The following is a 125,383-nucleotide window of genomic DNA, read 5'->3' as shown; positions in this document are numbered from 1 at the left end:
TCAATGGACACTGATCTTCGTGAACAAGTTCTATTAATGGAGTCCCTAGGGTTCGCTGTTGGGCTCATTGTTGTTTTCTTTATTTATCAATGATATTGATGAAAGTATATCACGCAAATGAAGTTTAACATTTATAAATGCAGAGTACTGAATATGGGTTGCAATAACCCCGGAGTGATGTACTAAACTCTGGGGTTACTGCTACCCCAGAATTTGGTACTACACTCAGGGTAGTTCAGAATTTAAAATTCCTGGGGTAATTGTAGAGTCAGATAGGAAGTTGTCTGAGCAGTGCAGAAAGACTGCCAGATAAGGTCATGAGGTCTTGTCAATGATGTACAGGAATATTGCTAGCAGGCTAAGGAAGTGATTGTCCCTTTGGGTAAGGCGATGGTCAGGCCACACTTTGAGTACTACATACAGGTCTAGAAGCATCATTTTAGGAAGGATGTAGATCTGTTGTAACGAGTACAGACAAGGGCAATGAGATTGGTGAGAGGAACAAGGGGGGGGGGGCTCTTACAAAGAAAGCCTTAATTTCTCAAATTGCATCTGGATTCTAAGCACCCGCGAGGTGATCTGATTAAGGTTTTTAAGACCTGAATGGTTTAGGTAAGCTCAATGCTGATGGAATTCCTCCTCTTGCTCAGATTATGCACGTGAGGGGGCCTAAATTCAAACTGAGGAAAGACAGTTGCAGAATAGATGTGCGGAAATTTTGCTTTAGCCAGCGAGTGGTCCATTGCGGGACAAACTTCCATCTGTTGTAAAGGAAGTTGATATCAGACCATTGCAGAGCCAGAACATAATCGCCGAACAGCAGAAAGGATGCAAGCGGCTGAGCAAACGATGCAAGAAGCAATTAACCATAGATAACGCGGTTATGGAGCAAGCCTACAAGAAGCGCCGCAACATGTACACAGCCTACATCGATTACCGCAAGGCCTTCGACTCCGTGCCTCACAGCTGGTAATAGACGTGCTGAACATCAACAAAGTCAATCTGATAGTGCCAAACTTCCAAGGAGAAACGATGGCGAAATGGAGTACCACCATTCACGTCGAAAACATCACAACCAGGCCAATCTCATCAGGAGAGGAACCTTTCAGGGAGATGCCCTGAGCACATTGTGGTTCTGTCTAACAGTTAACCTGCTATCTACCATGCTCAACAGTACAGGTTCTTCCTTCCCCAAAGAGGGAAGGAAGAACCTGTACACCCTCAACCACCTGATAAACACGGACGACATCAAATTCAAAGCAGGAACTGAGAAGAACCTACAGCAACTACCCCAGATCACCGAAGAATTCAGCAATGATATTAGGATGGAATTTGTCTAGAGAAATGCAAGACCCACGCATTCCGTCACGGAAAACTAGTTAACCGAAACAACCAGTTGCAGAGTGTTAAAAAGAGATCGAAGCCATGGCAGAGGGAGAGTCCTACAAATGTTAGGTGGGTCGAAAACCTGCTATTTTGGGGGGGATACAAAGATTAATAGATTAACAGTAGCCACTGGCAGACGTGAAAGTGATTCTTGCACTGCTTCTATTGGAATGAGCAGAAGCCTGAAAAACAAGATGCAGGATATTTCAGAGACTGCTGCGAGTCATTGCGGTACAAGTAAACACATGGGTTGTGTTACGGTAGCTAAGAATAGAAACAGGTGCATCTATACTTGCGTGTACACCAATGCTAGAAGTTTGGTAAATAAATTTGATAAATTTGAGGTATTGCTCAAAGCATCAAAGGCGGATATTGTTCGGATATCAGAGACGTGGCGTCACACAGATATAAGGAATGCAGAACTGGTATTTGGGGAGTACAATGTCTACAGAAAGGACAGACAGGATAGGAAGGGAGGAGGGGTTATGCTATTAGTTAAGAAACACATAAAATCCAAGTAAGTGAAGCCAGTCGACATCGCTGGACAGTGCAGTGTCAAGTCAGTTTGGTGTGACATAAGCATTGGGAGATCAAAATTGAGAGTAGGAGTGTGCTATAGGCCTAATGATTCTGATGAGTGTAATAAGAAACTGTACAGAGAAATAGAGTGGGCCAGTAAATCAGAGAGTCTTATAATGGGGGTTTTAATTTCCCAGATTTTGACTGGAATTTGGGGGCTGGTCACTCACACACTAGCAAGGCTTTTGTGGATTTATTGGATGATTGTTTTCTACATCAGCATGTTCGGGAGGCAAATAGAGGTAGTAATACTCTTGATTTGATTATCAGTAGTGATTCTTCATGCATTAAGAATATGAAGGTAGAGGAACCACTAGGTGGTAGTGATCACAGTGTGCTGAAGTGGGATTTACTCAAAGAGGTAACTACCATCAGGGGTAAAGGGAAGGGTTATTGCTTTCGTAAAGGCGACTACGATGGTCTGAGACAGTATTTAAATTCTATATAGTGGGACCAACTGATGATGTTACTAACGGCAAATTCAAAATGGGAGGCACTCAAAGAACTTATCTTGGAAGGTACTGGGCTTTACATACCAACTAAGAAATATTGTTCAAGGTTTAGGCCTAAATGGATGTCAGATGAACTAATGAGATTTATGGCAGAGAAGAAAAATGCATGGGATACATATAAATTAACAGGTGACACAGAAGACTAAAATAGATATAAGTTTAAGTTGATCTGTAACCAAGTTACAAAGGGGTTAGGCAGGCGAAGGCAGATTACGAAAAATCTTTGGCAAAGGATGCAAAGAAAAACAGCAAAGAGTTCTTTACTTATGTAAACTCTAGAGGGAAGGGGATGAATCAGATTGGTCGACTTGATGTCGATGTTTCAACTGCTGATGATCCTGCTCAGGTAGCTAACAAAATAAATGAATATTTTGCATCTACATTCACATCAGGAGTTATTCAGCGAGGGGAATGCCAGAGGTGTATTCATCTCTGGCAGTAAGCTAGATAATCTTGTGATAACTGGGAGGAAAGTGGAGGAGAAATTGTTGAAGATAAACAAAAGAAAGGCACCTGGGGTAAATGGGATCTATCCAGTTATATTAAAGGAGGCAGCAAAGGAAGTAAGCAAACCCTTAGCCATAATTATGAGAGCTTCCTTGGACTCAAGGGAGGTACCTATGGACTGGAGATGTGCAAATGTGAACCCAATTCACAAAGACGGATCAAAGGGCGACACTAGTAATTGTAGACCTGTGAGTTTAACTTCACTTCCAGGAAAATTAATGGAGGCACTGAAGGATCATCTAGACAAGATTTCAGTTATAGCTCTGACACAGCATGGTTTTGTTAAGGGGTGGTCTTGCCTGGCCAATTTGATTGGATACAATGATGCAGTCACAAAAGAACTGGATGCAGGGAATAACTTTGATATTATATACTTGGGTCTTAGAAAGGCTTTTGATACTGTTGCACATGGAAGACTGCTGCACAAATTGGAGCAGTGTGGCATTGGAGGAAAATTGCTGCTATGGATAAAGGGGCGGATGAGGGGGAGAAGACAGAGAGTGGTAATCAGTGAACAATGCTCATTGTGGAGTAATGTTATTAGTGGAGTCCTGAGGGTTCAGTGTTTGGTCCATTATTGTTTTCTGTATTTATAAATGATATTTATGATGGTATATCAAGTTTAATGTTCATATTTGCAGCCGACACAAAGGTTGGCACGGTTGTGAAGGACACTACTGACACTATGCTGCTGCAACAGGATCTGGAAAGGTTGAGCAAATGGGCTGAGTGGTGGCAAATGAAGTTTAACATTGACAAATGTAAAGTACTGCATATGGGAAACAGCAACCCCAGAGCAACGTATCAACTCTGTTGTACTACACTGACAATGATAGAGAATGAAAAGGACCTGGGGGTAATTGTGCAGGCAGATATGAAGTTCTCTTAGCAGTGCAGACGGGCAGCAAGAGTAGCTTATGGTGTCTTGTCAATGATATACAGAAGAGGCTAAAGTTTTGCAAATTACAGTGTCTAGATGCTAGGCACCAGCGAGGTGATCTGATAGAGGTGTATAAAGCCTTGAATGGTTTGAGTATACTGAATGCTGATGGCATCCTTCCTCTTCCTCAGAATAATGGCCTGAGAGCGCATAAATTCAAATTGAGGAATGACAGATGTAGGATAGAGGTGCGGAAATTTGCCTTTAGCCAGCGGGTAGTTGGTTGGTGGAACAGACTTCCATTCCTTGTCATGGAAGTTGAAATTCTAAATAAATTGAAGGCTTAGCTGGACAGCTATTTCGAACGAAATGAGGGATGAAGTGGAAGTGGGTGTTTTATTTTTTTTTTCTGATGCTGCATAAGCTTGCTTTCTTGCATCATATGCCTATACTAATGCTAATGCTAATACTTGGGGATGATGCAGATTCAGTAGTTAGAGCACAAGTAATTTAAGGCCTGCCTGACCGAAAAATGCCGCCAGGGACTCAGAAGCCTGCTGAAATCAAACCTGAACGGTGGGAACACTGTTAAAACCATAAACACCTATGCAGTCCCAGTCTAACATACTCTTTTGGGGTCATAGATTGGACTAACATCGAGCTGGAGAATATCATAAGAAAGACATGGACAATGATGACCAAGGGTCGCCAACACCACCCGATATCTGCCGTGTAAAGACTGACAATTGCCCGGGAAGAAGGACGAAGGGGCCTGATAGACCTCATTGAGCAACAGAAGACAGCGATAGTTAACCTGAAGGATTACTTCCAGAAACACACAGCAGCACTTCACCAGGCCATAAGGAAGATAGACAAGGGGTATACTCAACCTAAGCGAGGAATCCCACGCCAACCAGGAGGTACAAACGAAGCTAGAGAGATGGGTAGAGAAGACACACCATGGCAGACACTACAATGATCTCCATCAAGATCACATAGATAAAATTGCTTCCAATGCATGGCTCACGAGCGGGACGCTGTTCCACGAGACTGAAGGATTCATGGTGGTCATCCAAGACCAGGTAATCAACACCAGAAACTATAGGAAATACATCGCAAAGGGGCCTGGTATGTCAGATGACACGTCGACGATGCCATCCGGCCTCAGAAACGATCATCACGGCGGGGTGCAAGGTGATCACCCAGACCGAGTACACTCATAGACACGATCAGGTAGCCAGGATAATACATCAGAAGCCAGCAAGGAAATACCAGTTGACCAAATAAAGTGTACCATACTACAAGTAAGAACCCCAGGCAGTACTAGCGAACCCAACCCACAAGCTGTACTGGAACCGCGCCATAATAGCGGATAAGATCCTAATCCACGTTTCTCTTATTATTCACAGTCTGATTCCTACAATTCGTTCCATTCTTCGTTGTGTAGTTTTCAGCTTCTCTTCCGTTCTTTTGGTGAGTGCCCTCACTTCCATAAGTCATAGTGGGGAGTATATATTTATTCATTATTTACGTTTCAGATAAATTGCGATTTTGCCGCAGAGTATGACTATATTTCCTGAATGCTATCCATGCGAAATGTATTGTTTTCTCGACTTCCAGCTATTTATAATTTTTACACCTGACTTGTCCCAGGTAAGTATATGGATCAACCTTTTCAATTACTTCTCCTTAAATGAATATATCCCTTTCTGTGGCATACCTGCTTATCATTACTTTTGTTTTAGCCTATTCATCATAAGTCCGAAATCCTTACTAAGCTGCATAACTAAATTAAGTTTTCCTCTAACTCTTCAGGATCGTGGCTTATGATCACGTCATCTGCAAATTGTAAATGGTTTAAGTACTCTCCATTCACATTGACTGCTTTCTGCGACCAGTCGAATCTTCTGAAGCTTCGTCAAGGACGGAAGTAAACACCTTCGGAGATATTGTGTCTCCTGGTCGAACTCCTTTCTCAATTTTAAAATTTGCTACTGTCTTTGTCTAGTCTAATAAAGGCGGTAGCGTTCTTATATATTTTCTTCATAATCATATTTCAAAAGCCTTTTCATAATCCACAAATGACAGGCATAATGGTGTTTTTTATATTCACTTGTTTTCTCCGTGAGCTGCGATATTACGAAGTGATCCATAGTTGAGAATCCTGCCCTAAATCTAGCTTGCTCTTTTGGTTGATTCTCATCAAGTATCCTTTCTAATCTGTTAGTAATGATCCTTGTGAACAACTTGTAGATGTTTGGGGTTTAATGGCGCAAGAGCAGCTTCGGCTATATTGCGCCTGTAGCTTCATTTCTGCACTAGACGTTCGACAGTAATGTGTTTATATTTGTTACAGGTGAAAAAATGGTTGGAAGAACGGTCCATGAGGTGGTAGATGACTTTCATCAACCGGTGAAATACCACCACTTTGCTTATTGGAGGCGTGAAGTGGTGAAACCCATGTTTAGTCTCTAGAGCAAAGTTTCCGGCATTCCCCTCCTCCCATACTTCTCCTTCAACCCATGCACGGTACTAAGTACTATAGGCTGGCGCCTCCGTAGCCAGGTGGGAAGGAGCAGCAGTGCGTAGCACACGCTTCTTGATTAGACCGGGGTTCAAGCCCGTCACCACCAAATACGGAGGATGCGGAAAAGTCAGGGAATGACCACCGCATATCTCGGAGCAATATGGCCTTAGTTGCTAATGCTCCTAAAAACTAAATAACAAACAACAAGTACTATAGGTTTTGATACCTTTCGTGTTTGGGGTTTTCATAGAAAAAAAAAAAAAAAAAAAAAAAATTACAACTCTTAGTCGGCCAGAAAACAGTCGGACCTGAATCCTATAGAGAGCTGTTGGCATCGTGTGGAATCTGCAGTTGCGAGAAAGAAACCAAAGACCCTTTGTAAATTTCAGGAAGCCATAATTCGTGTTTGGAACCACGAACTATCAGTTGATTATCTTCAGAATTGATCTTGTCAAAGCCTCGACGGTGTTCTGCTGTCATTAGGGCCAGAGGCGATTCAACTAAGTATTAGTTTGCACCTGGTGAACTTTTCATTTTGTTTTCCATTTAAAATGATAAACTGTAACAAATCGAGGGCTTCTAATAATATTTCAGCCATAATTGTCGTATTTACCACACCTGTTGTATAAAGGTTGCAAATGCTCATTTTGGAATATTTTGAGAGCACCTGTCAAATATTACTTAGCTTTGCCTTAACTATTAATAAATATCTTTTGTTTATATTTCTATTTGTGATACTAGTCATTAATGTAACATACCATCCCGAAAAGGGTTAGAAATGTGAAATTCCTAGGTGATGCACTTTCTTTGAACACAAGCGTATAATTGCCGTAGGCTTCTGTGTCGCCTGTAATTTATATGCATCCTATATATATTTTTATTCTCTGACACGAGCCCCATTAATTCATCTGACATTTAGGCCTAAACCTTGAACAGTATTTCTTAGTTGGAATGAAAAGCCTAGTAGTCTTCAAGATTAAGGCCATGAAGGCTTCCCATTTACAATTCAACGTTGGTAACATCATCAGTTGATCCCACTGTGTAGAATTTAAAAACTGTCTGAGACCCCTTTAGTCATCTTTACGAAAGCAACAGCCCTTTCCTTTACCCTTGATGGTAGTTACGTCTTCAAGTAAATCCCATATCGTATTTTGTGATCACTATTACGCAGTGGTTCCTTTATCTGCAACTTCTGAAAGCATGAATAATCACCGCTGATTATCAAATGAAGAGCATTACACCCTCTGGTTACCTTTCGAACGTTTTGCTGTAGAAAACAGTCATCCAATAAATCCACAAGAGTCTTGCTACTGTGTGAGTGACCAATCCATAAGTTCCAGTCAATATCTAGAAACTTAAAATCTCCTATTATAAAAACATTCTGATTTCCTGGCACACTATTTCTCTGCCCAATTACTCATTATACTCATCAGATTCATTAGGCCTATAACACACACCTATTCTTATTTTTCCTTTCCCAGTGCTTTATGTCACACCAAACAGACGCAACATTGCATTGTCTACCAACATCAATTGGATTCACTTCCTTAGATTTTATATTTCTTAACTAACAGCATAACCCCTCCTCCCTTCCTGTCCTGATTATCATTTCTGTTTATAAGTACATCATCACTATTCTTCAGTTTCAATATTATTTCTTTCTGTCTTGCTGCTGATTTCTTGTTCTCAAGTTCCAGTACATACTCCTTTTTCTCATCGTTATCTCAAAGAGCATTATTTTCTCGAGTCAGTTTTTTCTTTATTTTCTTACATCTGTATTAAGTGTACATCTTGCCATTTTGTGTTCAGTTCCAACCTTTACCTTGTTCAGGACGGCAACATCGTTCAAGTTAATATCTTCCGTTGTGAGGATGAAGTCGATTTCATCAGTTGTTAATCCATTTGTACTCTTCCATGTCCGTCATTTCATTGAAAAAACATTCCTCAAGATTCTGCAAATTCCAAATTCCAAATTGGCAAAGTCTTTCGCCAGTTCCAAAATTTACTAGTTTTACTTTCTGCACTGTTGTGTCTCTTTCCAACCTTAGCACTGAAATTCCCCATAATGTGGCGAGATTTCTGTTAATCTAGAATAGTAGTTCTCGACCTTTTCTTGCTCGTGGCCCACTTGAGTTTCATTCATCTCTGTGGCCCCACCCCTGTACAACGTTATCCGGAGTTACATCACCGACAGAACGATCATCGTCAACAACCCCTACAAGACAATACAGAGACAAATCCACAGAATCTGCCCACAAGGCTCAGAGCTGGGACCAACTATGTGGAACTTGCTGATCGACCATTTGCTGAACAAGGACCTGGAGGAAGTTCGTTAGCAGGCTTTCGCGGACGAACTTGTCTTGATAATTGCAGCCAAATCCAAAGTACAGCTGGAGACCCAGGCAAACTGCGTCATACAAACCCTCCAAAACTGGGTTAGACTTCACTTGCTCCAAATCTCACCCACTAAAACTAACTAACTTTGGTCCTTGAAGTTGTCACAGACATTCTCTCAGATATGCCAGACAAGATGTACTTGCTACCTCGGAATCTAAAACGCTGATGGAACTGATATTCGGGTGACACTCAAGTCAAGTGGACACAATTTAGGGGAAGTCCGGACGGTCTGTGACAGCCAAATCTTCTGCTTGCACCTTCACGATGGTGCGACTGTTAGTAATCCTGGGTATAACCTCCATGCACAAGTACATGGTGGATGACCATCCAGGTGTGAACCAACGTAAGCAGTGGTCGAGTTGTGGCGTCCACAGCACATGGAGCAACGCCGACCCCCTATGTTACCAGGCAGTACTAGGTGGTAGATGACTCTCATCAACCGGTGAAATACCACCACTTTGCTTATTGGAGGCTTGAAGTGGTGGAACCCATGTTTAGTCTCTAGAGCTAAGTTCCGGTAAACCCTTCCCTATCTCTTCCATCATGCAGTATGATTGATGACTTTTGAGGTTATGATGAACGTCGTGACGAGATCCAATATTCCTTACATTTCGAGGGTACAGCTCTAAAACGGTGTTCGCAGGCCGGCCCTAGTTAGTACACCGGACCGAACCTATTGGTAACTCTCTAGGAGGCTTCCGGATCAGCTAATGTATATTCTTGCTACCTCTACTCTGCCACATAGTGACTGGAGGGAGTCCGAGTAGTGTGTATGCGGGGAGCATTGTCGAGGCCACGTTATGTCAACGATCTGGACATGTTCTTACCACGAGTATGCCATATCCGAAAATTTCATTACTTCATACAGCATGTCCCATCCACTTTTTCTTACTATTGAATACACCATGAATTGTCAAACTAATAGAGCAAGCGTATCTGCAAAAAGATCTAAACCTCCCAAGAACTTCCTAATTTATTTCACAAATACACGTGGTCTCAATTCCAATCTGAACGATGTCCATTTCCACTTGCAGTCTGCCAAACCCCATTTACTTTTTCTGACAGAATCTCAGTTATCGGTTGATTAAACTACTGCTCATCTCAGATGCCCAAATTATTCGCAGTGTGATTCCTTTCGCCTCAAAGGTACTTGTACATATGTCCGTTCTGATATTCCCTGTCAGAGATTTGGCAATTTGGAATCTCCTCTCTTTGATCTTCTGGCTTAAAATCTCTCTACCTCATTGAGTCAAATTCATCTGTTGTCTCTACTGTTCTCCCAACTCCACTAATCACTTGGATTTCTTTGACTCCCTCTCTTTGCAACTCGACTTTCTCCAGTCCAACTTTCCTAACAGTGAGGTAATTCTCCTTGGTGATTTTAATGTTCACAACTCCAGCTGGCTTCCGTTTTCTAGTTACACCGACCCAGCAGATCGAGATGCTGTGACCTTTGCAATTACTAATCACCTATCACAGATTGTTCATATACCTACAAGAATACCGGACAATCCTAATCATACAACCAATATGCTTATCTTTTTCTCACAAACAACCCTTCCAAGTACACAGTCGAAGTGAGAGGTCCTTTAGGCACTTCAGATTGTCTTGGTGATTGTGTCTTCTCCAATGGAACCTTTATCTCATGGCTATTCCCAACCTCGTGTTGTTTGGCATTACAAGAATGCAAAATGGGATGATATACGAGACTATTCTTTTCCTTGGTCGGATTACTGTTTCGTAACTGCTGATGTCCACGTTTTCTCAGATCGTTTCAGTGAAATTATTCTTGCAGGAATGGAATCCTTTGTCCCACAACCCACTTTAAAATCTCGTCCTTTATCTAAACCTTGGTTTTCCAATAAATGTGCTAAGGCTGTTCAAGAGAAGAATGTTTCATATCGTAATTGGCTTGTTTCTAATTCTTCAGTTTCATTTTCTGCCAACACCAAAGCTCGCAACAATTGTAAAACAGTTATTAGTCTGTCCAAACTAGAGTTTGAACAGGCTAAGAGTAGAAAACTTGCTTCTTGCCCAAATGGTAGCCAAGCATTCTGGTCTCTTGCCAAAGCTATTGGCCGCAACTTTTGCCCATCTCTGCTCCCACCTCTGTCCAAACCAGATGGTTCTGTTGTCACTTCAGCCAAGGATAAAGCTGCCCTGCTAGCATCCCATTTTTCTTCCAACTCGTGTATTAATGATCTTGGTAAAACACCTCCCACCATTCCCAACACGCTCCATACAATGCCTCCTGTGGTCTTCCGTCAAAAGGATTTTGATGAATCTTGATGCTAAGAAAGCTCCAGTTCTGATGGTATTTCTCCAAACCTGTGCTCCTGAACTTACTCCTATTGTTTGCCGGCTTTTTTCACTTTCTTATTCCAAAGGTGTTTTTCCTTATGCTCGGAAATTTGCTCATATCCATCCAGTTCCTAAAAAGGGTGACAAATCCCTCCCATCCAATTATCATCCTATTTCAATCACTTCTACTCTAAAGTAATGGAGAAATCAATTAACCGCCAACTCTTAAACTACCTAGAAACCTTCGGTCTGATCAACCATCACCAGTATGGATTTTGTCAGTGTCGATCCACTGGTGATAATCTGGCTTGTTACCCATTTACGGACTAATTCAATGGAAAGGTTCGGTGAAACACAATAGTGCTCTTGACATCTCAAAGGTTTTTGATCGTGTTTGGCATAAAGGTCTTCTAAACAAGTTTCCATTTTATGGTTTGCCAACTGTTTATAGTAATTGGTTATCCAGTTTTCTCTCTGATCGCTCACTGAGGGTGATGGTAGATGGCTGTCTTCTAACTTCTCCACTAATGCCGGTGTCCCCCAAGGTTCAGTTCTTTCCCTCTTGTTTATTAATGACCTTCTATTGACTAGAAATCCTATCCATAGTTTTGTCAATGATAGCACATTGCATTCCACTTTCCATTTTGAGAAACCTTGTCCTGCTGAATCAGCTTCAACTTCTCGAAAATCTGCTACCAATTCCTTAAATGCCAATCTTGAGGTAATTCTCCAGTGGGGCAAAGACAACTTAGTTGACTTCAACCCTTCTAAAACTCAGTCTTGTCTTATATCTCGCAAAAAGGATTCTTCTGCTCCTATGCTTATGTTTAGTGACACTCCGATTTCTAGGCAAGATTATATATCTCTTTTGGGGATTACCCTGACTTCTAATCTCTCTTGTCATAAGCACATTAAATATTGCTTCCTCTGCATCTAAAAAACTTGGTTTTCTCTTTTGCTCTCGGCGTTACTTTTCTTCCAAACAGCTGCTCACTCTGTATAAATCTCAAATCCGCCCTGCCATGGAATATTGTTCCCACATCTGGGGTGGTGCCACCAAAACCTCTCAGGCTTCTTGATTCCATTCAGAAGAGGGCAGTTAGGTTAATTAATGATTCATCTCTAACAGCCTCTCCACTCACTTTCTCATAGATGTACTGTTTCTGCTGCATGCCTCTTCTTCCCGCTCTTTCAAAACAGTCCGAACACGTGCCAACTTCAAAGCCACAGAACCAACTTTTCATCTCCCTCACTTATTCGTTCAACTGCCGTTTTCTGGAACAACCTTACTTCATACGTATTTCCTGAAAATTACAACCTACAGAAGTACAAGTCTAATGTCAACAAATATCTTCTTTCGTCTTCGCAACCTCCAACCCAAGCACAGTACTAAGTACTATAGGTTCTAATACCTCTCATGTTTGGGGTTCACATAAAAAAAAAAAAAAAAAAAACATGAAAAATCCTCTGAGGAAAGGGGAGGAACTCAAACATCTGGAAAGCCCTAGGACTATATGAAACATGTAGAAGGCTACCTGAATTCTGTAATGGTCTCCCTTGTGAGGATGGCAGTGCCATGCCACAGGATAAATTTTCCATTTCTGGCCTCTCTTGCAATTCATATCTTTAGCTTCTTCAATAGTTTTAGATGGCAAGCAAAGCTGATTTTCACTATTTCATGATATCCAAAAATATACTTCCTCCTCTGTTGTTCCAAAATACAGAACATGTTTACAGATGGCAAGTCTTGAACTACTTTACAGAATTGTTTAGCCGCTGTTCCATAGACTGCTGTTTTGACAGCAGTACAGGTCATGAAGGTGTGCAGAGGTCTTATATTTAGTGAAAATGCTATAAAGAAAATTGTTGCCAATAATCTTGTGCAGTTTGAGAAGACTGACATAAGTTTGCACTCTGTGCTGCTGCTTATGATCTGATGCTAGCATTCATGGAACTCACCCCAGGAATAGAATTTCTTGCATTCTGGATTGTTCAGAATTGGTTTTCAGTGCATTAAAGCCCACTTTCACTCTCACGTTTCCCAGGTCTTAATGCATTGGTGCTCATGAATTAGTTTACCCAGTCTCTCATTTTGCACTGTGAGGATGGCATCATCTTGTTATGCCCTTTAAAACACCAACCTGTGATATGCCTAACTATGCTTACAATTGACTGCGACCATCCCAAAAATTTCTTGAAATGTCAGTGAACTTAAATGGTCATAATATTCCTATTTCAGGAACTTGATAATATACTGTTACTTCCTATGCACTGCACAATGTCATTCTCCCCCTTTTAGACTACCAGCTGTGCCCCCTGGCATGCAGGAATTTCCAAAATATTGGTTGTAACATTTAAATTTTAATCTGGCAAACAATATACAGTGTGGCTCCAACATTCAATGGTAATTTGTTCCATAAAACCAATTGTATGTTGAAACCAATAAAACATTGATTTCCTGTATTTCATTCCCCTACAAAACATAAAATAGATATTTCTTACATGTTAAAAATTAGTGATAAAAATAGTCATAAAACATCTTAAAAAAAAAAAAAAAAAAAAAAAAAAAAAAAAAAAACAAATTAGCATTTACCTTCAACTTGAAACACAGAGCTGATGAAATCAATGGTGGCATAGCAGTGGTGGGACTCTATATCAAGCATCAGGTGTCTTTTCAGTCTTTTGTTGTTACTGGCAAAGAAACTGTCCAAAGTGGACTGTTCTTTTAAGGCTTTTTTTGTAGCTTTCTGAAGTAAGAAATGACCTCATCCTCCATTTTGCACATCATGAGTTTAGTGTTTTCAATGTCGGAGTGTTTTTATCACTTCTCTTAAACGCTCACAACAAATGACACTTTTTGGGTATCTTTTTCTTCCTCTCCAGTGTCACTCTCCGTAATTTTTTCCAACTCTTGTAGCTTGTATGTTATTTCACACCCATGAGCATTAATAAGGTCCACATCCTCTTAGCCAACTTCCAGACCCACTGATTTTTCAAGAGTGACAATATCATTTGTCAAAGCACCATCGTTTTCCAATCCGTCAACGTTATGGATAATTAAAGGCCAGATGTTTTTTTAAGGCTGAATTTAAGCACCTGGTGGAAACATCATTGCAAGAACTTACAATCAGCATAACACGATCCAGCATGTTGAACTTCGACCTCCAAAAATCTTTGAGGGTGACAGCATTTTTACCAGAGGTCGCTGCAAAGCAACCTGCGAACATTTTCGTGCAGGTTTTCTTCAAGTTTGCAATCACTTGCTGGTCCATTGGTTGAAGAAGAAGTGTGAGGTCGGATGGCAAAAATCTGACTTGAACAAAGTAAAATTGTGCTTCGAGAGATTTAACAAGGTTGGGATCATAGCCTGGCACATTATCCAGCAGCAGTGCCTTAACAGGAAGCTTATTTTTCTCAAGATAACTCTTCACTGAAGGACAGAAAACTTCAAGCTCCCATTCATTGAAGACATATCCCATAACCCAAACCTTCTTGTTACTGTGCCAAAATGCAACCCTTTGCTGTTTAAATACTCTGGGGCTATTAGAGTGATACACAAGCAAAGGCTTCAGCACCCATCAGGAGAGTCAGCCTATCTTTCATAGGCTTATTCCCAAGTAAACTAGCCTCCTCCTCAGTGATGTATGTCCTCCTGAACATTTACTTCCAGAAGAGGCCGGTTTGTCAATGTTAAAAAACTGGTGGGTAAGATAATCCTCCTGACCAACAAACTCTTGAAATTCAATTTTAAGGTCTCAGCTGCTAATCGGTTGAGAGCAATCATATGAGTCATGTTCCGTGTGGCACGCATCTGAAAATTTCCACCATGTATCGTTCCAGCCATCAGTACCTGCAAATATAACCTGTCCTTAAAACAATCGTATGGAAGGTATGTCGGTTCCTGAGAATATTGGATGTCAATGTCATTGTAAGTCGGGGCCCCACTGTAATTTGTATGCAACGTAAAAAAAAAAAAAAAAAAAAAGCAGAGTTTTAGAGCCCCTCTCATATTTCTGCAGCTCAATGTATTTCATTTTTGATCTTTAATCAAGCAAAGGTACATAGTCGAATTTAAAAGCTTATCATTACTCTGACTTAGATTTGATGTCTAAAGCAGTTACGTGTGCTAAGCTGACTGATGACCTAGCCAAGGCTGAACTCTATGAACAGATTTTTTTATATCAGTTGTTTAATTATTTGAGGTATTAATGTTATTAATCTGTTTTGTGTTTTGGTCACAAATGAATGAAAAAAAAATGAATGATTTAATGGAATAAATTTATTTCAAGAAAGCAATGAAATACAGGTGAAATAATGTATGAAATACATCTAGGTATATCACGTTGTGGAAATAATATAATGGCATTCAGGTGATTATTTTAAACATATGGAATATTTAGTAATAAGATATGAAGAGAAAAACAGCACACCAAGTTACACATTTTATAGATCACACATGCACCCACAAGCCTAAACAAGGGATGAAAAAGAACACTCAAATTTACTTTTTAACCGTTTATATTTCATTTCATGCATCAAATGCTTAGGACAGCTATTTTTGTTTACCAGGAGTGTAGCTACAGAAGAGTACAAGTCTGGAAATGTAATTCTGAAAACAGCACAATACATACACACATACATCTATATACACACATACACAGAGGTAAAAATACAGGCTAACAGGAAATATCAAACATTCTAATGAGATGTTGATAATATGCACAGATAAAATATGCTGACTGTACTTCCAAAAAAAAGTTTGCAATTCTGATTTTTCTGCCAAGTGGTGCTTTCACAGCCAATGCTTTTTGTAAAATAAAATATCAAAGTTAAAGGAACCACATGGCTCTGTAAAGGGAAGAATAGATAGTTTTTAAATATCTAAGCTACACAGTGCCCAGGAGATGTACGCAGTATATAGACCAATCTTAATGGCACAAAATGTTCACTAATGTAATGGGTGATACAAATTAAGAAACAGATGACTACTCTTGACTACTTGTATATAATTCAATAATAAAGAAACCAAATCATTCCCACCTAGTCCTACAAAAGAAATGCAGCTCATTAATTTTTTTAAAGACAAACTATTTTCCTCCTGAGCCACCTCTACGTTCTGTGCCATCTTCTCCACCTTTTGCTCTGCTGTCCTTCTTCAGGGAAGGCTTTTTACCTAAAATCATAAAACTGATGAGAATAAAATACCATTGAATTTTTATTCTACTTTAATTTACAATTACATGATGGCATAATATTTATACATAGCCTGCAGCCCTCATGAGAATACTAATTGTGTGAACAGTGAAAAATAAGCTACATCTGATAATGAATTATTCATCTGCAAGCCCCAAAAAATGATATATACACTTAAAATAATTTCTGGAATTTACTTAACTCAGCAGTGCTCATGCTGCACTTGTCAGGTGCAGCACAAATTTTTGGTTCAAGGTTAATTATGCTAGCTTTCTAAATAATGACATTTTATTAGAATAGATTTTGAAGAGGTTTACAGTTTTTGCAGTACACTTGTTGTGTACTGCAAAAAAAAAATAAAAAATAAAAAAAATAAATATATATACCTCCCCTAAACGTTTGCACCAATATTTTTGAGGTAGGTAACATCTAAAGGAATGTGAATCACATAGGAACCCATAACTGGAAACGTCACAGGAAAGTAGTAGCAGAGGCACAAGAAGCAGAAATGAGACAAGACAGTAATTAGTGGCAAACATTTATTTGACATAATATTAACAACGGAGGACAAGATGGATGCATTTCATGATGTTACAACAGATGCTCGAAGGTTCCACCATGAGAAGCAATGCAGGCACGACACGGCCGAACACACCTGGAGTTTCTTTGACAGTAGCAGCAGTGCAGACGAGTCTCGCCACGAGATCCATTTCCGTCTCCACAGGCGATTCATACACAACAGATTTGAGGGCTGCCCACAGAAAGAAATCAAGGCTTGATAAATCAGGTAAGTGCAGGGGCCAGGCAACGGGTCCACCACGGCTAATCCATCGACGTCCAAAGCGCCTGTTCAAATGGTCATGAACACACCTTCCATAATGGGCAGGCGCCCAGTCATGTTGAAACCAAATGTTGTGTCTCACATTTGCTGGAACATCGTCAAGTAACCCTCGTAGAACTTGTTCAAGAAATATTCGATATTTAGTGGAGTTCATGTGCGATTGGTAATAGGTATGGGCCAACTAAGCAGTCACCGACCATACCTGCCCACACATTTATTACGAAGCGATGTTGTGCCGCATGGGGGCGCACACCGTGTGGGTTGTCGTGAGACCACACATGAGCATTGTGCTGATTGAATAAGACTTCCCGAGTGAAATAAGCCTCATCCGTGACCAAAACATAGGTTGGAAAATTCAAGCCTTGAACACTTTCTTGGAGAAACCACTGCACAAAAGCCACATGTGCAGGATGATCTTGGGGGAGCAGTAACTGAACCCTTTGGAGATGAAAGGAGTGTAAGGAATCACCACGACAGACATGCTGTACACTGCAATGAGACACTCCTAAGGCAGAGGCAATGGCACGTGTGCTGGTAGTAGGATTATTCTGGACGGCATTCAACACACTTTTTTCCATGGGAGTTCGTGTTGAACGCTGTCTGCCCGCACTACTCCTGTTACCTCTAAATGACACAATCGCACAAATGATGCACACGCGCAAACAAATGGTGGTCCGGTACATGTCTGTCTGGGAAGCATTCTCCATAAATTTGTTGAGCAGCTCGTCCATTGCCCTCTGCTAATCCATACACTAGGTGCGTGTCTGCTAGCTCGCAGTTCGTATATTGATGCATGCTCTTCGTGCGGTGACTACTGCTTGAATGAGTAAACCAGAAATTTTTCCTCTTGCCAACTGATGAACAGCGTCGTGTACCGACTTATTATTTGATTTTTAGGAGCATTAGCAACTAAGGCCACATTGCTCCGGGAATATGCAGTGGTCATTCCCTGACCTTTCCGCATCTTCCGTATTTAGTGGTGACAGGCTCAAACCCTGGTATAATCAAGAAGCGTGTGTTACGTGCTGCTGCACCTTCCCACCTGGCTACGGAGGTGCCCTTGTACCAACTTATGGTAACGTTTCCGGTTATGGGTTCCTATGTGATTCACATTGCTTTAGATGTTACCTACCTCCTCTAAACGTTTGTACCAATATTTTTGAGACACCCTGTATATATAGTCCAATTTGGTTAAAGTAATGTTGAAAATTAACAGCCGCTCAGCTATAATACCACAACTGTCAGCTAAGAAATGTTGACAAATCAGTTATACCATTTGAAAATTGCATGTCAAAGTTGAGCAGCAACCCCCCCCCCCCACAACACACACAGTAGAAAAATATGGTGTTGGGTACCTGATGGATGCCATTTTCTTTTTAATTTTATGAAAAGATTTTTTTTTTTTTAAATTCTGTCTGGAAAATTCCAATATTTCATTTTTCTTAATGGATCAACGCTTATTGTATATAAATTTAAGTTTTACAAATATATTAAAAATTTTTAAACAAGTTCTGTGTTTTAGCATTAGTAGAGGCATATGATGCAAGAAAGCAAGCTTATACAGCATTAGCAAAAGAAACTCCTTTCCAATTTCATCCATCCATTTACTCCAAAACTTTGTCCAGTTCTTCCTTGAATTTATTTCAGTTATCAATACCACAACAACAGATGGAAGTTTGTTCCAGCAATCAACTGTCTGCTGGCTAAAGGCAAACTTCGATCATCTATTCTGCAATCACTCATCCTCAATTTGAATTTACGCCCCCTCAGGTTCGTAATCTGAGCAAGAGGAAGAATCCCATCAGTACTGAGCCTGCTCAAACCATTCAAGGCCTTATACACCTCAATCAGACAACTTCACAGGTGCCTAGTCTCCAGATGCTGTAATTTGCAGAACTTAAGCCTTTCTTGGTAAAAGGACCCAGTTCCCCCTCACCAATCTTGTTGCCCTTGTTTTATCTACATCCTTCCTAAAATGAGGCTTGACCATTGCCTTATACAAGGGGATAATTACCTCCTTATCCCTGCTACCAAAATTCCTGTATATCATTGACAAGACCCCATGACCTGCTCTACAAGCCTGTCTACACTGCTCAGAAAACTTCATATCTGACTGCACAATTACCCCCGGGTTTTTTTTTTATTCTCCACTACCCTGAGTGTAGTACCACATAGCTGGTACATTTCTCTGGGGTTACTGCTACTCATATGCAGTTCTTTGCATTTGTCAATGTTAAACTTCAGTTGCCATTTTTCAGCCCAACTTCTCTAGATCCTGTTGCAGTAGCATACTGTCATTACTATCATTAACAACCATGCCAACCTTTGTACCATCTTCAAACTTGAACATTAAGCGTGATATACCTTCACCAATATCATCAATAAATATACAAAACAACAATGGACCCAACACCAAACCTTGGGAGACTCCACTAATAACATTAGTCCTTTTATTTTCAAAAATAAATAAATAAAATAAAGAATTCTGCTGAAAAGGACAAAAGAAAATTACGTAAATAAAAACAAATAAACATAAAATAGAAGCATCATTCAAATTTGGCACCCATCACAGGGTGCAAACTACTCAAAAAAAAAAAAAAAAAAACAATTCTTTCAATAACAACGAAGGTAAGATGATAGAGGTTTAATGAACTAAGAGAGGGAATGCATCGGTGCTTGTCCGGTACAGGCACATTATGGTCTTGCTGCCCTTGTGCTATAAAGATAGTAAACAAACAACATTGTAGAGTACAATTCCACTGTTTAAGCAAAAACAGTGTTAGGGCATCTGATAGGTGTTCATGTGCAATTCCTTTACAAAGACCATAAGAAAATCACTTCAGAAATTATTACAGTAAATACAGGATGGTAGAAAAAAATTTTAGGTTTTTAATCATTGATTTACAGTTAATGAAGACATGTTATTTTCAAGGGCACATGTCGAGTGCACCACCAACTACTGCTGGGTAAGAACCACTGTCTACTTTTAATCAATTATTTAAATTTGAAGTGTGACATTTAAATACACTGCACACTCAACAGTGAAGGAAGCAGTAAGCATAATCAGCTCCATTAAATAGGTCACAAAACCTATGGAGGTGATGATGTGACATGCTCTTATGTAAGCTATGTGTATATATAAGAGGCTTTGCATAACTCACTCAGCAATGTAAGCCAAGCTTGCAGCAGTCAGTTCTGTGATTCTTAAGAATGTCATGTGTTCCTTTGGAAGTCTTCAGAAAGTGCATCCCAGAAGGACATCCATAGTTTATTGACATTTTTGGGTGCACAAAACATAAAAATGATCACAAATAATTCTCAAAGCTGCTTCTGAATAAAAACAATATTTAATAATCTTGCACTTCTGTATTATATTAATTGCGTTGTTATTTATGCACAATGTGAGTAGGTGTTAGTCAACAAACATTTCATACCTCCTTGGAGGTTACATATACAAAGGCTGGGAATTAAATGTTACAAACTACACTTTGGGATGGGTTATATTTGAAAATAAGGTCATTTGCATGAATGGCAAGTCCTTGGTTCCCCAAAAATGTAAATTTTATAAAAATCGGTTTGGTAGGTCAGCAGATCATAAAAGTGCAATAAAAGTTGTATTGAAGGCTCTGGTGAGCCGAGTAATTTGGAAATCATATTGCCATTACAATGGTTTGCAACATCTAATGATCATTATTGTATATACTGTCCGTAAAAGTGTGCATATCATAAAAGTAGATCATAAAAGTACAATAAAAGTTGTATTGAAGGCTCTGGTGAGCCGAGTAATTTGGAAATCATATTGCCATTACAATGGTTTGCAACATCTGATGATCATTATTGTATATACTGTCCGTAAAAGTGTGCATTCATCCTCAGGACGATTCACATGTAGTATAGCCTTAAACTGAGAATAACTCATTGCAGAGGGAAAAGAACATCACCCACAATTGGCTAACTACAGACAAATGAAGTCTATAATGGATGAGTGTAGCAAGAATTTTAACATTTTATAAACCTGGATCTACTGAAGTTTCATTTTTAATAATTATATGATGACATAGTGATGCTTTACTCATGCATGGTGTGAAATGCACCATTGGCCCCTTTTCTACTTAAGTTTCAGAGTTCACGTAAGTAGCCATAGAAAACTATCAAATTGAAAGTTTTCAGTTTCATACAAGGTCTTATGTTAAGTTCCTATATTTTAAAATATTTTTATAGAAAAAGGGGATACAGGTGTCTCCCACTTAGCATTCTTAATTGGATCCATAAAAACAGGGCACTAAGTGAATCCATTAAGTGGGGGAGATTTATCCATGATATAATGTAAATAACCTTTGGCTGGTTGACATGACCAGTGCTTCTGACTGATTTTAATGTTGCAGAAACATTTAGAACTTTAAATATATACTTTAAATACAAAAATTATGCAAAACACAAATACAGTATATAATCAAGAAACGGCAAGGACACATACCTTAAAATTACAAAGTTTACATGTATACTGTATTCACATTATTTACAATAAAAGCTTGCTATACTGTTAATTTTCAGATTGCTCAAAATCTACTAAACACAGTGTACATCTGCCACTCTCCTCAACCCAATCTTTTTAGAACGTTGAATTCAATTACCGATGACAAATTTCCCAATAGCTTTGCATCTTCTTTGCATTGTTAGCACTAGTTGTCTCACTTGATCACTTTGAGGCCATTAAAAAAAAAAAAAAAACGTGATTAATTTTAGTTTACCTACACAGTACACTAAAATCAATCATTTAGATACAAAGCGTACAAATAATACATAAACCAGAACTGACTGGGAAACCAAAGTAAATTGAAACAGCATTGCTGCACTAATTTTGATTTGTGCAGCTAAAAGTAACTCCCTATTAGGAAACAACAGGTCCTAATGACCTTCTGTACATAATATAATTATCATCATTTTTTGTATCTTATTCTATAAATTGTATTTTACAAAAGCACAACATATTTTAATAAGTGGCTTCCAAAATGACTTTATATCGAATGGGTCATGAATTTGCATTATGTTCACACAAGAGTTTGCTAAACTACTGCTTCACATGAATATTTCATATAATCGGCAGTCAATTAAATATGCTATTCTTATTTATAAAAGTTACACATCAGAACCCCTGGCCAAATATGTAACCCTCGTTATATCACTGTTTCCATGGGAAAATTGATTTTATGTCATTGACTTACACCTTTTCCAGGGATATAATCTACTGTAAAGTTCCAATGCCTGTAGATATACAGTAGGCCCTCGTTATAACATGGTTTACTTTATGCCGATTCGCTATAACGCTGTTCTTATATTATAACTTGTATATCACTATAACGTTCGTTTACAAGTGTAGAGATTGAATTTTTGAATTAAATTCTTTTACAGATTGAATTTTTGGTATGTTTAATGAAACGTTTCATCTGATATAGTCTATAGCATGAGATTGAATAGCAAAACATCATTAAAAAGTTTCCCGCACTCAGTAAAATTTTCTCCCATGCTGAATTAATTGCATCCCAGTGACTGACTTGTTACGTAGTTCTGAGATCAACATTTAAAAAATGATCGAGTTAAGGAATATGCAGTATTGCTTGTAATATTTGTGTTATATGCATTTATCCAAAGTCTAGTCATCACTCAATACAGTTTTGACATCATCCATAATGGACAGTCTACTAGAACATTGTATCATAATTAATGCAATGAAGTTACATTTTTGAAGAGTTAACAGTGACGGATAAGAATGAAAAAACAACAACGTCTAGTCGTGGTAAGAAAGAGATTGAGTTTGAAAATTAAATTAGAAGTTTTGAAGCAAATCAATCCTGATCAACAACAAGTGGATGTGTGTAATAATTTAGGACTGGCAGGTTCAACTGTAAGAACAATTATAAAAAATAAAGAATTTCAGCAGCAGAAAAGACAGTTGCTCCATTACAGGCAACTAAATTGACTAGGGTCAGGCTAGTTATTATGACTGAAATTGAGAGACCTCTAAATAATTTTATTGAAGATAATATCCAACGCAGAATTCTGTTAAGTTAAATTATTACCTATTGAAGAAAAAGCGATTAGCCTATATGAAGATTTGAAAAAAGCTCACCTTGAAAAAAAATGTGGAACCATTTAACACTAGTAAAGGCTGGTTCGATAGATTTAAAAAAGACTATAACGCACACAACATAGCAATTCAGGGAGAAGCAGCCACTGAAGATCAAGAAGGAGCCAAAACTTTCAAAAAAGAACTTGTTAAAATTATTGAAGAACAGTGTTATATTGCTCAACAAGTTTTTAACACAGATGAACAGGACTTTTTGGAAACGAATGCCTAAAAGAAGTTTCATATCGGAAGAAGAAAAAAAAACATGTCAGGCTTCAAAGCAGAAAAGGATCAGTTGACTTTATTGCTGGGTGGTAATGCTGCAGGGGATTTTAAATTAAAATCCCTTTTAGTTTACCATTCGAAAAACCCAAGGGCTCTTAAAGGTTTCACTCAAACTTACATGTAATTTGGGAGGCTAATAAAAAGGTTTGGGTAACCAGGCTTCTTTTCATTGATTGGTACTCTGAATTCTTCTGTCCTGCAGTGGAAAGATATTGTGTGAAAAATAACCTTGACTGCAAAGCAATTCTGATCATGGACAGGTATTTTGAACGAACAGAGGGGTGAAGTGGTTTTTTTTTTTTTTTGGCTGATGCTGCATAAGCTTGCTTTCTGGCATCAAATGCCTCTACTAATGCTAATGCTAACATGTCGCGACATCCAAGTAAAGCAAGCCTAGAAGACTTGAACAATCATAAAAATTTTTTTTACATGCCTCCAAACACCACATTTCTGATCCAACCAATGAACCAAGGTGTTATCGCCACATAGCTTACTACATAAGGAACACCTTTTCCCAAGCTATTAAAGCCAACAACAATGATGAAAATGTACTGAGCCTAAAGGAGTTTTGGAAATCCTACAACATTAAAACTGCCATCTACAACACTTCAAGTGCCTGAGATGAAGTGACTCAGAAAACTATGAATGGAGTGTGAAGGAAAGTTTGGAAGAATTGCATAAATTATTCCCAAGAACCAGATGATTCGGTTGAGAAAGTTAATGCGCAAATTGTTGAGCTCTAAAAAGAAGCAGGATTGGATGAAATTGACGATGATGACATACAAGAGATGACTGACAATGACAGGGATGGCATCTCTAATGAAGAACTCAAGGAAATGATAAAAAGAACAAGAGCTTGCAATTGAGGGAGAAGATGATCAAGATCCAACAGATGAAGAACCAATAAAGTCACCGACTGCAAAAGGACTTAGTAAAGCTTTCAAATACTTTGAAAAAATGTGTGATTATTTCTGGGAGAACGATCTTGCCATGGAACGAAGTTCCAAGGTAATAAGAAATTTAAGGAAAGAAATAAATCCCTATATGATTTTGTCCGAGAGGAAGAGGGACAAAGTACAACCCAAAACTGACATTTTCCAGTCCAAAGATAAGAAAATTCGACAGCCCAGGGCTATCAGATTAATAAATCCATGATTTTAATTGGCATTTTAAGTTTAATTTTGATACACAATGTAGTTACTTACCATATAATTATATACATATGTAGTATAGAATATAATGTATGTAATATAGAATATTTTATATATACAAATTTTTGTATATTAAATATTTTGACAGACATTTGTGCATCTTTTCACTACAGTTTATTACTGATTAGGATATATCCTATGGCATAGACCAGTGGCATGCAAACTTATTTCGCTCATAACCCCCTTTATTAATTATAAAACGACTCCTCAATATAAACCCCGAAGTAGGATGATCAGATTTTTAAAGAAAAAAAATAAGCATTTTATAAATTATGTAGCAGAAAATCTTATTCTAGTACTGAGAAAGGAATAAAAAAAAACTGCTTCCTTTTTAATTCACACATTAAAATATTTAATATTTTAATCGAATACAGTAAAAACAATAAATCAAATTCTTATTCTTCAATTAAAATTACAAAACAATAAAAAATGAACAATTACAAACCAAAACAATAAAACAAAACAGTTAATGAGAAGGATGAGTCTGGATAACCGATAGTATTTAGTCCATATTTGACTCAATATTTGAAATTGCTAATCTCATCATCTTCTGGATCAAGTCTGGAATGCCATTTTGTTTTTATAGCTGCTCATTTTGAGAAACCAACCCCACATATATATGTAGACCCGAAAGGTAGCAATCTTTGTATCTCCATTTTCGATAATTGTGGATACACCTCTTGCTGAATGGTAATTTAGGGGCATGAAGAAATATCAAAAGCAAAGGGATTACGAATCCAATACAACTTTTTTTCTGGAGAAACATTAAATTGTAAAATGTCTATATTATTGCTTTTAACAAAATCAGAAAAACATGGGAACATTCCAGTGTTATTACGCTCAAATTCAGTTTCCAAAGATTAAGCTTCATTTTGAAAGATTCTATTTTATCACTGAGTATTAATATATTTGTTTCCTGTCCTTGAAGACTTCAACTAAGTTTTAAAAGCCGTTTTTATTTGTAAACAATTGAGCAAGGTTCTGATTTGTATCTGATAAAAACAATAAAACTTCATGTTTGAAGTCAAAAAGATGTCAAAACACCTAACCTCACTTTTGTATATAAAAGAAGCATTTCATAAGCATATCTCATTTCATTACAAAGTATAGTGAAAAGTCTACTATTTAAACTTCTACTTTTAATAAAGTTGGTCACACTTACTGCATCTTTCAAAACTTGATGCAAATCAGTCTGCATTTCATTTGCTACTAATGCTTCCCTATGTATATAATGAAATGATTAAAAACTACATTTGGGACAATTTCCTTTACTTTGACTTTTAAACCTTTATTTTCTCCTATTAATGCAGCCACACCATCAGTATAAATCGCAACACAGTTGTTCCATGTTAGATTATTTGTTTGAAAGAAAATATTTATAACATCAAAAATCTTCTTGCCCATCATTCTTCCGTTCAAAGCTTTGCAGAATAGAAAAGCCTCCAAAATATCTCCCTCGTAGCAGTATCTGACATATACAATAAGTTGAACGAGGTTTGAAAAATTGAACGTTCTCTCAATCGATTTAATAAATTGAATTTTATGCTGTCCGCAATAATTGTAATATGCTGCGAGACTGTGTCTCTGGATAGAGGAATGGTTTTTAAATCATTGCTGTACTTTTCTCTATGCATAATTGAAATAATTTTTATTGCAGCAGGCAGAACAAGAGATTCAGCAATAGTACAAATTTTTTCTATTAAATACGAAACTTCCAATGATGCTCTTAAAGCTTTACAAGGAACTGCCATATATTTCTTCACGAAAGATTTCTGACCTTGTATGGAGTCGGCGTGGCTTTTGAAAAAGGATTCAATTTTTTTTATTAGCCCTGGATGTTTCGTATGTAAGTGTCTTTTTAATTTAACAGGTTTCAGACAGTCTTTTGTAACATATTACACACATAGGATGTTGCTCATCAACAACACTGTAGGTGAAGCTGTATTTCATAAATTCCTCTTGATATTTTCTATTCCCTTTGATTTGGAATATGACTGCTCTCTAACAGTAATCGATGGTTGCACTACACTTGAAATAACGTTAGTGTCCAAATTTTCACATATATTTTTTACCTTATTTGCTTCTGAAGTACCTGTAGCAATGTTACTGTTGCCACTCCTCGGCCGTTTTGTTCTGATTACAAAACAGTGTCTAAGGTAAAATGTATTGTATTTTTTTTTTCTTCTTAAAAACAATGATGATAATAAAATGTGCAATATAAAAAATAGCAGAATGAAAAACACATCAGAGTTGATAATGAAAGCACTGAATTACGAAGCAGGAAAAAAAGCGTGCGCGCAATACACTTGCAATACATATTTACTACTACCGCATATTCGCACCTCTGGCTTTTAGACAATTTGAGAATTTGTGCTGTAGAATAGGAAGCATGAATTAAGAGCTAAAGGGATTAATTGTGCAGTACTTCTCAGTACCACTCAGTTGCTGAGTAGTAGGGTCTCTACACCTACAGTATTGAAAACAAAAGGTTTTTAGCTTTTATGCGCAAAAATAAATAAATCTATTTAAAATTTCCATGACCCCTTTAATTTATCCGGCAACCCCTCTGGGGGTCGCACGCCACGGGCATAGACTGCAGCTCACAAATATATATGTGACTTTATGTGTCTGCTGACGAGGCAGTAGGGGCCAGACGTGTTCAAAGCCGCAAAGTGGATTTTTCTTAATTATTGATTTGAAATTATTGTTTTTCTAAAACTTTTGATTTAAATTTAGTAGTATAGCATTATTTTGTGATTTTCTGATTAATTTGGTGTATTTATTCTTTACTCGGCCTTGCAATTGCATAAAAGTATCGGTAAGGGTATCCACGTGTTACAAGTCGCAACTCCACTGAACAAGAAGTTTTTTAGCCATATTTAGCCGCTTATTGAATATTTTTACATCAAATAATTTTTTGTAAGTAGCTTATAGACCTAGTAAGGATCGTTAGTTTATTCTGAATTGAGACAGCGAGATTTGAAAGTTAATTAATACTTAAGTGTCCGTAGATTTACCGTTCGTAACTTCCGCCTTTGTCTCTGTCATACGATCGTTATATATCGAACCTAGATAGCGTTAGTATAGTATAGGTTATAATATTTTCAGTGATCAGTAAAATCTATTAAACTTGTTGAACTTTGTTGGCATTTAAATTGTACTTTTAACTAAATACATATACCGACTTAGATATATGTATTATACTTGACTCTCTTTAGAAAATACAGCTGCGAGTTACAGGCTCCGAAAAAAAACGATAAGTTTTTGCTTATTATTTACATAATTGTTATTTTATATTGTACTTAATACGTTGTCTTATAATTCTAATTACGCTGGTTATTTTTATTTGTATAAACAGTTTTTGTAGATATACGTAATACTTTATAAAACCGTTATTTCATTCGAATATTGCAGGCATTGTTTTGTATATAGTGATTGGGAATTCAAATTTTTAATTGAGGTAGTTAGGTAGCTCTAACGTATAATTATAGAAACAGTAATACGCTTCACTGTTTCTATTAGATAGCGTAGCATTGACATTTAATTTAATTTATTGATCTTATTAATTTAAAATATCATGCCCCAAACTAGAGCAGCAAAGCAACGGGCACAAAGTGGCAGGAGTGCTGTGACTCGGGGGAGAACTGAGGGGGGCGATTCTCCAACGCATCACAGCCTTAAAAAATGTGCGACTTGTGAAATGTTTGCCGAACTATCTGGAACGGAACATGATATTGCCATGGGGGATGTCTTTGTGTGTGCGCGATGTAAGGAGTGTAAGGAAATCAGGCGACAACTCAGCGTTGTTATGGGCCTATATGAGAGTTTGAAGGACAGGGTGGATGCCCTCGAAAGATCTAAATTGAGGGGGCCCATCAGGCTCTCAGCTGTGCACATCAACGCCAGAGCTTGCACTTGGTCATCACGCAACACAGCGGCAACCCCCAAGGCAGATTGCGCTGGTCCCAAAGGAACTAGTAGTTGTTGGTGACTCTATTGTCAGGGAAACGGAAAACATCCTTTGTAGAAAGGTTAGATGGAACAGGACCAGGGTATGTCTGCCAGGGGCAAAGGTTGATGACGTTGTAGAGCAGATATCTTTTAAGGGCACAAAAGGTGATATAGTTGTACACGTTGGCACTAATGATATTAAGAGTAGGAGACCGGCAGAATTACTTAACAAGTACAGGTCACTGATGAAAAAAACCCTGTGAATTAGGGTTGAATTTGAAAGTGTCTGCAATTCTGCCCAGACACGATAGGAGGGAGTATATGATGAGAGCCTTGTCGATCAATTCGGCCCTGGAAAGATTGTGCAAGGCTCAAGGGGTAGAATTTTTTTCAGCCTGGACTGTACTTGTTAACAGGAGAGATTGCTTCTACAGGGATGGGATACACTTAAATAGGAAGGGTGCAAGAATATTTGCTGATGCTATCGAGGCAGTGTTAGGTGGGTCGGAAAACTGCTAGCTTGGGGAGAGACAAAGACGAATATATTAACAGTAGTCACTGGCAGAGGTGAAAGAGATTCTTGCACTGCTTCTATTGGAATGAGCAGAAGCCTGAAAAACAAGATGTAGGATATTTCAGAGACTGCCGGGAGTCATTGCGGTACAAGTAAACACATGGGTAGCTAAGAATAGAAATAGGTGCATGTATACTTGCGTGTACACCAATGCTAGGAGTTTAGTAAATAAATTTGATGAATTTGAGGTATTGCTCAAAACATCAAAGGCAGATATTGTTGGGATATCAGAGACGTGGTGTCACACAGATATAAGGAATGCAGAACTGGAATTTGGGGAGTACAACGTCTACAGAAAGGATAGACTGGATAGGAAGGGAGGAGGGGTTATGCTATTAATTAAGAAATACATAAAATCCAAGTAAGTGAAGCCAGTGGACATCGCTGGACAGTGCAGTGTCGAGTCAGTTTGGTGTGACGTGAGCATTGGGAGATCAAAATTGAGAGTAGGAGTGTGCTATAGGCCCAATGACTCTGATGAGTATAATAAGAAACTGTACAGGGAAATAGAGTGGGCCAGTAAATCAGAGAGTCTTATAATGGGAGATTTTAATTTCCCAGATATTGACTGGAATTTGGGGGCTGGTCACTCACACACTTAGCAAGGCTTTTGTGGATTTATTGGACGATTGTTTTCTACATCAGCAGTCATTCTTCATGCATTAAGAATCTGCAGATAAATGAACCACTAGGTGGCAGTGATCAGTGTGCTGAAGTGGGATTTACTCAAAGAGGTAACTACCATTAAGGGTAAAGGGAAGAGTTATTGCTTTCGTAAAGGCGACTAAGATGGACTGAGACAGTATTTAAATTCTATATAGTAGGACCAACTGATGATGTTACCAACAGCAAATGCAAAATGGGAAGCATTCAAAGAACTTATCTTGGAAGCTACTAGGCTTTACATACCAACTAAGAAATATTGTTCAAGGTTTAGGCCTAAATGGATGTCAGATGAACTGATGAGGCATATGGCAGAGAAGAAACATGCATGGGATACATACAAATTAACACATGACACAGAAGCCTATGTTAGATACAAGTTGATCTGCAACCAAGTAACAAAGGAGGTTAGGCAGGCAAAGGCAGATTACGAGAAATCTTTGGCAAGGGATGTAAAGAAAAACAGCAAAGAGTTCTTTACTTGTGTAAACTCTAGAAGGAAGGGGATGAATCAGATTGGCCCACTTGATATCGATGGTTCAACTGTTGATGATCCTGCTCAGGTAGCTAACAAACTAAATGAATATTTTGCATCGACATTCACACATGAGGAGTTATTTAGCGAGCGGAAAGCCAGAGGTGTATTCAACTCTAGCAGTAAGCTAGAGAATCTTGTAATAACTGATAGTAAAGTGGAGGAGAAATTGTTGAAGATAACCACAAGAAAGGCACCCTGGGTGGATGGGATCTATCCAGTTATATTAAAGGAGGCAGCAAAGGAAGTAAGCAAACCCTTAGCCATAATTATGAGAGCTTCCTTGGACTCAGGGGGAGGTACCCACAGACTGGAGATGTGCAAATGTGACCCCAATTCACAAAGGAGGATCAAAGGCTGACACAAGTAATTATAGACCTGTGAGTTTAACTTCTGTTCCAGGAAAATTAATGGAGGCACTAGTTAAAGAAGCACTGCAGGATCATTTAGACAAGACTTCAGTTATAGCTCGGACACAGCATGGTTTTGTTAAGGGGAAGTCTTGCCTGACTAATTTGATTGGATACTATGATGCAGTCACAAAGGAACTGGATGCAGGGAATAACTTTGATATTATATACTTGGATTTTAGAAAGGCTTTTGATACTGTTGCACATGGAAGACTGCTGCACAAATTGGAGCAGTGTGACATTGGAGGCAAATTGCTGCTGTGGATAAAGGGGTGGCTGAGGGGGAGAAGACAGAGAGTGGTAATCAATGGACACTGCTCGTCGTGGACTAATGTTATTAGTGGAGTCCCTCAGGGCTCAGTGTTGGTCCATTATTGTTTTCTGTATTCATAAATGATATTGATGATGGTATATCAAGCTTAATGTTGAAGATTGCAGTTGATAAAAAGGTAGGCAGGGTTGTCAAGGGCACTACTGACGATATGCTGCTGCAACAGGATCTGGAAAGGTTGACCAGATGGGCGGAGAGGTGGCAAATTAAGTTTAACATTGACAAATGTAAAGTACTACACATGGGAAACAGCAACCCAAGAGCAACATATCAACTGTGTGGTACTACACTGACAGTGGTAGAGAATGAAAGGGACCTGGGGATGGTTGTGCAGGCAGATATGAAGTTCTCTGAGCAGTGCAGACGGGCTGCAAGAGTAGCTCATGGTGTATTGTCAATGATATATAGGAATTTTTCTAGCAGGGATAAGGAGGTGATTATTCCCTTGTATAAGGCAATGGTCAGGCCACACCTAGAGTACTGTATACAGGTCTGGAGGTCTCATTTCAAGAAGGATGTAGAGCTGCTGGAACGAGTACAGAGAAGGGCAACAAGATTAGTGAATGGAACAAAGGGGTGCTCTTACGAAGAAAGGCTTAAGTTTTGCAAATTACAGTGTCTGGAGACTAGGCACCAGCGAGGTGATCTGATAGAGGTGTATAAAGTCTTGAATGGTTTGAGCATGCTCAATGCTGATGGGATTCTTCCTCTCGCTCAGAATAATCACCTGAGAGGGCATAAATTCAAATTGAGGAAAGAGAGATGTAGGATAGACGTGCGGAAATTTGCCTTTAGCCAGCGGGTGGTTGGTTGGTGGAACAGACTTCCATCCCCTGTGGTGGAGGTTGATAGCCTAAATAAGTTTAAGGCTCAGCTGGACAGGTATTTTGAACGAACAGAGGGGTGAAGTGGAAGTGGTTCTTTTTTTTTTTTTTTTTTTTGGCTGATGCTGCATAAGCTTGCTTTCTTGCATCAAATGCCTCTACTAATGCTAATGCTAATACAGTGCTCACTTAATGCTGATTCACTTAGCACTGTTTTTCAGGAACGAATTATCAGCATTAAGCAGGGATCTCTGTACAGGCATTGGAACTTTACAATATTCTCATAGTTTTAATTGTGACAATGTAGAGTGACATGTTAGTGTACTTTTTACACCAACAGCAAGGTTTGATTTTAAGTGTGGTCTACTAGTGGGAATTACAAAAAAAAAAAAAAAAAAAAAAAAAAAAAAATCTATCACATTTCCTGTGTGAAAATTTGAATTCTCTGTAACCTTTTTTAAAAACAAATTTAAAACAAGTTTAGTATGGCATATTTAAAATCATGCAGTTCAAGTATTTACATTATAGTCTGGGAAAGAAAATTGGCAACCATCATGCAAAAACATTTAAATATAAAAATGCATATATTGATGGTTAATAATTATAATTAAATACTAAAAATTTAAGAAATATTTAGTATACATGCAAAACATACCTTTAGTTTGGAATGATGTCTTTCCAGAATTTCTTGATCTATTAGATGTGGAATATCCTTCAAAAGATCCAAATCGCATCAGAGGTGGTCTCATAATGGATAATGCAAAGGATGACGGTTGCCCAAGTATTCCAGGTCGGGTTGTATTCATAAAAGATGATGCAGATGTAGATACCACCGGTCTCTCTGCTATTAAGTATGGTCTATCACCACCACCACTTCCACCACTTCCTCCTCCTCCTCCTCTTGATGACATAAATGACATTCGTGAAAGATAGAGGGAATCTTGTGAATAGCTTTCAGATCCTGTTCTTGCCCTTTTATATGGTGGTGGCCCATCACCAAGCAAGCCAGGTTGTTCAAGATCTTCAATTGAAGAACCAAGTAATCTTGAAAGTGGAGGTTTTTCAATCAATGGCCCTTTCTTCATTGAAGGTTCTGGACAGTCACCTAAAAGGGGTGGTGGTCTTGTTTCATCATATATTGGTGGGGTTGGACATGACCATATTGAATCTCTGGGATCAACATCCAATGGGCAATCTCCAAGTAAACCAGGTTTTTCAAAATCATCCATTTTCTTAGATAATGATGGAGCATCACCTAAGAGTCCAAATTGTCTGGAGGAGCTGTCATCATACATTGGATCTTCTGAAAAGGGAGGAAAATCACCTAACAACCCACTCTGCTTAGAACACTTCTCCCTTTCTCTATCATCAGGATCTCCCAGAAGCCCACGTGACCCTCTGTTATGTGACGTAAAATCATCTGTTTGTGATTCTAAAGGATGATGTCCCAAAAGACCACCCTTTTGAGGTTCATCTGAAGTTTTTGAATGATTTGCCAATAAACCAGATTGTTCAGCTGACTGTAAAAATGTTTCAATGAGTGGCTTAAAAGGCAATGTTTGAATCAATCTTTTGAGACTGTCACCATCAGTTGGAAATTTTTCTCTCAATTCTGGATTCTTGAGTATAGTCTCATACATATTTTTGTATAAAATATCACTTATGACTTCTTTAGTTGCTGATTCTGACACACGATTACCTGACTGCTTAAAAGATTCTCTGAAGGAATCTTCTAGAGTACTATTAAAAGTTTCATCTGCAGCACTTCGGGGTTCTATGTTACCATGCACTGGCCGATCACCTAACAATCCCATATGCTTTGGCCCAAAATCTGTTGCCTGTTGTAGTGCTCTTATCATTTGCTTGGGAACAAAGTTTGATGACTCACCTACATTTTTGTTTATATCTGATGGCATGTCTAAATTACGCGATGATCGCTCATTTGTTTGAGCCCTGCCTTTATTAACTTTGCTGCCAGGTTTAGAGGGTTCCCTATCATCGTATGTTTGCATAAGACTCATCAATGTTCCCAAAAAATTATTGACATCTGATTTTGCATTTGACCCTTGCTGCTTTCCTAAAGGTGACAACTGCCTATCATATGCATCACTAGTTTCATGGGGATAATTAGTTTTCATACTTAAATTAAACGATTTTCTTTGGGTTGAATATCTGTCTTGCAAAGGACTTTCAGTTAGCGTATCTTCTCGTGAATGTGATAATGAATTCCTAGATGTCTGTCCAAAGTGCCTATCCAAATTCCTGTCTATAGATAGCTGACTTGAATATTCATCTGGATACAGCATTGATCTCTTTTCAGAATGTAAGGAGGAATAGTCATCATATGTACTTAATTCTCTACTCCAGGGATGTATGTCATTATCATCCCAGTTTCTGTTAGGCTGTCTGGAAGACAGGGAAGGCAACTGCCACCCTCTTGAATCAGTAAACACTTCTGGAGATCTGCTTAAAAATGGTCTTGGTGTATATCTACTTCTCCGTGTGTCATTCATATTGCCTGTATGAAAATGAAAAGATATTCAGATATTTTACATATGAATCTAATAAAATATATACTGAACACTGAAAGATACATCTTTATATTAAAATGTACAAGAAAACATACAATATTCAAATAACGCTCAGTATATAATGATTTAAGAAAGATCAATAATACTCTGGTTTAACATAAGTTGATACTGCATTAATATGCCCTGCTCCCATCCACAGTGTTTTGTTTTTCCCTTTCCAATATAACTCTTTAAATATATCAATATATATTTTAAAAAAAAATAATTTCAGATTATTACATGTCATTTACGATCTATGCCAAAATGAAGGGAGGAAAAAAAAAAAAAACTTCAACAAGCAATGGTTTTGTACACACTACTAAAACAATGGCTTTTGGCATTACCTTCAACTATGATAATAAAACCTGCTGATTAATTCAATACTTTTAATTTAGTTGCCTTTTTTGAATTGTTAATTATTGACTTCCTATTTTTTTTTTAAATTTAATTTTATATATTTTGATGAATACTTAAAATATTTTGTGAAGGCTAGAAAAAATAACATTTGTACATTATCAAATATCATCAATTCCACTTAGATTTTCAAAACTGGTATCATAATCAGAAGAGTCTTGCAAACACATTTTTCATTATCCATTACACCATTCTTCGGCAGTTATGTAATTGATGCATTTCATCCAATGTAGTTTACACAACTGTATCAATCTTAAATGTTTTTTGGGTCAAGAATTGTGTCGGAAGCCTCTCAAGTTTGAGAGAATGATAGGCAGCATTATTCAGTGTTATCATACTATTGTGTTTAATATTTTGTATTAAGCATAAACCATTTCCTTGAGTAATTTATACAATTATTTTTTATTTGAAAAATTTCAGGGGCATCTGTGACATAATCATCTCAACTGCCTGAATGCATTATTATCAATCTTCTCCTTTTACCACTCAGTGCTTTAATCCTACTGATGATCCAGAGAGAAATACTTCTCATTCTTGCCTATACTACTTGATTGCTCTTGAATATTTTCTTTGCCGTAATGTTGATTTTTTTCAGTCACTGCCAAATTTCTGCTCCTACACACAAAAACAAAGCCCATATCATGCATAAGGTGCACTAATTTTTTCAAAACAAATTTCGGTATTCTCTTTAGTTTGTGCTAAAATTTTGTTCACAGTGGGCAATTCCTTTCTATTCGCAGAAAAGTTCACAATTTCTTCAAAGTGAAGTTATCATACCCCAACAACTTTTGCTGTTTATTGATGGAGCCTGGTCATTCTTTCCACAGCATATGAAGAGCATGGCCAGTCTTAATTTCAGTTTTAATCTGGAAAAGTTTTATTAGTAATGGAACTGATGCTCTCCTTGGACATTTCTTCCCAAAAGTTTTGAATGTAGTTTATAATACTCTGTCCAACACTACTACTCATCAATAGTTCTCTTCATATTTATTTCTGAGAAACAGACTTTTCGGAATGCAATGTCGATGGTGAACCCAACAAGTTGGCGTCCATATTTAAAAGCATTGCATTCTGTTCCAAAGTCAAAGAAAAAGACATCAATCACGAGAGTGATACTACTTTTACATAAAGACAAAATAAAATAAAATTAAGGGAAGAAGAGAGAGAGAGAGAGAGAGAGAGAGAGAGAGAGAGAGAAAAAAAGCCTAAAATTTATTCAACGATAAATGCCATTAATATCACTGAACTATTTTGTTGTGTGTTGGGAGTATTACATAAAACAAGTGTAAACTGGATAATATAGGCTTTTCTTTGCCATTAACTTAGGAGGGAAAAACAGAGTATAGCACCATGTGAACGTTAAAAAACCACCTGATGCAGGAGAACTAACTGAAAGTTGTACTTAAAAGTGCAATTTTGAGGGGCATCATGAGGAGAATGAAACAACTCACTGCATAGAGGTGAAACATCTAATGGATTCCTTGCACAATTTAACTGAAATATTAAAAATATATTTAGCTATACGTTAATTACTCCTATCTTGCAGACTTTCATCAGAACAAGAAAACAGAAAACTACTGACAGTTACATTTTAATGTTTAATATAAATAACATGTTGATATAAAATACACACACCAGTCACAAAACTGGAGTTGCACCCTTACATCAATGCAATTAGAAGGAAAGCAACTCTTCCCGAAGGACTCCACTTGCTACACCGGTCCTTCCTTCTATCTTATACCTAGTTCTGATCGAACAAAAGGTTTTACCAGTACTCACAATTTGCACAAGTTTGTTACCCTTTCATTTGGAATTGTATCAAAAGCTTTACTAAACTCAAGGTAATAGTGTCTTAGTTGTTTTGTGCATCCAAGTGTTTTATGACTCCATCATAGTAAAGTGATGTCTTACTTGACCAGACTGGTCAGGTATCACCTTCACAAACTCATATGGTTAAGGAAACAACACAGTACCACCCTTAATAACAATGGATCATAGTAATTTCATCCTTAGCAAAGTTATTAGTAAATTACCAATAGTTTTATACACTCAACACCGTGCATTTCTCTTTCCCCCCATTTTTTAAATATACTGATGTATGTATACTGTCCACTCCGAGGGCCTTATTATATCTTTTCTATGCTATTCTATTCCGTCTTTAGGCTTTACTGATAGAAGCTTTTCAGAGATGGTTTTATTCCTTATTATTAAATCCTCCTAGTTTAAACATGCTTTCAGTGATAACTTCCGTCGAAACGTACCCAATGAATTCAGCTGCACCGACTGAAAAAAAAAAAACAAAAAAAAAAAAAAAAAAAAAAACACTCAACCAAGTAGAATAGAAAACACAAATTACATGCTTCCCAATTCACACAGGTAATATCCAGTTAACCTTTGAACTTATTCAAACTGCCAACCGCGACTACCTGCAAGGGCAACTTGTTCTGGATACCACCAACATGCTGGCTAAAAGAAAACTTTCCATAATCTAATCTAAACCTCAAGCCCTGTAATTTGAATTTAAAATAAATAGATAGATAGATTCCTGACCCTTAGTCCTGGAATTCTTTATAACATAGTGTTAATTGTAAAGCGGCTCCAGGGGTTTCCCCAACTCCGCAATTCTTTAGAACATTGAGAATTCCACCTTCATTCATTTTACTGATCCCTCTCAGAGCTTTATAAACCGCAATCAGGCCATCTCGGAAGTGCCTGGTATGAAGCTCTGTAGCCCATGTAATCAGAGTATTTTCTCATACAGTTGTCCTAATCTCACCATTTGAGTTGCGCATCTCTGGACCCTTTCAAGAAGCTCAATGTCTTTTTTTCAGATGAGGTCTCCATATCTGAACACAGTATTCCAAATATGGTCTTATTATTGCCTTATACAGTGGGATTATAACCTGTCTCCCTCTCTACAGGATAACATTTGATAAATTATTGACAGGACACGATGGGCTTTCCCGACTGCCTGTTTACACTGTTCAGAAAACTTCATATCTGCCCATACTGTAACTCCCAGATCACAGGATTATGAATTAGAGATGTGTTTTTCTGAAAACCTTTCTGGCACAGTGACTCGCAAGAGTTAGCAGAGGAAGAAAGTGCAACTGTGACATCCATTTCAAATGGCCTGTCAACTAATGCTTTAAACACATCCAAAATACCTAGCAGTACCTTAAGCAAGAGACAAGGTTTTTGAATCACATCACTTTTTTCTTCCTTTGAGATCACAACTCTCTCCTCCAACAACACATGCCAAAGTCACAATCCTCTAGAGTTCTCTACCAATGAAACAAGTGTTTCGGGTGTTTACTGCATAAGGCAACAGGTCCCTCCAGCACCCATTCCAAGTGTTAATAGTTTGATTTCATCTAGAAATCCCTTTATATTTGTTATACAGCCATTGATGTACTTTTTTCCAAAAATTGCTGATTGACACAGAAGAATCACTATTTGCATGTGTAATAGCTTATTTGTTGGGGACCTTCATCCATCAGTAAAATCATGGGCCACATCTACTCTGCGCAGACAGTTAAATTTATATGCTAGAATATAAAATAGGCTTGCAGAAAAACTATTCTCAAATGATGAAACTATGAATGTTAAATAGGTATACAATACAGACATAACCCAAGAATAACCAAACCTGCAAATATCGAAGGTTTACTGTGATTATTATATTATTATATAATTATGTAGTATCGGTGTAAATACACCATAAATTTGAGCTACGTATGTAGCATAGAGGGCATTGTTTTAATTGTATCTCATATCGTGGTTGCCCTCACAACGAGATAGCTGCTATTGCATTACTTCAAATAAATAACGCTTCTCTAGTAGAGAAGACTACTGTTATTTATTTTCAGCGGTACCACCACCCAGACGATTGTTTTGAAGCTATTGGGCTTCATCGTCAGTGGGTGGGCAGGTACCCAGGTAATACAACAAGCCATTACAGTTGCGAAGTTATATCCACAATATGAGAGATGCCAAAAGGGTGTGGTAGTAATGTATTTTGATAATTAACTATATAGTATCGGTGTAAATACACTATAGTTAACCCATAAACTTGAGCTACGTATGTAGCGTAGAGGGCATCGTTTTAATTGTCTCATATTGTGGTTTTTTTTCTTCCTTTGAGATCACAACTCTCTCCTCCAACAACACATGCCAAAGTCACAATCCTCAAGTCACAATAGCTCAAGTTTATGGGTTAACTATGGTGTATTTACACCAATACTATATAGTTAATTATCAAAACCCACAAGGATTATGCCTTGTGCATTTTTTTTTCAAAATACATTACTACCACACCCTTTTGGCATCTCTCATATTGTGGATAACTTCACAACTGTGATGGCTTGTTGTATTACCTGGGTACCTGCCCGCCCACTAATGATGAAGCCCAATAGCCTCGAAACGATTGTCTGGGTGGTGGTAGTGCTGAAAATAAATAACAGTAGTCTTCTCTACTAGAGAAGCGTTATTTATTTGAAGTAATGCAATAGCAGCTATATCATTGTGAAGGCAACCACAATATGAGATACAATTAAAACAATGCCCCCTACACTACATACGTAGCTCAAGTTTATGGGTTAACTATGGTGTATTTACACCGATACTATACAGTTAATTATCAAAACCCATAAGGATTATGCCTTGTGCATTTTGTTTTCAAAATTATTATATAATATAAATAAGAACCTTCAAAAACCAAAAATTATGAAGCTAGAAATTCATTTGTCACAGGAAAGTCAATTTTCAACTTCATTACTATCAATTTAAAAATTAATAAACAACTAATTTTAGGGCTAGATCTGGAATCTAGATGCCTGTGAGGAGAACTGATTGAGGTGTTTAAGGCATTGAATGAGCTCCTTACTCTTGTTGATGGCTCCCTACTCTTGTTCAGGCAACAACACATAAGAGAGTTATAAATTTAAATTGAGGAAGGATGATTGCAGGATAAATGTGCAGAAATTTTCTTTCAGCCAGTGGGTAGTTGATTTTTGAAACAAACTTCCATCTGGTGTTATCAAAATTGATAGTTTGAATAAATTTAAGGAAGAATTAGGCAAATTATTAGGCAAGGACAAGTAGTAATGTGTTTTCTTTCTTTTTTTTTTTGCTGATGCTGTATAAGCTCTTACTTGCTTCATTTGCCACTGATAATACTAAATACTAATAGCCTGTCTAGATAATTCAACAGACATACTGCAACTTGTTACAATTTCAGGGTAGAGTCAATCCAGAACTTTTTCATCACTCCTTGTATACTGTATGTATTGTGGTGACAAAGATTTCTGCCATTCTTTCTTGTTTTTTTATAACAATATTGACATGTTAACTTGCCTTTACTGTTGAAGTACAGCCCTAAAATTAGTTGTTTATTAATTTTTAAATTGATAGTAATGAAGTTGAAAATTGACTTTCCTGTGACAAATGAATTTCTAGCTTCATAATTTTTGGTTTTTGAAGGTTCTTATTTATATTATATAATAATTTTGAAAACGAAATGCCCAAGGCATAATCCTTATGGGTTTTGATAATTAACTGTATAGTATCGGTATAAATACACCATAGTTAACCCATAAACTTAAGCTATGTATGTATATTTTTTGTAATAAAGATAGGTGGAGCAGAACCAGGGTATGTCTGCCGGGAGCAACTATTGATGATGTCACCAACAGACTGTCAGATTTTAAAGGGGGTAAAGAAAATATTATTATTCATGTGGGGACAAACGATATTAAACGTACACGATCTGACGATTTGTTGGAAAAATACAGGACCATGCTGAGGAAATGTCGCGAGCTAGGCCATAATGTCTATGTGTCTGCAATTCTGCCCAGACACGATAGGAGGGATTATATGTTAAGAGCCTTGTGGATTAACTCAAGACTTGAAGGAATCTGCAAGGCTTTAGGGGGTAAATTTCTATCAGCATGGCCCACACTTGTAGGTAGAAGGAATTTGTTTTGTAGAGACGGGATACACTTAAACAAAGGTGGTGCAAACGTTTTTGCCAGTATTATTGAGGATACCTTAAAGGCTCAGGGAAACTGCTAGTTAGGGGGGATGTGGGTAATACTGACACGCGTTTATCTGATAATATTGGTCAATGTAACTCTTGCACATACCTTAAGAGTTCTTATCTGTTACCCCAACTGGACGTATTATCTAGATGTTCTGGGGGCAAAGACGTTTCACGTGAGCAGGTAGCTAATATCAGGGAAGAGAGCCTAAAAAACTTCAAGGGTTGTGTTAGGGTTGTTAAATATACAAGAACAGTAAATCTTAATTGTTTATACAGTAACGTTAGAAGTGTCGTCAATAAAATGAGCGAATTCGAACTGCTGGTTAAAACAAGTAACGCGGACGTAATAGGGCTTACGGAGACGTGGTGCCACCCGGAAATTGGGGATGATGAGTTTCAGTACGGCTTGTATAATGTATTTAGGAAGGATAGAGTAGATAGAAGGGGTGGTGGGGTAATGCTTCTTATCAGAAGCAGCCTGAGTGCGACGATAGCTTTCCCAGATTCAGACATTTCACATGCTAGTATAGAGTCTGTATGGTGTGAGATAGTTGGAAACAAAGGTACAATGCGAATAGGCGTACTCTACAGACCAGGTGATTGTGAAGACTATGACAAAAGCCTCTACATGCAAATGGAATGGGCAAGTAAGCGTCAATGCCTTATTATGGGTGATTTCAATTTGCCTCTAATTGATTGGAGTAAATGGGAAGGAAACTCGACATGGGGAACAAAATTTTTAAATCAACTAGATGACTGTTATTTGTATCAACATGTCAGGGAAAGTACTAGAGAAAAGAATATCCTAGACCTCATCATCACACATGAATCAGATGACATAACAGGGCTGACAGTAGAGGAACCAGTAGCAGGAAGTGATCACGGAGTTCTACGGTGGATGATGACGAGAGAGGTAGCAGAAGTAAAAGGCAAAGGAATGGGTTTTAATTTCAGAAAAGGAAATTACGATGCCTTAAGGTACTAAATGGCCTCTATTAACTGGGTAGATATCGCGCAGAGAATGAATACAATTGAACTGTGGTACGCTTTTAAAACATTAATCACAGATGCCTTGAATGCGTATATACCATTAAAAAAATACTCCACGAGAAGGGTTCCAAGTTGGATGAATAATGAAGTTGCCACATTACTTGAGCAGAAAAAGGTGGCATGGAAACGTTACAGAGCAATAAAAAGTACTGAAGCCTATAACAGCTACAAGGTGATGTGTAACAGAGCCACAGAAAAGGTTCGACAGGCAAAGGCAGTTTATGAGAAATCACTAGCAAACAGAGCAAAGAGGGGGGATAAAGAATTCTTCACATATATAAATGCCAAGAAGAGCAGGACAAACCAGATCGGACCTTTACGTAAGGGAAAGGGGATAGTAATAAATACACCAGTTGCCGTTGCAGATGAACTCAACAGTTATTTTGCATCGATATTTACAAATGAAAAGCCTTTTGTGGCAATGGGAAATTGTGGGAGCGAAGTTAAAAAATATGTAATTAATGATATTGAAATTTCGCAAGATTATTTAATGAAAAAACTTTCAAGCCTACAGACTAGTAAGGCTCCTGGAGTTGATGGAATATACCCTATAATCTTGAGAGAGGCGGCAAGCGAGTGCATTGAACCACTGAGGCTGGTTATGCGAGCATCACTAGACTCTGGGGAGATTCCCTTGGATTGGAAAAGTGCAAATGTATCTCCCATACATAAGGGTGGCTCTAAAAGTGAAGTGGGAAATTATCGACCTGTCAGTCTGACTTCAGTAGTAGGGAAAATCATGGAGGCATTGATCAAGGGTGGAATTCAGGATCATTTGGATAGAAGTGAAATTCTCAAGGATACTCAGCATGGTTTTGTAAAGGGAAAATCATGTTTAACAAATCTGGTTCGCTATTTCGAAAGGGTCACTCACGAGCTGGATTTAGGGAATAATTTCGACATTGTTTATTTAGATTTCAGCAAAGCTTTTGACTCAGTCCCACATGAGCGGTTGCTTTATAAGCTGGAACAGGTTGGAATCACTGGGAAAATCCTTAGATGGATAGAAGGATGGCTTCAGGGCAGGAGGCAGAGGGTTGTGATAAATGGCTATTCCTCAGATTGGGTTGATGTAAGAAGTGGGGTTCCCCAAGGATCAGTATTAGGACCACTGTTGTTTTTAATTTTCACAAACGACATTGATGAAGGGATAGAGGGCGTGATGTCTAAATTTGCAGATGATGTTAAAATTGGTAGAGTAGTTAATGATCACTGTCAAGCTGAGCTTCTTCAGAGAGACCTAGATAGACTTCAAGAATGGTCAGAAAAATGGCAGCTGTGCTTTAATCCAACAAAGTGTAAGGTATTACACCTGGGAAACAGTAATCCCAAAATAACTTATTCACTTGGTGGAGTTCAACTAAACCCAGTACTGGAGGAAAGGGACTTGGGTGTTACGATACGGTCAGACATGAAATTCTCTGAGCATTGTAAACAGGTTGCAAGGAAGGCCCATGGTGTCCTATCGATGATCTATCGAACTTTTGCAAGTAGAGATAGGGACGTGATAATCCCATTATATAAGGCCTATGTTAGACCACACTTGGAATACTGTGTTCAAGTATGGAGACCGCACCTAAAGAAAGACATCGAGCTTCTTGAAAGGGTGCAAAGAAGGGTAACTCGCCTGGTGAGATCGGCAAAAGGGCGTCCTTATGAAGAAAGACTTCGAATATGTGGGTTGCAGAGTTTGGAAACTAGACACCTTAGAGGAGATTTGATTGAGGTGTTTAAGGCTCTGAGAGGCATCAGTAAAATGAATGAGGACAAAATTTTCAAGATTATAAATGATGCTAGAACTAGGGGACATAAATTCAAGTTACGCGGGGAAATGTTTAGATTGTACTGCAGGAAGTTTTATTTTAGCCAGCGAGTTATAAATTACTGGAATAAGTTGCCTTCATGGGTGGTAGAGGCCGACAGTTTGGGGAAATTCAAAGGTCATCTGGATAGTACTTTCGGGTAAGGGAAGCGCATAGGATGATAGGATTAATTTCCTTTTTATTTAATTTTTAATTTCATTTTATTATTTTTATTTATTTATTAATTATTATTATTTATTTATTTAATTTTTGTTTTTATCATTGTTTTGTTCGGATTTTTTTTTTTTGGCTGGTACAGCATAAGCCATAGGCTTTCTTGCACCATACGGCCGTTACTAATACTAAATACTAATACTAGTGTAGAGGGCACTGTTTTAATTATATCTCATATTGTGGTTGCCTTCACAACAATATAGCTGCTATTGCATTACTTCAAAAAAATAACGCTTCTCTAGTAGCATTAGCATTAGCATTAGTAGAGGCATATGATGCAAGAAAGTAAGCTTATTCAGCATCAGCCAAAAAAAAAAAAAAAACACCACTCCCATTTCACCCCTCCGTTCGTTCGAAATACCTGTCCAGTTGAGCTTTAAATTTGTTTAGGCTATCAACTTCAACAACAAGTGATGGAAGTCGGTTCCACCAACCAACCACCCGGTGGCCAAAGGCAAATTTCCGCACATCTATCCGACATCTGTCCTTCCTCAATTTGAATTTATGCCCTCTGAGGTGATTATTCTGAGCAAGATGAAGAATCCCATTGGCATTGAGCATGCTCAAACCATTCAAAGCCTTATACACCTCTATCAGATCACCTCGCCGGTGCCTAGTTTCCAGACTCTGTAATTTGCAAAACTTAAGCCTTTCTTCGTAAGAGCAACCCTTTGTTCCATTCACTAATCTTGTTGCCCTTCTCTGTACCCGTTCCAGCAGCTCTACATCCTTCTTGAAATGAGGCCTCCAGACCTGTATACAGTACTCAAGATGTGGCCTAACCATTGCCTTATACAAGGGAATAATCATCTCCTTATCCCTGCTAGAAAAATTCCTGTATATCATTGACAAGACACCATGAGCTACTCTTGCAGCCCGTCTGCACTGCTCAGAGAACTTCATATCTGCCTGCACAATTACCCCCAGGTCCTTTTCATTCTCCACCACTGTCAGTGTAGTACCGCAGAGTTGATACGTTGCTCTGGGGTTACTGTTTCCCATATGTAGTACTTTACATTTGTCAATGTTAAACTTCATTTGCCACCTCTCAGCCCATCTGTTCAACCTTTCCAGATCCTGTTGAAGCAGCATAGCGTCAGTAGTGTCCTTAACAACCCTGCCAACCTTTGTATCATCTGCAAACTTGGACATTAAACTTGATATCCCATCATCAATATCATTCATAAACACCGAAAACAACAACGGACCCAACACTGAACCCTGAGGAACTCCACTAATAACATTAGTCCACGTTGAGCAGTGTCCATTGATTACCACTCTCTGTCTTCTGCCACTCAACCATCCCCTTATCCATAGCAGCAATTTGCCTCCAATGCCACACTGCTCCAATTTGTGCAGCAGTCTTCCATGTGCAACAGTATCAAAAGCCCTTCTAAGATCCAAATATATAATATCAAAGTTATTCCCTGCATCCAGTTCTTTTGTGACTACATAATAGTATCCAATCAAATTGGTCAGGCAAGACCTGCCCTTAACAAAACCATGCTGTGTCTGAGCTATAACTGAATTCTTGTCTAGATGATCCTGCAGTGCTTCTTTAACCAGTGCCTCCATTAATTTACCTGGAACAGAAGTTAAACTAACAGGTCTATAATTACTTGTGTCAGCCTTTGATCCTCCTTTGTGAATTGGGGTTACATTTGCACATCTCCAGTATATGGGTACCTCCCCTGAGTCCAAAGAAGCTCTCATAATTATGGCTAGGGGTTTGCTTACTTCCTTTGCTGCCTCCTTTAATATAACTGGATAGATCCCATCCACCCCAGGTGCCTTTTTTATGTTTATCCTCAACAATCTCTCCTCCACTTTCTTCTCAGTTATTACAAAATCATCCAGCTCACTGCCAATGTTTACTTTACCTACATCATTCTCCTTCCTGAATAACTCCTCATGCGTGAATGTAGATGCAAAATACTCGTTTAGATTGTTAGCCACCTGAGCAGGATCCTCAACTGTTGAACCATCAATATCCAGTGGACCAATCTGATTCATCCCTTTCCTTCTTGAGTTTAAATATGTAAAGAACTCTTTTCTGTTTTTCTTTGCATCCTTTGCCAAGGATTTTTCATAGTCTGCCTTTGCCTGCCTAATCTCCTTTGTGACTTGGTTACAGACCAACTTATATCTATCATAGGCTTCCATGTCACCCATTAATTTGTATGTATCCCATGCATTTTTCTTCTCTGCCACCTGTCTCATTAGTTCATCTGACAACCATTTAGGCCTAAACCTTGAACAATATTTCTATAGTTGGTATGTAAAGCCTGGTAGCCTCCAAGATTAGTTCCTTGAATGCTTCCCATTTTGAGTTTGCTGTTGGTAACATCATCAGTTGGTCCCACTGTATAGAATTTAAATACTGTCTCAGACCATCATAGTCGCCTTTACGAAAACAAAAACCCTTCCCTTTACCTCTGATGGTAGTTACCTCCTTGAGTAAATCCCACTTCAACACACTGTGATCACTGCCACCTAGTGGTTCATTTATCTGCAGATTCTTAATGCATGAAGAATCGCTACTGATAATCAGATCAAGAATATTGCTCCCTCTTGTTGCCTCACGAACATGCTGATGTAGAAAACAATCATCCAATAAATCCACAAAAGCCTTGCTAGTGTGCGAGTGACCAACCCACAAATTCCAGTCAATATCTGGGAAATTAAAATCCCCCATTATAAGACTCTCTGATTTACTGGCCCACTCTATTTCCCTATACAATATCTTATTATACTCATCAGAGTCATTAGGCCTATAGCACACTCCTACTCTCAATTTTGATTTCCCTATGCTTATGTCACACCAAACTGACTCGACACTGCCCTGTCCATCAATGTCGACTGGCTTCACTTCCTTGGACTTTATGTGTTTCTTAACTAATAGCATAACCCCTCCTCCCCTCCCGTCCTGTCTATCCTTTCTATACACATTGTATTCCCCAAATTCCAGTTCCGCATTACTTATATCTGTGTGACACCACGTCTCCGATATCCCAACAATATCTGCCCTTGATGTTTTGAGCAATACCTCAAATTCATCAAATTTATTTACCAAACTCCTAGCATTGGTGTACACGCAGGTATACATGCACCTGTTTCTATTCTTAGCTACCCTAACACAACCCATGTGTTTACTTGTACCGCAATGACTCCCAGCAGTCTCTGAAATATCCTGAATCTTGTTTTTCAGGCTTCTGCTCATTTCAATAGAGGCAGTGCAAGAATCACTTCCATCTCTGCCAGTGGCTACTGTTAATGTATTAGTCCTTGTATCCCCCCCCAACTAGCAGTTTTCCGACCCACCTAACACTGCCTCGACAGCATCAGCAAAAATTCTTGCACCCTTTCTATTTAAGTGTATCCCATCCCTGTAGAAGCAATCTCTCCTGTTAACAAGTACAGTCCAGGCTGAAAAAAATTCTACCCCTTGAGCCTTGCACAATCCCTCCAGGGCCGAATTGATCGACAAGGCTCTTATCATATACTCCCTCCTATCGTGTCTGGGCAGAATTGCAGACACTTTCAAATTCAACCCTAATTCACGGCTTTTTTTTCAACAGTGACCTGTACTTGCTAAGTAATTCCGCCAGTAGAGAAGTATATGGGAAGAAGTACATTTCCATGACATACATAGTATGTCATGGAAATGGGAAATATATTGTGGAAATAGGATAGGTGGAATAGAACCAGCATATGTCTGCCAGGGGCAAAAGCTGATGAGGTTGTAGGGCAGATATCTTTTAAGGGCACAAAAGATAATAATGTACATTCTGGCATTAATGACATTATGAGCAGGAGATCTGCAGACTTACTTAACAAGTACAGGTCAATGTTGAAAAAAGTCACTAGTTAGAGAGTTAAATTTGAAAGTATCTGTAATTCTGACAATACATGATAGCAAGGGAGTATATGATGAGAGAAGAGAGCCTTGTCAATCAGTTCAGCCCTGAAGAGATTGTGCAATGCTCAAGAAAGCAAGTTTATACAGCACCAGAAAAAAAAAAAAAAAACCCTTCCATTTCACTCACCCATTCATTCAAAAAGTTTGCCTAGTTCTGCCTTAAATTTACTTAAGCTATCAACTTCTACGACAGATGGAAGTTTGTTCCAGCAAATTCAACCACCTGCACATCTATTATACAATAGTCTTAACTCAATTTATATTTATGGCCCCTTAGGTGAGTAATCTGAACAAGAGAAAGAATCCCATCAGCACTGAACATGCTGAAACCACTCAAGGTCTTATTACACCTCAATGAGATCACCTTGCAGGTGCTTAAGTCTCCAGATGCTGCAATTTGCAGAACTTAACCCTATCTTGGTAAGAGCAACCCTTTGTTCCCCTCACCAATCTCGTTGCCCTTCTCTGTACTCATTCCAACAGCTCTACATTCTTCCTAAAATGAGGCCTCCAAGACCTGTATGCAATACTCAAGGTGTGGCCTGACCATTGCCTTAAAGGAAGGGATAATCACCTCCTTATCTCTGCTAGCAAAATTCCTATATATAATTTAAAAAACCCCATGAGCTGCTCTGGCAGCCTATCTGCACTGCTCAGAAAACTTCATATCTGATTGCACAAACACCCTCAGCTCTTTTTCTTCTACACTCAGTGAGTACTACATAGTGGATACGTTAATCTGGGATTACATACCAACTGTGCAGTACTACACTCAGGGTAGTGGAGAAAGGGTGCAAGAAAATTTGCTGTGCTATCAAGGCAGTGGTGACAGTGCAATGTTCAGTCAATTTGACGAGACAAGCACTGGGAAAGCAAAATCGAGAGGAGTGGGTTATAGGCCTAACGACTATGATGAGTTCAACAAACAACTGTATAGAGAAACAGATTGTGCCAGTAAAACAGAATGTCTTATAATGGGGGAGTTTAACTCCCTAGATATTTTTATTATTATTATTAGCCATATGGTGCAAGGAAGCCTATATGAGGCTTATGCTGCACCAGCCAAAAAAAAAAAAAAAAAAAAACACACCATGTTACCATGACAGAGTCAGAAATAGAAGGGAATCACCAAGAAAGCAAAGAATGATGATATTGATCTCAGGGCCCTGGGTCTGCCAATCCCATACTCACCAAATATGAACCCCTCAGTGAATATTGACTGGAACTTGTGGATTTAGTGGATCACTGTTTTCTACAGCAGCATGTTCAAGAGACAACCAAAGGAAGTAAAACCCCTGTGTTCTAATTATCAGCAGTGACTACTCATGCATTAAGAATAGACAGATAAAGGCGCTACTTGGTGACAGTGATCACAGTGTACTGATGTGGGATTTACTTAAAGATAGTGACCAGATATTTTATGTTAAAGCAGGACAAGCGAAACTTAAAAAAATAGCCGTTTATACTGTTGCATACAATCATAACAATTATTAAAATAATAAAATTAAACAACACCAATAATTATCATATTTTCAGTTGTAGTGTTCACTGATGTGAATTTTCTTCAACAAATATGCAATTACTGCAATTTGCAGAACTGAAGTCTTTCTTAGTAAGAGTGCCCTTTGGTGTAACTTACTAATCTTGTTACTTTTCTCTGCATCCTTTCAAAGAGATCCATATCCTTCTTAAATTGAGTCCACCAGACATGTACGCAGTAAACAAAATGTCGCCTAATCATTGCTTGACACAACAGATAGGATTTTTTTTTTTTTAATGAAAACCCCAAACGAGAGGTATTAGAACCTATAGTACTTAGTACCGTACTTGGGTTGGAGGTTGAGAAGACGAAAGAAGATATTTGGTGACATTGGACTTGAACTTCTGTAGACTGTAATTTTCAGGAAATATGTATGAAGGAAGGTTGTTCCAGAAAACGGCAGTTGAATGAATAAACGAGGAAGATGAAAAGCTGGTTCTGTGAGTTTGAAGTTGGACAGTAAATGGATGTTGGCTGGTGGCGGCATGTGTTTGGACTGTTTTGAAAGAGATCGGGAATTATAAAAGCCAATTCAGAAGAACAATGCCCATGGAAGTATCTGTAGAAAAGGCATGCAGCAGAAAGAGTATGTCCATGAGACAACAAGTGAAGAGATGCCGCTAGAGAGGAGTCATTAATTAACCTAACTGCCCTCTTCTGAATGGAATATAGAAACTTAACAAAGGTTTTTGGGGGCACAATATTCCATGGTAGGGCGGATTTGATTTGTACAGTGTGAACAGCTGTTTGGAAAAAAGTAACGCCAAGAGTGAAGGAGAAAGCTAGTTTTTAGATGCAGAGGAAGGAAGCAATATTTGTAATTTACTTATTGCCAAGAGAGCTTAAAAGTCAGGGTAACCCCAAATAGACATATGTGATCTTGTCTAGAAATCTGAGTGTCATCGATGATAAGCTTAGGAGAGAAGAATCCTTTTTGTGAGATATATGGCAAGACTGAGTTTTAAAAGGATTGAAGTCAACTAAGATATCTTTGTCCCACTGGATAATTACCCAGATATCAGCATTTAAGGAATTGGTAGCGGATATTCGAGAAGTTGTATGAGCAGGGCAAGTTTTCTCAAACTGGAAGGTGGAATGCAATGTGCTATCATCAGCAAAAATCTGGATAGGATTTCCGGTCAATGGAAGGTCATTAATATACAAGAGGAAAAGAGTGGCAGAAAGAACTGAACCTTGAGGAACACAAGCATTAGTGGAGAAGTCAGAAGACAGAGAGTCATCTATCAACATCCTCAGTGAGCGGTCAGAGAGAAAACTGGATAACCAATTATAAAACCATAAGATGGAAGCTTGTTTAGAAAACCTTTATGTCAAACACAATCGAAAGCCTTTGAGATGTGAAGGGCAGCTGATTGTGTTTCACTGAACTTTTCCATTGAATTTGCCCATAAATGGGTAACATAATCCAGAATATCACCAATGGATTGACACTGACAGAATCCTTACTGGCGATCGTTGACCAGACAGAAGGTTTCTAGATAGTTTAAGAGTTGGTGGTTAATTGATTTCTACGTTACTTTAGAAAGAGTAAAAGTAACTGCAATGGGACGATAACTGGATGGGAGGGATTTGTCACCCTTTTTAAGAACTGGCTGGATATTAGCAAATTCCAAGCAGAAGGAAAAACACCTTTGAAATAAGAAAGTTAAAAGAGACGGCAAAAAACACAAGTAAGTTCAGGAGCACAGGTTTTGAGAACAAGTGGAGAAATACCAGCAGCACCTGGAACTTTTTTAGCATCAAGATTCGTCAAAATCCTTCTGACATCCTTCTCACAGAAGACCACAGGAGGCATTGAAAGCAGCGTGTTGGGAATGGTGGGAGGTGTTTTACCAAGATCATTAATACATGAGTTGGAAAAAAATATGGGATGCTAGCAGGTTAGCTTTATCCTTGGCTGAAGTGACAATAGAACCATCTGGTTTTGACAGAGGTGGGAGCAGAGATGGGCAAAATTTGTGGCCTTCTGTAGATTGTAATTTTCAGGAAATACGTATGAAGGAAGGTTGTTCCACAAAACGGCAGTTGAATGAATAAATGAGGAAGATGAAAAGTTGGTTCTGTGGGTTTGAAGTTGGACAGTAAATGGATGTTGGCTGGTGGCAGCACGTGTTCGGATTGTTTTGAAAGAGAGAGCGGGAATTATAGAAGCAAATTCAGAAGAACAGCGCCCATGGAAGTATCTGTAGAAGAGGCATGCAGCAGAAACAGTGCGTCTATGGGAAAGCGAGTGGAGAGACTCAGTTAGAGATGAATCATTAATTAACCTAACTGCCCTCTTCTGAATGGAATCAAGAAGCTTGAGAGAGGTTTTGGGGGCACCACCCCAGATGTGGGAACAATATTCCATGGCAGGGCGGATTTGCGATTTATACAGAGTGAGCAGCTGTTTGGAAGAAAAGTAACGCCGAGAGCGAAAGAGAAAACCAAGTTTTAGATGCAGAGGAAGCAATATTTGTAATGTGCTTGTGCCAAGAGAGATTAGAAGCAAGGGTAATCCCCAAAAGAGATATATCATTTTGCCTAGAAATCGGAGTGTCACTAAAGATAAGCATAGGAGCAGAAGAATCCTTTTTGCGAGATATAAGACAAGACTGAGTTTTAGAAGGGTTGAAATCAACTAAGTTGTTATTGTTATTTGTTGTTATTTTGGTTTTTAGGAGCATTAGCAACTAAGGCCATACTGCTCCGGGATATGCGGTGGTCATTCCTTGACCATTCCACATCCTCCGTATTTGGTGGTGACAGGGTTCGAACCCCGGTTTAATCAAGAAGTGTGTGCTACGCACTGCTGCTCCTTCCCACCTGGCTACGGAGGTGCCCAACTAAGTTGTCTTTGCCCCACTGGAGAATTACCCGAAGATCGGCATTTAAGGAATTGGTAGCAGATTTTCGAGAAGTTGAAGCTGATTGAGCAGGACAAGGTTTCTCAAAATGGAAAGTTGAATGTAATGTGCTATCATCGGCAAAACTATGGATAGGATTTCCAGTCAATGGAAGATCATTGATATACAAGAGGAAAAGAGTGGGGGAAAGAACTGAACCTTGGGGGACACCGGCATTAGTGGAGAAGTTAAAAGACAGAGAGCCATCTACCATCACCCTCAGTGAGCGATCAGAGAAAAAACTGGATAACCAATTACTAAAAACAGTTGGCAAACAATAAGATGGAAGTTTGTTTAGAAGATCTTTATGCCAAACACGATCAAAAGCCTTTGAGATGTCAAGAGCAACTACTTGTGTGTGTGTGGTATGGGTGTTTATTGGCGCATTAACTGCTATGGCTATAGTGCGCCTATTTGTAGGAATAATATAAAATAATCCAGTTTAAATTAGTTTCAGTTCTGAAGCCTATTTATAAAAGAAGATACACTCCAATTTGTTTTAAAAAAGCAGAAAAGCTCGTTAACATTTGCGTCCTCTCCAATGATATGATGTAATTTCAATGGTTCTCGACGATTAGCCAGATTTTGAAGTATTGCAGCTCGATGTTTTTGATACCGTGGACAGTCAATCAGAATGTGTTTGACTGTTAGATATTCTAAGCAGTGTGGACACTGAGGAGGATCATCGCCCATTAGTAGATGGAGGTGAGTCAGATGGGCGTGTCCTATTCTCATTCATGTGAGTACCACTTCTTCCCGCCACGCTGTCTGATTGCTGGAGTGCCAGAACTTTGGGTATTGTTTCAGCTGGAAAAGTTTGTTATTCGTTTGGTTATGCCATAATTCTGTCCACTGTGCATGGCATGCTGCTTGAATTATGATATTATAATCGGGCCCTGGAATAGGGACAGAAGTTAGGTCTGAACTTGGACTTTTGGCAGATATATCAGCCACTTCATTCCCTTTTATGCCTGAATGTGCTGGAATCCAGCAAAACTTCACTAGTTGTTGACGATGATAAATCTGCAATAACAAACTCCTGATTTTCATTACAATATGGTGATTCTTTTGAGATGGATGTAGAGTCAGATTTTCTAGAGCTAACTGTATTGCATACAGTTCTGCTGAAAAGTTGCTATACTCAGGTGGAAGAGAAGCTGATATGATAGCAGAGGGAAACACTGCTGCTGCTCCAACAGTTGACAGAGATTTGGAACCATCCATATATATCGGCAAGAAGTCAGCATAGATTTGAATATGGCTAGCATGGAGTTGTTGCACAGTCACTGCCGGTAGGCAATTCTTTCCCCATTGAAGAAAATAGGTATCAGAGGTCAGTTGAGGAAAGGTGGTCCATGGTGGATGAGAGTAATTCTTTATCTGTTGCCTATTGTGGAGAGGAACATTCCACTTCTGTGATATTTCAAGGAGCCGTAGGCCAGCTGGTTGAATTTTACTTGGTTTATTTCTATAGAGATCAACTAGTGGTTGATTAAAAAGGTATGGCTGAATAGGATTCGAAAGGCAAGTCTGTATTTTGGCTGCATATTTAAGTAATAACATTTTTCCACGAAGATGCAAAGGGGGCTCATTAGCTTCAATATAGACTGAGTTGGAGATGTCCTGTATGCACCAATTGCAATCCGCAGTGCATTATGTTGAATAGGATCCAGGCAGCGTAGCACACTCCTTCGGGCAGAATCATAAACTGGAGCACCATAATCTAAACGGGATCTAATCAGTGCTCTATATAAGAGCAGCAAAGTTGTACGATCTGCTCCCCAAGAGAGGGCAGATAAAGCTCTTAGCATGTTGATCTTTTTAAGACAGGCAGTACGTATTAATTTAACATGCTCAAAGAAGTTGAGCTTACTGTCCAAGATTAGTCCCAAGAATTTCACATTGCTGGCAATCGGAATGGTGGAATTTGAAATCCGAAGTTCAGGATCTGCATGCAATTTGCGTTGACAGCAAAAGTGGATCGCAACTGTTTTCTTTTGGTAAAGACGATATCCATTGAGCTCAGCCCACTTTTGAACTTTATTGAGGGACATCTGCAATTGCCTTTCGATAGATCTCATGTTCTGAGAATGGCAAGAAATAGCAAGATCGTCGCGTAAAGGTAAGCCTCTACAGTATTTGGGAGTACTTTTGTAATGGAATCAATTTTAAGGGCAAACAAGGTTGCACTCAAAACTGATCCTTGCGGTACTCCTTCTTCCTGCGAGAATGTAGCAGAAAGGGAATTTTGATATCTCACCTGGAAAGATCGGCTCTTGAGGAAATTCCTAATAAATATGGGTAGGTTGCCTCGTAGACCAAGATTATATAGGTCACTGAGAATGCCATACTGCCAGGTAGTATCAAATGCCTTCTCTATATGAATGGAGACCATGACAAGGTGTTCGTTTTTCACAAAGGCATTGCGAATTTCATATTACGGCTTGATCATCAGATCTAGGGATGACCTGTTTTTGCGAAAGCCACGTTGACAATTACTCAGTAGATGTTGAGTTTCAACGATCCAAGTGAGTCGACTATGGATCATTTTTTAAAGAATTTTACCAAGGCAACTTGAGAGAGATATTGGTCTGTAACTATTAGAACTGGAGGGATCTTTTCCAGGTTTCAAAAACGCCAAAACTGTAGCGTGATGCCAAGAGGTTGGATAAATATTTTCCAGGAAGATCCGGTTAAAAAAGATTAGAAGCAGTTGTAAGTTTTTCTCATTGAGATGCTGCAGCATGACATAATATATGCCATCTGGCCCAGAGGCACTGTTTCGTGTTGTTCTGATGGCCTGTAAAAGTTCACAATATTGCAGAGGCTGATTATATGGAAGTGACAGTAAGGTTCGAAAGTTGATAGGTCTCTGTTCGTTGGCGGTCTTAATTTTCTGGAATTTTGGAGTGTAGTTTGATGCAGCCGATATTTGAGCAAAGGTTTTGCCCAAGGCATTGGCTATATCTAGAGGAGCAGAGAGTTCTTGCCCATTGCAGGTGAGAATTGGGAAAGGAACAGCTGGAAACTTCCCAGAAGGTTGCCTAATTTTTTTCCATATTAGTCTGGAGTCAGTGTTTCTATTGATAGTTGATACGAACCTAGTCCAAGAATCTTTCTTGGTCTGCTTCTGAATGTAACGCGCCTTTGCCCTTAGTTTCTTGTAGCTAATTAGATTAGATGTGGTTGGAGATCGACGGAATATATTAAATGCTTTATTTTTTCCTTCTTTGCTTTTGTGCACTCTTCGTTCCACCAGTAGTTGAAACGCCATCGGGACTGGGGATTTGATAATGGAGTTGAGTACTTAGTTGCAACTAAAAGGCGGGATGTAATATAATCAGTAACTTCATCTATGGGCTGTAGTTGAATAGTTTTTTTGTCAGGAGTGATTGCCGACTGAAATTTGGCCCAATTGGTTTTAGAGAATTTCCATTTCCTGCAAGGCTGTTGTAATTGTGGTTGTGCAGTCTGTTGTAATTGTGGTTGTGCAGTCAACAGATTACAAACAATTGGAAAATGATCACTGCCCATGGGATCATTCAGAGTGGACCATTGCATAGCTGAAAACAGTATCGGGGAGCAAATCGATAGGTCAATGGCAGAAGTCTGTCCATTGGGTAACTGTATATGGGTGTGGGAGCCACTGTTAAGAAGAGTGAGGTTTTCTTTTTCCAGTAAAGTTTCAATCAGTCGGCCGCATATGTCTAATTTAGATGAACCTCATAAAGGGTGGTGGCCATTGAAATCCCCTAGCAGGCAGATAGGGGAGGGTAGCTGTAATAAAAGTTCTTTAAGATCATTATAAGAGTAAGTATGATTCGGTGGGAGATAAACTGAGACTAGAGTTAATGCAGTCTGAGTAATCAGACACACAGTGACAGCTTTAATTTGGGTTTGGAGAGTGATTTGCCTAGCTGGAATCCTTGTACTAATTAAAATAGCTACACCACCACGAGCAGAATTGGATGTATTCCGATCTCATCTATAGATAGAGTAGTTTTTTATGGAAATGGAAATTTGAGCAGTTAAATAGGTTTCTTGCAGGCAGAAACCAACTGGAGAGTAGTGATTAATTAAGTAACGGATGTCGTCAATGTTTCCACGAAAGCCTCTGCAATTCCATTGCAAGATGTTAGGCATTACTTGAATTTAGAAGAAGAAGCTGTACCTGACGTGGCTGTCTTATGGCGTTCTGGCTTTGGTTTGTCTCTTTTTGGAAAGAAAGGGCGACCAGTGTCCATCTCTTCTTCTGCAAATATTTCCAGAATTGGAGCTTCCTGTTTGGATGGGTACTCTGCCTCAATCGATGTGTGCCGAATAATATTTTTTGAAGTAGAACTATCATTATTTGTAGTAGTGGCATTCACTGGCGGAGATTGAGATTTTGCTGGTATTGTGAGAGGCGTATTATTTGCTTGGTCTGAGTGCTTAACAGCACTGGACTATTGTTGAGAGAGGACAGCCCGAGCCCAGTCAGAGATGGAAGTGTTTGAAGGAACGGTAACATCGGTTTGTGTGGCAGTGGTTTGATATTTTTTTGCAATATTGGCATAGGTACGGTTAAGTATACTGGGTGCAATTAATTTTCTTGCCTCTTGATAACTAACTCTGGCAACTACTTGTGTTTCACCGAACCTTTCCATTGAATTAGTCCATAAATGGGTAACATAAGCCAGAATATCACCAGTGGATCGACACTGACGGAATCCATACTGGCGATCGTTGATCAGACAGGTCTCTAGGTAGTTTAAGAGTTGGCGGTTAATTGATTTCTCCATTACTTTAGAAAGAGTAGAAGTAATTGCAATGGGACGATAATTGGATGGGAGGGATTTGTCCCAGGATTAACTCCAGGGGCTCACATCTGGTGAGTATGGGCTTGGCACACCCAGGGTCCTGAGCTGGATATCATCATTCTTCTCTTTCTTGGTGATTCCCTTCTATTTCTGACTCTCTCTCTCACTCAGAGGGTAACTCGGGAATTTTTTTTTTTTTTTGGCTGGTGCAGCATAAGTTTCAGTCTTCCTTGCACCATATGGCTATTAATAATAATAATAATAATAATAATAATAATGAGCAAATTTCCAAGCAGAAGGAAAAACACCTTTGGAATAAGAAAGTGAGAAAAGGCGGCAAAGAATAGAAGTAAGTTCAGGAGCACAGGTTTTGAGAACAAGTGGGGAAATACCATCAGGACTTGGAGCTTTCTTAGCATCAAGATTCATCAAAATCCTTCTGATATCCTTTTGACGGAAGACAACGGGAGGCATTGAATGGAGCGTGTTGGGAATGGTGGGAGGTGTTTTACCAAGATCATTAATACAAGAGCTGGAAGAAAAATGGGATGCTAGCAGGTCAGCTTTATCCTTGGCTGAAGTGACAACAGAACCACCTGGTTTGGACAGAGGTGGGAGCAGAGATGGGCAAAAGTTGCGGCCAATAGCTTTGGCAAGAGACCAGAATGCTCGGCTACCATTAGGGCAAGAAGCAAGTTTGCTACTCTTAGCCTGTTCAAACTCTAGTTTGGACTGATTAATAACTGCTTTACAATTGTTGCGAGCTTTGGTGTAGGCAGAAAATGAAACTGAAGAATTAGAAACAAGCCAATTATGATATGCAACATTCTTCTCTTGGACAGCCTTAGCACATTTATTGGAAAACCAAGGCTTAGATAAAGGACGAGATTTTAAAGTGGAGTGTGGGATAAAGGATTCCATTCCTGCAAGAATAATTTCACTGATACGATCTGAGCAAACTTTGACATCAGAAGTTTTGAAACAGTAATCCGACTAAGGAAAAGAAGAAAAGTCTCGCAGGTCATCCCATTTTGCATTCTTGTAATGCCAAACAACACGAGATTGGGAATAGCCATGAGATAAATGTTCCATTGGAGAAGACACAATCACGAAGTTGTGATCTGAAGTGCCTAAAGGACCTCTCACTTCGACCGTGTACTTAGAAGGGTTGTTTGTGAGAAAAAGATCAGGCGTATTGGCTGTATGATTAGGATTGTCCAGTATTCTTGTAGGTAAATGAACAATCTGTGCTAGGTCATTAGTAATTGCAGAAGCCTCAGCATCTCGACCTGCTGGGTCGGTGTGACTAGAAAACGGAAGCCAGCTGGAGTTGTGAACATTAAAATCACCAAGGAAAATTACCTCACTGTTAGGAAAGTTGGACTGGAGAGAGTCAAGTTGCAAGAGAGAAAGTCAAAGAGCTCCAAGTGATTAGTGGAGTTGGGAGATTGGTAGAGACAACAGATGAATTTAACACAATGAGGTAGAGAGATTTTAAGCCAGAGAAGATCAAAGAGAGGAGATTCCAAATTGCCAAGTCTCTCACAGGGAATATCAGAACAGACATATGCACAAGTACCACCTTTGAGGGGAAAGGAATCATACAGCGAATAATTTGGGCATCTGAGATGAGCAGTAGTTGAATCAACCGATAACTGAGATTCTGTCAGAAAAAGTACATGGGGTTTGGCAGACTGCAAGTGGAAATGGACATCGTTGAGATTAGAATTGAGACCACATATATTTGTGAAATGAATTAGGAAGTCCTTGGGAGGTTTAGATCTTTTCGCAGATAAGCTTGCTCTATTAGTTTGACAATTCATGGTATATTCAATAGTAAGAAAAAGTGGGTGGGACATGCTGTATGAAGTAATGAAATTTTTGGATATGGCGTACATGTGGTAAGAATATACCGAGATCCTTGACATAACGTGGCCTCGACAATGCTCCCCGCATACACACTACTTGGACTCCCTCCAGTCATTATCTGGCAGAGTAGAGGTAACAAGATTATACACTAGCTGACCCGGAAGCCTCCTAGAGAGTTACCAATAGGTTCGGTCCGGTGCACTAACTAGCGGCTGGCCTGCGAACACCGTTTTAGAGCTGTACCCTCGAAATGTAAGGAATATTGGATCTCGCCACTACATTCATCATAATCTCAAAAGTCATCAATCATACTGCATGATGGAAGAGATAGGGAAGGGTTGACCAGAACATAGCTCTAGAGACTAAACATGGGTTCCACCACTTCAAGCCTCCAATAAGCAAAGTGGTGGTATTTCACCGGTTGATGAGAGTCATCTACCACCTAGTACTGCCTGGTAATATAGAGGGGCGACATTTCTCCATGTGGTGTGGGTGCCACACTTCGACCCCTGCTTACGTTGGTTCACACCTGGGTGGTCACCCACCATGTACTTGTGCATGGAGGTTATACCCAGGATTACTAACAGTCGCACCATCATGAAGGGGCAAGCAGAGGATTTGGCTGTCACAGACCGTCCGGACTTCGCCGAAATTGTGTCCACTTGACTTGAGTGTCACCCGAACATCAGTTCCATCAGCGTTTTAGACTCCCAGGTAACAAGTACAGCTTGTCTGGCATATCTGAGAGAATGTCTGAGAAGGACCAGAGCTGTAGGTTGCTGCTTCTTTCAATATAATTTGAAAAAGCTCCATTAGCCCCAGGCAACTTATTTTTGATTTAAACAATTTCTCTTCCACTATCTTCTCAGTTATGACAAAATCATTTAGCTTCCAGTGATAACTTGTAGTATAACAATATACTCTGGAATCTATCTGTTAAAATTTCTTCATGCATCAACATAGATGCAAAATATTGCCACAAGAATGAACTCATCAGATGCAATCAATTTTAGGAGTAAAGGAGTGCTGTGATTAGGGTACTTTATTTTTAAATAACATATAGAATCAATTCTGCTTTCTTGCATCATATGTCTCTACTAATGCTAATATTTATTCTTTTTGTCAGCAACCTGAACATGGTCATCAATAGCTAAGCCATTTAACCTTTGGGCCAATGTGATTCATTCCTTTCCTTCTAGTTAATATAAGCAAGGAATTCTTTACTACTTTTCTTTGTATACTTAGCCATAGACTTCTCACAATTTGTTTTAGCTTAAAAAACCCTTATTCATTTGGCTAGTCACATTGCCACAAGAATGAACTCATCAGATGCAATCAATTTTAGGAGTAAAGGAGTGCTGTGATTAGGGTACTTTATTTTTAAATAATGTATAGAATAAATTCTGCTGTCATTTCGATCTTGGTCTATAATTTAAATATAATATCTATATTCATCCTCACTTCACTGATCTCCCTATTTCTTAAACACTGTGTATGCCAGTGACCTTGAATTAATTCTTGTGCAGTACAACTACAGTTTACACCTACTATAGGTTTGTGTACCCTGACAATTTATCATCGTCCTATGATGATAAATTGTCTATGACTACTTCTATGAATATTCCTATTGTCAATTTGGTTCCAATGAAAAGAATTTAAAAACTGTTTAAGACCATGGTAGTCATTTTTAAGAAAGCAAAATCACTTTCACTTATCTTTCAGAGTAGCAATATCTTTAACTAAATCCACCTCAACAGATTATGATCACATTCACGCAGGGCTCCTTTATTCGGAGACTTTGCTTTCTCTTGTTTCCTCTCTGGCATGCAGGTGCAGAAAACAGTCGAGAAAACTCTATAACTTCTCTGAACTCTTCCCATTGTCAACATCACCTTTTGGTCCAACGAAAAGAATTTAAAAACTAAGACCATTGTACTAACTTTAAGAAAACAAAATCACTTCCTCTTACCTTTGAGAGTAGTGATATCTTTAAGTAAACCCTACGTCACTAGATAATGATCACATCCACCTAGGGCTCCTTTATTTGGAGATTTAATCATTGCTTTTTCTTGTTGCTTCTAACATACTTCTACTTTCCAATTCATTTCACAAATATACATGGTCTCAATTCTAATCTCAACGATGTCCATTTCCACTTGCAGTCTGCCAAACCCCATGTACTTTTTCTGACAGAATCTCAGATATCGGTTGATTCAACTACTGCTCATCTGAGATGCCCAAATTATTCGCTGTATGATTCCTTTCGCCTCAAAGGTGGTACTTGTGCATATGTCCTTTCTGATATTCCCTGTCAGAGACTTGGCAATTTGGAATCTCCTCTCTTTGATCTTCTCTGGCTTAAAATCTCTCTACCTCATTGTGTCAAATTCATCTGTTGTCTCTACCGTTCTCCCAACTCCACTAATCACTTGGAGCTCTGACTTCCTCTCTTTGCAACTTGACTTTCTTGACTTTCATCCAACTTTCCTAACAGTGAGGTAATTTTCCTTGGTGATTTTAATGTTCACAACTCCAGCTGGCTTCCGTTTTCTAGTCACATCGACCCAGCAGGTCGTGATACTGAGGCTTTTGCAATTACTAATGACCTAGCACAGATTGTTCATTTACCTACAAGAATACCGGACAATCCTAATCAAACAGCCAATACGCTTTATCTTTTTCTCACAAACAACCCTTCTAAGTACACGGTCGAAGTGAGAGGTCCTTTAGGCACTTCAGATCACAACTTGGTGATTGTCTCTTTTTCAATGGAACCTTTATCTCATGGCTATTCCCAACCTCGTGTTGTTTGGCATTACAAGAATGCAAAATGGGATGACCTGCAAGACTTCTTTTCTTCTTTTCCTTGGTCGGATTACTGTCTCAAAACTTTTGATGTCAACGTTTGCTCAGATCGTGTCAGTGAAATTATTCTTGCAGGAATGGAATCCTTTATCCCACACTCCACTTTAAAATCTTGTCCTTTATCTAAGCCTTGGTTTTCCAATAAATGTGCTAAGGCTGTCCAAGAGAAGAATGTTGCATATCATAATTGGCTTGTTTCTAATTCTTCAGTTTCATTTTCTGCCTACACCAAAGCTCGCAACAAATGTAAAGCAGTTATTAATCAGTCCAAACTAGAGTTTGAACAGACTAAGAGTAGAAAACTTGCTTCTTGCCCTAATGGTAGCCGAACATTCTGGTCTCTTGCCAAAGCTATTGTCATTTCCTGCCCATTTGGATTTGTATTTCAGGTATAGATTTTCTAAAATGTCTTATGCCTTTAAGTTATTGACTTATCGGTATTTGTTTACTTTAATTCTTTTGTATTAAATTTACTGTAACTTTGGTACTAAATTTTACCCTAACTTTCATTATAAGTGCTGCATAGGGACTACCTTGTAGGAGTTCTTTTGTTTTTCTTTTTCAATTATTATTTTTACTTTATTTTCAAATTTCTACTCTTACACAGTTTTGGACAAGTATGGAAATGCAGTCCTTTGATACACGGTCAGGTGTAGTCCCCTGATGAAAAACCTGATCATGTATCAACTTTTATTTTCGCTGACATCAGATTTATATTTTTCTTCTATTTCTCCTTTTTTTGAACTATGGCTAAATGTATCCACCATTATCTGATGCCAGCTACTATTATTTTATAGTATTTTACAGGTCAATTTAATTAATTTATTTATTTTACAGGTCACTTCCTTTAAAATATTTCTTTTATGTTTCGGCTATTATTACTTTTTGGCTTTTCGGATTTTGGAATATCAAGATGTGATTTTCACATCTTTATATTAATATATATACATATATATAAAGTGTAAAGTGTGTTTAGAGTCAAGCGGCACCAGGGGGTTCCCCCATCTCCGCATAGTTTACATTGTCAGGTGATACAGTATGCTGTAAAGACCAGAGATTTAAAAGCGTGTGGATCTTGGGGTGTGTAATGTCATGTACCATTGTTCTTCTGGCCATTTAGGCCCCAGACCTCTACTGAGGCCCGATGTTGTCCACACTTCGCCCCATGGAGGCAGACCAGGTATCCAGTAGTTAGTTTACTCTGGCAGGTCCCGCCACTTAGTTTCTTGAGATTTCAGTGGCAAGGACCTAAAAAGAAAAAAAAAAAAAAAATTTTTTTTTCGTTCGACTGCAAAGGGAGAGTGCTTGAAGTATGAAAGACCGAAAAAGTGAGCAAGAGTGATTTAGATAAAGTTAGATTTTGATGTGTGGGTACACACTATATACACATATATAGTAGAAATATTAAACTGTTAAGAAGCAAAATAACAAAAGTTATCATATGTCTAATGCTCCAAAATGCATCAGGCAGCAGTAAAGGAAGCAAAAGAATATAAATAATGTGTGGTTTGTAACGTAAATAAAGTGTCTGTGAAAATGGAAATGAAAAATACACAGTGCCTGAACTAAGCATTACACTTTTGTAAAAATTGTATTAAATTTAAAAATTACATTATTAACTGAATTTTTACCCTGTGTAGGGACTACCTTGTCTGTTAGTATTTGCTCCCTCCCTTTTTCTAATACTATAGACAAGTTTGGAAATACAGTGCCTGATACATGGTCAAGAGCAGTGCCCTGATCTTTTCATTTACTGATTTTGCATATTTGCCATCCTTTGATTTGACCTCTTGCTAAAATTGCCCTCCCATATCTGAATACTGTGTTATTTATTTATTTGTAAAAAAGTATTTTTGTATATTGTCTGCTTCCTCAGTCCCAGTTCATTTTTGTACTAGGTTTTTCAAATTCACTGGTAACTACTTACAATTTCTACTATCCCTTAAACTTCTCTTAGTTCAGGCATTTTGTGTATTTTTCATTTCCATTTTCACAGACACTTTATTTAAATCACACACACACACACACACACACACACACACACACACACACACACACACACACACACACACACACACACACACACACACACGTTCCTACTTGTTCGAACTTTTTTTGGTTTAGTTGTAGATTGTTACCTATTATTGGTGTTTGTCATATACGTATTAGTGTTCATACAATTCTGGTCATCAAGCTAGCCCAATTTAGGTTATCTTGATTCCACATGGCCTATACATTTTAAGTTAAGAGGTATAATGCTAAATGATAATGAATTTTTTCATAACAATTTACTGATGAAATTTTTTCTTTATCTGTAGCATACCTAAATTGGGCTAGCTTGATGACCAGAATTGTATGAACACTAATACTTATATGAAAAACACTAATAATAGGTAACATTCTACAACTAAACCAAAAAAAGTTTGAACAAGTAGAAACGAATACATAACTAGCACGTATAATGTCTAATTGGCCTAATGGCATAAAATACAGTGGCATTAATGCTGCACAAAAGAATACATAAATCTAAAAGAATACATACATCTAAACAGATTAATAATATAAATGCTAATAATATATATATATATAATTATACAAATATTTAAATAACGTTGAAATAGTTGGAAACGGAATATATCATAAAATCAAAAGGAGGGTACAGCATACATCAGAGGCAGCAAAAAGCATATTCCTCTACATGATGCTTGAAATATAACTATATAAATTAGAATAAGGATTAAAATAAAAATAAAATAATGCCAGCAGTACGGCAAGACCAGAGCGAAAAAGGTGAAATTAATTCAAATCAAGCAGGGAGGGAAGAGAGGGGTAACAAGGGATAACAAGATATATATATATATATATATAACAGGAAAGCTTCCAAAACCACAAAACCAAATGTTTAAAGATTATCTATAAGAATAATTAATTTTTGGCTGTATTTCTGAAATGAAAACAATGTTCTATCAATTATGATTTTCTAAGCTCAATTACAAAATATCAAACAAAAATATACAAGAAACCAATAATAATGTGTTACTACATTTCTTAGAATTTTGTCACCCATCCCTAAACTGAAACACACATGCTCACGTGGCATTTGCTAGATGGCATGTGAACACCTTTCTTTTTTTTAGTTGTTCATGTTTCAATGAAGTCAGTGAAACTGATGTGCTATAATGAGTTCAGACAACTCTTGCTTGCATCTCATAGATGCTATTCACTTCCCTGATGCACGTTAAATTCCCCACAAAAAATAAACAGAAAAATGTTTACAAAAAGTGGCATCTGTCAGATGCCACATTAGCAGCAGCTTAAATACAGATGCTGGTACTACATTAAGCTAAACTTAAAATTTTATTCCTTACACATTGTACTGAACAAGAAATGCAGTGTTTCTGAGCAAGTTCTAGCATTACCATACAGAAGTTGTGAGTGAGTGTGACTTAACTCAGAACTTATGTATGCTTTGGTCTGCACCTAGCATACATAAAATTAGGTTTAATCAAGCAATGGAGTTGCATGAGATTTGTTTTGATTACCACTATTCTTTTTTTAACTTTTGCACTCTAAAGAATTCTGTTGCCAGTGGTCGTGGATAATACATTTCAAAGGGTTTTCCCAGTTACAGTATTAAAAATTTAAGGTAACCTTACTGAATGTGAATCAAAATAACTACAATATGCCTGAGTTTCTGTCTTCCAAAAAGCTATGTTAAGCATGGTGTGTTAACTGTTTCATTCAATCAAAGTTCAATTGGTTTCAGTGAAATGCAAAATACTTTTCAATATTAGTTTAAAGTGATCCCCAAACCACACTGAAAGACTTAATTTATATTTGCATGCCTTTTTTAATAATACGGTAATTGTCATTATGATAAATGAATATTAGGTACAGTAAAAATAGATGAAATACATGTATAATGAACATCATCTTTTCCAAATCACATAACTTCTCATGCATTTATCATACTACTATGCTGATTGGCTGACTCCCGCAAAAGAAATTACGAGTTGTACAATAAAGAATAATCATAATTCCCCCCCCCCCCCCCCCCATACACACAATGTACCTTTATTAATCATCCATACTTTGATAGTCCTTTTCATTTGGTGAAATGCACTCACTCCAATACTTCTGCCATTCTTCAAAAACATGGAAGCCATTTTTTTGACAAACAATTGAAAATCACCTCCAATGTCTTTAGAACTTCTGAGTTTCTTCTTTAACTTCGGAAATAATAATAATAATAAAAAAAAAAAAAAAAAACAGCAGAGTGTACAGTCAGGGCTGTAGGACAGATGAGGAACACATCTGACATTAATGCTGACTAGGTACTTGATGACAATGAGCAATGTGGGATCTCACGTCCACCTACATGCAGTTGTGGTTGTTTGCAATGAATGTGGTCCCACAAATTGAACAGTACAGTTGAGTAGTAAGGTCCTGTAGCAGTCATATGATGTAGCATAACATGCTGGTAACCATTTCTTGAATGTCAAAATAAGATGACCATAACCTTTCCTGCAGAAGCCACTTTTGCTTTTTTTTTTTCGGTATTGGTGATGACACAGACTTCCAAGCAGTTTTGTTGCTTATTCCCTGGGTTTAAATGAAGCCACATCTCATCTGCCTTTATCACCTCATTCAAAACCTCATCTTCAGCAATCCATTCATCACAGCTCCTGAAAAATCTCCATGTCAACTTGCTGTTGCTCTGGTGTGAGTAACCTTGGAGTTCAACATGCACAAACATATCATATGCAAATGGTCATGGAGAATACCACACACATTCCTACATCTCTGCCAGTTGCCTTATTGTTACACAATGATCTCTCACAATTACTGAAGCAGCATTTATGGTTTCTGTGGTGACAGCAGTAGATGGAACTCTACGACCACTGATTTTTGTGATTGAATCACATCCATCTTTAAAAATTCTAGACCTGTTTTGGGTAGAGGAGATCCTGAGTGTTATTTTTCACTGTATTGTGTTTTCAGGATTTAGAATAAGTGCTGAGGCAACTTTGGCCATAAAACAACATAATCACAGAGATAATCAACTAGCAAACTGAGTATTATGAACCTCATTCAATGTGTATATACTGTACAATATTTCAATTCAATTTTTTCAATTTTAAATTTTTATAAGTTTCCTTAATTTAAAAATGCAGAATTAAAAAAAAAAACGAATATTAAATGCTTTTGTTGCATTACTGATGCCATAAAACTTATAATAATATAATTTAACAAATGTATTATAATTTTATAATATAATTTAACAAATGTATTATAAAATAAACGACTATCAGAGACAGCAGTGTAACTCTTACTGTTTCCCTGTTATGCAGTCTCCACAAAGAGTATCACTGCATTTGACAAACCTAGCGAGTAAATAAAATGGTAATGACAAACAGTTTAACCACTGTCGTGGTCACTGAAATGAATTTTATAGAAAAAAAAGTTGGGAAGGAGATACACAGTAGGAGTTGTAAGCTTATACCACAGATAAATGCAAAAACATTTTCCCTGAGTTTGACAGACCAAAAAGCAACTTTTAAGTATACAACAAAATTTATTTGATTTTCTGTATATACATTATACATTAATTTTGTGATTGAATCACATCCATCTTTAAACACACTAGACCCGTTTTGGGATGAGGATATCCTGAATGTTATTTTACACTGTATCGTGTTTGCGGGATTTAGAATGGGTTAGTTAGAATAAGTGCTGAGGTAACTTTGGCCACAAAACACGCTCTACTGTATATAAATTAATGTATATACAGTATGTCTTTGGCATCAACCTCCAACTGAAGTAGCTCTGCAACCTTTACAATCTTATCTGTAACCTCTTTATATGATTCGTCTTTTTCAAACCCTTCGAAGCTTTTTACGTGCCATGGGCATATTTTCTTCCATGTGCCATTTAAACAACTTTTAGTAATTTCTGCCCAGGCCTTATTAATTTTTAAGATGGCGTGGTAAATATTGTAAGATTTCCAAGTCTCTTAACGTAAAATTTTTCTCATCGTCTACCACAGACAATGCCTGAGCAAATCTTGTGAGTAAATAGTCTGCTTTTAAATTCGAAATAATACCCTGATCCATAGGTTGGATGAATGATGTTGTGTTTGGCGGTAGAAATACGAATCTCACGTTCGAATTGAAATCATCTAGATGCGAGGGATGTCCAGGAGCATTATCTAATAGAAGCAAAATCTTGAAAGGAACGTCGTTGTCTTTACAATATTTTTCAACCTTGGGAATGAAGCAGCATTTAAATCAATCCTCAACGAGCGATATTGTTATTCATGCTCTCTGGTTTGAACAGAAAATGCCCTTAAATGCACGAGGATTTCCAGAATGGTACACAAGCATTATGAATGCAGTGTACACAGAATGGTGCGCTGCATTAGCCCCAAGAAAGAGCGTGGCCCTATCTTTTGACGTAATGAAACCTGTCAATGTATTTTCCTCTTTGGCAATGTATTTTTGATCCTGCATTTTTTTCCAATATAGAGCAGCTCGTAAATGTTAAAAATTTGCTGCGTTGAATAGCCGCCTTCATCAATAATTTTTTCAAACATCACAAAATTTCTCTGCAGCTGCAGAATCGGCACTGGCAACTTCACTGCATACTTTAATGTTGGGGAAACCAGCACAATGCTTGAACCTATTAAACCACCTGCTGCTTGCCATGAACTTGGGTTGGGGTTCGCCTTACTTATCCTTAATATCTTCATAAATACCCCTTGCTTTTGCTTGAATGATCACTCAGGGGCACTCGCTTCTGAATCTGATTTTCCATCCACATTATTAACAGCTGTTTCATCTTCGATATAGCAACTGACCACTGTTGATCTTAAGTGCATTGATATTTTTATATGTTCTTTTATACGTGCACTGTCCTTTAAAATAGTATTCAATGTTGAAGCAGCGAGAACTAATTCCCTTGCAATAGATGACAAACTTTGTCCTGCTTCATGCTTCTAATTAATCAATTTTGTTTCGTTTCCTGGGCACTACCACCACTTGCACTTTCCATTGGTCACTTTCCCTTCATCATTGTAATACGTAAATAGGAATGAAGAAAAGTTTCTGCAAATATGTTTTTTATATGATTGAAGATTTCAGTGAAGGCACATTTCACCATAATAGTGCAAAAACCCACACAATTGCAGTTATCAGTAGTATCACAAATGCAATAAGATCAGAGCTTACTACCCATTTATAATAGATTGCGCTAACAGAAAAGCCCAATAAACAGGAAAGTGCAAATTGTTTTTATTGTTTTATGGTAGTGACCTCCAGAAACATGCTTTAGAAAAATATCACAAAGGCATTCAAAGTTGATTCTTATAATGGATAGCGAAATTTTCAACTTCCACGGACTTGGAACGAATTACAAAAAAAAAAAAAAAAAAAAAAACCCCACAAAAAAACAAAGTGTTATTGGGGGTTTACATTACGATATTTTCATGATACCTACATTTATTCCTACGGGCATGCAAAATACGTTTCTGCGATTTTTTTTTTAAAATTTGCACTGGCCGGAAAAAACTTATATGAAGTCAAATTTCCGTAAGTTGAGTATTACGTATGTTGGGGAGTTCCTGTACTGTCATTATTTTAGCATTAAAAAATAAATATTTCCTTTTTTTTCCTATTTAGTTTTCTTATATTGTCTTATTACAGTGAAAGATATTATGGATAGTGAAGGAGGAGCTAGCAGGAAAAAGACTATATTAAAACCTGAAAATGCCACTTTAGAAAGTGCACTTTATTTGTGGTTTCTTCAGAAAATTATCCAACATGGTTTACCTTTTCTTTTGTTAGAATTAATAATTTCCATATTAAATGGAATAAACTCATACGGAGGCACCCCTTCTCTTGTAAACATTATTACAAGAGTATAGAATGTCATGTGCTCAGCTATGGTGGTCATGCAAGGTGAAAACAGCACAGGCAACAATTAGCTGTTGGAAGTAGAGGCTTATCATAATTATAAAATAGGATATTTTTTCCGGTTACCTAACTAAACAACACTTATCTGTTATTCAACACTTTGTAATCTTATATTTCTGTTCACTGACATTTTTTTTGGGAGGGGGGGGGGTTTGTAAAATCTAAAACAGTAAAAAAAAGATAAGCGTTAATCAATAACAAAACACAGCACACAGAAATTGCAACTAATATGATATGTGCAAGTGAGATATGGAGTAAAAAGATTCTAAACAGAGTTTTTACAGAATTTTATTTTACCGTACTGCAGTTTTCTTTGTCTTTTAAAAGGAAACAGAAATTTTTACCAACTGAATCAAAGATTGAGATTTTAAATAGACTTTCCTTTCAAAGGGAGAAAGCAGGTCTTCGTTAGCAAAATATTACTAGGTTAGGAAGTCAACCATAACGGACATTAAAAACAAGGAAAAAATTTTAAAGTTTGCATCGAAACTTGATTCAGATGGCGCAAAAAAAAAAAAAAAAAAAAAACTATGAGAACAGCTAATGACTTGAAGATGTTGTTTATTTGTAGTTCACACAGAGACTAAGTTTAGGAGAAGCCATATCTGAATCTTTGTTGTGTGAAAAGGCGATGGACAAACAAAAATTAGGCTAAGACTTTAAAGCCAGTGTTTTTATTTCTAAACTTACTAAACTTTTTTTTTAGTCTCCAGAATAGTATTTTTGATTCAAAAATCCAAACAAATTGAAGTAAGAACTACCCTCGGTCCCAATTAGTTCGGATTATCAATGCTCTACTGTATTTTAAATATAATTATTATTATTATCTGATGTTTTATTAATTTTACAAGATTTTACGGGATACAGACCATGAAGAAAACTGGAGACCCTTGACCCATCGTATCTATAAATTGCATATATTCAATAGCCCATTTTGCCACGCATGATGAAAAACTTAAGGATCAACACAGGATAATAATAATAAAATAAACAACTTATACTGATTAACTTAATCACAGCACTAAAGCCCTGCTAGCTAAGAAGCCATTGTTCACGATTATTGTAAGGAAGTACAAGTAAAATGAACTTAACTGAAGCAGAACTACAGACAGAAAATCTCCTCTCTCTCCCCTCCTCCATCTTGACCTAGCATCCAGCAATTCCCACCTCTTAAAAAAAATGAAAAAATACATGTAGTGATAAATGCTTTGCCCACAATCACACTAAAGGAAGCCATTACCGTAGACATGAACAGCTCAACACCAATTTTTCTAATGCAAAGTTAAACTGGTGGCATGTAGGGATTTTATCCTGCTGTTGCATTCACTAGACTATTACTGAACAGAAAGTGTTTTTATAATATATACTTTACTGCAAATAAACAATTGCCCCTCTTTAAAATAAAGCTGTTAACTTATTTCAAATTCTCTTGAATGATTGCAGTATGGCAACTGCTGAATAAAATCTGGACATAAAGGATATCTATAAAGATATCCTTTATGTCCAGATAGCATGTAATCCCAATTCAAACATGTCATGTGTTGTGTTGCTATTCAGAGCAAATATTATGTAGACAAGCACATTTCCCTCATCAAAGTAGTTTTTAGTAAGCTGCAGCATGCACTGAAGATGAATGAGAGAACAGCAAGACTTTTGTTTTGTCCTACAGTTGCATTCACAGTGGGCTATTACTGAATGGAAAGTGTGCTTGTCAACATGGCATCTATTAATTAAGATTATTAAATGTGCCTCAAAAAGCATTTATTCATGTAGAGCCAGTAATCAAAAATCAATTCTAATAACATTTCTGGGAAAGAGAGACATCCAAATGGCACCTCCTGGGCAACTGCTGTTGCCCAGAAGGTGCCATTTGGGTATCCCTTAGGTGGGTCAACAAACAACAGATGACACTAGGGGGTGGACAAACTGTTGTTTGTCCACCCCTAGAGAAGACTATTGTTGCTTATTTTGGTATCTGCAGAGAATAAGTAACAATGGTCTTCGCCATAGGTGAAGTGTTACATATTCAAGGAAGTGCAATACCATAGCAACTCGTTGTGAAGGTATTCACAATATGAGATATAATTAAAATGATGCATTAAAACTACCTTGGTAGTAAAAATGTGTGCATGTATTAATCCATGCATAAGTAAACTCCTCCATACTCTGAGGCTTTAGCCAACAAATATCTCTTAGATATGTTTTTATTTTTTTAGATGTGTTTTTAACCACCATAATGGTCTACACCAGGGCTTCTTAAACTTTTTTCATTCACGACCCCATTTATGATTGCGAGTTTCTTGGCGACCCCATATAAATATAAAAGAAAGATAAATTAATATTTTTTGATGATTTATTTATTAGGTAACAATATACATATACATATGAAAATATATAGTTTTAGAATTCGTTTTGAAACATACAAAAATCTAAAATTAAAAATTGCACAAAAAATTGTAAAATTATATTTATTATAGTTACAAAAATTATATGCCCTATTTTTCATCAAAATTGCATTTTTTGCAATAACATAAATAAAAGGGGATTCTGACCGTCTTAGTTCGCTCGAATATATTCGAACGCAGTCGTTGAGTGGTAAGTATTAAATTAAAATTAAAGTAAAAAATTTAATGAGATGGATGTGCCTGTTTTTTATTGCATAACAAATTAAATCTTGGTGGAATGTTTGACACTGCTGGACGTAAGACCTCTTCAACATTTTTTAGCGCTGAACGATACTGGGATTTAATATGTGTTAAAGCTGAGAAAGTAACTTCACATAAATATGTGGTGTTGAATGGCAGAAGTACATTTAACGCCATATCAGCGATTGTGGGAAATTCAGTTCTAGTTCCGATCCAGAATTCAGTCAAGGACTTTTTTTTGAAATTGTAGTTTTAAGTTTGAGTCACTCGAAAGCTCAGCAAATTCCTCTTGAGCTTTAAGTGGCAGGTGATCAATCTCACTTAAGCCAATCCAAAACGGCTTTTGAATTCAAACTATTTTTTGGAAATCAATATTTAATATAAAATATGTACGGAACTGTGTTTCTAGCGCTTTTAAGTGATTTACAATAAGTTTTGCAATAAAAGTTTTACATTTTCTTTTTTCTCGATTATAAAATTGTCGACACTGGAACGAATTTTTTTCTACCCTACTTTTCCAAATGTTGATCTTTTTGATAAAACTTTCAATTTTATCATTCGAAGTAAATATATCGCAATTTTTTCCTTGGAGAGACAAGTTGAGATCGTTTAATTTCGCAAAGTTCACATTTTCGTTCGGTTAAAAATATTTCGATCTCGTCCTTTAATAGCAATAATCTTCTTAAACTTTGACCTCTTGACAACCATCTTACTTCAGCATGTAATAATAAAGTTGGGTAGTTGGAATCCGTATCCTTACAGAGATTTGAAAATAAGCGGCTGTTAAGGGCATGGCTCTTAATAAAATTTATAATCTTAACAGCATCCTGAAGCACATCGTTCAATTCTGGTGCTAATTTTTTTGCTGCAAGGGCCTCTCGGTGAATAAGGCAGTGAGTAAAAGTTATATGATCATAATGAGCAGCTTGAAAAAATGATTTAAAACCAAAATTTTTGCCGGTCATCGCTCTTGCACCATCTGTGCATATTCCACAGCAATTTTTCCATTCTAAACCTTCAGTTTTTAAAAATTCGTCAACTTTACAATATATGTCTTTCCCTATAGTATGGTCTTCCATAGGACGACAAAATAACAATTCTTCCTCCACGCTTTCTTTATAAACGTACCTGACATATACTAACAACTGAGCCAATTTAGTAATATCAGTTGTTTCGTCCAACTGAATTGAAAATTTTGGGCTTTCTTTAATTCTTGTAATAAGTTGCACTAATTGGTCCTTGTTAATATCAGAAATTCTATTCGAGACAGTGTCATTCGACAAAGGAATTTTTCGAATATCATCGCCATATTTACTTCCATGTAGTATTTCTACCATTTTAATAGCAGCAGGTAATACAAGATCTTCTCCAATGGTGAACGGCTTTTTATTTTTAGCAATACAGTATGAAACTTCATATGACGCTAGTAAACATTTTTCACTAACGGTTATAAATTTTTCAAAGGATTTTTTTTCTTTATTTAAAGATTTATACAGTCTTTCAAAATATTCTTTTGGTTTATTGACATACGAAACATGCTTTGATTCAAGATGTCTTTTTAATTTTGATGGTTTCATACTCTCCGGAGCCAATATTCATTGCAGATCAAACAAAGAGGTTGTTCATTACCCTTACAATTTTGAAATGTAAAGCCAAATTGAAGAAAAGACTCATCATATTTTCTTTTTCGCACATAAGATGCCTGTTTTTCAATATTTTGTCCTGCCTGAGAAGAGTTTGTAGCATTATTATCTGCGTCATTGCTATTCTTATTTAAGTTCAGCCATTTATCCATGGCCAAAATTTATTTTGATCCTAAAATACAATAAATATATAAAAATAACATATTGCATATAATAATTGATTTATTAATTACCGAATAAATAAAAAAAACTAAAATCTCGTTACGGCGGAACACTGACAATTGACTACACTAGTTCACATTACAGTCAGTGTTATTGAATCATAGTCTCGCTGCACGTGTGCGTGCGCATTCCTCCCTTTGTTTGTGTGCAGGTGTGTGAGTGTGACTCTGCACAAATACACATCTAGATGTTATAAAATCGTGTATTTAAATATTTGACATTAAAATCTATCGCGACCCCAGAATTTTGCTACGCAACCCCAAATGGGGTCGCGACCCATAGTTTAAGAAGGCCTGGTCTACACCAATTGCTTTCCCATGAGGTAGAAAATTTGCTGGTAAATTCAGGTTAAATGTATAAACATTTCTTGAAGTACTAGCATTTATACACTGTAAAACAACAAAACTTTAAATAATATACATGAATGAACAATATATATTTTACTCAAATACCAATGGAAAAAAAGTTGTTGTAAATACAACCATCTAAAAGAAGTTTAATGTTTGGTGAATATGTTAATTAACCTAATTTACCAATTGCAGAACTAAAATTTATCAATGAGCCAATCCATTCAAGAATGACAGCAGATAATCAATGACCTAACAAATTTCATGTGGTTTGTGTATGGTAAAAACTTTTATGACACTTAGGGTAAAATCTCTACCTAGCATTGAATCCACTGCATCGGTGAATGGCTAACTTAAGAATTAAATCTGCAATATACAGGCAACCTCCGTATAACATGGTTTTACTCTAACGTGATTGAAAAATTGCGCCAATTCTTGCACAACATGGTATTTTTGAGCTTTTATGTAGGGGAAACCCTGCTATTATGTTGGATGTAATTTTTCAACATTCCCATTCTTTTTTGTGAATCTCCACTGTTGACTCACTAGTTGTTATGCAAAAAGAATCATTGGTAAATCCCCATATTTTATTTTGTTGGGAAATCCCCATGTTCGGTTTTGTGCTATTGAACTTGTGCTTGTTTGAGACGATAAAAAAATGTGACTTCAAAGCATGCAGTTCGTGACTTTTAAGGTTAGTTTGGTTTTTATTTGATCATTTATAAATTTTTCTGGGTATGTATTACAAAACTTTGTTCTTAAAAACCATATTGGAATGATTTATTTGTTGTGAATTAAATTCCAGCCCTAAATTATGCCTAAGGAACTTTGGCATAATTTGGGTAACTGCTGATTTATTTCAAGAATGGTTTCCAAATTGTTTTGTGCCAGCCAGTTGTGGAAAACTATTTCAAGCAGAAAAATATAAATTTCAAAGTTTTATTACTATTGGATAATGTGCCAGGCCATCTAAAAGATTTAAGTCATCCAAAATGTTGTTCCTACCACCTAATACAACTTCTTTAACTCAGCCATTAGATCAAGGCATATCTACCTTTAATACTTGTTACATCAAAAAATCATTACAATGGATTTTGGAAATATTTCTCAATTGTGGAGTATCGAAATCGTAGCTTAATCGCTCAAAGAAGTAACACCGCCAACATTAAATGTGTGTTGGCAAAATGTATGACCAGAATCAGTTCATTCAGGAAATATATAGTTGAACCGGCAGAGAACAGAATCGGTGCAATAGTAGAACTTGCTAAGTCGGGTAGGAGGGGAAGGTATTGATGATACAACTACTGAAGATGTTCAAGAATTACTGGTAGAAAAAGAGGCTGGTGAAGTGGATTTGGTGGAAATGGCATTGGAGGTAAACCAAATCGATTCAGGGGATGATAGCACAGATGAAAATTCTGAAGTTCCAAATTTTACACTAAAAAGCATACAGGAAGGCATCAACTTAGCCGAGCAATTAGAATCTTATTTTTTTAATGCAGACCCTTCGACTGAAAGGAGCACAAAGTTCAAAAGGGAGCTTCAAATATGCTTAGCTCCATACCATGAGATTTCCAATGATTTTTCGAACAAAAGATATGCTGCAACAGAGAAAATGTTCTCGTTTTATTGTGCTTAGCAGCAATGAAGAGAAAGAAAATTAAATTAATGTACATCATCTGACATATATGTATCACAGTTTGTAAGACGTTTGTTCAGTTATTACTATTTTTAATAAAAATTAAGTTTCCGATAGTTACAAGAAAAAAATACTGGTGTAATTTTGTTAGCTTTTGGAATGTAGCCCCCCCCCCCCTTTTTGTACTGGTCCCTTGTCCCGTATAATGCAGTTTTACACATTAGATTTTATATGAACCAAACTACCGTTGTTATACAAGTGTTACCTGTTCACGATAAAAACCTTCTTGGAAAGACTTGTGCATCATCAACTGAATATTACAAAAATATAAACAAAGCTTTTTGAAAAACTGGGATCTCCCTTCTTCAGTGCACATCTGACTGCATGAAGGACTGCATCTTTTATGTTTCACTTGAATTAAGTAAGACTAAACTCAGACCTAATAGTAGGCCTCAAATAGCCGTGCTGGACTACAAAAACTCACCAACAACCTTTTGTGGTCCAAATTTATGGCATCCAGTTTCTGCTGTATTTAGCAAATGATAATTTTAAATATGAGAATAATGGCCATACTTTCTCTATTTTAAGTAAAGTGACTTTCTTGTTAAATACCAAGTTTTCTTTTACCAACTATGCCAATCAGTACAACTGCAATAAGGAAATATACAAGATCAGACACAAACAGTTACAATTTTCTCCATGACAACATAATCAATTGAACACTATATGGCACATTAGTCACAATCAATAGTCCGGGTATGGCATCTACCCATTGCACCTATTTTAATCTCTAGTCCAAGCAGCAAATGTAATATCATCGCTATATAAAACAAAAATGCTAATACATCAAGGATAATGCACCACTATCCACTATCTATAAAATCCAGCATCAGAATGGAATGGCATATACACAGATGAAATTTTGAGGAAAAGGAAACGCCATATGAAGGAGTCCTTCATATTTTATTTTATATTATTATTTTAGGTCAAAAAAAAAAGGGGGGGGGCCACTGGAAAACTCTCTGATGCCTATGTTAAAACTTCAGTTAAAACTATTGTATCTGTGGATGTTCTAACTGTTTTGCTTCCTTGCGCAAAATCCTAGATTTCAGAAAAGGCACAAGGCACCTTGGATTTTATATAAGTGCAATACCATTTCAGAAAACTCAAACTATATCAGGACATGCTGTTGTTGCTATTTGGCTTTTAGGAGCATTAGCAACTAAGGCCATATTGCTCAGGGGATATGTGGTGGTCATTCCCTGACCTTTCCGCATCATCCGTATTTGGTGGTCACGGGCTCGAACCCTGGTCTAATCAAGAAGCGTGTGCTATGCACTGCTGATCCTGCTCACCTGGCTACGGAGGCGCCCTTCAGGACATGCAAACAATGACAGAAATCACATTCACATTAACAGGAGAACCTGGTTTCCCAAAAGCTTTATGATTACATTTTAACAGTATTTGGTTGGAGCCATATTCAGTAGGTTGTGTTCCAAAGTTCATTTATAAGTCAGCCTGAATATGGTTAAAACATGGCCATTATTTGGGTTTATCAACTACAAAGGGAAGGGCAAACACCTTATGAGGATGATGATTATATCAAGGAAATTCACTTACATTTATTCCAATAAAATTCTGGAATAAATTTCACCATAATGTCAATCTAAATTACTTTGTGGGTAATTTAGATTGACATTATGGTAAAATTTAAGGAGAAGTTGTAACAGCATCTTCTGGCAGTGGGAAGGTGCATGTGCATTTATTGGAATAAATGTGCATGTTCACTTATCATTAGTTATAATTTCTGCCACCCACTAAGAGTAGTCCTGAAAGTCCCAAACTTACAAAGAGGTTGTGTTCCAAAAATTTGTTCATTATGATGGTTCAAAACCGGGAATGATTTTTCCCAGTGAAACCACAAGCATTATTGGCGAAGGTAAAGAAAGCCAACACGAGAACCGTGGGAAACTTCGGTAAACTTATACTGGGCAAACTCGTTTCCCACCACCGTAGTTTCTCCCTGCATTCTCGGTAAACAGATAGTGCATGTTATTGGTAGTGGCAGTAGAAATCGATAACGATGTACTGATTAGTTTTTTTCTCATTATTAAAAGCAGATTATTGGAGTTCATGAGGTAATGCCTTCAAGGCTGAAATTTACTTATGGGTACACCCTCCATACTGCCTCAGTCTATGGGTGTTTATCTCCCCTTCCCACCGTTCTAAAATAGGAAAACGACTTCTACAGATGGTGCATGTTATCGGTAGTGGCAGTAGAAGCCATTTTCCTATCTGGTTGAAACAGCGGGAAGGGGGGGGATAAACACCCTAAGACTGAGGCAGTCTGGAGGGTGCACCTATAAGTAAATTTCAGCGCACTCATGAACTCCAATAATCTGCTTTTAATAATGAGAAAAAGCTAATCAGTACATTGTTACTGACTTCTACTGCCATTACCGATAACACACACCATCTGCTTACCGAGAATGCAGGGAGAAACTGTGGTAGCAGGAACCAAGTTTGCCCGGTATAAGTTTTCTCCTAGCTTTTTTTTTTTTTTTTTATGAAAACCCCAAACACGAAAAGTATCAAAACCTATAGTACTTAGTACCGTGCATGGGTTGAAGGAGAAGTATTGGGGGAGGGGGATGCCGGAGACTTTGCTCTAGAGACTAAACATGGGTTTCACCACTTCAAGCCTCCAATAAGCAAAGTGGTGATATTTCACCGGTTGACGAAAGTCATCTACCACTGTGAAACTGCATTATTAATAAAAATATTTTGTAACTGAACAATTATTCATATGAAGAAATCAGTGATAATGCATCACCCTAGTGAGTCTCACCTGTGTCTTTGTTTTCCCAAATTGTATGGACCAATGAGGTGATGAAGGAATAAGTCAGAGCATTTCAGAACCTTTTTTTCTGTTTTCAATTTCATATATCACTACCTTTGCCTCAGTAATGAAGTATATTACTATTTATTTCATAATGCATACCATTCATAAGACTGGACTGCAGTTTTGCTGCTAGGTGACACTGCTGGGAAAGTAGGCACCATAACTGAACTTGGCAACTCAGTGACGAGAAATGTCAACATCTCATATGTAAGGTGTGACAACAAAGCTCCCAGACCAGTGCAATCAAAAGAACACAACCTGAAGTGAAATAGCTCACAAATGGGTTTATTTTTATTCAAAGTAATCACTGCCTGATTGAATAAACGTATTACACTGTTCTAAAATTTTCTGAAAGGAGTCAGCAAAGGCTTCCAAAGAGATGATGTTCAGTTCAGCACTTAAGTTTTTCTGTCCTCAACATCCTGAAATCTCTTTCCTTTGGGAAATTTTCACCTTGAGAAAGAGAAAGAAGTCTGCTGGTGCTAGATTGACAGAGTAGGGTAGATGATTGTTCTGCCAGAAATGGCTTTACAACAAGTGCAGAATAAGCGGGGACATTGTTGTGCAACAACAACCAGCCACCTTTATATCAAAATTGTCGCTTCACCCAGGAAATGCACTTCAACAGTCTTTGAAACACCTGTATATAAAATGAAGCATTAGTCTCCCTTTCAGGTACAAATTCCTCGTGAATCACAGTTTGTTGAAAAAGTGATCAGCATTGTCCTGATCCTGGATTTCTGTAAATGAAACCTTTTAGACCATGGTGATGATTTTGAAGTCTACTGCATGCTCTGATGCTTCGTCTCTAGATTATTGACAATGACAATACATTTGAGAAAATTAGAAATGTCTCGACAAGTCTGGATGAATTCTTCGCATGACACTCTTTATTGCTTTTGCTCACCTATGAGGCTGTGTTAGTGCAAATTTTGCACAGTCCTTCCTTTACTCTAAATCTTCATGCAGAATTTGATGAATCATCTCATTATTCATATCCAACTTATCAGCTTTCACTCTGAGAGTTAAATGATGATCTCTTGCCACAACTGCCCACTTTTGCAACTGTCTTCATTTGGAGAGGGTGATGGAAGCCCACTTCTTGGGTCATCATGATCATCCTTACATCAGTCTTTGACCCATTTATACAATTGAAACACACCAGCTGTAGGTGGTAGATGACCTTCATCAACCGGTGAAATACCACCACTTTGCTTATTGGAGGCTTGAAGTGGTGAAACCCACGTTTAGTTTCTAGAGCAAAGTTTCCGGCATCCCCCTCTCCCCATACTTCTCCTTCAATCCATGCACGGCACTAAGTACTATAGGTTTTGATACCTTTCGTGTTTGGGGTTTTCATAAAAAAAAAAAAAAAAAGTACAAATTAACATTTCATCACCATAAATGGTTGTTAACATTCATTCTTGTTCCATTCATTACAAAATAGTGTTATGGAATGTTAACACTACTAACAAAACTGATTGTTACTTGCAACCTATTTGCCTACTGGACAATCTCTGTACCACCATTTCTTGGAGGAAGTTTGAACATACCACTTCTGTTTATTTTTAAATTTATCAAACATGACCACGACAGCACCAGTCCAGGAAGTTTATTGGCACACCTAGTATTGTGGATATTCCTTGTCACTGATTCAGTAGGTCACTCAATTATGGTGCCTATATACCCAATAACAAGACACCACCTAATTATAACCACAGTAGGAATGGCATAGATTTTAAATAGCAATATACTTCTCCACCATAGCAGCATACTTTTTAAAGTGTGTAGTGTAATACCAAGGAACTCATGTTGAAGCACCTGCATAATATGAGACTTGTGTACTCAATAGAAAACTTAATGTGCTCAATGCTACATACAAACTTAAGGTTAGCCCTACTTTTACAATTAACAAATCACTTCAACTTTACAAACACCACATAGCATGACATTTTGTGCTTCTTTGCTGTTTAAACCTACGTTTTAATACCGTTGGAAAACAATACTTTGTACGTTTTCAGATAAATATAGTATATATAATTTTGTGTGAAGCTTGGAAAAAGTGATCAGAGACATTAAGAATGTTATGGAACTATGGTCCAGAAGCAATGAACAGGGCAACAGTATTCAGGTGATAGAAACATCTTAAAGGTGGGAGGCCAAGCACTGTGTCACTATTGAGAAAACTGATTTCTAAACAAGGATGAAAGACTGTCATGCAATTTGTCTGCCAATTTTAATTTGAAAGGGTTCATCACACCAAGAGAGTGGAGTTAAATGAGCTAAGTGTGAACAAGATTGGCTCCTGAAGATCTCAGTGATGACCAAAAATAAACATACATAGAAGACTGACAGGCAGATGTAATCTTGTTCAACAAAATACTGATTTTTTTATTATCCAAAATCACCTATGATAAGTCTTAGATTACACACACTGACTCAGAATCACTGGCAGTCAAGTGTTTAAAAACTTTTGCATTGCATCTTTGCCTGGAAAAGTGATATCGATACTGTTTTTGATTCTAGAGGCATGATGATCCTGTGTTAACTGTTAATTAATTAATGATTAGCTTATTCACTATCCAGAAATCCAAGAAGCAGGCAATCTACAAGTTCATGGAGAAAAGGATAGCCTGTGGACAGTGAGTCTAGTTGACCAATCAAATTTGGTCACCATAATCATTGGACCTGGTCAAATGGAGCGACCACATAACTCAATTCTTCAAGAGACAGTGAAGTGGCAGACTTCTGCTGGAACAGTACCTATTATGACTTAGCTAATCTCACTAAAGTGTCGCTATGCAAAGAGGAGGGCCATCAACACCTTGGTCGATAAGAAAATAATGGGAAGTGACTCTATTCCCACCTTTTGTATAAAAATCGCCTCCTACTTCATCAGTGAGCTGCTGCCAGAGCTGTACAACAGAATTCTACAACAGGGAGTTGTCCCAGTCACTTGGCTGAATTACAGAGTCTTCCCAGTTCCAAAAGTGCAAAACTCCAACTCAAATACTGACCAATTTCTATTTCCTCACCTCTTCTCAAATGCCTAGAAATGCATTTTCAAAGCGGTCACCAATCAGATCCTCTCCCAGCAACCTCAGCATGCACACTCACAAAGATCACCAATAACATGTCTACAGGCTCTAAACTTGAAAACCCTTCAGGCTGGGAACAAAGCTCTGTTCTTCATGTTGTCTTCCTGGATCTGAAAGCTGCCTTTGACTCAGTAAAGATTAATCCTCTCATGTGCCTCCTGGAAAACTACTTCAGTTTCACAGGTAATCTCACTAAGCTCATCAGAAGTATACTCACCAAGAGATTTCTCACCTTTCAGCAAGGGAATTGCTGCATCACCACAAGCAGGTGGAAGTCTGCATACCCCAAGGTGGATGTCTGTCTGCAGTGCTATTTTCAGCGACATTTCTACTGCTAATGAATGAGATACCGGTAGTTATGGCATATGCCAACAATGTCGTATGAGGTCTCCGTAGCCGAGTGGGCAGGAGCGGGAGTGCAGTAGCACACGCTCTTTGAGTAGACCGGGGTTCAAGCCCCTGACTGCTGAATGCGGTCGATCTGCCAACCCGCACTGGACCAGCGTGGCAGATTATGGTCCATTTCCCTCAACATGAATTGTTGAGGAGGCTTCCATCCTGCAGTGGGTTGATAATGGCTGCACTTTACTTTTTTTTTATCTATCAAGCCCTGCTAACACCTCACCAGACCTGGCAAAGAATCTATTATGTAAATCAATTCTAATTTTTAGTTCTGCTTTTATGCTTTTAAAATACTAGAGCCATTAATAAAACTTGTATTAGTCACAGATTAAATATATAACAACCACTGCTTACCTGAGACACCAGAATTTTAATTACATAAGGCACAACTACATTATAGTTTGCAAGTGTGTGTGTGTGTGTGTGTGTGTGTGCGTGCGTGAGTGAGTGCGCAAGTTGGCATATATACGCATGCAGAGGTTATTTATTTACTTGGACGAAACACCATCTGACTTTAAGAACAAGTTTCTTTCAATTTGACAGAAGAAAAACCGGATATTTTTGCCGAGCAACCTCTACCAGCAGCTGACTAATTCAGCCAGTGAGAATAAATCCCAAAAATATCCATGCCCCACCCAACCCAAACCGACTCAATTCTGTGATTTTTTTAATTCGGTTCATTAAAGTCGAGTCAAGCTGGCAAGGAAAGTGTTAATTTCTGGGCATTTGTTCACTCAAAAGCTACCATAGCTGATGGTGGCTTTTGATTTCAAGCACGAGAGTATAATTTTCAGTATGTGCTTTTGAGTTAACCATGTTTCTAGCCTACATAACCGTCAAATACAGTGATGTTCTTGTATTATCTAGCTTGTGAACTCCTCTGACCCTATGGGGCATCCAAGAATATTAACAGAAAATTTATTTACTTTGAAAAGGTAATCATTTTCAAGCTTCAGGATGCCTCAGATGTGGAATACAGTGAGTAGTCTTAATACTTGAAAGCACATCTCATAAATTCTATTAAGTTGTTTAGATTGAATAACTTCATATTCACTGAACAATCTAAGCAATTTTTAGACTGGTATTTGTAAAATAGATACAGCGACTTCATCCATTTGTATTTGGCCATGAAAAATAAATAAACAAAACAAATATGTAAATAAATTCAAACATTGTTCATTTGCACACACTGTTTAAAGGTTTTACTATAATAAAATAATTTCTAAGTTTTAATCATACATACAGATGTCCATAAGTTGAGGACTTAACTGTACAAAAATTTTCCTGAGATTTCCAACAGAACTGTAATCGGATTAGCTTTAAAATTACCAAGGCACTGCTTCTAAAATTAATCTTACTAGTATCAGTATTAAAATGACAGATGTTATATAAGCTATGCAAGGTGCATAGCTTATATAGCATCTCCCATAACTTTTGTATTTTTTTAAAATTACATATGTAGTTGATAACTGTACTACACCACTATCAAAGCCAAGCAAGAGCCAATCAAAAGGCAAAAATATGCTAGCTTGATTCTAAGTGATTTAAATTATGAATTAACTATGTTCAGCTGTCTACATCACAATGAGTCAGGTGGTCAGTGCTGATAGTCCAACAAATGTGCAGATTCCCTTTCCACTCTATATTCCTAACTTTCATTATAGTTTTTTCAAGAAAAATTCATTTGTACACATATACACTCACACAAACTTTTATCCACATGTTCCAAGATATTTTCTAAAGGATACAATGATTAAATGCTTCTTATGTCAAAACAGATTACTAACTTACCTTTTATTCATAAGATGTCGCAACATACTGGCAGAGATGTAACAACTTAAAATGAACATCTTCAGGCTCTGGGATTCTTCGCACAGTAGGGCTTGCATATGTCCATCCGGTTTTTGATGTGTAGAGATGAAATATTGACCATGTGCACGTGTAGATGTGTTTATTATGTTTAAGTGAAAAGTTTCAATAGCCAGTATTACCTCGGCAACATGAAGAACTGATAGAATTCAAGGTATGTTAACAGCTGTAAAATGTCTGAGTTTCTTTTACAGAGTAGTCACATCAAGGTGTACTTGAATATTCACACTGGTACTTGTATTATCGATATTTTCATTAAATATACAGTTTATGGAAAATGCAACCATATGAATAGTATATAGTGTAACAAAGTAATTCTTGCAACTTATTTAGAGTGAAAACTTGAAATTTCAAATTACAAAAAAAAAAAAAAAAAAAAATACTCTTTTGACATTTAGCTACAATAAAAGATTAGTATAAGTTAATATTTCCTTGTCAAACATTTTAAAGAGAAGACAAGCTATGCTTTGCAGCAAGATTAACTTGTTATAACAGGCTTGTAAATATTTAAAATAGCATAGCAATGAGAGACAAAAGGTATTCATTTAGAATTATCAATAATAAATGATACTTAAGATAATTATAGTTGACTACTCCCATATGGCCAAATCCTGTTAACTTTAAATCTAAACAATCTCCATTTTTTTTTTCCCAATGCACTCAGCATATTATGATGAATCTGAGTGTATCATCCTAATTCACAGATTCTACACATGGAGTAATGCAGGGCGGGAGACAGTAGTGCTCACTGAGAACGCATCATCGGAACATGCTTGACAAGAGAGCCGTCTCCATAGCCAGGTGGGCAGGAGCAGCAGTGCGCAGCACATGCTTCTTGATTAGACCGGGGTTCGAGTCAGTGACCACCAAACACAGAGGATGTGAAAAGGTCAGGGAATGACCACTGCATATCCCCGGAGCAACATGGCCTTAGTTGCTAATGCTCCTAAAAACCAAATAACAAACAAAGCTTGACAAGAGAGAGAGAAAAAAAACACACCACTTTGTTCATTTAACTCAAAAAGAAACAGCATAAGTAATTTTTCAACCAAATATGGACTTATTAGTTCCATTTTCAGTCTTTTTAAAAAAAAAGTGAGGGGCACGTGAAAATTTTATGTGCCCCCCCACACTTTTTTGTTAAGTTTGAAAATTATAATAGAAATTTGAAGGCTTATGGTTTTACAGAAAGCATTATATTATATAAGGGGAGTGAATATAGGGCTTAACGGTACATCTCAACGATAGGTACCCATTATGACATTAGAACTTTTGCATCTTATGCAAGAAAATTTTATTAAGTTACACTGTTTTCCTCAAAGAACACTGTGTTTTGAACAACACGACAAGCAATTTTCAGGATTTTCATTTTTCCCCCTTCATACTATGAACATCAATACATTTTTGTTGTAATTTATTTCATTTCTACAATACATTTTCCCCCATGGATCTGACAGACTCAACCTATACAGTGATGGGAGTTTTTCTCACCTCGTAACTGAAGGGTTAAATGGGTCTAAGTTACCAAATATTTTCACAATTTGCCTAATTTTATATGTGCAAAGACAGTTATAACTAAAGTCATACTGCCAAAAGCACAAAGTAGCTGCCATACATAATCTATTGAAGAAGAAGCAGGATTAGTGACCTAGGAAAAAGAGGGTGAATAAAGATATATTTATATTGTTGACTATGCTCAAAATGAGATCAGAATTGATCTTATGCATTATTTCATTATCATTTTGAAATTTTTTCATTAAATCCTTTTATTTAATTTTCTTATTTTTAATTGTATTAAATTGATTTTTAATTGTGTTAAATTGAGTTTTAATTATTTTTAAACTATTTGTTACTCTAATGTAATTTTTTCGATTTTTTCGTTTTAATTTCTGGAGAGTATCATACGGAAGTGTTCTACGTACTATATTATTCTTATTATTATTTCATTATACATTTGTGATTTCTTTTGTTTAAAATTAATCTAAACAAAACTGTCCTAATCCCGCCTCCTCACTTGAGGACTAACCTGCTAGTGTAGCATTTTGCAAATTTATATAGCTGGGTAGTGGTTTATTTTAGTACCCCTTTTTTGCAGCCCAAAAGTCATTTACTACATATTATCTCTATATTTTAAATAACTATGAAAAGAACTAATGTGCATAATGCATCATTTAGCATCACACAGCAACTTTATATCAGGAACAAAAGAAAACAATTTTATCCTTAAATCTGGTTCATATCAACCACTATTTCTATATTTAGTTTTGAAGAAACCCAAAGGCAACAAACTAGTTTCACACTTATGTCATGACTTGCCACATTCACAAATGTATGATAGTAATAGGATCATATGTATATTTTATAAGGTCCCCATCCCAAAGGCTATTTAGTATACAGGGCTGCAGACCACATGTTGGGAAATGATACTCTAGTAGCATTAGTTGAGGCACACAATGCAAGAAAGCAAGCTTATGCAGCATCAGCCAAAAAAAAAAAAACCCACCCATTTCACTCCAAATATCTGTCTAGCTCAACCTTAAATTTATTTAAGCTATCAAACTTCAACAACAGAGGGAAGTTTGTTCCAGCAATCAACTACCTGCTGGCTAAAGACAAATTTCCACACATCTATTCTACATCCATCTTTCACCAGTTTGAATCTATGCCACTTTAGGTTCGTAATTTGGGCAAGAGGAAGAATCCATCAGCATTATGCTTGCTCAACCCGTTCAAGGCCTTATACACCTCAATCAGATCACCTCACAGGTTGCCTAGTCTCCAGGTGCTGCAATTTGCAGAACTTAAGCCTTTCTTGGTAAGAGCACCCCTTTGTTCCCCTCACCAATCTTGTTGCCCTTCTTTGTACTCTTTCTAGCAACTCTACATCCTTTCAAAAATGAGGTCTCCAGACCTGTACATAGTACTCAAGCTGTGGCCTGACCATTGCCTTGTAACCTTGTCCCTGCTAGCAAAATTCCTATACATCATTGAAAAGACTGCATTTCAATGCTCTGGCAGCTAGTCCACACTGCTCAGCAAACTTCATATCTGACTGCATAATTACCCCAGGTCTTTTACACCCCACTTCCCTGAGTGTAGTACCACACAGTTGCTACGTTTCTCTTGGGTTACTGCTACCCATATGCCAGTATTTTGCATTTGTCAATGTTAAACTTCAGTTGCCACTTCTCAGCTCAATTGCACAACTTATCGAGATCCTGTTGCAGTAGCATACTGTCTTTACTCTCATTAACAACCCTGCCAACTTTTGGACCATCATCTGCAAACTTGGACATAGTATAAACACAAAGTAGTCGTATGTGCAAGTAAAAAAATAATTTAAAAGGCACACTTTAAAATTATATTCTTTATTTTGACACTATCAATATGAGTGGCAGGGAAGGAACAACTACCTCGCTTCCAACGTATAATACATTTTATACACCACTGTTTCTTTACAGATACACTCCCAATTACACTCTATTACAACAATGCAGATCAGAATTTAAGAAAGTACTGGGTACAAGAAAATTTACACTGACATAATTCTAATTGATATCTTAACATTTAAATTTAAAAGGTGGTGGTGAAGTGGATGCAACATCATGCATTCTGTAGAGTTAAGGTATGTGCCCGATCAGTCTTTTGCAGACCTTAGGGTGGATAAAGACGCTTCCACCCATAAAATGTATCAACTTATAAGTGGCCATAGGAGATGCTAAGGGTCCATGCTAATATCTTCTGCTTGTGAATGTTACATGCACAACATCTTTAGCCACCATAAGTCTTATTATAACTGTGATTTCCTGATTGAATACTGCATCCAAAAGTTGGAATAACTTTACAGTTGAATATTATTATATTGTAAATCCAACTGAACAACAACACCACCACATATGTAATGTGACTGCTCAGAGGATTTGGTGTGCCTGGTAAATGCAGTTATTTGTTACATGGATCACATGAACTTAATTCAAAAACATTTTTAACCCTCTACCTGGAGTGCTTGATGTATTCTGTACACAAAACAAAAAAAAAAAAAAAAAAAAGGAAAATTATAAATTTAAATGTGTTACTTATATCAGTGCAAGTTTAAGCATTCCTTCAGTACGATATTCATTTTCAATATCCATCAATTTTTTTTTTTTTTTTTACAAATTGGAAAGTTAGCATTAGTACTGCCATATAATACAAGAAAGCCAACAAGCTTTTGCTGCACTGGCAAAAAAAAAAAAGTAATAAGAAAATACAAATTATACAGTTCCCTGCTCGTGCAGGTAACTATCCAGTTGACCATTGTGCTGGATTTGTTCAAACTGTCAGCCTCAACTACCTGCAGAGGCAACTTGTTCCAGTTACAAACTTGCTGGCTAAAAAAAAGAAAACTTCGTACAATCTAGTGTAAACCTCTTCCCCTGTAATTTAAATGTATGACACCTAGTTCTGAAATTTTATAACAGTGAAAATTCTGCCTTCATTCATTTTATTAACCCCCTCTTAGAGCCTTATAAACCTCAATCAGGTCTCCTCTAAGATGTCGGGTTGACTACATAAACGGAGTCTTTCCTTGTACGCTCACCCTTTTGCTAATCTCACCATGCAAGTTGCTCAACTTTGGACCCTTTCAAGAAGCACAATGTCTTTTCAATGAGTACTCCATACCTGGACACAGCATTACAAATGCTTCCTCACAATTGCCTTATACAGTGGGATTATGCCCTCCCTATCTCTACAGGACGTTTGATAAATAATCAATAGGGCACCATGGACTTTCCTTGCCACCTATTTACACTGCTCAGAAAACATATCTGCCCATACTGTAACTCATAGATTCCTTTCTTCCTGTTTTTAATCCAACCCTGCCAAGTGTAATTTATTTTGGGGTTGCTATTCCTCCAGTGCATTTGCTACATTAACACATACCTGCCACTTTCCTGACCATTCTTCAAGCCTGATCAAGTCATCTTGAAGGAATGCTGCCTTGCAAAGATCATTAGTGACGCTCCCAATCTTTAGATAGTTTGAAAATTTTGACATCATGCCCTTTACCCTTTGTCAATATTGTTTATGAAAATCAGAATAGTAGTCCAAGAATTGATCCTTGGGGGGGGGGGGGGCTCTACTTTTGACATTACACCAATCTTAAGAATATCCACCAATCACAACTCTCTGCCTTCTGCCAAGCAGTCACACTGCAATCAATCTTAGAATCACCGTAATCTCAACATGTTTCAGCTTATACAGTAACCTCTCATGAGGGACTGAGTCAAATGCTTTGCTAAAATCCAAATAAACTGTCGAAATTGTTCCATACATCCAACTCATGAGTAACTGTGTAAAAAAAGTATACATGTTTAGTTAAACATGATTTTCCCTTAACAAAACCATGCTGTGTCCCCTTCAGAATGCAATTTCTTTCTAAATGTCCCCAGATTGTACTCTTAATCATTGCCTCTAAGACTTTCCTCAGTTTTTTTTTATATGAAAACCCCAAACACGAAAGGTATTAGATCCTACAGTACTTAGTACCACGCATGGGTTGAAGGTTGAAAGGCAAAAGAAAAAAATAAAATAAAATAAATAGTGCTGTAAAAAGATTATTATAGCACCACGTATGTCAACATCACCCACTATTACAATATTTTTCCAGATTAATTTGCTTCCTTCTTTTTTTACCTACTCACTACCCCCAGGGAAATTATTTTTCATTTTGGATAAAAAGATTGTTGTTTCTAATGATGTTTTTCGATTTTATTATAAAATATAATGTCAGAATTAAAAATCGATTTTTTTTACATTTCTCTTTTTAAACTATTTCTTGCCTTTCCCCCCTCTCAAAAACTGACTGCTGACATAAAGGTGCCATTTACCTTGCTGTTGTTAGTTTAGCATTAGCAGAGGCACATGTTGCAAGAAAGCAAAGCTTACACAGTATCAGCCAAAAAAAAAAGAAAAAAAACTTTCCCATTTCACCAATCCATTTGTTCCAAAAGTTTGTCCAGTTCTTCCTTGAATTTATTTAAGCTATCAATACCCACAACGACCAATGGAAATTTGTTCCAGCAATCAACCATTCGCTGAAGGCAAATTTCCACACATCTATTCTACTAGTCTTTCCTCAACTTGAATTTATGGCCACCTCAGGTGTGCAATCTGAGCAAGAGGAAGAACCCCATCAGCATTGAGCTTGCTCAAGCCATTCAAAGCCTTATACACTTCAATCAGATCCCCTCACAGGTGCCTAGTCTCAAGATATTGCATTTTCTTTTAACTATAGGTTAAAAATTGCCAGGCGGTAAGTGATTCAACCATTACACCATTTTTTTTTGTGTCATTTATAGTGGATTGTATTAACAATGATGCCTTGCAAAATGAATTCATAACGCTAGACCCTTGTTTAAAATAAAAACCCAATGAACACAAATTCACTTGAATTTTGACCCCTGCACCTTTTTTTGGAATTGGCAATGACATTGTTTACCAGTGGGAGCTTTGAGGGCAATATCCATACACAAACTCATTACTGATTATAAGTTTTGTTAAAAATGCAAAACCCAACAAAACTCAGATGAAACAAGGACTCAATGCAGTCTTAGATCTTCAATAAGAATGGGCGAAAAAAACTTTTTGCTGACTTGCCTAGCAGCCAAATCATCACTCAAAATGCATGAACTAAATGAGACCTCTCCTTAGCAATTTCTTTAATGGCTAACTGTCAATCCAGTGATGTAAATCTCACTGACATTTTGATCATTACAGAACGTTGACGTTTCAAAACATTTCCCTCCCAAAATTTTTGAAACTTTTTTCCTTTCCATAAACTGTAACAAGCATTTCATGTGATTTCATGCCTGACTTTCCAAGTTTACAAAAAAAAATTATGTTAACCACTGTTCAAATTTCCTCATTTTCAGCACACATGAAAAATGAGAAAAACAAGAATTTGCTCAAAGCAGCTTTCTGCTAACTGGTACATAAGTTACAACTTGGCATGAGAATTCTAAAAAAAATGTCACTACAAAACTCAACACACAATCTTTTAACTATCACTATGCATTCAAGAATAACATTCGCTAAACATTTTGATCAAACTGTGTGTTTATATGCATTCAGTGATCACTGAATTACTGAATTATCACTGTGTTCCTCAAACCACTCGTACACAGTGCGTCTTGATGCATTATCTTCTTGGAAGAGCCCATTTCAGTCCAGGAAAAAATGCAACATGCCAGACCTCACCAGTTAAATGTTGGTCCATATGCACCAGGGAACCCAACCCTAGTTCTTGCCAGCAAAACATGCCCCATATTAAGCAACCATCACTACTTGCCTGGATAGTGGGCATCATGTACAATGGATTCATGGGCTTGTATTGCGTGTACCACACATGAAGGCATCCGTCGGCATGTTGCACCAGGTATTTGGACTCATCCGGCAAGCATGCTCGTTTCCAGTCCTCTAGTGTCTAACCAGTGTGATGTTGACACCATAGCACTCGCCATCAACAATGATCAGTGGTGAGGAGAGCGTGTCTCTTGAGTCATCTGTTGTGGAACCTATATGCCTGAGTGTGCAATGCATCGTCATTTGGCATACTGGTCTGCATTTCTCCAAACTGCATCATGATATCAATTGTGCACAGTGACCCGCCATTGAGCCGATATAATGCACTGCACCTTCTACTGACCACGAACATCCACCTTGTGCAATCCTTTATAATCATGTCAGTGGGAGGTGATTTTAACTGTTGAACACCATTTTACTTTGTACACCTTAACCACAATGGGCCATGAGCAACCGACAAAATGTGCATTTCCAATACATAAGCATCCAATGCATGAGCTCCCACAATCACATCCTTTTCAAACTTTGTGATATCTTTACTATGTCCATTAACTGCTACTTTATCACCCTGACTTGCATGACTAGATGCAAGTCAGAATGACACTAGCATATGAAGCTGTTTGGCTTTTAATACTGCAAACTATGCAGCATAGTCCATTATATATGGGTTGGTCACAATTCAGTGAACTGATCTTTAATTTATTTAAAAAAATTGAGTCATCTTACATAACTATTAATAAATGGTATACAGCAGGGGTGGGCAACAGCCAGCCCGCGGGCCAGATCCGGTCTGCGACGATGTTGAATCCGGCTCCCTCGGTAAATGCATAAATATATAAAATCCATACCTGACTACACTCGCCGTAAACGTTCGGCTTAATTCGGTTCAATCGGGAATCACGGCCAGTACAACAGTAACCAAGTGATTCTACGCAGCGTCAAAGAGTTATTTCCTAATTATTATTGTAGCATCGATCGAACGAAGTTCCTTTGGGTTTGACTTCTTATTGAAAAAAATAATATTGGTGCGAGATATTTTATGTTTTATGCCTTTTCTAATTATTACAATTTTTAATTTAATATAATTTATAGCCCATAAAATGAGCCAATTAAAAAAAAAGAAAAATTGATGCCGAATGCCGCATTTTCAATGATAACTGGACATTCAGATATTTTTTTTAAAAATACATTAATAATTTGATAATTCAAGTAATATAACATTTTTTAGGTTCTGATTTTTTTTATTAAATCATTCAATCTATTCCGGCCCGCATCATGATGCGAAATTTTCATTCGGCCTGCTGACGAAAAAAGTTGCCCACCCCTGGTATACAGGGTGATTCGAAATTCACACAACCCAAAATGAAAGGACTAATTTTTCTCATACTAATATACATGTCACACTCACCATTTGTTCATGATGAAGCCACCATGATAAAGCAGGTCAAAACAGTTTATAATCAAACAACACTTTGTTTAAAATTGAATATCAAAAACAAAATTTGAGAAAAACATTCCAATTCACCAGTATCAAATAAATCAACAATTTCAATTACTAAACTTAATATCATTTTAGTTATTATAATTACCCGACTGCATTTGATGGTATTTAATGGTAAAGAATTAATGAATTTTAATTATTGATATTTGAGATGAATTTTGAATTATCCTGTAGTACAGCCCATCAGCAACTACAAGTAAGAGGAGGAAAACATGAAGGTAGAAAAATATTATAAGAGTACTGAGAATACTAAAAGAATGGCGTTAAACTGGCAATTATTATTGACATTTCATTTTCACTGAAAAAATAAGTAGCAAGAATTACCAAATGTTCAGGAGTTGACCACACAGATTTAAATTTGTACCTTTCATTGATGTATATGTAGACAACCAGAAGTGTATAAGTGTGTGGCTGTCAAAATGTAAATCATGAGACCTATAAGAAACTTTTATTACATATGAATAAAGCATTTAGTCCCCTCAATGGGTGTACATTTATACGTTGAAAGTTCACTCAAATGGCATTCAGTTCTATAAAAACTGAAATTTGAAAATTACATTTTCACAATACAGAGATGAAGAAAACAGCCAAAGAAAATCAGGAGAAAACTTAGGATGCAAAATTATTGGCTTCACGGAGGCAGATGTGATATTTAACATATACAACCAACTACATCAATTGTCTCTGATATATATCTATACTTAATACCCTTTTTTATTTTAATTACCTTATTCAGAGTGTAATACAAGATGAAAAAGAAAATAAGTCTGTTATCCACAGACAAGAACAATCAAATTTGTGATACCTACATACTGATATATAATAGATACAATGTTCTAGTTACCCAGGGAGGCCCAAAAAATAAATACTGAAAGTAACAACTGTTATCTGATGCAGGAATAGAAAAAAATCCTAATTTTCATTGTGCTCCCAAATACTACATTTAGTGAGTAATTACACAAGAATAATTGACATTAAATTCTGTTAAGGTTAGTATTTTTTACTTACAAGTGTATCATAATTTTTTTTTGAACTTGACATAGCTTAATAGTGAATGCTGGATTTGGTGAGAATTTGATTATAAAAGAATGATAAACAGTATGGAAAATTTGGAGATTTCACAAAGCCTATAGAACCATTCAAAGAATAGTTTCAATAAATGCTTTGTGCATCCACTCCGCGAATCTATTTCTCCTTTTCAAATCTTATTAAACCATACTGTGGCAGCAAAACATGCCATTTGACACAGGGCTTCCAATCATAAAAGTGTCAACAAAAGATTATACAACTCAAACTATTACATAACAATGGAAAGTGCATTAATATTGGTTCTGATATGATCCAACTGATTTACCATGTTATTCAAAATACTGGTTGTGGCTTCTTCCCCAAATTTCAGTAGGTTCTCACGCCACTTTTCTTAACACATATATATTCAGCCAAGAGAGGTCACACTTAAAAAACAGAAAGTTGGAAAATGACAAGTTAACAGCTGTTTTAAAATGTGGCTCATAACAAACACAATTTGGAGAAATGTGAAAAAAAAAAAAAAAAAATGTATTGCAATTCAGGATTATGTGGAAGATAATTTACATAATCAATTCCAGAACTTCAATAACTTTTAGTAATTCGACATTCAGCAAGTGTGAAAATCACACATTCAAATATTTTTATACTTAATAAGTATATATGATGGCATAACATATATACTGAAAATTCTAAGTTATCTATAATATATTACAGATAATGTAAGAAACAGTGAAAATTTCCTAGATCATTAAAATGAAATAATACATATTAAAATATATAAATAAAACATTTTCATCCCAAGAATAAGCAACGTATTTTAGTATTCTCCTCACACCCAATATTAAAAATATTTAAACCCAAGTTGGCCATTTTCAGCGATACACTTTTTTCATTTATTAATCTTATAAATACACTATTTTTCAAATTAAATTAAATTACTTTTCCTGACCTATTTTGATAAAGATTTAACTATGGCTTAACCATAAAAGGAGACAATATCAGCTGAGATGTGCTGTAACTGATTATGCAAATTATACCTGAATGTGAAATATTTATCTTCAAGCAGTCATTTTCCCAACATCCCTGAACAATGTTACTCAATTATATCCTAAATATATCAGCATGTTTTGTTACGGAGTACCTGAAAATTTGCGTAATAAAATTAGCAAAAGTCCTAAACAGAAACAAGTCAGTCATCCGCTGTCAGTGCATTGTCTACACTTTCAGGCATTTCATGTGCATTGTTCATTAAAAAGTTTTGTGAGCGGAATATATATATATATTATATATGTATATATATATATATATATATATATATGAGGTCAACTTGTAATTAATCAAAATTTTAAAATCTAGCAAATTAGAATGAACATGAATGATTTCAAAATGACCAGGGCATTTATCTCCTTGTGTCTTCTGTATGTGTGAGTGTGTGTATGTATTTACCTCAAATGATGAACTGTTGAAACTACACTGATGTTACAGCAATTCCAGGTAATAATGCTTTAATTCTCAGAATAACACATGGCATATTTCCTAGCCATTTTGAAATATTTTGGTATTTCATATATATGTATTTAATTAAATTACTCTGGTACTTATAAACTGGTAGCAAAGACTTCTGATGTGGTGTAATAAAGCAATACAAAATGCCATAATGTTCTAAACAGAAGTTGACTTGAAAAGTGTAATTGTGCCTTGAACTGAATGCCACATCTAACTTGCATTTTAGACTATTTTTTTTTTTTTTTATTGCTGATGTACTCAGCACATAGCAACTCGTAATCACCATTCACTATCCAAAGATTTTCCAGTATTAACAAAATGTCTGGTCTGAACTGCAATGGGTAAAAGAGTGCTAAAGAATTAAAAACTAATCTTAAACTCTGGCCTTTTGATTTTTATTATAGTTGGAAAATTTGAATTAAGCAGTACAAAGATCCAACCACATAATGGTAGATTAGATTATATAGATCTCAATCCTGGAGACAGCAATACTCTGTTCTCCATGTCACTGTTAGCATGGTAAGTCTGTAGAGGATATATTATATTTTATCTGACCTCTATGCCACTTTACCTTTTCAATCAAATTTAATGGGATCTTTTTAAATAATTCCAACTAAATATCCAGAATATTACCTGTAAACAGAACTACATGTGGTCTAATCATCTTATGATTAATCATGTTAAATGTTTTATATGTATGCAGAGGTTGCTGCTAACTGCAACAAGTCACACATATGAGGTACTAATGCTGCCTACACCCATATATATATTAACTAGCAAAAGCTGACATTCACTTAGGAGAGCACAAAATCCTGCAAGAGCAATGCAGAACTGCAGCCTGGAAAAATGCAAGCAAACTATATTGAAAAAAAAAAAAAAAAAAAAAACCCAAAAGCAACACCCACTAAAGGATGGATAATAACAAAGAAAAAAAAATTGGGGGAACCAGAGTAACCCTCCTTTGGAAGGCATCAGCTACTATAAATTCCCAACCAGTAATATTTCAGCATATAGTATTAAAGTGTTAATTTGATTAATCATTATATGTTTGGTTTATGCAATTCATTAGGATATTAAGTTTTACGTTTTCAAAAGGAATATGCGTACTGTTGTCACTGACAACAAAAGAAACTTTCCAAGAACTGTTGATCAGTGTTTAATAATAAAACTGTGTTCATCGACTGTCAGTCAACTCAAATTGTCTGGATATCCAAAACAAAAAAAAAGTATTTATTATTGTCATTACTGTATTTACACAGTAATGACATACTGTATAAATTGACCATTGCCTTATACAATGCAATAATCACCTCTTATCCCTGCTAGCAAAACTCCTGCATATCATTGAAAAAACTCCATTAGTTGTCCTGGCAGCCTGTCTGCACTGCTCAGAGAACTTCACATCTGACTGCAGATATGAAGTTCTCTGAGCCCCACCAGGGTCTTTTTCATTTGTCACTACTACGAGTGTAGCACCACAGATGGTATGTTACTGCTATCCATATGCAGTATTCTTAGCCCATCTGCCTGACTTTTCTAAATCCTGTTGCAGTAGCATAGCATCATTATCCACCTTGCCAATCTTTGTATCATTTGCAAACTTGGACATTATGCCTGATATGCCTTCATGAATATTAATGATAAATATAGAAGACAATATTTGCCCAACACAACTCTGGAGGAATCCAATAATAACCTAAGTCCACAAAGAGCAATGTCCATTGATTACCACTGTCTTCTGCCACTCAACCATTCATTTATCCATAGTAGCAACTTGCTCTTAATGCCATACTAATTTGTAGCAGTCTTTTTTTATGTGCAACGGTATCAAAAGCTTTCCTGAAATCCAAGTACAGCTAGCCCTCATTTTGCACTGGTCCGATTTGCGCCAATCACTAATCACGCCATTTTTATTTTTACTTTTTTTTTGCAAATTTTTTATAAATTGAAAGATTGTCTGAAAATCATCAGACGAGATTTATCAGCATCATACTGTGCTACGTATCACGTACTGTTCACGTGATTTAGGACAATCCAAGCCAATCAGCAATTAGCACATCCGAATCAGACAAGAAAGATTTCTGCCTTCAAAGTAACTACTCGTGAATGCGGTTAGTAAAGGTCAATGCGGAGAGGAATTCAGTTGGTCGTTTACACTATTTACACATGTTGGAAATTTATTATGCTAACATTTTTTTATTAATTGTGCTACTAATAAATTAAATAATAATTGTGATATCCATGTGCAGTTTTTGCCAACTATTTTAATTTAATAGAATAAAGAGATGCCATGTCTGATAAAAGAAGTTCACTGAATCCAAGTGCAATATTCAGAGGATGGAATCTGGTGATAGCCACCCTGTGTGAAGGGCTATGAATATGCCTCCATCGACTATTACTATAACTATGAAGAATGCTAATAAAATAAAACAATCGATGCAAAGGAGTAGGTAAAATGTTATGTTTGGTGCCTGGAGCCTAACCCTGTGATTTCCGACTGACTCCATTATATAAAGGGTTCCATTTGCTCCTGTCTCCTCAGGAACCTAACCCCGACGTAAATCGAGGGCTACCTGTATATGATATCAAAATTATTTTTTGCGTTCAGTTCCTTTGTGACCACATCGTGGTATCCAATCAAATTGGTTAAATTTCCCCTTAACAAACCCATGCTGTGTTTGAACTATGACTGCAGCCTTGTCTAGCACTACTTCTTTAACCAGTGACTCCATTATTTTCCCTTGAACAGAAGTTAAACTAACAGGTCTGTAATTATTTGTGTCACCCTTTGTGAATTAAAGATACATTTGCGCATCTCCAGTCTGTGGAGATCACCTATGAATTCAAGGCTGGTCTCATAATTATGGCTAAGGGTTTGTTTATTTCCATCTCTACCTCCCTGAATATAATTTTATAGATTCCATCCACCACAGGTGTCTTTCTAATGTTAATTTCAGCAATTTCTCTTCCACTTTCTTCTGAGTTATTACAAAATCACTTAGCTCCCTGTTAAGAGTTTGATAAACTTCCGGCATTCCCTTTACTAAAGAATTCCTCATGTGTGAATGTAAATGCAAAATACTCATTCAGTTTGTCAACAACCTGAGCAGGAACAACAGTCAAACCATCGATATTAACTGGACTAATTCAATTCATCTACTTTGTTCTAGTGTTTACACAAGTAAGGAAGTCTTTGCTGTTTTTCTTTGCATCCTTCACCAAAGATTTCTCATAATCTGCCTTCACTTGCTTGACCTTTGTGACTTGATTACAGATTAGTTTGTATCTACATTAGCTTCTGTTTCGTCCAATAATTTATATGCATTCCACGCATTTTTCTTCTCTGCCACAAGTTTCATCGGTTCACCTGACATCCATTAGGCCTTTACCTTGAAGAGTGTGTTAATTTGTATAAAAAGCCTGGTACTTTCTATAATTCCTTGAACACTTCCAATTTAGAATTTGCTGTTGGTAACATCATGAGTTGGTCTCACTGTATAGAATTTAAAAACTGTCTGAAACCACTGTAGTTATCTTTACAAAAGCAAAACCCCTCACTTTAACCTTGATGGTTAGTTACATCTTTAAGTAAATCCCAAATCAATACACTGTGATCATTGATCAACGTATGAAAGCAGTGAACAGATAGGAAACAGGCTATCCAATTGTGAGACAGACTATGAGAAGGCTATTATGCCAAACAAAACTGTTTGACAACCCGAGCACCTCCACACTTTTCTATGGAATTTGTTCAGGTAACTAAAATAAGCCAAGGTACCACAGTAGACTGGTACTGAGAGATCTATATCGGCAATCGTTAATCAGATGGAAGGTTTTAAGATTACCGAGAGTAATTCGCTTTCCAGTCTTTTTAAAACTTGATGCATATGAGCAAATTTCAATGAAGGAAAGGAAAAACCAATTAAATAAAGTGTCAAGAGGAGCTAGAGTAGGGGTACCAGAAGAAACAATACAATTGGTCTAATTTTTTCTAACGGTGCCACTTTATTTATAAGCTACACTAATATTAGATTACAGTGCAGACATTTTTAAGTGGCACTTCCCCCCTCCCCAATTTTATTAAAAGTATTTAAAGAAAACAATTATAAAAAAAATAACCCTCTACCGATTCAGTTAGGTTCATTCTGTTTCAGACGCGAATTTAAAAAACACAATAGCCACATAAGTAAAAGTATAGTCATCTGCAAGAGATAACTATGCTTTGTTTTAGAAATGTTCTTATGCTGTACATTTCTAAAACAGCCTGTACAGCAGTCACATGTTTATGTTTTGCTTGTATGCTACATAATCTCACATGTTGTACTGACTGTTTCCGAGTGTGTCCAGTTCTTCATTTTTAAAATTTTGTCACCCTATGCTTAGAGTTAAACTAAGTTGGATTTATTAATAACTTCTTTGTTTATTTACAACTGTCATAATCTTTAGTAAAGGCAGTAAGATTAAATTGGATATTCTGAAAAAAATCCAATGTAATATGTTTTATTCTAATCCTTATGAGCCATTTGGGCTATTAACAAAACTTTGCAGGTCTTTATGTCTTTCAGCTGCCACCACAAGAATGTCTTGTTGTTTCTCTTTTGAAATAAAACTTGGCTGGTGGGCAAATATTTCTGCTAGCATAACACACATCATTTATTTTAGATACATCTTAACTCCAGCAGCATGAAATACTAATACACAGCTCACAAATATTCACTGACAACAAAATAAAAATACAGACATACTAAATGTGTGCTGTAAGCATCCCAGCCACTTAACAGTCCTACCAGCCTTGTCATATCAAAATGACTAAGAGGTTATATTATCCAGTGAGGGGTACAGCAGGTTATTGTTATTTGGTTTTTTTTAGGAGCATTAGCAACTAAGGCCATATTGCTCCGGGAATATGCGGTGGTCATTCCCTGACCTTTCCGCATCCTCCGTATTTGGTGGTGATGGGCTTGAACCCTGGTCTAATCAAGAAGCGTGTGCTACGCACCTGCTGCTCCTTCCCACCTGGCTATGGAAGCGCCAGGGGGGTACAGCAGGAAAGCAAGCAAGATGCCAATAGCTTTTGTAGTTACATAGTAAAGTTTAGACCAAACTTCTGTGGAACAACTAAGAATAATGCAGAATTTAAGCTAAATGATTCTGGAATTTTTCTAAAAAAGTAGGTACTGTGGAATTGCTCTTGTGTCTTTTCTCAGGTGTCTAAACTACAGCTCCATTCTAGTACCACTAAAGGTGGAGGGCAAATACATAAACCAAATGTTAATTTGCATTCCTGGCTCTGTTATTTGGGATGTTTATTTCTTGCAACACACTTTTAATTCTACTCCAGCTCCAATTAATAAAATAAACCTGTTCTGCAAAAACCTTGTAACAATTATCATTCAGGTTTTATAAACTGGAAACATAACATGATAGGTAAAAAAATGACATAATTTGGTGATGCACCTAACTTGAAAGGAGAAGTCACTTTTTTTTTTTTTTTTTTTTTTTTTAAATTTAGGCCTGACATAGTTGAATGGTTAGTGAAGTAGCACACATGGTTGAATACATGTGTGCTACTTCACTAAGTATGATTGTATTCTCAAAATTAGTTGTAAACCCCCTCTGATTTATATGGTTGTCCTGAGTATAAACGTAACATTTTTAACCCCTGGCCATGGGGGATGGTATTAGTTATCAGCAAAGGTCACCTATGAGGTTTAAAATCATTAGCCTGTTCTGAAGTAAGGAATCATTAAAATTGGCACTAAACTAATTTAGTTCAAGTTTGAAATAATATTCTGAATATTATTTGAAATAAACTACTATTTCAAGATACAGTTCACACGGTGAAAATTTACAATTAAAAAATCTGAGACAAAAAAAGTATGTGATATAAAGCCAGGATAGAACATAAAACAACAGCTGTATATTTATCATATTCAAACAAAAATATTGAAATATTTTTGTCATTTAACTGTGCAGATTAAAGTCACTTCTGCTCTGAACATTATAGCATTTTATCTTCTGAAAGAGAAACATGAAGCCATATTCTGTTTAAAGCCAAGGAAATAATGAAAATTGACTAAAATTGATTTAAAATTCAAATAAATTCTGAGGAAATGTGTAAAATGTAATCACTAGAAAACACATAGATCATAAATTAGTGATGGTTTGTGTGGGGGAGTATCATAATACTTGTGTTATTACACACATGAACTAAGAGTATAATAATGCAATTTCTGTTATTACCAAAATGGAAATACCAAAATTCTAACACCAAACTTCTGTTGTACATTATATATATAAATATATAGATAAATGCATAGATACATACATACACACATATATATATATATATATCTATGTAAGCAGCAATTACTATGAATATGTTTATCTGAAATGCCCTTGTGAAAGACAGCCATGTATACACATTGTTACTTCTGGAACTATTTGGGGTTTTCGTATGAAGCAGCTAGTTAAATGACAGTAAAAAAAAAAAAAAGCTCCTGACATTCTTTCTTTAAACAAAGTTCATAAAAAAGCATGTTAACCATTTATTCCCCAATGAAGCATATGTTAATATAACTGATATTCAGTAGTGATGTATTCAATGGGTTATATCAACTGTATTTGTATTAGGTTATAATATAGCAAATTAGGCGATGTCAAATGCAAATTCATAAATATAAAATACTGAAAAATGGCCATGATGAAAGGAATAAAATAGTATTGAACATTCAAGTAAAGTGCAATCCAAATCTCTGTTAGTACTGTTGCACCAAGTTAAATTTATAAACAACAGTATATTTTGATGCAGTCTGTGGAATTCTAAAATTTCAGTCAGTAGAGAAAAATACCAAGTGTGCTGTATAAGCAAATTCTCATTTTTAACAAGATCCCTAGTCACAAGTTAATCGTGATTTATTTAATATATCTATTTGCTATGTATTAGCAATACAAACCATAAAAACACCCAGGTGGTACATTTTATTCTATCCAATATACACCGGCCAGATGTGGACTCTGAAAGGACTGAAGTATGGCAAGAGTATAATGTCACACACATACTTGATTATTAAAAATAAGGCAGTTTATTAATGCGTGTTCTGTCATAAAATATTCCATTTTGATTCCTGAACAAGATGCAAGCAAAATCCATTGATTAGGAATCAGCCAAAGCTGAAATTTTCTATTATCAAGTTTGCTTACCATAAATACAGGGAAATTCCATAATTGCTGAATTAATTTGCACCTCTAGAAAAGTTATGCTTTTACAGAATGAGTTATTTATATCTAAGTGCAGATGACAACTAGTGGAGTTTAAATTCTCATTCTCCCTTTTTTTTGTAGTTCTATAAAATGGACTCTGCTTGTGGCTACAGTGACCTAGGTTGTACCTAGTTAATCTTAGCATGCATGGAAAAAAGTTCATATGGCATCCCACACAACTCAAAATTTATTCCATTTATTTCATATTTGTTACCCTAGCAGAAAATGTGCATGGTACATGTGTCCCAAACAGGCATGCCTTGACATAGTCCTGACTAATCTTGGCAGAGAGTAGTCTCCTAACAGGTTGCAGAAACACTGAACTAATGATAAATATGTATTAAAAAAAAAAAAAAAATAGGTGAAACTGAAGAGTACACTATTTGGTGCCTTAATAACAATATGGCATAAATCTTTTTAGCTTATGAAAAATTACATACACGCCTGGACAAATCTCATTCAGATCTAGCCACCACCTCTAAAACTTAAGCACTAGGATTTGAATAAAATATAATGATCATATGCTAATGAATAAAAATTCTGATCTGATGCAGACTATACAGACAGACAGACAGAGTGGACCCATAATATTTACCCCCCCCCCCAGTGCTGGTGTATGAATATTATTTCCACTTTGAACTAGTGAAAAAAATAGCCAAAGAAATATGCAGTTACTACCTTTTACAAAGGCTCATCTTCCATAAAACAGATAGTCCATCGGGCAAAACAGTAACCCTAATAATCCCATGGATCTGATTTATAAAATCAACAGAAACTGCAGAGGGATCTATGCTGGAGAATTGTAAAGGTTTCTGTATAAGAAATTGAACAAACATAAAAAGGATGTCCAATATGGGAGGCCAGACAAATCTGATACAGTTTTCTACATGCCTTCCAGTGCAGTGATCGATAGAAATTTTATAAAATAATATACCAATAATACAATAGGGGGAAATTCAAGGAGGCACTTTGCATAAATCTCTTTGAAACTAACTTCATAAACAGGAAGCAGGGAATGGAGTTTGACCAACAATATTTTTAAGTACAAAGTAAAAGTGCTTAAAAAGAATCCATACCAATACAATTTCTGCCTTCAACACAAATCTCAACCTACCAGAGAAACATATGCCAAATGGTCAAGGGGTTTTGGGAGCGAGGCTTTATCAACCAAAATAGTAATAGTAATATTTCCTTAGGCTTTAACTTTCACAGGCAGAATAGTCTTTGGGCTTGAGTGTTTAATACTTGACTATCGCCTGTTGCCCATCAGTTGACTGTTACCATTCAGCCTCAGGTACTGACAAATGTATAAAACCTTAACAGCACCTCACATTCAAATAGAGCAGTGTTAGACGAGTCAGGGTGAGGAGCTGTTAATAGGTATGTTGTTTTATGTATATTTAATATATAAATTTAGGTTTTCATTTATTTATGACTAAGATTGTATATTGTAATTTTATCAATTTTATATATAATTAATCTATAAAAACTTTTCCATTTGGGACTATTATTTCTGAAGTAAAACCTGCAGTATTGTAGAAATGTTAAGAATATATATTAAATTTGCTCTATGTTTCCCTTATTTTAGTCAGGTATGGTCTGATGATGGAATCTGGCAAAGATCCTGAAATGTCACCTTTGTAAGTTTAGGAATCAGATAAAATTAATCCAAAATTATTTCCATCGTTTTACTTTTACTTTGTTTACAGATTAAAATGAAACGCCGACCAGGCTAGCCGACTGGGTAAAGTATCTGCCCGGCAACCCAAAGGTCGCGGGTTCGATTCCCGCCTCGGGCTTGGATCAAAGTACTGCAAAAAAACCTTGGGAGGTGCAATATGGCCACAGAAGCCGATGCGCCAACAACTACCAAATCAAAAAAAAAAAAAAAAATGAAACAGTCTACTATAACATTAACAGAGCACATATGCAACAGCCAGCCAATAAAAACTGGCCATAAAAAAAAAAAAAAAAAAACAGAACAGAATGGATAGCAAGTGAGCCTGATTCTACAAAAATACACAGAGGACACTGCTTACTGTGATCACTTCAGGACACTGATAACAATAACCAATAAAACAACAATGCAGCTTCTCAGCACTGTGTATAAATGCAGAGTGGAAACATAAATAAAAAGTGGACAGAAATAAAACATTAAAATACTTGAACCTGACTGTCCACTAATTCTCCAAGGTCATTGATAAAAATAAACAAATCATTAAAAACAAATAAGAAAATATTAAAATCAAGAATTAGGAAAATTATTTTAAAATTGTCTATTATTTTTGTTTTGATAATGTCGTTAACCCAACAACATTGTATGGCATGCACCAAATAAAATACACATGTACTGTAATAATAATAATAATTAAACAGTTATCAGCGACACAAATATGAATTTTAATATTCCTTCAGTATATTTTTGACCTTTGTCTGCACTCCTAATCCAGTTGGAATACGAGAAGTATGTCTGTAAAAAAATTAGATCTAAGTTTTAGGCATTCTGCATATGCCTATGCACCAGTTCATATAAAAATATGACTTAGGCATTTGCTGAGAATGCAAAGGCCAACATTATTGATGGTCTTGGCATTCATTTTTATAGTAAAAAGGAACTGTGGAGTCATGTTTTGGGGGCACCGCCCCAGATGTGAGAACAATATTCCACGGTAGGGTGGATTTGCGATTTGTAGAGCGAACAGCTGTTTGGAAGAAATGTAATGCTCAGAGCGAAAGAGAAAACCAAGTTTTTTAGATGCAGAGAAACCAATATTTGTAATGTACTTGTGCCAAGATAAATTACTTCTAGAGGGATGCATATCCTTAATATTTTGATGGAAGACCATCTTTTGAATGGAGTGTGTTGGGAATGGTGGGAGGTGTTTTACCAAGATCATTAATACATGAGTTGGAAGAAAAATGGGATTCTAGCAGGTCGGCTTTATCCTTGGCTGAAGTGACAACAGGTACATCTGGTTTTGACAGAGGTGGGAGTAAAGATGGGCAAAAGTTGGGGCCAATAGCTTTAGCAAGAGACCAGAATGATTGGCTACCATTAGGGCAAGAAGCAAGTTTTCTACTCTTAGCCTGTTTAAAATCTAGTTTGGACTGATTAATAACTACTTTACAATTCTTGCAAGATTTGGTGTAGAAAATGAAACTGAAAAATTGGAAACAAGCCAATATGATATGCAATATTTTTCTCTTGAACAGCCTTAGCACATTTATTGGAAAACCAAGGTTTAGTTAAAGGACGAGATTTTAAAGTGGAGTGTGGAATAAAAGATTCCATTCCTACAAGAATAATTTTAATGACACGATCTGTGAAAATGTTGACATCAGAAGTTTTGAAACAGTAATCCGACCAAGGAAAGGAAGAAAAAAAAATCTTGCAGGTCATCCCATTTTGCATTCTTGTAATGCTAAACAACACAAGGTTGGGAATAGCCACAAAGATAAAGACTCCGTTGGAGAAGAGACGATCACAAAGGATTTGAGGTGCATAAAGACTACTCACTTTGACCGTGTATTAGAGGGATTGTTTGTGAGAAAAAGATCAAAGGTGTTGGCTGCATGGTTAGGATTGTCTGGTATTCTAGTAGGTAAAAATGAACAATCTGTGTGAGGTCATTAGTAATTGCAAAAGTCTCAGCATCTCGACCAGCTGAGTGTGTGACTAGAAAACCGAAGCCAGTTGGAGTTCTTTACATTAAAATCACCAAGGAAAATTACCTCACTGTTAGAAAAGTTGGAGTGGAGAAAGTCAAGTTGCAAAGAGAGGAAGTCAAAGAGCTCCAAGTGATTGGTGGATTTGGGAAAACGGTAGAGACAACAGATGAATTTGACACAATGAGGTAGGGAGATTTTAAGCCAGAGAAGATCGAAAAGAGGAGATTCCAAATTACCAATTCTCTGACAGGGAATATCAGAATGGATATATGCAAAAGTACCACCTTTGAGGCGAAAGGAATCATAGAGTGAATAATTTGGGCCACTGAGATGAACAGTGGTTGAGTCAACCAATAACTGAGATTCTGTCAGAAAAAGTACATAGGGTTTGGCAGACTAAGTGGAAAGGGACATCACTGAGGCCACATACCGTATTTCCCCATGTATAAGATGCACCCTTTTTCAAAAAATTTGGGGTCTAAAAACTGAGTGCGTCTTATACAGTGGTGGTAGATTTTTTTACTTGCACTTCCCGCTTTTTCGCGCTTGTTGGCTTTGCGCTCATTGTTTTGCACTTGTTATTGGTATATTAGGTTACATTTTGCCACGTTCTGCCCAGAAATGGCCCAGAAAAGATTTTTGTACAGTCTTGAATTCAAGTTAAAAGTGATCCAGTTTGCAAAAGTGAATAGAAATCGTGCTGCTGAACGTAAGTTTGGTCCTACTCCAACTGAGAAAACAATCCGAGACTGGCTACGGGAAGAAGAAACCCTACTGAAAACGCCACAGCAGAAGAAGGCCATGAGAGGCAAGTCAGCAAAATGGCCTGATTTAGAGTTGTTGTTATTGGGTTTGTAGGAGCATTAGCAACTAAGGCCATATTGCTCCGGGGATATGCGGTGGTCATTCCCCGACCTTTCCGCATCCTCCGTATTTGGTGGCTCACGGGCTCGAACCCCGGTCTAATCAAGAAGTGTGTGCTATGCACTGCTGCTCCTGGCCACCTGGCTACGGAGGCACCTGATTTAGAGAGGGAATCGAAGATATGGATTGAAGAGCAAAGGGCAATTGGAATTGCCGTCTCCACAAAGATGGTTCAGCATGAGGCAAGAAGAACTGCTGATGAAAAAGAAGTTAATGATTTCAAAGGAGGACACAATTGGTGCTTCAGATTCATGAAAGGGAATGGACTAGGCATGCGTACATGCACCAGACTTGTCCAAAAGATGTCTGAAAGCTATGAGCAGAAGGTCCTTGAATTTCATTGTTTTGTTATTCAATGTCAGAAGAAATCAGTTTGAGTTGGGACAGATTTCAAATATGGACAAAGTCCCCCTTCAATTTGATGTCCCAAGTAACAGAACTGTTGATAAGAAGGGGGTGAAAACTGTAACTGTGAAGACAAGTGGACATGAAAAGAGCCATTATACAGTTGTCCTAACTTGTTGTGCCGACGGAACCAAGCTGCCTCCTATGCTGATTTTCAAACGCAAAATAATGCCAAAAGAAGACATTCCTCTAGGAGTGATTATCCACATTCATGACAAGGGTTGGATGGATCAGGATGGGATGAAGATCTGGTTTGAGAAAGTTTGGAGCAGGAGACCACGTGGGTTCTTACATAAACCTGCTCTATTGGTGCTTGATCAGTTCAGGGCACACATAACAAAAAACACAAAGAAGATTGCTGCAGAGCAAAAAACAAAACTTGCCGTCATACCTAGAGGCTTGACATCCCAGCTCCAACCACTTGATGTCAGCATTAACAAACCCTTCAAAGCTGCCATGAGAGACGAATGGAACCAATGGATGAAGTCTTCTGGGGACAATTTGACACCAGCAGGAAGAAACCAACTATATGAGAAGTTTGAGAATATATGAAGACAGTGATTCATCGTCAGACATAGATGAAGACAAGCTAATGGATGGGAGTTTTGACAGCGATGAGGAGTTGTATGAATTTTATGATGAATAAAACTTGAGTTCAATAACTTTATATAATACATTTTTTTTCAAATTTCGGGCCCAAAATTAAGGTGCGTCTTATACATGGGGAAATACGGTATATTTGTGAAATGAACTAGGATGTGCTTGGGAGGTTTAGACCTTTTCGCAGAGAAGTCTACTCTATTAGTTTGACAATTCATGGTGTATTCAATAGTAAGAAAAAGTGGGGGTGGGGGGTACATGCTGTATGAAGTAATGAAATTTTTGGATATGGTGTACAAACGGTAATAATATACCTGGATTCTTGGCATAACATGGCCTTGACAACCCCACCCCCCCATATACACTACTCTGACTCCCTCGGGTCACTATCTGGCAGAGCAGAGGTAGCAAGATTATACACTAGCTAATCCGGTAAGTAAGTTAGTACACTGGACCGAACCAATAGGTTCGGGCTGGTGTACTAACTTATGGCCGGCCTGCAAACACCGTTTTAGAGATGTACCCTCAAAATGTAAAGATTAAATCTCGCCATGATGTCCGTCATAACCTCACAAGTCATCAGTCATACTGCATGAAGAAGAGATGGGGAAGGATTGACTGGAACTTAGCTCTGGGAACTATACATGGGTTCCACCACTTCAAGACTCCAATTAGCAAAGTGGTGGTATTGCACCGGTTGATGAGTCATCTGCCACCTAGTATTTCCTGGTAACAGAGGGTGGCATTTCTCCATGTGGTGTGGGCACCCCACCTCTAGCACTGGTTACATTGGTTCACACCTGGGTGGTCACCCACATTGTGCTTGCGCATGGGGGTTATACCAAGGATTACTAACAGTCCCACCATTGTGAAGGTGCAAGCACAATGATCTGGCTGTCACAGACCATAAGGACTTAGCTGAAATTGGGTCCACTTGACTTGAGCATCATGCGAATATCAGTTCCATCAGCATTTTTGACTCCCATGTAGCAAGCACAGCTTGTCTGGCATCTTAGAGAATGTCTGCAACAACCTCTATACTCGCATCCGCATACAATATTATTAATTCTAAGATCTTGAATATTAATAATATTAATGATATTCAAGATCCTGTTACTAATGCAATAGGATCTTGAAATTCTAAGATCTTGAATATTAATAATATTAATGATATTCAAGATCCTGTTACTAATGGAATAGGATCTTGAAAAGCTGAGCAGATGGGCTGAGAGGGGACAACTTAAGTACTGCATGTGGGTATCAGTAACCACAGAGTAACGTATCAACTGGGTGGTACTACACTCATGGTGGTAGAGAATGAAAAGGCCCTGGGGTAATTGTGCACTCAGATATGAATTTTTCTGAGCAGTGCAGACAGTCTGTAAGAGTAGCTCATGGTGTCGTGTTAATGATATACAGGAATTTTTCTAGCAGGGATAAGGTGATGATCATTCCCTTGTATAAGGCAATTGATTACTGTATACAGGTCTGGAGGCCTCATTTTAGGAAGGATATAGAGATGCTGGAATGAGTACAGAGTAGGGCAAAAAAGATTAGCAAATGGAACAAAGGGTTGCTCTTACCAAGAAAGGCTTAAGTTCTGCAAATTACAGTGTCTGGAGACTAAGCACCTACGAGGTGATCTGCTTCAGGCATATAAGGCGTTGAATGGTTTGAGAAAGCTCAATGCTGATGGGATTATTCCTCTTGCCCAGATTAATTGTTTGAGGGGATACAAATTTAAATTGAGGAAAGACAGTTGTAGAATAGATTTGTGGAAATTTGCCTTTGGCCAGCAGGTGGCTGATTGCTGGAACAAACTTCTATCTGTCGTTGTAGAAGTTGACAGCTTAAAAAATTCAAGGCAGAACTACACATACATCTGGGATGGATGGGTAAAATGGGATGGGGTTTTTTTTTTTTTTTTGGCTGATGCTGTATAAGCTTTCTTGCATCATATGTCTCTGCTAATGCTATTTCATTTTCAGATTTCATGCAATGGAATTCACATGCATTAGAGTGCAAAAATTCAAATGAAGCCTGGGAAAGCAGCAAAGCAAATCTAGCTCTTTAATTCTTAAAAAAATTTAAAACGAAGTGTACAGCAAAAAACTTATGACTTATTATTCCTAAAATTTTATCCATAAACTTTTACTTTAAAACGTTTAAATTTCTGCAATATATGCTTATGAAAATATCTACTAGCTGCTGTGATGATTTTTCTTCCTAGTTAATGTTAATTTATAAAAAAACTATAAATTAATAAATGATAAATTTTAAAAAATGTAAATTATATATTAATTAAAATTAAAAAAATCAAATTAATTAAAATAAAAATATATATAGATTAATTAAAATTATATATTTTTTATATCCATTATACTGTCAAGGTGGCATTAGCACACTCTACACACAATTCACAAAAACAAATACTTTTTCAAATATTGAAGTCTGGTGGTGTCTAGATCTGAAATACACGGGTACACAAACCATGCACATTCCCATTCCCTGGAAGGCACCATCTTCAATAATTGTCTTCTTTTGGGGCGATCTTCTTTAGGCTAGCATCCAAGCACTTTTTGAATATTGCTATACCATTGGTCCAGTTTTAGTTATGTGGAATATAAGAATAACTCTAGCAAGAAGTAAGCAACACCTTTAACATTTTGGCACATCCTGTAAAAGGAACTAGCCTACTACAGCCTTCAGCAAACATGTCTACTGTCATCTGCATACAATTTTGTTTTCTTCCTCCTCTCAAATTAGCTGTCATTATAGAGTATTTTCAACATTTGTGATATCTCTCTTCACAGTATTGACTTTCAACACAAAACAATTTTGTGTTTTAACAAGAAACATGTATTACTTACCTGAATTCATTGTTGTTCTGATCAGGATGTCACTAATATCATGACATAATGCCAGGATCAAAGTTCTGAATGGGTGAAAAGGGTCCACTTGATGCGAATATGTACTTTATGTAATTGGGATTACTAACAGACAAATGGATCACACTTAATAGTGATATAAAATATCAGTATACACATATATATTTATATACATTTGAATGTTATTTATATACCTCTAAGAGTTCGGAGAATGAAAGTGTTGTTTTTCATGAATCACTTACTTGTAAACACTAAAACCAGTTAGTGAGTTAGGTGTAATTGTAAGTTCTGAATGAGTGTTATTAACAATACCAGCTTCACATTGTTTCTACGGTAAACTAATATAGTGTAGGAGCTTAGTTGCATTTGAAAATAAAGAAATGATTGTCTCAAAGACAAAATACTTTATAACCTTGGCTTTCCAGCCTAATAGATCTTATTAGAAATTAAGTCCATTGTGTTTATTTCAGATCTCACATGGTGTAAAAATAAAATTTGTGCACTTGTCTGTTTATTCCACTTCAGCTGAACAGTTTACATTGCAATATTGGATAATTCGTTTGTACTTTGTTTATAAAATAAAAAAAAAGACCTAAAAATTTGGCATTTTGTGAATGATTATGAAATATACAAATTGTCATAGTTAAAGTATTGTGTATGATAGTATGCAATGGAATTTAAAAAAATGTTTAATGAGCATATTTTCACATTTAAGTCTACCAACATATTAAAGCAAAGTCACACAACACTGTAATTTTTTTTTTTTTTTCCATAAAACACAGAATTTTTGGAATGGTTCAATTAGAAGTTATGTATGGAAAGTAATTTTAACTAATTGTGAAAATGAAGTTCAGCAATCACAGGGTACTTTCAAGTAAGTGTTTATGATTTTAATTTGTAATGTATTGGAGTGACAAGTCTTTAGGAATCAGGTAATTAAAAGGGAGGAAATTTCTAATTAAAGCTACAATAAACTGTTACGTGTAATTGTGTATGTTTAGGTATACAATTATCACATTGTGTAGAGGTAAACTCTATTGGTGGGTGAAGGCAGTAGGTAACAGAGCATGATCGCAAGTACGGAAAGATTCATTTTTACCTGAGAATGAAAGAGTTGAAAATCACTTGATTTCTCTATCGGAATATGTTTAAATTGTAGGAGTTTACTTATGATCTTGAGAAATAAGATTTGTGAGGTCTTGAATCCTCCAGAACCAGAGTACCCTTCCTAATTCCACTCCACCAAACAAAAACCCTAATCTTCACGCTATAATCAAACAACTTTCTATCATGGCTCCCATACAACGGCTTGAAGCAAGAAATCTAGGATAGCCTCGAAAGAAGGTTCCACTAAAAAATGTAGAACCACAATCCAATAGAAGCCCAAATGAAAATTTAGTATAGAATAACGAATAATAATAAAAAATAGTAGAGAATAACGAATAATAATAAAAAATAGTAGAGAATAACGAATAATAAAAAATAGTACAGAATAACGAATAATAAAAAATAGTAGAGAATAACGAATAATAAAAAATAGTACAGAATAACGAATAATAAAAAATAGTACAGAATTAAATGAAATATTTTTAACACAAATAATTTTTTTTAAGAAAAGAACATAGCAAGTGATTGGAGAAAAAATATAACAATACTAATTTATAAAACTGGAAATAAATAGCCGAAAATTTCGGAGGCATTAATTTCTTAAACACGTCATTAAAACTACAGGTATATATTCGCTGACCAAAAAATTTTGAAACTTTTTAGGTTGGCGTCAACAGATAAACGTATGCAATGCAATTACCAGCATTTTTTTATGCTAGTAATTATCAATCAGACTATACATTAGCTGTTGTCAGCCTGCTGTCTGCGCGGTACCACAGTGGTATCGTCACCGTCCTCCACACACCAAATGGAAATAGGCCCGGGTTCGAATCCAGTCGATGACGCGAGGAACTTTAATGGGCCCTTTTCACTCCGTGGCTGAGTTAGTCGGTCTCAGGCTTAGATAGCTAGGTTTTTCCCCAGAAACTGGGGTTTTTTCGTCCAGCAAAACATGCAAATCGATCAGAGAAAATAGGTTATTATTATTATTATTATTAGCCATATGGTACAAAGAAGCCTGAGGCTTATGCTGCACCAGCCAAAAAAAATTCTCGAGTTACCTTAAGAGAGACAGAGAGAAGTAGAAAGGAATCATCAAGAAAGAGAAGAATGACGATATCCAGCTTAGGACATTGGGTTTTCCAAACATATATACGGGTATATATTAGAAATAATGGGTGGGCCTAATATATTAATTTAATTTGATTTGTTGTCAGCCTGCTGCTTGTTGAATGTCTCAATCCCTACTGTGTATTCTGAAAATACAGTACACAGGTAATTGGACAAACAAGGCTGACGACAGATGATATCATATTTTTGATCTTAGAAAGGCATTTTCACACTGTTGAACATGGAAGACTTCTGAACAAATTGGAGCAGTGTGGCATTGGAGGCAAATTGCTGAAATGGATAAAGGGATGGTTGAGTTGGAGAAGACAGAGAATGGTAATCAATGACACTGCTAATCGTGGACTAATCTTATTAGTGGAGTCATTCAGGGTTCAGTGTTGGGTCCATTGTTGTTTTCTGTATTTATAAATTATATTGATCAGGGTATATCAAGTTTAATGTTCAAGTTTGCAGACGATACGAAGGTTGGCAGGGTTATTAAGTACAATAGTGACAGTATGCTGCTGCAATAGGATCTAGAAAAATTGAGTAGATGGGCTGGGAGGTGGCAAATGAAGTTTAGCATTGACACATGTAAAGTACTACATATGGAAAGGAGTGACCCCAGAGTAACATATCAAATCTGTGATACTATACTGACAGTCGTAGAGAACGAAAAGAACCTGGGGGTAATGTGGCAGGCAGATATGAAGTTTTCTGAGCAGTGCAGATGGTCTGCAGGAGTAGCTCATAGTGTATTGTCAATGACTTACAGGAATTTTTCTAGCATTGATAAGGAGGTGATTATCCCCTTGTATAAAGCAATGGTCAGGCAACACCTTGATTACTGTATACAGGTCTGGAGGCCTCATTTTAAGAAGGATATAGAGTTGTTGCAGCGAGTACAGAGAAGGGCAACAAGATTAGCGAATGGAACAAAGGATTGCTCTTACGAAGAAAGACTTAAGTTTTGCAAATTACAGTGCTGGAGACTAGGCACCTGCGAGGTGATCTGATTGAGGTGTGTAAAGCCTGGAATGGTTTGAGCATGCTCAATGTTAGCATTAGCATTAGTAGAGGCATATGATGCAAGAAAGCAAGCTTATGCAGCATCAGCCAAACAAAAAAAAAAAAAAACCCTTCCACTTCACCCCTCCATTCGTTGGAAATACCTGTCCAGCTGAGCCTTAAACTTATTTAGGCTATCAACCTCCACCACAAGGGATGGCAGTCTGTTCCACCAACCAACCACCCGCTGGCTAAAAGCAAATTTCCGCACGTCTATCCTACATCTGTCTTTCCTCAATTTGAATTTATGCCCTCTTAGGTGATTATTCTGAGCAAGAGGCAGTATCCCATCAGCATTGAACATACTCAAACCATTCAAGGCTTTGTACACCTCTATCAGATCACCTCACCGCTGCCTAGTCTCCAGACACTGTAATTTGCAAAACTTAAGCTTTTCTTCGTAAGAACGCACCTTTGTTCCATTCACTAATCTTGTTTCCCTTCTCTGTACTCGTTCCAGCAGCTCTGCATCCTTCTTGAAATGAGGCCTCCAGACCTGTATACAGTACTCTAGGTGTGGCCTGACCATTGCCTTATATAAGAGAATAATCAACTCCCTATCCCTGCTAAAAAAATTTGTGTATATCATTGATAAGACACCATGAGCTACTCTTGTAGCCCGTCTGCACTTCTCAGACAACTTCATATCTGCCTGCACAATTACTCCCATGTCCTTTTCATTCTCTACCACTGTCAGTGAAGTACTACAGAGTTGCTACGTTGCTCTGGGGCTGCTGTTTCCCATATGTAGTACTTTATAATTGTCAATGTTAAACTTCATTTGCCACCTTTCAGCCCATCTGCTCAACCTTTCCAGATCCTGTTGCAGCAGCATAGCGTCAGTAGCGTCCTTAACAACCCTGCCAACCTTTGTATCGTCTGCAAACTTGGACACTAAGCTTGATATACCATCATCAATATTATTTATAAATACAGAAAACAAGAATGGACCCAACACTGAACCCTGAGGGACTCCACTAATAACATTAGTCCACGATGAGCAGTGTCCCTTAATTACCACTCTCTGTCTTTTACCACTCATCCATCCCTTTATCCATAGCAACAATTTGCCACCAATGCCACACTGCTCCAATTTGTGCAGCAGATTTCCATGTGCAACAGTATCAAAAGCCTTTCTAAGATCCAAATATATATATAATATCAAAGTTATTCCCTGCATCCAATTCTTTTGTGACTACACCATAGTATCCAATAAAATTGATCAGGCAAGACCTTCCTTTAACAAAACCATGCTGTGTCTGAGCTATAACTGAATTCTTGTCCAGATGATCCTGCAGTGCTTCTTTAAGCAGTGCTTCCATTAATTTTCCTGGAACAGAAGTTAAACTCACAGGTCTATAATTACTTGTGTCAGCCTTTGATCCTCCTTTGGGATTGGAGTAACATTGGCACATCTCCAGGGTGTGGGTACCTCCCCTGAGTCCAAGATAGCTCTCATAATTAGGGCTAACGGATTGCTTACTTCCTTTGCTGCCTCCTTTAATATAACTGGATAGATCCCATGCACGCCAGGTGCCTTTCTTGTATTTATTTTAAACAATTTCTCCTCCACTTTACTCTCAATTATTACAAGATCATCTAGCTCACTGCCAGTGTTTACTTCATCTATGGCATTCCCCTTCCTGAATAACTCCTCATGTGTGAATGTAGATGCAAAATATTGATTTAGTTTGTTAGCTACCTGAGCAGGATCATGAACAGTTGGACCATCAATATCAAGTCGACCAATCTGATTCATCCCCTTCCTTCTAGAGTTTACATAAGTAAAGAGTTCCTTGCTGTTTTTCTTTGCATCCCTTGCCAAATATTTCTCGTAATCTGCCTTCGCCTGCCTAACCTCCTTGGTAACTTGGTTGCAGATCAACTTATATCTATTATAGGCTTCTGTATCACATGTTCATTTATACGTATCCCATGCATTTTTCTTCTCTGCCATATGTCTCATTAGTTCATCTGACATCCATTTAGGCCTGAACCTTGAACAATATTTCTTAATTGGCATGTAAAACATAATGGCTTCCAAGATAACTTCTTTGAATGCTTCCCATTTTCAGTTTGGTATTGGTAACATCATCAATTGGTCCCACTGTATGGAATTTAAATACTGTCTCAGACCATCGTAGTCGCCTTTACGAAAGCAATAACCCTTCCGTTTACCCCTGATGGTAGTTACCTCCTTCAGTAAATCACACTTCAGAACACTGTGATCACTGCCACCTCGTGGTTTCTGCATCTGCAGATTCTTAATGCATGAAGAATCACTATTGATAATCAAATCAAGAGTATTGCTCCCTCTAGTTGCCACCCGAACACGCTGATTTAGAAAACAGTCATCCAATAAATCCACAAAAGCCTTGCTAGTGTGTGAGTGACCAACCCACAAATTCCAGTGACCAACCCACAAATTCCACAAATTATAAGATTCTCTGATTTACTGGCCCACCCTATTTCCCTGTACAGTTTCTTATTATAGTCATCAGAGTCATTAGGCCTATAGCACATTCCTACTCTCAATTTTGATCTCCCAAAGCTTATGTCACAACACACTGACTCGACACTGTACTGTCCAGTGATGCCGACTGGCTTCACTTCCTTGGATTTTATGTGTTTCTTAACTAATAGCATAACCCTTCCACCCTTCCTATCCTGTCTATCCTTTCTGTAGACGTTGTACTCCCCAAATTCCAGTTCTGCATTCCTGATATCTGTGTGACACCACGTCTCTGAAATCCCCACAATATCTGCCTTGGATGTTTTGAGCAATACCTCAAATTTATCAAATTTATTTACAAAACTCCTAGCAGTGGTGTACACGCAAGTATTCATGCACGTGTTCTTTTTCTTAGCTACCCTAACACAACCCATGTGTTTACTTGTACCCCAATGACTCTCAGCAGTCTGTGAAATATCCTCCATCTTATTTTCCAGGCTGCTGCTCATTGCAATAGAAGCTGTGCAAGAATCCCTGTCACTTCTGCCAGTGGCTACTGTTAATCTATTAGTCCTTGTATGCCCCCGAATCTAGCAGTTTTCCGACCCACCTAACACTGCCTCGATAGCATCAGTAAACATTCTTGCACCCTTTCTATTTAAGTGTATCCCATCCCTGTAGAAGCAGTCTCTCCTGTTAACAAGTACAAACCAGGTTGAAAAAAATTCTACCCCTTGAGTCTTGCACAATCTTTCCAAGGCCAAATTGATCGACAGGGCTCTCATCATATACTCCCTCCTATCGTGTCTGGGCAGAATTGCAGACACTTTCCAATTCAACCCTAATTCACGGCTGTTTTTCAACAGTGACCTGTTCTTTTTAAGTAATTCCGCCGGTCTCCTACTGTTAATATCATTAGTGCCAACGTGTACAACGATATCACCTTTTGTGCCCTTAAAAGATGATATCCGCTTTACAACCTCATCAACCTTTGCCCCTGGCAGACATATCCTGGTCCTGTTCCACCTATCCTTTTTACAAAGCATGTTTCCCGTTTCCCTGGCAATAGAGTCAACAACAACTACTAGTTCCTTTGGGACCAGCGCATTCTGCTTTAGGGGTTGCCGCTGTGTTGCGTGATACTCAAGTGCAAGCTCTGGCGTTGGTGTGGGCAGCTGAGAGCTTGATGGGCCCCTCAATTTTAATCCTTCGAGGACATCCACCCTGTCCTTCAAGCTCTCATATAGGCCCATAACAACGCTGAGTTGTCGCCTGATTTCCTTACACTCCTTGCATCGCGCACATACAAACACATCCCCCATGGCAGTATCATGTCCCATACCTGACTGTCCACAAACATCGAGCAAATAGCGCATTTTAAAAGGCTGTGATTAAGAGGGCAACTGCCCCCTCCTCAGTTTTCCCCTGAGCCACAACACTTCCATTAGCTTGAGCCTTTTGCTTTTCTGCTCTGGTATGAGTCTTCATTTCGATTTAATTTCGATAAAATTTCAATTTCAGTACAAAATGTTGATGGGTTTGTTCCTCGTGCTCAGAATAATCACTGAGAGGGCATAAATTCAAATTGAGGAAAGACAGATATAGGGCAAATGTGCGGAACTTTGCCTTTAGCCAGCGGGTAGTCGGTTGGTGGAACCGACTTCCATCCTTTGTTGTGGCAGTTGATAGCTTAAATGAATTTAAGGCTGAGCTGGACAGGTACTTGGAACGAACGGAGGGGTGAAATGGGAGCTTTTTTTTTTTTTTTGGCTGATGCTGCATATGTTTGCTTTCTTGCATCATGTGCCTCTACTAATGCTAGTATATAATCTGATGATGGGTACAAGCAAAATTTGCGAAACGTCACTTTAATATATAAGAATTTAGTTATTAACTGAAAAAAATTATCTTATTGTTCACTTTTCTGAGCAATGCAGACAAGCTGCCAGAGCAGGTTATGGGGAATTGTCAATGATATGCAGGAAATTTGCTAGTAGGGAAAAGGAGAAAAGGAGTTGATTATCCCTTTCTGTAAGGCAATGCCTTGACCGATATGCAGTACTCAAGGCACGGCCTGAGTACTGCATATCGGTCTGGTGGCCTCATTTTATGAATGATGTAGCATTGCTTTGGTGTGTGCAGCGAAGGGCAACAGGCCGTGCAGTACTCAGGCCGTGCCTTGAGTACTGCATATCGGTCTGGTGGCCTCATTTTATGAATGATGTAGCATTGCTTTGGTGTGTGCAGCGAAGGGCAACAAGACTGGTGAGGGGAATGAAGGGGTGCTCTTAACTAGAAAGGCTTATGCTCTGCAAATTGTAGCGGCTGGAGACTAGGCAATGGTTCAGATCTGATTGAGGTGTATAAGGCCGTGAATGGGTTGAGCACGTTGAATTCTGATGGAATTCTTCCACTTGCTCAGATTTTGAACCCGAGGGGCATAAATGCAAATTGAGGAAAGACAGTTGTAGAAGAGATGTGCGGAAATTTGCTTTTAGTCAGTGGGTAGTTAATTGCTAGAACAAACTTCCGTCTGTCGTTGTGGTAGTTGATAGCTTAACTAAATTCAAGGAGGAACTGAACAACCTTTTAGAGATGTGTGAAATTGTTTTTTTGCCTGTTACTACATAAACCCATATGCTTACTTTCTTGCATCACATGCCTCTACTACTACACTGGTGTGCAAAACGTAATGACCAACACTATTTCTGAAGGTGACAACCATAAAATCTTTACTGATGACAGTAGATTCAGTCTCAGCAGCGATTCCAAAGTCAGCTAAACTGGCAAGTGGTTGGCACACGGTATCACTCCACAAACATCACTGAGAGGGATCGATATGGCGGTCGAAGTGTTCTGGTCTGGGGAGGCGTTATCTTGGATGGACGTACACAACTCCAGATACTGGAAGGCGTACTGTAACTGGTGCTCCCTACTCTACTGAGGTAATCCTTCCCCATTTGCGTCTGTAACGAGGTGCCATTGGACCCTAGTACGTGTTTATGGATGATAACGCCACATCCCATCGCACTGCAGCGGTTGATATGCTTTTGCAAAGTGAGGATATTGTTGGCCTGGATTGGCCTGCCCGTTTTCTCTGACCGATCTAAATCCCATCCAACATATATGGGACGATCTGGGGAGACGCCTTGCGGCACGTCCACACCCACCAGAAAATTTCACCAGCTGAAGATGGCGCTGACAGAGGAATGGACGATGTTACCCCAAGAACTTTTCAAAAACATTGTTCTAAGTATGGACAGGCGGTGCAAAGCCTGCATCGACATTAGGAGTGGCCATATCTCTACTGAAGGCCACCTCTTCCCTTTGTTCCATCTTTGGCAGTGATGCATCTGTATCATAGCAGCCAGTGCTATGTTGCCATTTTTGAATCAAGTCCCTTTGAGTTTTGTTTCTGTTGTTTTGTCGGTGTTGTTTCCTTCATCGTTTCTGTACCTCACGAGGTTCCTTTCGCAGGCTTTTCCCATATTCAGGCCACTCCTATGAGAAGCTACAGGTGAAAACCTGACTGGTCGTTAAATTTTGCACACCAGTGTACTAATACTACTTGGTATAAAAGTGGTCATTATTAAATGCATAATTCTATGCAAAAGCACCACGTAATGCCCTTCCCGAACTAAAATAGATAAGAGTTTCGTTCCAACAATCGACTCTCTGCTTGCTGAAGGTAATCTTCCGCACATTTGTCTTGCAATGATCGTTCCTCAATTTGAATTGATATCCCATCATGCGCGTAATCTTTGCAAGAGGGAGAATCCCATCAGCATTGAACATGCTCAATCCAGGGCGGGATTTACACATAAGCCAAAAAAGCTACAGATTAGGGCCTCATATTACAAGGGGCCGCTCTCTTACTTAAAAATTATTTTTTAATATTGTCACAGTGAATCGGTGAATGGTCTCATACATGTTATCGCTTAGGGTTACAATAAGTTTAAATCCCGCTTTGGCTCAATCCATTCAATGCCTTAAACATCTCAGTCAGATCAACCCACAAGAGCATATCATCTAGGTTTTGCAATTTTCAGAACTCATTTTTTTCTTGGTAAGACCACCCTTTTGTTCCCTTCACTAATATCGTTGCACTTCTTTGCATCCATTGCAGCAGATCGATATTCTTCGTAAGCTGAGGAATCCAGACCTATACACAGCACTCAAGCTGGAAAAGTTCCTGTATATCATTGATAAAAAAAACCCTATTAACTGTCCTGGCAGCTGCATTGCTAGGCGAACTTTATATCTGATCGCACAATTTTCCTCAGGAATTTTTGATTAATTCGAGTATAGGGCCATATAGTTAATACGTTAACCTGGGATCACTGCTATCCATATGCAGTATGTTGCATTTGTCCGTATTGAACTTCAATGGCCATTTTTCAACCCATCTGCCTAATTTTTGTAGACTTATTGCAGTCGCTTGCTGTGATTATTGTCATTAAACACTATACTAACCAATTTATCACCTGCAAACTTAGACATTAAACCTGATGTACTTCATTAAAAACTTATTAATATAGAAAATATTAGAAAACCCTTTCGCTATTTCGAAAGGGTCACTCACGAGCTGGATTTAGGGAATAATTTCGACATTGTTTATTTAGATTTCAGCAAAGCTTTTGACTCAGTCCCACATGAGCGGTTGCTTTATAAGCTGGAACAGGTTGGAATCACTGGGAAAATCCTTAGATGGATAGAAGGATGGCTTCAGGGCAGGAGGCAGAGGGTTGTGATAAATGGCTATTCCTCAGATTGGGTTGATGTAAGAAGTGGGGTTCCCCAAGGATCAGTATTAGGACCACTGTTGTTTTTAATTTTCATAAACGACATTGATGAAGGGATAGAGGGCGTGATGTCTAAATTTGCAGATGATGTTAAAATTGGGAGAGTAGTTAATGATCACTGTCAAGCTGAGCTTCTTCAGAGAGACCTAGATAGACTTCAGGAATGGTCAGAAAAATGGCAGCTGTGCTTTAATCCAACAAAGTGTAAGGTATTACACCTGGGAAACAGTAATCCCAAAAAAACGTATTCACTTGGTGGAGTTCAACTAAAGCCAGTACTGGAGGAAAGGGACTTGGGTGTTACGATACGGTCAGACATGAAATTCTCTGAGCATTGTAAACAGGTTGCAAGGAAGGCCCATGGTGTCCTATCGATGATCTATCGAACTTTTGCAAGTAGAGATAGGGACGTGATAATCCCATTATATAAGGCTTATGTTAGACCACACTTGGAATACTGTGTTCAAGTATGGAGACCGCACCTGAAGAAAGACATCGAGCTTCTTGAAAGGGTGCAAAGAAGGGTAACTCGCCTGGTGAGATCGGCAAAAGGGCGTCCTTATGAAGAAAGACTTCGAATATGTGGGTTGCAGAGTTTGGAAACTAGACACCTTAGAGGAGATTTGATTGAGGTGTTTAAGGCTCTGAGAGGCATCAGTAAAATGAATGAGGACAAAATTTTCAAGATTATAAATGATGCTAGAACTAGGGGACATAAATTCAAGTTACGGGGGGAAATGTTTAGATTGGATTGCAGGAAGTTCTATTTTAGCCAGCGAGTTATAAATTACTGGAATAAGTTGCCTTCATGGGTGGTAGAGGCCGACAGTTTGGGGAAATTCAAAGGTCATCTGGATAGTACTTTCGGGTAAGGGAAGCACATAGGTTGATAGGTTTAATTTCCTTTTTATTTTATTTTTTTTATTTATTAATTATTATTATTTAGTTATTTATTTATTTATTTTTTTTTTTTTTTTGTTTTTATCATTGTTTTGTTCGGATTTTTTTTTTTTTTTTTTTTTTGGCTGGTGCAGCATAAGCCATAGGCTTTCTTGCACCATGCGGCCGTTACTAATACTAATACTAATACTAAAATACCGGCCCAGCACTGAACTCTGTGGCACTCCACTGATAACATTAGTTCAAGAAGAGCAGTGTCCATTAATAACCACTCTCTATCTTCCTCCATTCATTCTTTTATTCATATTATAATTTTCCATTAAGGGCACACTGTTCCAATTTGTACAGCAGCCTTTTATGTGCGACTGTACTAAAAGATTTTCCAAAATTCAAATATACAGGGTGTCTCAAAAATATTGGTACAAACGTTTAGGGGAAGTATGTAACATCTAAAGGAATGTGAATCGCATAGGAACCCATAACCGGAACCGTCACCTGAAAGTAGTAGCAGAGGCACAAGAAGGAAAAATGACACAAGACAGTAATTAGTGGCAAACATTTATTTGACATAATATTAACAATGGAGTACGAGATGGATGCATTTCATGATGTTACAACTGATGCGCGAAGGTTCCACCATGAGACGGGATGCATGCATGACACCGATGCAGCATGGATTGGCGGACACGGTCGAACACACCTGGAGTTTCTTTGACAGTAGCAGCAGTGCAGACGAGTCGCGCCACGAGATCCATTTCCGTCTTCACAGACGATTCATACACGATAGATTTGAGGGCCCCCCACAGAAAGAAATCGAGGCTCGATAAATCAGGCGAGCGTGGGAGCCAGGCAACGGGTCCACCACGGCCAATCCATCGACACCCAAAACGCCTGTTCAAATGGTCACGAACACACCTTCCATAATGGGCAGGCGCCCCGTCATGTTGAAACCAAATGTTGTGTCTCACATTTGCTGGAACATCGTCAAGTAACCCTGGTAGAACTTGTTCAAGAAAGATCCCATATTTAGCGGAGTTCATGCGGGATGGTAACAGATATGGGCCAACTAAGCAGTCACGGACCATAACTGCCCCCACATTGATTGCGAAGCGATGTTGTGCCGCATAGGGGCGCACACCGTGTGGGTTGTCGTGAGCCCACACATGAGCATTGTGCTGATTGAATAAGCCTTTCCGAGTGAAATAAGCCTCATCCGTTAACAAAACATAGGCTGGACCCGTTGTCTTGAACACTTTCTTGGAGAAACCACTACGCAAAAGTCACACCTGCAGGATGATCTTGGGGAAGCAGTAACTGAACCCTTTGGAGATGAAAGGGGTGTAAGGAATCGTTGTGCCAGACATGCTGTACGCTGCAACGAGACACTCCTAAGGCAGAGGCAACGGCACGTGTGCTGGTAATAGGATTATTCTGGACGCCATTCAACACACTTTCTTCCATGGCGGGAGTTCGTGTCGAACGTGGTCTGCTCGCACTACTCCTGTTACCTCTAAATGACCCATAATCGCACAAATTTTGATGCACACGCGCAAACAAACGGTGGTCCGGTACGTCTGTCTGGGGAGCGCTCTTCATAAATTCGTTGAGCGGCTCGTCCATTGCCCTCTGCTAATCCATACACTAGGTGCATGTCTGGAAGCTCACAGTTCGTATATCGATGCATGCTCTTCGTGCGGCGACTACTGCTTGAATGAGTAAACCAGAAATTTTCCCTCTCGCGAACTGATGAACAGCGCCGTCTACCGACTTACGGTGGAGTTTCCGGTTATGGGTTCCTATGTGATTCACATTCCTTTAGATGTTACCTACTTCCCCTAAACGTTTGTACCAATATTCTTGAGACACCCTGTATATCAAACTTATTTTTTTGATCCAGTTCCTCGGTTATTTCCTCACAGAATCCAATCAGATCAGTCAGAGAAGACTTCCCCTTAACAAATCCACGTTGTGTGTGCAGTATAATTGCGTCCTGCCTAGATGGTCCACATTCATTCTTTAACCAGTAACTCAGTTAT

General features: G+C 37.5%; 1 protein-coding gene across 2 annotated transcripts; it reads right to left on the bottom strand.

Annotated features, from left to right (window-relative positions):
* Nucleotides 1-15,440: 15,440 nt before the first annotated feature.
* On the bottom strand, nucleotides 15,441-113,212 carry LOC150090325 (uncharacterized). Of its 2 annotated transcripts, none has more exons than XM_090389802.1 (3): nucleotides 84,702-85,052; nucleotides 32,690-34,552; nucleotides 15,441-16,262 (listed from the first exon to the last, which is right to left on the bottom strand). In XM_090389802.1, the coding sequence occupies exons 2-3, from the start codon at nucleotides 34,545-34,547 to the stop codon at nucleotides 16,177-16,179; spliced, it is 1,944 nt and encodes a 647-aa protein (XP_090245928.1). In that variant the 5' UTR covers nucleotides 34,548-34,552; nucleotides 84,702-85,052; the 3' UTR covers nucleotides 15,441-16,176. The 2 variants fall into 2 exon arrangements, with proteins under 2 accessions (XP_090245928.1, XP_090245927.1); XM_090389801.1 differs by lacking the exon at nucleotides 84,702-85,052 and adding an exon at nucleotides 113,008-113,212 and having other exon boundaries at nucleotides 15,442-16,262.
* Nucleotides 113,213-125,383: the final 12,171 nt, after the last annotated feature.

Source organism: Mastigoproctus giganteus, chromosome 2 (genome assembly GCF_048544385.1).
Source record: "Mastigoproctus giganteus isolate SK-2022 chromosome 2, ASM4854438v1, whole genome shotgun sequence".
Taxonomy (NCBI): domain Eukaryota; kingdom Metazoa; phylum Arthropoda; class Arachnida; order Uropygi; family Thelyphonidae; genus Mastigoproctus; species Mastigoproctus giganteus.
The sequence above is the reverse complement of the archived record's forward strand: the minus strand, read 5'-3'. Positions and strand labels throughout refer to the sequence as shown.

Excerpts from the sequence above, each read along its gene's own strand:
- LOC150090325 (XM_090389801.1), bottom strand. The coding sequence starts at position 34,547 with ATGAATGACACACGGAGAAGTAGATATACACCAAGACCATTTTTAAGC. Across the intron at positions 16,263-32,689 it reads GACATCATTCCAAACTAAAG|GTAAAAAGCCTTCCCTGAAG; the intron begins GTATGTTTTGCA and ends TTATGATTTTAG.